Below are 144,179 nucleotides of genomic sequence, written 5' to 3'. Positions count from 1 at the left end.
AACAACGGACGTAATAGTTGATTTTATGAATGTCATACCGATTATATAATCATAAGTAGCATTTGCGATGCAGTTCAAGAATGCGTCTTCTGTGTTTCTTTGAAATCTGTACCAGTAGAATACAGCAATTATAAGGATTAAAAATGTCCATAAGTAAGTCATCTGAAATTATTCAAAATATTTGTTTACAAACAGAATTACCCCATGACATATACATGTTTTTTTGCAGTTGAGGAAACCTCAATTATAATTACCAAACTATCAAATATATAATTTAAAAGTTTCAACTGAAGTATTGCTTTATATTCATTCCAAAAATGTGTAAAATACTGTGTTATACTCTCTACTGCATATCGCTTGAGATGTCTTCATAGAGTACATTACTGCTGTTCCCCTAATGCATAGATATCAAACACAAGTCATGTATCAAAAGAACGAACATGATATATCAGAAATATGACGTATGTTTCCCTTCTGATTTTGTTAGTAAATCGACAAGATCTTTGAATATCATGATAATAAAAAAAACCCCTGACCTTGGCTTTGAGGATTGATTTATTACCAGTTTTAATACCTAGAATAATATCCGGGTTCTTTAAAAGTAAAATGAGCCAATCATGTGGTCTCAGTCTTGTATTTTGTGCCCCATAGACTTCTATAGTATACCTTAAATTTTCATGATTTAAAAAAAGTAGACAAGTTTCAATGTAACTTTTGACCATATTTTTCAATTAAGGAAATATCAAAAATATTTTTTTGGTCCATTTTAAAAAAAGGCACGAACATTGGTAACCAGGACAGGTCAATCTAAAAATACTTTGTCTACTTTCACTTTTATCTTGAGTTCATAAAATAGACCCCTTTTCTGAAGCATTATTTTTCATGAAAATACTGTTTTTCCTCAAAAACAAGTTTTTTGTGTCATAGCTTGTTATTTATCCTGTACTTTTGATGAAAAAATTATTGTCATTTGCCAAGAAACAAAAACAGGGAAAGGCAAAAAGGAATCACGCTATATTTTTAGTCTCCATGTTTTGACGTACACCCGCTCTGGAATATATAATACAAGACTGATACCATGTTAATCTCATTAATATCAAAATGCGGCTGATCATTGTGACTTTTTTATTTGTTGTCAATTCGACAAATCTTTGATATAGGTTATCAAAGCAAAGTATAGAAATTATAACGACTTATAACATGCTATCGTCAAATAAGCGTGGTCGGAAAATAGGTGTTATTACAGGCTGTTCCATTCTATACAATTACAAACATTCGAAAACAGACTCTATTTTGAATTTAAAGTATCTTAAGCGCTGATAATAATACTTCATCTAACGTTCAATCAACTTACCTTTTGAGAACAACTGCACAGGTGCAAAACTTATTGTAAGGTTCATTTGAACCAGATTGTAGACACATAATTACTGTAATTACATTTAGTACATGTGTTTGAGCTATATATATATATATACATATGTTACTTGAATTGCCATATGTTTTGATATAATTTATAAATACTACGTTTGATATGTTTGTTTAGATTATTTACTTCCATCAGTAAATTCCACCTTTGCAAGGTCATATAATATTATTTTTAGTCTCATGGCTTACACTTACAGATAAAGTCGTAATGAATAAGGTTAAGGAAATTTACATTTTTTTTTTTTAGAAATTTCAAAATACAATGTAAACGTGAAAGAAACGTTTATCACATTAAAAATTTGTTACACAACTATAATATTTAAATCTGATTGTAACCTACAATGTCGAGTTCGTTTTCCTATGTTTAAAAAGCCGGTCTAATTATTCTAAATTGACGATACGAAGACAATTAATGAACTTGTTAAGCACAGAAATCTTGATAATGCCATTGCCACAAAAACAAACAGGTGTTTTTATTATTCTTTTACCATATATTTGTGATGAGTTACGATTGTTAACAAAGCAGATCAAGAACACTCGATGAATCAAATGTTTATCGAATATTAAATATAGAGGTAGAAAGAACAATAATAAAAAGGAAGAATAAAGGGCAAACGATGAAGGAAAAGCCTCTTTTAAAACTGCAATTAAAATATATAGAAAATCAGAAAAAAATAACACCTGCGACCTTGCCGGAATTATTGTACAAGGTTAATACAACGTCAATGAAAAATGTGTACATAATGTTGTGTAGGGTTGCAGAGAAACAAGAAAACAGAGGTTGGAAAAGAGTTGAAATTGAAAAAGGCATAAAGATTTGTCCATTTTTTTTCTGTGCCTCTTAGTTGCCTTCTTGATTCTCTCGCACAACGCATTATTTATCTTTTAATCACAGCTTCAGTCATTTGTTATTGGACACAAGACTTTCAAATGCCATTCTATATAAGCGAATAGATATGTAGAAGTCGTTATAAAAAACACAAAAAAGGCGATTGATGCGTGTTGAAAACCCGAGAAATTCACTTTTATCAATTAGAAACAGTTATAGACCATACAAACAGTTATAGTTTTTTATTGGGTTGTTGCACTTTAAACTTAAATAGATTGGTTTTGAAATTAACACTTTGCAGGAGTAATTGTTCTTGATTTGGTTTGATTTGGTTGATTTTAGTGGGATATTAATGTAAAGTATTCTAAAAAAAACAAATCTGAATACCGAAAAGACTATCTTGACGTAAAAATATAGCATATGTTAACAGAAAAAAACATCATTTTTATTTGCTTGATGGAATTTTTCTACACCAAGACGGCAATGTATTTTATATAAACTAGTACTTAGGTGGGTAAACAATTCAGAACATCCGTTCAAGTAATACATAAAATCCTAGATAAAATTTCCCTTTTCTGATCCCAGACATTACCTTTCTAAATGTTGTTTTAGCAATTAGTCCTCTAACTTAAATTTTTTTCTAACCAATCTTTCCTCAATATTTCCACAGTTTTAAACAATTAATGCAATCGGTCTATTCTTCAAAATCATCAAATGGACCGTGGTAATATACTGTCGCTAGATCCCTGTTATCGAAGCGTCAACAGTGGATATACATGAAATCTTAACGTGAGTGAACATAGGAAATAAATACGATCTAAATATTAATGTAGCGAACCGAAAAAAATAACAAAACAGATTTCACATTAATACTTAAGATAAAAAAAAACTTCACGTCACACACAAAACTTGTAATAAAAAAACTGGAGTGAAATTTATGTGTTCCGGAAAGGTAAATATGTCGTACTCCGCCACAAATGATTTTTTTTTGTTTTTTGACACCTAACAAATATCGTAAAAAAGTTTATGACATTGTTGTTCATGTCTTTAAACAGATGAACACACACACACACACACACACACACACACATATATATATCTGCGAATGGAGTAATTATATCCCCATATATGGGACTATGATTTCGCATGTCACAACAAATTTTTCAGCCTTAAGTGAGCATACATTTCAAAGAAGTTTTAAAGCAATAAGAAATCGTTATGTGTACAACATATTTTGATTTCAGTTTTGATAAAGAGAGGGTATTAAGTAAAATAGCTGGAAATCCAAAGTTTAAAATATCAATACGAGAATAACTGTCATCCGTATACTGGCAAATTATTTGATTTTGAATTCACGGTAATAAAAATAACTCTCGTAATAATAGATAAATGCTCAAAAGAAGGATATTCTATATACTAAATGACAATATCAAGGCAAAACCTCGAACACTTCGAAACAACCTTCAATTAATTTTTTTTATTTACTGAAGTCAGTATTGGTGTGCTATTATAAAATATCACGATATATTTACGATTATTTTCGAAGCTGAAAAATATGTGAAAAAAAAACGAGATAAGAAAATTACTTGTATGTGTTATAACGTACTATACGACTTCTAATTCTCAAATGAACACACATTTACGATGTATTAAAACAAATGATATCTTCTGCAGTGGAAAATAAAATGAAACAATTAAACCTGAACTAACAAGACTTCATTCCCTGTATTGTACTCCATGTTGGATTTAGCTTTCCATTTCGATATTTTTGGGTTCTTTTTGGCTTTTAGTACTTCAGTACTTCACTTACCACTATTTAGTACTTCAGTAAATATTTATTTTTATTGAGATCTTATATTTGTTCTAATGATGCTGATTTTTTGCTCTTTGTAATGTTTTGCTTTTAAAAATGTCTCCTCTGACAATTCTTGACCAATTGAAATAAAAGTTGGTATGAATGTTCCTAAGGGTATTTTATATATGGTGATTTTTGATCGATGAAAAAATTTGGCCGCAGTTACTTAAAATAGAACAAAGGAGTCAGTCAGAATTCTAAAAACCGTCAGGTTTAGCTACATTTTGACATGACGACATTATTTAGCATGATGAAATCTATCTGTGGACCTGTTGTCATATTTTCGTTTGAATATGTAAAGCCATAATGGAGACATTGCAACTTTTTTACGTTTAAGACCTATTTTCAATGTTATTTCTTTCAAAACTTTTATTCTATGAAATTACCAGACAAATTAGAACCAAATCAAATATGAATATTCCTTTTGGTATTCTGCTGTGGGTATTTTTAATCCGTCAAAAAATATGACTGCTGTTTAAATTAGAGCAATGGGGTAGGCCAGACGTTTTCCTCTTATATCTTCAAAACTGTTAGATTAATCCAAATTCTTTCAATTGCCGAAAATGATCCTTGTGATAAGGTCAACAAAATTCTACACGGATCAAAGTTGTCGGACGGCTCCTTGTTAGAGTTATTGCCCTTGAAGGAAAAAAATGATGCTTTTAGAAGTTTTCTTGAAAACTATAGTAGATAGAAAGAAATTTTCAACTGATTAAATGAACCTGAGATAAGTCATATTAAAATCAAAACTTTGGGTTCCATTGTTTAACGTCAGCAGGATAAATTTCATTTCTCGGGACTTACTGAAAGCATTATTTAAACTTACATGATACATGACATAGAAATAAAACAAGACATTTTCTTAAAAAATATATTTTAAAAATGTGTAGGCTTTCGATGGTATTAACTACTGAAACTGTCATTAAAGGGTATTTTATACATTACATTATAAGAGTAATCAAGAGAGCCAATATTCTAGCGGAAATTAAAAGAACGAAATCCAGGAATAATACTACACGTGGAAAACAGACACAAATAACAACGAACATTAAATAACCAAAAATAACAAGCACAAAGAAACAAAAGTAGATGAGCAACTCGGACTCCATTAGAAATTTAGAGAATGGACCAGATGTACCGGTAAGGTAAGCGTCCTCTGCGTTTCTAGAAACACCAAATGAGTTGCTCATAAAAGGTTCAGATCCAGGGAAGTCGGAAGAGAAATGTAGAAATAAACTGACGCGGTGAACAAATCTAAAGCTGCAGATGGGTGTATTCCGTAACGATTCACGTGTTCATGATTTCTGAAATGACGACTTCAATCTTGTAGCAACATAACCCTGTTCCAGAAGTTTAATTGTTTAGAGCGGTACAAAAAGTCTGCGAAATAACAGGTAGGGTCTAAAAAGTGTAACCCGTACCCTCACCAACTTCACCCCCGTACCCAATTACTATTTTCCCAATTTCTCCATTATCATTTGATATTTCCAGCTGAAAGTGGGCATGCATGTATTTAATGATGTGATGGTCCCCAGGCCAAAACTTATTATTTTTCAATATTGCATAAGACTCTGTTTATGATACTTTCTTATCCAACCTGGGTGAGATCGTCTTCACTCTCAGCTGGTACCGGGGTACTGACGCTAGGTACGGTACGGAATTCTAACCAATCACTTTTTTTTAAATGGACATCAATTAATCAAAAATTTATCCAAAGTCTTTTAGTGAAGTTTTAAGCTGACAGTGTTTTCAAAAAACGTAAAATTCAGACAGGAAAGTGAGAAATAGCCAATTATTAGTTTGGTATAGTTACACACATTAGACCTTTTGAAAGAGTAATCAACGGAACCAAGGTTTTAGCGGTAATCAAAAGAATGTAATTCAGGGACAAATCAGAAAACCGATCAAACAAGAAATGTTAGGAAAATATACATCATTTTCATTTGCACGACTCATTAAATATTCAGTTCTTAACATCGTAATAATGAATATTTTATCAAAACATCATACGGGGAAAAGTTGGTACGGGTACGGGTAAGGGTTACACATTTAGACTCTACAGTAATGACTGCAAACTCTTGCATAACGTATGAGTTGTGATATGAAAACTCCATACGTAGGCGCCGAAGGAATGTTGCCACAGATGAAAACAAAGGAGAAGGGGCGACAAAGGATATTATTTATCTAAAATTCAACTGAAAATTAATCATAAAATGTTGAAAAATTAAATTGTAAATTTGGAGACTTGAATCCATCACAAATGATAAAACAGAAAGAATCCTGATAATTCCTGCATTGGAAGGACAGAACAATGGCCTGAAATTTACCAATATTCAGATATGTTGTCTAACCTTTTATTCACATTTTGGTCATACTTTTGGCAGGAAAATGGTGTCTTCAACAAAGAAAAAACTTCATATTTTCTTAATGCATTAGTTATTACATAGTTTATCAAATAATAAAAAAATATGAAGTTGTTTTTTGGGTGTTGACCTAGTTTTCTGGAAAATAACAATAAAATTAACAATTCTCAGCAGTTTTTGCTAACTTACGTAAATTTATAGCAACATTATGACGTCATTACAATTAACTAATGCCACATTATTATTGTTTTCCGTATATTTATTTTTACTATCTTATAAACCACATTTATGTTCTTACGACAAAGTTAATACTTTTAAGCAATATTCATAGCTTAATGTCCCTACACCTTTGATATTCCCAATAGAAATGTCATCACGTTTGTCGTAAACTTTGGTCAATAGTTTTCCTTTTCCATCGACCTCTGAGTGTGGGTCAAAATATGAGGCCACAGTGTTTATAGAGTCCTTTATCTCAAGTTCTCTAAATTAGATGCGCTGTATAAATCCCCGAAACTAGAAAACCATATCGCATAAAAAGAAAAATGTCAGTAGCTTTCTCCTTTTTTTCTATCACAAAATAAATCTCGATTCGCTCACCCAATCCACTTTGTCATACAATTTAATAAATAGATGTATTACTATATTCTCTTCACAGTTCTAAAGATGCTATCTTCTTTCTGAAATCAACCACGGTGTCATTATTTCTGATCAGATCTGCAGCCTTTTCTCCGATCATTATACAAGGCGCATTAGTATTCACTAATAGTTCTCCGCTCAATACTGAACAGTCGGCAACTCTTAAACCTTTTATGCCTTTTACTATGTCAAACAAGAAACCAAAATAGTTTTCTTATATAAATATAGAAATGTGTAGCATATTGTATGACGAGTTTTATTACGCAAATAGAATGATTAATACCTATAAAATGAAGTAATAATTAAAATGAATGACAGCCATTTTATTCCTATTCAAATGTTAGTGTCATTACTTAGGTATTCTTCTGAGCAATCATAGTTATGAACTAACAAAATGAGCCGCCATGGTCAGCTGTCAAATATCATTATAATAACATAAATTCGGTCTCAGGAAGAGGTAACATAATTATATATTAGATTCAGGGAAAAAATAAGGCTGTGAAAACCGATTCCCAGAAATCAATCGTAGAAAATGCGGTGAAAAATTGTATGAACCACTTACTAAATTTAGCCACACATGGCGATTAGCAAGTCACGTGCATAACAATTCACTAATAAAGATAAAAGAAATGAGTTTGCACTGAATATCTATTGTTCATATCGCATTTTTCTATTTGTCCGTTAAAATATTTTCAACCGTTGCATATCATATTTATATATTTATAGTCCGAGTTGCTCATTTGCTTTTGTTATTTTGTATGCATGCTTTTAGTTACTTTATGTTCTTTGTTGCGTATATCTGCTTTCCATGTCCCTGGATCACATTCTTTTGATTACCGCTATAACTTTTGTTCCCTTGATTATTCTTTATGATATGGTCAAAATTTATAAGATATAACAATACCGGAGTTCAGGATCCACTACGGCAATTTTGTCACTAAATGCATCTATTTTACATGTGGCTACTGGGTGGAATATGGTTTTGGCAAAGTACTGTAAAATACACTCCCAATAAGGATCATTGTCGAATACATCACATATTCCTTTAAAATCGACCCTGTTTAATGTTGTTCCTATCTTTTGTAATGTTGGTGTTGAAGCTATATGTCGGGCATTTCGTAGCACAGAAATACCAGTAAGTAATAAATACATGAAAAATTTCCACAGGGAGAAAACAGAAAGAAAGAAATATTTAAGCTTAAGCCAAAAAAAAAGAAGCTTATAAAGCAATGACAACATTGGGTTAATTTTCATGTTTAGAAAAAAAGGTTATTTTTTATTGCACGAAAGTGAAAAAACAAAGATTTAAAACATTGAAATAATAACATGATATTATTTCCTAATATTTGGCATTACGCATTATACTGTTGCTCAAATTCAGAGGTCTATGATACAAATATTGTCCTTTTAGAAAACTTGCGTCGTAATCATAGTCTTTGAGAACTATGATGTCATCAGAATTTTGAAAGAAGTAACCTCTCATCAGCATCATAAGAACCAAGTACTTAAAAAGCCAAATAAAAACAATAATCAATTAAATACAAAAACAAAAAAATATCGAAAGAGAAAGCCAAATCCAACTCCGATGAGATCTACCTTACAATTTTAAAAGAGCTACAACATTGTGGCCCCGTGCTAAATACCAGGGATAAAGCCTTGGGGATTTAAATGTCTCCACTGTTTATATAATATTTTGCTTTGTGTGCTTTTGTTATATTTCTTAATAGGTTTCATTTCACTAGAAGACCATTTTCACGCCATTTACTGTAAATTTTATGAACAAGAACCCTATAATATTCTCTGATTTATCTTAGATTAACGCGTACACCCAGAAGGGGGTTTACCCAAAAGAACTTGAGATAAATGATACTTCAGACACTGTGAAGTCAACCTCATATCTTGACCTACACTTAGAAATCGATGGTAAAGGAAAACTATTGACCAAACTTTACGACAAACGTGATGACTTTTCATTCAGAATTGTTAACTTTCCTTTCATCTGTGGCAACATCCCTTCGGCCCCTGCGTACGGAGTGTTCATATCACAACTCATACGTTATGCCAGAGCTTGCCGACACTATGCAGACTTTTTGTATCGTGCTAGAACTCTAACAAATAGGCTTCTGGAACAAGGTTATGTTGCTACAAGATTGAAGTCATCACTACAGAAGTTTTATGGTCGTCATCATGAACTCGTGGATCGTTATGGTGTATCCATCAGCACCATGAAAACTGATGTATTCAACGGGTCATAGTTTTCCTTTCCTCGTTTGTCTACCCCGGACTTGACTTTTTATGAGCAACTCGACCGGTGTTTCTAGAAAAGCAGAGGACGCTTACCCTACTGGTGCACCTGGTCCATGCTCCAAGTTCTTAGTGGAGTCCGAGTTGCTCATTTACTTTTGTTACTTTGTATGTATGATTTTAGTTACTTTATGTTCTTTGTTGTGAATGTCTATTTTCCATGTCTGGTCTTTGTCCCTGGATTACATTCTTTTGATTACCACTATAACATTGGTTCCCTTGATTACTCCTTCAATCTCAAGAATAAATACGGATTTGCTAGTAATAAAACGTCAATACAAAAATGTTACAGAATAGAAAGTTATTTCTGATCACCACTGTTCGGAAAAAAAATATATATATATATATTGAATTTAGGTTACAGTATATACCTTGGTGCAATTGTTCTTATTGTGACATGTCTGTTCTTGTTCCCATCTTTTACGGTTTGAAAGGTACACATATGCGATAAATAAACATTATTTGATTAAATGTTAAATTCAGAACCACTAACTTTTGAAACAAAGCTGTTGACATTGATATGTAGATTGGACCGATGTACAACAGGTCTGAGATAGGCCCTAGTACTACTGTAGTTCCCAAAGAAACAATCATACTTTCTTTTTACTTGCTTACGACGACAAACGACGGCGGACATTCGATTGTGCATTTCACGGGAAACGTGCCATTTTTGGGTCTGGTGTTATTGGTTTTTGCAATAATCATTCAATCTGGCTGTTTTAGCTATGTGTATGTTTTGCAATAGAGCTGTAGGTGCTCCAAGGCCTTAAAAGTGCATGGCATATTTCCTGCACCAACCAGACAGTGATGGCAATAGCTGGCACGGCGTATGGCCGGGTGAGTTAATAAAATGGAGATTGTTTTGTCCTATCTGAGTATTTATACCTCATAACCTTCCTTTTTGAAATCTTGATAGGTACTTCCCGCACTTTTTCCCTATATAAGCCATAAAAAAAGTCTACATCAAAGATGTTTATGGAAAAATTAAATAGCTTCTCGGTTTTTTTAGATTATTGAATAAAAATGAGGCAAACAGACCTAATTGTATTGTGAGAATGATGTGTCAACAATTGCCTGATTCTTACACAGAATGTTAATTAAATAATACGTTTCAAAATTCAATTTTGGTTTTTACATCCACAAATGTACGACAATTAACAGTTTTGCATCTTCGCATATTGTTATTGAATATAAAACATATCAACCCTTTTCGAAATTTCTGTTCACAGTCAACTGTTTATTAATGCCATGAATATGTGTGGATGATAATCGTACATGATTTGATAATGCATATGCAGTGTTATGGATGATACATCTAATATGGCAAGAATCAGATTGGAAACCTTTAAGGTAAATTGGTACCTCTAAACTATAATGCATGATACATAAGTAATTATTTCATTAAAAGTTGTGTCTAGAGGCTTACCAATAATATAATCATAAGTTGAATTAAGAGAAACATTCAGTGGGTCATTTGAATTGTGTTTTCTCGTAAACCACAATGAAACAGCAAAAATAACAAGTACCGCTGTTGACCATCGTGGCATCTAAAATACCAAAGTTATTGAAAAAAAAATATCATATATTTACGTAGCTATCTTTTCTGAATATTTCTTTGCTTCGTTGTCTTGCGGTATATATATTACGTGAACTGAGTGTTAAACAGCATGGGCGAAAACTCAGCCGGAAAATAAACAAAGACAACAGTACAGCTAATCCCCACAAATGAATTAAACAATCAGAAGAGTTGAACGGTAAAAATATAATAGAATATGTCATTTTTTTTAATAATGACATTGTCTCTATTTTAGTTGGAATTAAATGGAATTAAAAGGTGTCATATATTATACTAGAATTCCAATCATATACCATATTGCAAATTTCGATATGTTGCACGAGCAACTTTAGAATACACAAATAAAATCCTAATATTATACAGTCTACATACAATTGATGGATTATTTCGTTGTATAATATATACAAACATGCACTTTGTTTCTAGATTACTTCAACCCCTTTAATCACATTTATCGACCTTTCAGCACTTAAACAAGTTTAACAAGTTAATATTTGCATCTTAACAAAACTTGATATAACCAGTTAAGTACAGTATCTAAAATCAACTGTGATTATATATCAAAACATTTTATTTAATTTATCGTCTAATCAGTTTTGTGAATAAATAACAATGATAAATCAAAGATGAGAGGAAGAGAAACAAAATTGCATCATCGACGGCAATGAAAGGAAGCAATAATAAACCAAAGAAACGTAACTCCATTTTTTATTTCATGATATGAGTATTATCTTTTTTTTTTTTGTCTACTAACTACTTTTTTCTAGAGAAGCATCAAAACAATAATCTGAATTCCATACAATTTAACATTGACCAAACATGACATACAGAAAACGGTAGATATTTCTATAGAAGCAACCAACGCTAGCCATTTTATACATTTCAAGTGAAAAGCAGAGGATGTTCGAAAGGAGCGAAAGGCAATATCCGTGAAATGAAGATATGAGCCATATCTCAGGTTGGTTTAAGCTACCATTTTACAGCCTGTCAACAGTCGTTATTTTACAATTTAGTTTTATTTTGAAGAAGTATCATTGTTCTGTTACCTTAGATGTGCTTACTTTTGTTGACGGGGCCTTTCATAGTGTCTACATTTATTGAAGACCTTTAGATTAATATCTGATAGTATGTGATATTTTGAAGTTAAGTTATATGCTTGCGCTTTTGTTAAGTTTCACAATATCCGTTCTTTTTTCTCATGAATGCATGTATCTGAATGTAGTGACCAATTTCATTTCCCAGTGTATGCTTGATTTTGCTCGTTCATGTACTACTGGTATCAGTATCTCCCTTTCCGAATTATTTCCGATTATGAACTCGGTAATGTGGTAATGCTATTACATAACAACAAAAATAAGGAGAACGTTTGCTTACAAAAATGTGACAGAAATGAAGTATTTCTAAAATGTAAAGTCAACGTTTTAATCAAACACATTTGTCTAAATCTATGCACACTCATGAGAGCGTCTTTGAACTTTGAAACCTCTATCATTATCTATAGTCATAAAGTATTCATATTTAACATCTTTCCTCCAGTGACTTTTAGAAAATGCTCAAAATAAATAATATTTATGTCGATTATAAGTTTCATTATGAACAGGAGAGTGTAGTAATTGACATTGAAGCAACGGCTATTCGACATTTCACGCAATCGGAGTCTGACTTCGGACCGTTGACTGTGAACTCCGTCGAAAGTATGACATTGGGATGGCTCATCTAAAAACTACTCTTAATTTGAGTCGAACACATCTTCGCTTTTTTGATCCGGATATTGTCTTCCTTTTATTTATTGTTTCTAGACATAATAATGACTTAACATATACACTGTTTACATATCATGGGAATACCCCTCCGCCCATAATTTTACCTTTTAATTTTTTTTGTCGTAGTCGACAGTCGGAGTCCGATTGCTTGAAATGTATAACCATACTATATCAAGAAAAGTAATTGTTTGTAGTATAGTTTTTCTACTGACATTCATCTATAAAGTTACGTTATGCATTCAATTTTGTCTAAAAAGATTTGAATCACATGATCTTTATATAATGACATGCAATCAATAATCCTTTCAAGTGTCACATATAAAAATGTCTTTGTTTGCAACAAGTTCAATTTCAAACTTTAGCCAGTCATCTCGGCTGTCTGGTAATGTTCAATTCATGACATGCTAGCATTAAATTACAGTTATTTTAGGGGGGTTCCGTATGGACTTAGTTGCTTGTTACAGCTTTTGACCCCACACTTATGTATAGGTATAGATATAAGTATGATAAGATGGTGCAACACAACCTTAAATTCAGAGTAGTACATAATTTAAACAACATCTATATACTGCTATGATTTTGGTTTCGAATAAAAAACTAAAAGCAAAGTTCATATGTACAATTAACAAACTAAGAATCTAAAAGGAGCGGACTAATAAAAATACTTTTTATCTACAATTGAATTAAATTCATTGGTGAGGTTTGATAAACAATAACTATTAACACAGAATATACTGGAAAAATATGTTTCAAACATTTTACATGAAATAAATGTTCGTACATCAAACGTTTATCATTGTTCTGAAAGCACTATTTATGACAGCAAGGATGTCATCAAACTTCAAATTTCGTAATTTAAATAGTGATTTGTTGATGTGCTTCCTACCGCCATAAAAATGATCCTTATGTACTAACATTGGCTACCTTGAAATCATAATCCTAAAGATGATATCTTCTTTCTAAAATCAGCCACAGTGTCTTTGTTTCTGATTAGATCTGCAGCCTTTTCACCAACCATTATACAAGGAGCATTAGTATTTCCTGATGTTTCTCCCCTCAATACTGAACAGTCGGCAACTCTTAAACCTTTTATGCCTTTTACTCTGTAAGACGAGAAATCAATATATTAATCAATATAAGATTGTGCAGCAAATTTGCAGAAAATGTTCGATTTTGTAATATGAAACAACATAGAAAATTATAATGATGAAAAGTAACGCGCAAAATAATGGAGAGACATGTATTCTTTATTTTGTTATTATTTAAATATTGATTTATTTTCCACAGTAATACATAAAGTTAATAACCTGTAAAAACCATGTTTTTTTTCCTCTGTAATAGTATGGGGATTTGTGCATTTACTTCGATATACAATGCTTTTGCTCAGTGTTAGGGACTTGCAGTTCAACAAACAAGAGCCACTATGATAGACACTATTTTTGTCACCTCTTCAGTAAAATGGGATAGACATCATGCAAAAGGTTACTTTAGCAAAATGAACGTGATATAAGGGAATCACTTTATTTTGCTTATGATAAATATGTGCTGTTATGTGATTTACCACAAACATCTTGAAATAAAGAACACTAAAATGCGGAAGTCTGATTGTTACCTGAACCCCACTTCAAATCGGACACTTGAAAAAATTATTTTATTTTCCTATTATCAACCATTTCTTTCAATTAATTAATATTTCAAGTACTCCGGTGTATACCAGCGTTTCATATATTATAACTCGTTTACCCAGAAATCGCGAATAGAGATCATTGGCACATACATGATTTACAGCGCTATGTTACCAATTGGTTAACATTGTAAATAACTGGATTGAACCTTACAAAATGCCAGTTTCATCCTTAGAAGGTCCTTTAATTTCCTTCTGACTTTTCTTTTTACTACTGCCTAGGTTTTATCAGATCAGGACAAATGATTTAGTTCTTGTGTTGTGCATTTCTTCAGTTTTACTTGTTTATGTCATATGCTGTGGTTTGTCAACAGATTTTCCATTAGTTTGGCATCACAGTATTCCAACATTTCCTTTCTTATTTCCTTAACAAAAGTATGTTCTATCGTTGTAGATCATAGTAGTATATCATGTTTTTATATATAAAACACGCATTTGATCAAAAGTAACCATACCTAAGTTCAGGATCAACAACAGCTGTTTTGTCACTATGTGCTCCCATCCTACACGTTGATACTGGGTGGTATATAGTCATGGCATAGTGTCGTAAAATACACTCCCAATAAGGATCACTGTCAAACGTCTCAGCATCACATATTCCTTTAAAGTCCATTCTATTTAATGTCGCTCCTATTTTTTGCATTGATGGTGTAGATGCAATTTCTTGAGCCTTTCTTATTGCTGAAAAATTAGATGACTCACAAGAAGAACCATGAAAATGACATAATAGTTTACTTTGACTTTAGAGAAATAAATAAAAAGGCACAGAAACACCGAAAGGAAAAAAGACCCTGAATCTATACAGAACATTCATTAAAACATGTTTATCTAGAAAAAAGCATTGCTCACTAAATTGATACCCATAATGACTAAGTACATGCTTGGCTATTGGAAACTTCATTGATCAAAGTCAATGTATAACTGCCCCAACCCCCTGCAAGAAAGAAGGTGAGTTCGACGATGTAATGTCTAGTGTTTTGTTGATATTATATTGTTAATGTTATTTTTCTGGTTTTTTTATACTTCATTCATTTTCTTATTTATATTATATGTAATGTTTACTGCATTATATCTTTAATACTTTTTTATGTTGTACATTTTTGAAAATAATAAAAAAATTTATATTAACATAAAATTGCAATACACATGTTTTTAAAACCTTTGAGTAGACTTGCAAACCAATTATACCATCTATAGAAACTCTGATATCATCGGGATTTTCAAAGTAGTTTGGATCTATCAGTGGATGGTCATATGGATCCGAACTCTTTAATCGGATTGTTCCTTTACTTTTAGGATGTAGTAAAACTGTGGTCATGGTAAATTCCTTTCTTGAACTTCTTAGTTTGAGTTTATTTTTCACCTGGAAAACACGGGAAAATAATTAAAAGTATATTCAAAACAATCTCAGAAAAGGAAAGAATAGCAAAGTGTCAATATTTTAAGTTGTGAATTGAGGCGAAATCCTTTTATTTATGATTTTTGAAAAAAATATAGACCTCGCATCTATTGTTGCTACTTATATCGGAGACCAAACATTCACGTGAAAACATTTTGTTGTTGAAGCAAATGTATGTACCGAGAAGGTCTATCATCTACAAACTAAAATAATAAAAAATATTTATTGCCAAGTTTCAGAGTTCAATATTAGGGTGAATAAATGTGAATAAAGAATTACTTCTATCTACAAAAGCAATAACATAAATGCAAATTGTGATAACAATACCTCCTTTTTCAGATTAATGAATGATTCTAATTGGTCTACGAAACTTTCATCCTGTGCTACAGAATACAGTATTATTTGGTAATCGGGCCATTCGGGATCTTTCTTGCATCGTACAGGACTCTTCCAGAATACATTTCCTTCGTTACCACAAAAAGAATGAGATCCTAGAGAAAATTAGTGAAGAACAATATATCCAATTGAACGTAATTTGTTTTTATTACCACTACATAGTACGGCGTTTCGTTCGTGTAATCATTTTCTACTTTAAGGATATTTTCCTCTTAAATCTATATCCGTTTAGTCAAATATCGGTAAAAAATGACGATTTTGTCAAAACAACTTGGTCTAAATAAAATTTGCATTCGTTGGAAGCTATTTTTTTCTTATCCTCATGCTTAAAATTACATGTTTACGGTGGTTTTTGCACAAGAAGTCCTTCTTTGTATTGATTTAAATTCCAATCATAAGAAAAATTATTCCATTCTGTGCCATGCTTAAGTAATCCATAAAAACTTCACCTTTTCCTGTTGACTCATACCAAAGTCTTTCTGACAGTGAATAGAGCAGATCTACAGAGACAGGGTACGATTGGTTAATTTTATACTTCATCCAGAACATGACATGATCTTCTAAATTTTCTCCTACAGGTAAATCAGCAATGACGGGAATCTGTAGGTAAAGGATGGGTGAAATATCATTGCACCTGTAGCGCGATACGTATAATTTTTATCATACTTTAATGCAACACGATTCCAGATTTTGTTTTGGATACTTCTGTATTTCGGTTTGATTTGATTTTATGTATTTTGTTTTGTTTTTGTATTTATCTTGCAACAAGACTATTTTAATCTACGTGTTTGTTCTGTCAAATAATAGTAAAAAGATGACGTTTTGTATAAAAATAATACATATACAGCTTGGTCTTGATATAAGCAATAATACCTTGTGATCCTGTAGATGTTGTTTTGGTCCTATTCCTGACAACATCAATAATTGTGGACTATTGACCGCTCCTGCGGACACAATGACTTCGCGTTTAGCTAATACTTTGATCTTTCTGTTGTCTTTCACCATTTCAATACCCACAGCTCTCTTGTCTTCAATAACAATCTGCAAATGTTTGTTTTATAGTACAAATATTGGCAAAAAATACCGAAACTTATATAATGGGACATTTCAGATATTAACAACTTACTTTGAAGATAGAAGTGACTTATCGAATGTTCCCTGTGTATTCAATTTAGATTATTCACATGTGAAATATATTTCGATACTTCATTCCATGGAATTCACAAGTAAAACTTCTCGATGCTGGATTGGGTTTCCTATTCCGATGTTTTTGGCCTTCGTTACTTCTTGCACTTTATTTTTGGATTTAGATCTTTCTTTTATTTGATTTGATTCTAATGCTGCTAACAAGACCTTACTAATTGACAAGGTGCACAGCATACTGAAATTGCTACGAAAATTATTTTTGTATTTATTTAATTATTGATATAAAAATTTCGTTTTGCCTTTATGTTATATATATCAAATTATTTGACAATTTATCTTTTATTCTAGGTATATTCTAACAAAAATAAATCAAAATTAAACAAATATATTCAAAGGGAAATTAATTCTATTAATTGAACTTGTTCATTTCAATGCTAAGAATGAAAACACAAAGTTGGGTCAGTTTTGTTCAGTTACTGAAGATCAAATTTTATAAGTAGTAAAGACTGAAAATTCTTGATCCATTAAAGGTTGAATCATTTACCTTTGTAACGAAGCTGTTAACACTGATATGTAGATTGGGACGATGTAATATAGGTCTGAGGTAGGCCCTGGAAGTACTGTATCGCTCTCCGTCCTTTATGTTAGACTGGAGGTGAGAATAACCTAACACAAGTGAGTGTATCATTGACGATAGTTGAATATGTTCATAAAATATACATTTTCCCACGAAACTGAATGTGTGATAAGTTTTTTTTCGAAATAGTGGAGAAATATTCATGTTTACCCCATGATACAGGGTAAAACAGGTCTTTATCATAAAGATTGGCATTTCGGATTTAATTTTGTTTCAACAAGTGTTCGTGTAAGCAGAATCTCATTGTTTCTCCTCCATTGTTGTACTACAATTTCATATGAAAATAACTTAAAGGACTCTTTTTAATTTTAGTAAATGCATGTGCTCTTTTTATTTACCTAGCATGTCCTCCCCATTAACGTCAACAGTGTCAAGACCTATTTCTGTGGCAGCTTTTTGAAAAATATCTGATAATGGTGTTACGTGGATCTTTGATATAGGAAGGTATCCTCCTTGTGAATGATAGACTGTCAATGTAAAAATAATAAATGATGAATGAAGAGAAACAACCACTCATAATTTTTCTGATTGCATTTAATGAAAAAAAAAACACATAAATAAACACTGACAATCAATCTGTCGCATTAAAGTCAGCAAATTTTTATCTATGTCAAATTCAATAAGATGAGACTACAAGAACACCCAGAGATTTTGATTATCTAGTGACATTCTTTGTAAGAATCATGCAAGTTCTGTAATCTATGATATACAGAGTTATCTCCCTTAGTTTTTGAATTTTACAGTACATTCTAAATAATTTTTATCTCATAAGAGCACGGGTAATATGAAAAATTTCATGTTCATTTTTGTTAACTATAACATTTTAAAAAAAATATCAAAAATAAAAATATGTAGGCTTTCCAATCATGAATCACAATTTACATGATTCTTACCTGGAGTACTAATGAATTTCTCAAATAAAACTTACCAGAATTATACAGTTCTGGGATCTGTAAGTCTTCAATTTTCAGGAAATAAGGTAGAACATCTTTATAGCTCCATCCCGTACATCCCGCAGCTTCCCATTGGTTGAAGTCATGCCTACTGCCACGTACATAGATCAATAAGTTAATGGAACTACTCCCACCTAAAACCCTACCTCTCGGCCAATACGATTTCTATATAAATATATAAGAAGCAGTATAGTTGATGATGCAACAAATAAACACACACACAGGAACATATTTCTCATATGAAATTTATTTAAAATGAACTTCATGTCAAAAAGTAATGAAGGGAACCAAGGTTATAGCGGTAATCAAAAGAATGCAATCTAGGAACAATGACCAGACATGGAAAACAGGCATGGACAACGAAGAACACAAAATAACTAAAATCATACACACAAAGCAACAACAGCAAATGAACAACTCGGAATCCACTAAAAACTGGGTGCATGGACCTGGTGCACCGATAGGGTAAGCGTCCACTGCTTTTCTAGAAACACCCGCCAAGTTGCTCATAAAAAGTCAAGCCCGAGGTAGACGAAAGAGGAAAAGAAAACTATCACACGTTGAACAAATCAGTTTTTATGGTGCAGATGGATACACCATAACGATCCAAGAGTTCATTATGACGACCATAAAACCTCTGTAGTGATGACTTCAATCTTGAAGCAACATAATCCTGTTCCAGAAGCCTATATTTTAGAATTCTAGTGCGATACAAAAAGTCTGCGTAGTTTCGACAAGCTCTGGCATAACGTATGAGTTGTGATATCAACATTCCATACGCAGGTTCTGAAGGGATGTTCCCACAGATGAAAGGAAAGTTGACAATTCTGAATGAAAAGTCGTCACATTTGTCGTAAAGTTTGGTCAATAGTTTTCCTTGACCATCAATTTCGTGAAGGTCAAGATATGAGGCCGACTTCACAGTGTCTGAAGTATCAATTATCTCAAATTCTTTTGGGTAGATGCGATGTATCAAATCCCCGAAATTAGGATTGTTTAAAGATAATAAGTCATTTATATAGCGGAAACTAAGATTAAAGGATCTAGCTAAATGATATTTTTTTCTTTCGGATCAGATCAACTATAAAGTTAGCCTCATAAGAGTGAAAGAATAGGTCAGCAAGTAGAGTAGCACAATTCGTTCCCATTGGAATGACGACCGTTTGTTAAAAAACGCGTCCACCACACTGGACAAATATGTTGTCGATTAAAAATTCCAGCATTTGGAAACATCTTCTACATATTTGGAAGATGCTTTGGCGATTATTTCTTACAAAGTATGAGGAATCTCTACCAAGAACTATTTATTTGTATCTAGGTGTACCATTTTTTGGAAAAAAAAACAACGATGTATAATATGTTTAAGTCGAGATTTTTACTGAGTATGGGGAATAGAATTATACAGTGTTGAAAAATCATAGGTTTTAATGCTATTATATTCTTATGATAGTCTTGAACTGATTGTCTCCAAAAGATCTTTCGAATTTTTCAGGATCCGCATTGAATTAATACCTTTAAGAGAGTAACAGGTGTTGTGGTAGGACTGTAGACACTCTTTGACACCTGTGAGTATAAAAGTTAAACGTTTTGGTTTTAGTTTGGAAGTACATTTTGCAGGTCCAGCTATGTAAAGTTGTTTGTATGGATTCTTGTGGAATCCTGTACTTAGACGGTAAATCACAATCATCGTCCTGGGTAGAGAGACCAAAAGAAGATAGTAAAGATTTATTGTTTTCCACAATCTCTTCTTTAGAGAGTGTGGTAGCAGTAAAGGTCTTATCACTGCTATTATTTTCCACGTCTACCTCTGATAGTAAACATTGGATGTAAAACGTTTTGCAGACAAAAACAATGTTGTTGTGGGCCTTGTCTGCTGGTACGACAACACATTTGTCATGTATAGTAGACAATGTTTTTGCTACATCGGAGTCGATGTAGCACTAGCACTCATTGACCTACGTAAAACTTTCATTCGTTTCGAAATTAAAGACCTCACTTTAACCACTTTGACAGAGAATTAATGTCTTCTTGTTCTCGTTTTATCCATTTTCTTGCGTTGTCCTCCACAGCATCCATAAGAACATTAAGAAGTTATAATTCCAATTTATGGAGTTTGATTCACGGTACTTGGGACCTTTAGAAAAGATATTAGGCAGAGATTCATTTTCGGTGATGGATCTCGTGACGACGTGACCGGAAGGACCATATTTGAATGAAGAGTTTTTGCAAGAAAAGTCAGGTTGTTTAGCCTTGAAGTCCTCAATCACGAGGTTCTGCAATAGCCTTTTATAACTGAAAATTTTGGATGCAATGGGTGAAGTATAGGAATATGAAATAATTGGTATCGATTTGTGTTCGAAAATGGAGCGATTTTGTTGGTCACGTTTTTGTGATGGAGGATGTCAGCCAAATTAATTGCATCTATACCTTTGTTGTCACGAAAATTTCACGTAAATTTATTTTTGTACCGCGCTAGAATTCTTACAAATAGGCATCTGGAGCAGAGTTATGTTGCTACAAGGTTGAAGACTACTACAAACGTTTTACGGTTGTTATCATTTACTCATGGATCGTTATGATGTAACTTCATCATGTTAACTGTTCCATGTGTAATAGTTTTCCTTACCCCTTTCATCGACCCCGGATTTGACTTTTTGTGAGCAACTCAGTGGGTTATTGGTGTTTCTAGAAAAGCGATGGACACTTACCCTACCGATACACTTGGTCCATGCTACCAGTTTTAGTTGAGTCCGAGTTGCTTCTTTACTTTTCATGCTACGTATTATTTTGGTTATTTAATGTTCTTTGTTGTGTGTGTCTGTTTGGTGTTTGTCCCTGGTTGGGTTTTTTTTATTTCCGGTAGAATCTTCTTTCACAAATTTTATATGCTCAAATCGTGGAAAGATCATGTGCGCAACTTTATTAAATCTGATATAATAATGTAGGCCGCTTATTTTGCTTCAATGGTACTAGATATACATGTATACGGACTATGTAGTACGTAAATAAACGTAAACTTGGCATGATAGTTCAATGCAATTTCCTAGATTACAATAATCAAATCAATATTTACACAGGTTAACAGTCGCATATTGTTTACCTGATCTTTCATGGCTTTACTGCTATGTCTCTGAGGAACTGTGTGGTATAACCAGTCTTCTTTTGATCTAAACACACCACCAACCATGTAAGGAGTTCGTAAAAAGTCATTTCCAGTATCTGAACCACCAGCTTCTAGCAACAGCACAGTAGCATTTGAGTCTTCAGACAGTCTGTTAGCGATTACAGCACCAGCCGAGCCTGCCCCTACTATATACATATTGACTTCTTAGTTTACAAAGAATATAAGAACATATTATGTTACCTGCCTATATCTCCGTACCTACTCTTTAGCAATTCTCATTATTTTACTATAGCGTTATTGCTTCAGAAGCATTATAAAAATAAAATAGAAAAGATGCTGCGGGGTTGACATTGTTTCATTGGGCCTAACCTTCATTAACTCTAACAAAATTCGCAAGAATACACGGTAAAATTCAAAACAGGTGTGAGTCTAATGAACACAGAATAAAACTCAATTAAAACAGATCTGCGTCCAATGTGAAACAAGGGACGTAATAGTTGATTTTATGAATGTCATACCGATTATATAATCATAAGTAGCATTTGCGATGCAGTTCATAAATGCGTCTTCTGTGTTTCTGTGAGATCTGTACCAGTAGAATACAGCAATTATAAGGATTACAAGTGTCCATAAGTAGGTCATCTGAAATTATTTGTTGTCAAACAGAAGTATCCCATGACATGTACATATAAATGTTTTGCGCAGTAGAGGAAACCTCATTTATAACCACCAAACAATAAAATATTTAATTTAAAATTTTCGACTAATTAATGCTTTATTTTCATTCCAAAGCAATCACCTAATATTACTTGATGCGGGATATAGTGATGACAGAGGACCAAATGTGTAAAATACTGTGCTATACCCTCTACTGCATATTGCTTGAGATGTTTTCATGCCTTTATATGGGACCTTGGCTGCTGTGCCCCTAACGCATAAATGTCAAACATAAGTCATGTATCTGATGTATATTTTCAACGAATATGACATATTAGAAACATGTGAGTTTCATGACGTAAGTTTCCTATCTGATTTTATTATTAAATCGACAAGAACTTTGGATATCAAGATGATAATATACCTGACCATGACTTTGAGGAATTGATTTATCATCAGTTTTAATACCTAGACTCATATCCGGGTCCGTTAAAAGTAAAATGCGCAAATCATATTAATCTCATTAAAATGCGGCTGATCATTGTGGCTTTTTATTTGTTGTCAATTCGATCTAGGTTCCCAGAGCGTAATAAAGAAATTATAACGACTAATAACGTGCTACCATCAAATAAGCGTGGTCAGAAAATGGATATTTGTATATGCTGTTCCATTTTATACAATTACAAGCATTCGAAAACAGATTCCATTTTGAATTTAAAGTATCTTAAGTTCATTCATAAAACGCTAATAATAAAAGGTCAGAGTTCGAGCAGTATTTAATCAACTAATACGAAGATGCATTATCTCGGGCTACATGAATATTGCACATTTGTATCAAGTTTAACATCAACTTACCTTAAGATGTTGCCCCTTGTGCTTGTGCAAAACTCATTCTAATGTTCAAGGCCTTTAAAAATCATTTATACATGCATACCTGATTGTCGACACATAATTACTTATAGTACATGTGTGTGAGCTAAATATATATATATATGCATTTATGTTACTTGAATTGCCATATGCTTTAATATAATTTATAAAAACTACGTTTAAAAAAATGATATATTTGTTTAGGTTATTTACTTCCGTCAGTCAATTTCACCTTTGTTAGGTCATATAATGCTATTTTTAGTCTCATGGCTTACACGACTTCCACTTCCACAAAATAAGTCGTAATAAGTAAGGTTAAGGAAATTTACATTTTGTAGAAAATTAAAAATACAATGTAAAACTGAAAGGAATGTTAATCACATGAAAAAATTGTTACACAATTATAATATCTGCATCCGATTGTGACCTCTAATATAGAGTTCGTTATCGTATGAATGAAGAGTCGGTCTTATCATTCTGTATTGACGGTATGAAGAAAATTAATAAACTTGTTCAGCATTGATTATGCCATTGGTACAAAAACATACAGCACTCGATGAATCAAATATTTATGTAATTTGAAATATAGAGGTAGAAAGAACAATAATAAATAGAAAGAATAAATGGAAAAGATGAAGGAAAACCCTCTTTTAAAGGTGCAATTAAAATATATAGAAAATCAGAAAAAAATAACCACCCACGATTTTGTATCTGGAAATAATGTACAAGGTTAATAAAACGTCAATGAAAAATGTCTACATAGTGTTGTGTATGGTAAGGTAAAACAGCGAAACAGGGAAACAGAGGTTAGAATTGAGTTGAAATTGAAATTAAGAATTAAGAATTTAAGAATAAAGATTTGTCCCTTTGTGTTTGAAATTGGCACCTTGCAGGAGTAATTGTTCTTTGTGGTTTGGTTTGATTTGGTTGATTTTAGTTGAATATGAATGTAAAGTTTCCTAAAGACTGTAAAACTAATCTGAATATCGAAAGAACTATCGTGACGTAAAAATATAGCATATGTTCACTGAAAAAAGCATCATTTGTTCGATGGGATTTTTCTACACCATGACGACAGTGTTTGCATTTAATATAAACTGCTACTAAGATGGATAAACAATTCAGAACATTCGTTCATGTAATAAATGAAGATCCTAGTTACAATTTCCCTTCTGCAAGTTTGATCTCAGACATCAGCTTTCTAAATGTTATTTTAACAATTAGTCCTCTAACTAAAGTGTTTTTTTTTCCAATCTTTCCTCAACGTTTCCACAGTTTTAAGCTAATAATTCACTCGGTTATGAAAATCGGCAAATATATCGAAGCATCAACAGTGTATATACGTTAAATCCAAAATTATGGTCTTAACGTGAACACAGGAAATAAAGACGATCTAAATATTAATTTCGAAAAGAGAATTAAATAATAAAACAGATAACACATAAAAACATCAAATGAAAATAAAAACTTGAGCACTAGCAATAAAAAAAAACGGGAGTAAAATTCAGGTGTTCGTGAAGGATATGCATGTCCTGCTCCGTCTCAAATGATTTTTTGTTTGTTGACACCTAACAAATACCGTCCTTTCAAAACGTTTACTTCATTGTTGATCTTGCCTTTGAACAGATGCTGATACAGAATAATATAAATGTTAGCTCTACTTCCTTCCTCGGTCAAACTTCTTAATATCGGCGGATGGAGTAATTATATCCCCACATATGGGATTTCGCTTTTGACAAAAAAATTGTACACAAATCATTTTTTAAGCATAAAGAGAGAATAAATTTCAAAGAGGTTATAAAAGCAAATAGAAATTTATGTATACAGCATATACCGTTTACAATTTTGATAAAAAAAATAATAACTGTCATCCGCATACTGGCAAATTATTTTGTTTCGAATTAACGAAACAGTAACTAAGGTTGATCTTTGGAGCTAAACAAAGTGAAAATGGCAAAAATAAATCATTAGTAATTCAGTAGGTCAGAGACTGACACTGAATAATGGATTACAATCTTACGATGCATTAAAGCATCTCTTCTACAGTGAAAAATAAAATGAAACAATTAAACCTGAACTAACAAGACTTCATTTTTTGTATTGCACCCCTCTGTTTGATTTTGCTATCCATTTCGATTCGTTTTGTTTTGTTTCGATTTGTTTGTTTGTTTTGTTTTTGTTTTTTGTTTTTGTTTTTAGTACTTTAGTAAAGATTTGTTTTTATTGAGATCGTTATTTTAGTTCTAATGCTGATGATGCACGGGTCAAATTTGTTTGAGGAAAACGCAACATGAAAATACAATTATAAACGATTGCAGAAACATTTTTATTAGCACACCTGGCCAAAATCTATGTGAGTTTTTGTCATCACTTGGCGTCTGTCGTCGTCGTCGTTCGTCATCGTGAATGATAATTTTTTCAAAACTCTTCTCCTCTGACACTATTGAACAATTCAAACTAAACTTAGTATGACTGGTCCTTGGAATATTCTGCATAAAACTAATTTGGCGATTTTTTATCTGTTGAACAACATGGCCGCCGTTACTAAAAATAAAACATAGGGGTCAGACATATTTTTTTTAATATAGCTCTAAAACCATTGGGTTTTACCAAATTCTGATATGGGATAAAAGTGGTCAGCATGATTAGATCCATCTGTGGACAAATTTTTGTTTTAATCTGTTAAGCTATGTTGGGTTTTTTTGGCCTTTTTAATGTTTTTTCTTTCAAAAATTTTTTATTAAGCCAAGTTGGAGTTTTTTGCTCTTTTTAATGTTTTTTTTCTTTCAAAAATTTTCTCCTCTGACAATACTTGATCAACAGGAACAAACAGTGGTATGAATGTTCCTTACGGTATATTGCATAGAACTGATGTAGGAGTTTTTGATCGATGGAAAAACATTGCTGCCGTTACTAAAAATAGAACATAGGAATCAGACACAAGTATTTCGCATTTATCTAAAAAATGTTAGGTTTAGCCATTTTATGACATAGGGTAAAGCATTCAGCATTATTAGATCCTTCTAGGATCAAATTTTGTTGTAATATGTTGAGCTATGTTGTAGTAATTGCCGTTTATCGATGTTTTTTGATCGGTAAAAAATATTACCGCAGTTACTAAAAATAGAAAAAAAAGAGTTAGTAAGAAATCGAAAAACCGTTAGGTTTAGCTAAATTCTAACAATATGACATTGTTTGGCATAATGAGATCTACCCCTGGTCACATTTTTGTTTGAATCTGTAAAGCTATAATGGAGTTATTGCCCTTTTTGACGTTTAAGCCCTTTTTCAATGTTATATCTTTTTTTTTAAATCCTCCTCTGGAACAACCACACCAATTAGAACCAAATTAAATATGAATATTCCTTTTTGTATTCTGCATAGATCTGATGTGGAGATTTTTTTATCCGGAAAAAATATGGCTGCTGTTAGAAATAGAGCAAAGGGGTCAGTCAGAAGTTTTCCTCATATTTCTTCAAAACTGTTAGACTTAGCCATTTTTTTTCAATTGCCAAAATGATCCTTGTTATAAGGCCAACTAAATTCTACACGGATCACAGTTGTCATCGGAGTTATTTCCTTTGAAGGGAGAAAATGATGTTTTTAGAAGAAACTTTCAATTAATGAAATGATCCTCAATTTTTCACAAAACACAACGATATACACGTATTGCTCAATGAGGGATACCTACAATTGTCTTCTAAATATACATTTTGCCATATTGTACCTATATCTTAAAATAAACAAAACACACCACTGTTTATACTAATTTGGCACTAAGATAATTTCTCTACCATTACAACATCTTAGAAATTGTGAATTTTACATGTATAAAAAACATTTGAGTTCCGTTTTTTTAACGACAGCAGGATAAATCTCATTTCTCGAAAGTGAGTGGTATCCACAACAAAGAAACTTCATATTTAGTGAATACATTCATTATTACATAGCTAATCAAATGTGAAAATATAGTTGTTTCTTGGGTGTGGAACTTATTTTCTTCATATCCGAAATAACTTTTTTTTAATTCTACGCAGTATTTGCATTATAGCAACATTTTGACATCATTACAATAAACTAATGCCTCAAATTATTATTGTCCGTATATTTATTTCTTTTACTATTTTATAAACCACTTTTATGTTATTCCAACAAAGTTAACATTTTTATAGCTTAATGCCCCTACACCTTTATCTCAAGTTTTTTTTAATTAGATGCGCTGAATAAAATTCCCGAAATTAGGAAACTATATTGCATTAAAATAAAGATGTCAGTGGCTTTCATCCTTTTCTATTTCAAAATAAATCTTTATTCGCTCACGTGATCTATTTTGTCATAAAAAATTAATAAATAGATGTACTACTGTTGTCTCTTCACAATTCTAAAGATGCTATCTTCTTTCTAAAACCAACCACAGTGTCTTTATTTCTAATTAGATCTACAGTCTTTTCACCGACCATTATACAAGGAGCATTAGTATTCCCTGATGTTTCTCCCCTAAATACAGAACAGTCGGCAACTCTTAAACCTTTTATGTCTTTTACTCTGTCAAACAAGAAACCAAAACAGTTTTCTTATATAAATATAGAAATGTGCAGCATATTGTATGATGAGTTTTATTACGCAAATAGAATACTTCATGACACAAAGTAACAATTAAAACGTCATATAAAATGCATGGAATATAATTAATCGTCTAAATAATAGTCAACCATCACTCTTACGGGGTGATGGATCTTTAAAAACGATGCGAAACATAACAATAAATTAAATAAACGTCTAAATATGTTTAACATCACCAGATGATGGTAAAATTTAAATTGAATATTTCGGATAACTGATATCCTTCCTCAGCATAAAACTCATAAAACTATATGATCATAAAACTCACAAAACTTCACGAGCATAAAACTCACAAAGTTCAAGATCAAAACAGATTCAGTAGCTGAATGAGTAATCAAGGGAACCGAGGTTGATAAGGAGTCTGAATGAAAGGAACAAAGAGGGTCTTTTTTATCAAAGTTACAATTAACTGTGGAAAACAAATTAAAAAAAATATAAAAAGTCCAAATATAGTAGTACGGCAAGTAGTGCTGTACCAGCCTTAGACAAAGACCTAAAAGTGAATTATTTTTTCTCGTTAATTCCATCTCGAGAAGTTGTTTGAAATTTCTCTTACTGAAACTCTTTTTTTTACCAGTTTTTATTATGTTCTATGACCGTAACAAAAATGTTGTGGAGATACTCCTGGGTGTGTCCGGCGGATCTAAGATGGCGACTTAGAGGGAGGTCTGGTTTGCATTTGTAGTCACTGCGATGACCATTCATACGCCTGTTGAAAGGTTGTTCCGTTTCGGCAACGTACTGCATACCACATCGGCACTGGAGAAGGTATATGGTATTTTCGATTTTGTAAGTCACGTCGCAAAAAATGGCAAATTCCTTTCCCGTGCAGTAGCTTTTACATCTCTTATCTCCACATGGTCGACACTAGCCCGTTGTATTTTGTTTGGGTTGAGATGGAATCTCTGCTCTTACTAGGGCATCTCTTATGTTCCTAGGTCTACGAAATGCCAAGACCGGGGCTCCAGGAAAGAGCTTGGAGAGCTTGGAATGTTTTTACTTTCATCAGAAAATAACGTAATTTGATAGTTCGGCCAATCAGGATCATCCATTGTTCCCCGTGATCTCTTCCCAAATATATTACCTTCGTTTCCAGAAAAAGAGTACAATCCTGGAGGAAAATAAATCATGTTAGCATTCCATTGAGGTTTATTGTATGAAGGTAATAAATTTATAATATTCTCTAATTTCTCTTGAAGATTAACGCCCAGAAGGGGCCTTACCATTTACCGATAAGTTCAATCTCAAGAATTCCAAGATTTGCCAGTAATAAAACGTTACAACAAAAATGTCACGAAATAGAATTTCGTGGAATTTATTTCAGAGCATTACTGTTCGTACCCTACATAGGAAAGTCTGTGATTTAAATACATTTCTGAAGTATATATATATGATTCGAAATTCAAAAGTATTTGCCCTTTCCAATGACAATATAAACTCTTTACCTTTTTGAATTTAGGTTATACCCTGGTGCAATTGTTTTTATTTTGACATGTCCGTTCTTGTTCCCATCTTTTACGGTTTGAAAGGTACACATATGCGATACATAAACATTATTTGGTTAAATGTAAAATTCAGAACCACTAACTTTTGAAACAAAGCTGTTAACACTGATATATAGATTGGGACGATGTACAACAGGGCTGAGATAGGATCTAGCAGTACTGTATCGCTCTCCGTCCTTTATGTTAGACTGGATGTAAGAATAACCTAATACAAGAAAATCAAGTTTTACCGCTAGTTATAAATGTTATGAATATACATTCTTCATGTTTTATCAAGTTTGATGTATCAAAATGGATGTCCAGGAACAAACATTAACATTAACAAAACAAGGTCAGTCGAAAGGAGAAGTATATTTTATAAACTTTCGGAACGAATATTTGTTACACTAGAAACAATGTTTTCAATAATACGATTATTTTTACACAAACAAAATCAATCGATGACGTTTTTTTACTATGATCATTTGTTTTATGTCTATGCAAAAATTACAATTGTACATGTCATATAAAAATTCAATAGCCACATTAAGGTGCATTTTTCAATCAAGTATGCGTATTGTCATCCTTTACTTCGTACTGATAATTTTGATTTTCAACACAATGAGACAACAGTTCTGTTCACTTGTATTTCAAAATTATAAATTTTTATGCGAAGAATGATCTGATGGAACCATTCAGTGTGCCAAATTTCTCGAAAACGTCTATCGTAGTTAAAAAATATCAAATCTTGTTTGTTTAAAATTTAAAAAAACATCAAGAGCCCCACTCCAGGCAAATATTTACCTAACATGTCCTCCCCATTAACGTCAACAGTATCAAGACCTAATTCTGTGGCAGCTGTTTGATAAATATCTGGTAATGGTGTTACGTGGGTCTTTGATATAGGAAGGTATCCTCCTTGTGAATGGTAGACTGTCAATATCAATTGTAATGAATTATTTAAAAAGTAAAGAATATCCAAAGAAGTGTGGAAAGACAAAGACAAAAATATCCTTTGCAAAATTAAATGATTAGAATTTACAAACAATATCCTGACTGTCGACATATCTTGTTTTGATACCAAATTACGTATTCCGACGCAGTTGGTATAGTTTCTCTTTTTACCCTTTGAATTGAAGGACGCTATTCTCTGGAAACTCAAGTCACCTTATCGCAGTTCTGTTTCCCTATTGGCCAAATACTGATACTTACTGGCGTTCAAAAAACGGTATAGAAAATTTGAAATTGCGTTAGAAAAAAAAGTATCGAAAATTTAAAATTGCGTTCCATGTGTTATTTTTTTTAAAGAAATGTAGAAATTTATAAGGAAATCGATACCAATTATTTCATATTCCTATACTTCACCCATTGCAGCCAAAATTTTCAATTATAAAAGGCTATTGCAGAACCTCGAGATTGAAAACTTCAAGGCTAAACCACCTGACTGTTCTTGCAAAACTCTCCATTCAAATATGGTCCTTCTGGTCACGTCGGTACGGGAGATTTAACCATCGTCGAAAACGAATCTCTGCGTAATATCCTTTCTAAAGGCCCTAGGTACCGTTAACCACGCTCCATGAATTGGAAATATAACTTTAAAGTTCTTATGGATGCCGTCGAGGACTATGCAAGAAAATGGATAGAACGAGAACAAGATGACATTGATTCTCTGTCAGAATGGTTAAAGGCCGTGAGGTCTTTAATTTTAAAACGAATGAAAGTTTTAAGTAGGTCAATGAGTGCCAAGGCTACATCAGTTTTCAAAGACCCCGATGTAGCAAAAACATTGTCTACTATACATGAAAAATATGTTGTCGTTCTAGCAGACAATGCCCAAAACAACATTGTTTTGCAAGGAAAACTATTGACAAAACTTTACGACAAACGTGATGACTTTTCATTCAGGATTGTCAACTTTCCTTTCATCTGTGGCAACATCCCTTCAGCACCTTCATATCACAACTCATACATTAGGCCAGAGCTTGCTGAAACTACGCAGACTATTCTATCGCGCTAGAACTCTAACACATAGGCTTCCGGAACAGAGTTTTGTTGCTACAAGATTGAAGTCATCACTACAGAAGTTTTATAGTCGTCATCATGAACTCGTGGATAGTTATGGTGTATCCATCTGCGCCATGAAAACTGATTTATTCAACGAGTGAGTTTTCCTTTCCTCGTTTGTCTACCACGGACTAGACTTTTTATGACCAACTCGGCGGATGTTTATAAAAAAGCAGAGGACGCTTACCCTATCGGTGCACCTGGTCCATGATCCCAGTTTTTAGCGGAGTCCGAGTTGCTCATTTACTTTTGTTACTTTGTATGTATGATTTTAGTTACTTTATGTTCTTTGTTGTGTATGTCTTTTTTCTATGGCTGGTCTTTGTCCCTGGATTACATTCTTTTGATTACCTCTATAACCTTGGTTCCCTTGATTACTCCTTAAAGATAGTACTTGTTTATTTATGAAATCTGTTATTTTTTTTAGTTCGAAAGTATAAAGTTGAAAATATGTTCGTGGCTGATGTAACTCTTAGGAACTAACCGTAATTATACAGTTCAGGAATCTGAATATCTTCCATCTTTTAAACCATGTTTGATTTACGTTCTCAGAAGATTACAACTAGAAAAATTGTCATTTGTTCTTCTGCAGCTTTATATGTCTGGAAGACTATATGGTTTAACCCGTCATGTTTACTACTGAACAAACCACGACTCATCCCAGGAGCTACTGTGGTTTAACGAATTCGTTCCATTTATTGCTCGGCATTAACATTCTGTGTGTGTATGTGTGTGTGTGAACCACACCATCAAGATGAACTGTCCTGTAATAACATACATTATCTACTACGGTACAACCCTGTGAAAGCTATATTTCTAAACATACGAGTTCGAGTCCCACCGAGAGAACAAATAATATTTGCTTTGCAAATTTCACAGGTTTGGCATCATTTGGATGTTTTTAACCATCCGTCCGTTTCCTTCCATGAATGGTTTGATGGAACAGTGTATAAAGCGCTTATTGAAGACAGACCACATTCTGAGATAAATATGATATCTGAAATTTATCGTTTATTTGATATTCTATCCTCAATGCAACACCTTAGATTACCTGTCCTGTACTGTCAAGTATCATGTACTTAAATACAGACCAAGATTAACTTTACTAAGAGGAAAAACATGCCAGCCACAACTACATTTATATATAACATAGTTGATCCAACCAGTTAGTCTCTAATTCATTTGCTTTATCTGGCTGTCACATGTATTCATATTCGTCAGTTTTTTGTTTTTTTTTGTTTTTTTCTTTTTATAAAGATGAGAAACGACATTTATTTCAGGTATCTTGAATTGTCAATATTTGTTCTGTCTCTGAAATATATTTTTTAAGGTTAGTTTTTGCAACTAGTCATTTCGATAAACACTTGAAATGATCAATATATTTGACTTTGAATTTCAAGAATTTATATTAAAAAATTTAGTGTCAGCGATTCCAAATTTTCTTCGTAAATGTTTCTACAATATTTTTCCCTCGGATGAGATCGGAAGCCTTTTCTCCTATCATTATACAGGGAGCATTCGTATTTCCAGATGGTATGTTTCTCATTATAGATGCATCAGCAACTCGCAAACCCATTATTCCCTTTACCCTGAAAGCAAATTGAAAAAATCCAATATTGATCACAGAATGAATACTTTTTGTTTACTGAATGGTGGTTACTAACATACTAACAGATGAGCTGCATGAACATTCCATATATATAATGAGAATAAGTATGTCGGATATGTCAGAGAGACAACAACCCCACCGGGATAAAAATGTCAGCCCAACCCCAACCATTGGTCTTCAATGAACGTTGAAGAATTTATTTGGGTTTTAAATCCTGCTAGTTGCATCAGCCATTGAATTATTTAAGTTATATTATATTTTTGTGTTTAGTATAACTTTAATTTTGAATGTAGTTGTAAATTATTCAACTACAATTATAGGAATTTGAAAGTGTTTGATGAATTCACTGGAAGGATGAAAAATTTGAGATCTAAGTCATATAATTATAAACAAAATATCTTACCTAAGATAAGGATCGACTACCGCTGTTTTATCTGACGCCGCCCCCATTCTACATGTTGATACCGGATTATGAATTGTTGATGCATAATACTTCAGGATACATTCCCAATACTTATCACTATTGAAAAATTCATCATCACATACATCATCAAAGTCAGCTCTGTTTAAAGTAGCTCCTATCTCTTGCAGAGGTTTGGTTTCCGCTATCTTCTGTGCTCGTCTGATTGCTTTATTAGGATAAACATATTTTTTTTGTAAATACATACTGACTTTAGTGTTGGAGAAATACATTAGTGTCATGTGCAAACATGACGAGAACAGGGAATGTCGTGTTTCTCAATATAAATGATCTAGAATGATGCAATGCAAAATGCAAAAACATTACGATAGTCAAAGCACATACAAAAGTACGAAAGTTTGAAAATATTCGAATGTCAAATATCAAGAAATAAAAAGTATAATAGACAATACACAAGACATACAATATCGTAAATTCCAGACTGAAGTATAAAATTGGTCGATTTACCTTACTGCTCAAAACTTTTGATGCAAAGCATCCTGAAATCTTTCTTAAGTACAACTGTTAACCTCGAACAATTTAATCAAGGCGTCCAAAAATATTTGAATGGTGTTATGTACCTGCAATAAATGTTTTGATATCATCTTTATCACTGAAGTAGTTGGGATCAATTAAAGGAGGGTCAAATGGATCTGAACTCTGAAGACGGATAGTTCCTCTACTCTTAACATGGGACGGTATGACAAGAAAACTAAATTCCTTTTCACTGGCCCTCGCGTTTAGCTTTGCCTTAATCTAGAAATGTAAATCATGAAAAATGAATTAAAAATATGATACTTGTATTACATCCCTTCATACCGCAAAATATAATCTTAACACCATTTTCAAATCTTTACAATTGACAATTAATTCTGCAAGAAGTTTGTATCTGAAATAAAAAAAAAACAATGTTTCTGTTAATCAACGATTTTTGAATGTCGTAACATAGTTTTACCACTTTTATAAATATGGAGTAAAAACTTGTTAACAGTGGCATACTGCAGTTTAAAAAGAATAAAATATGTAACTTAGACAAAAGCAATTTCATTTCCATTCATGAGTGTTGTTTTTAAAGAAATGAGCTTAAATGGCAATCAGTTATCCTAAAAATTCGAAAAACAGCGTTTTCTCATTCTGTTTCAACAATCAGTATATATATAGTAAGGAGATCCCAAGCGTGGTACTTAGGAAATTGTAATTTTGAAACCTAACGTGCCTCATTTTCCAAATTCGATTTCCGTCTATCGATAAAGGCTTCATCTTGTGCACCAGCAAACATCAGAAGCTGGAAATCTGGATAGTTTGGTAGAGTTTTATCTCTATTTTCTATCTGACCGAAGAAATGACCTTCTATGCCAACAGATGAAAATTTCCCTAGAAAATAGATCTAAGTAATTATATCATACCTTCATTTGAACATATTTTTAACAATGAGTATTATGTTTACAATGTTATTTGTTTACTTCTTTAAGTACTTCTCTATCTTAGAATTAGGCAAAATGTGTATAAGGTGTGGCACATAAAGAAAAAAAGACGCATTATCCATCCAAGTAATTATGTCTAATAACCTCTAGAAATAACAATCAAAGTGTTTTAAAGTTTAAAGGTCAAATTTAGTTGAAATGCACTAGGGAAAAATGACAGGAAAATTTTCCTGCACTAGTATTAAAAAATATCAAAGTCACATATGCTTAATGATAACTTTCCGGAGGTACACTTAGGGTAAAGCCATAAATCTTGAAATAAGTGATATGTTTGTATCATATTCAATTTCACCAAAGTCTGTCAAGATTTCGTTTGAAACAGACTAAAATCAATCCAAGTTACTTTAATGCTTATATGAGATTGATGTAAAATGCTGAATACGAACGTTCCAATTATATGTAAGAGTTGTGTCCCTTACCTTAGGTCTACCTCCTTTAGTAGATTGAAGCTTATTATCTAGATGCATTGAATATATTTTTATCACAAAAGACTAAATTGGTAAAATTGTTGTGACACCCATCGCCTAATACTTACACAGATTATTAAAAACCTTATTAATTTAAGAACAAATGTTTCCCCGTTTTATTTTGAGCATTTGAATAAAATGTTAAATCTATCTTTTACAGTAGTGAAAATAACAATATGATATTCAGGTAAATATTGTCGGAAGACCTACTGCAATGCAAAAACAAGAGTTTTGGTGATACATGCGATAGTGATCCAACCGAAAAGAAATTCTTTCAAAGCTGTAAACGGAAAAACGAACGAGACCGTTCTTTGTATTACCTTTACCGGTTGTTTCATAGCGCAACCTTTGAGTAATTGATTTGATATCTTTTGACGAAATGGAGTACGATTGGTTGATTTTGTACTTCATAAAATATGCCATATGATCCTGTAAATTTATTCCTACTGGTAAATCGGCAACTACTGGTATCTACAATTGAAAACACCATAAAGAGTTCATTAATTTTTGCATTTCAAGCATTGTCACTGAATTATAGAAATTTTCTTTGATTTATCTTTTTCTTGAATTGAAGCTGATTATTTATAAAGTTAGCATTACTATTGAAATTTTAAAAACTATAGAGATACTATTTTTGTAGAATATTTTTAACGACATTTTTTTTTAATTCCAGTTTTTCTTTAATTGCGGTTCTTATTGATTTTACGATAACAATCAAAAGACAAAGATCGGTGTCAAGACATTAGTTTCAACAATAAGCATATATATATAAAAAAAAACTAAATTAGAACTAAATTATATACGTTTAATTAGCAAGTCAGTAATAGACAATGACAGTAAAGCAGAAGCTAGTACATTTGTAGTCGGTATTTTTTCGATCATTCGCTATTATTGTGGCGTATTTTTCTGTGTCTCATTATAGTGTATACATTAAAACCGATTTGTTTTTACATTTTATAATAACCTTATGCTTTTGCAGTTCTTCTTTGGGACCAATTCCAGATAACATGAGTAACTGTGGGCTGTTAAAGGCACCAGCTGATATTATAATTTCTTTCCTGGATTTGATTGTTAACCCTTTGTTGTCCTTCACTATTTGTAGACCCGTAACAGTTGTGCCTTGAATTTCTATCTGCGTACGAATATATGAATTTTGCACAAGAGCTGTTTTGTTGCACTCATTTGATTCCTCCATGATAATATTGTACGTTAATTTTATTTACAAGTTGCAAGAGTGACATTTGCTCTTTCATGTGTACTTGATGAAATAAATCGCCACAAATAAATCATATCTGGTAAGTTGCTTTAGCGATTTAATTGTTATTTAAAAAGAAAAGTACATTATCTGACCTCTTACTTTTACAATTTACTACCATATGGTTTGCATGGGCAACTCTTTGTACTATTTCTGTCGACTAATACAACCCAAGATTTTATTTCAAATATCAACAATGTTTAGGAGGCCTGTCTAATGACAGTTGATGACAATTCAGTAGTAAACCAAAAGCAAATAAAGTTTCAACACACGAAAATGTAAATATTCTCTAAAGTTGTATATTTTCCAGTGACAGTTAGTCGATAACAGAAATAATGTTAACGTATCAATTTTCGCGGAAATTTTTTTTTTTTTTTGCTATTTTAGCGGTCGACAGGAAACCGCAAAAGAGTATCCACTAAATTGAATTTTTCAACAATGTTAAACACTTATCAAATTTTGGAAATTGAAACTCACGAGTATGAGAGAAATTCGTTTAGCCAGATCCTTTGATCTCAATTTAAGCTATATAGATGACTTATTATCCTTTAACAATGCTTGTTTTGGGATTGTATAAATATCATCTACCCAAAGGATACTACTGACACTATAAAGTCAGCCTCATATCTTGACATACACTAGAAATCGATGGAAAAGCAAAACTATTGCCCAAACTATACGACAAACGCGATGAATTTGAATTCAGTATCGTCAACTTTCCTTTCATCTGTGGCAACAACCCTTCATCGCCTTTGTATGAAGTTTTCAAATCATAACTCATATGTTATGTTAAGATTGCCGTTACTACTTTGTATTACGTTATTTTTCATTTCCGCTGAAATGTTGATTCCCTTGATTGTTCTTTCACATAACAGAATCCGCCAAAATTAGCAACCGCGAAAATCCATTCATTTACAGTAACGGGACTTAACAAAATCTACATACATACCTTTGTAGCAATAGTATTGACACTAATGTGAAGGTTGGGTCGACGTAAAAACGGTCTGAGGTATGATCTTGCTGTACTAAACCTTTCTCCGTGATATATGTTGGCTTGATTGTATGTGTAACCTTAAAGAAATTATGATGCATAATGGATTTTCTATATGTTAAAATATATCTATCCATTTTTTTTACTGTGTAACGCGAACATAAAAAAACAATAGTATCAAAAGTAACTTAGTACTTCAGCGTTTAGATTTTATTCGTAAAAATTTGTGTAAGAATCAAAAAGAATGAAGTATTGATTTGAAAGAAAAACGATTAGATAACGGAACAAATGTATGATTTAAGAAATTATTGGTGTTGTAGTTTTCTAAACAACAACAAAACAACAAATATTTCTTCAAGGAAAAAAAGAATAAGTTTCTATTTACTGTCGTTATGAGCAATACCTGATATCTAAACGAACGATATGGCAGGAACGAAGAGTAAAAGTCAAAAAATGCATGTGCAGTAAATAAAACAACACATTCTTACTCTCACATCACTTTTCCATACCTGTGGTCAACTTCAGTTTGTTTGTTTGTTTGTTTGTTTGTTTTTGTTTTTTTTTTCTAATTCAATAGACAATTTAAATAGCATTTAAGCATTTAACTTTTCACCTAAAAACCAGATAAATGGTAGTTGAATTTATTTAAAATATTTATAAATTAAAATTATCACATTTTCTTCCTCCCTCAAATATCCCAGACTCTATCACATTTCATGGGTAATACATATGAGCACCTACCTTGTATTAAAGAAAATATTGGAAAAAAACTGAGGGTAGTTATTTTATAGCATACCAATATATTTTTTAATATAGAAAATAAAGCTTCAAAATCATTACGTCATCGATTTCAAAAACTCATTTTGAGAGTTCAATAATTTTGTAGCATATGGTAAGTAAAGGATTATTGCAAGAATAATGGAAGATATAATACCTCGTTGAATTATATATACATATATTCGATACCATCAGAGGTTGTCCTATTACATCATGTGCTAATCATAAAAAGCTATATTGTATGTAGGCGCTCTAGATTTGCTTACGAGGAAGTATCACTCGGTTAACAAAAGCTGTATTTTATATAGTTAAGTTCGCGGAGTGGTCTACACCGTTGGACTTAGTGCAAGCGGTGTTGCTATGGATGCCAGAGAAGAGAAGGGGTTCGAAGCCCGTTGAGGGAGCGACCAAATTTGCATTGCAAATTTGCAACCTCGCATGGATTCTAGAGTTGGGGTGTAGTTTAGACTTGATTATATTTGACAGTTCTAACATCGTTGGGAACTTGTCAGACCCTTCTATAAGTTTACATTATCTTCCCTGTATCAAATTGATACGATGGAGCAGGGTAGCGAATAGAATCGTCACATTCTGAGATGTTTGTATAATATTGATTTGTTATGACATGCATCATTAATTCCATCCTACATAATAGCACCTAGATGAACTTTCCCGTACTACCATACATCGTGTACTAAGTTACAGTCCTAGATTATTCCTACGTGGAGGAATGACCCGGCCTAGCTGGCCGAGTGGTTTAGGGCGCAGGACTTTGTGCAGGCGGTGTTGCCATAGATGTCATAGCGGTACGAGTTCGAATCCCGCGGACGGAACGACCAAAATTTGCATCGCAAATTTGACAGTTCTAACATCTTTTGGAATTTTTTAGACCCTTCTATAAGTTTACATTATTTTCCCAGTATCAATTTGATCCGATGGAGCAGTGTAGCGAATAGAGTCGTCACATTCTGAGACGTTTATTTATATACATATATATTGCACTTGCAAACTCGTACAATATAAAATTCTACTTAGAACAATATTTCTAAATATTTATAATGTTGAAAAAATAAGGGATAAATATCACATAGTAAAGGAAAGATGAATGGACACTTGCCTAGCATAGACTCTCCATTCACATCAACGGTCTCCAAACCTATTTCATTTGATGCTCTGTTAAATATATCTGCTAGTGGCGTAACTTTACTCTCGGAAACAGGAATAAACCCACCACGCCGATGGTAAGCTGGTATACAAGAACTAAGAAAAGTTATTCAAGTCTTCTACATGTTTTGCCATTAACCTTTCATTAATATCGATTGTGTTAGCTTCGTGTATTGCGTTATTTCCATACCGGTGCACTTGGTCTAAGCTCCCAGTTGTCTATGTAGTCCGCGTTGCTCGTTTACTTTTGTTGCTTTGTAGATATAATTTTGGATATTTCGTGTTCTTTGTTTCGTGTGTCTTTTTTCCGTGTCTGGTTTTTTTCCTGGATTACATTCTTTTGATTTCCGCTAAATCTCGGTTTCCCTTGTTTCCTCTTTCTACACATATTGAAATCTTATCTTTTCACGTTAATTGCTAACCCAAGGTTAATAAAATGACTGATTTCCAATTTTTAGTTTGATAAAAAGGTCAACAGAATAAATAGCCAACAAATGTGGCTTGGTTCAGTTTTAAAGGTCAAGATAGAAAAAAAATTATATTATTCTTGTATTTTTTCTACAAATGCTACTTTAAAAATATTAAACAATAAGTACTTACGAGAATTAAAAAACCTTGAAATTTGTATATCTTCCAGTTTGAGAAAGTAAGGAAGAACATCTTTGTAACCCCATCCTGTACATCCCTCAGCTTCCCATTGATTATAGTCATGTCTACTACCACGTATAAAAGTTAAGTAATTTAAACAACTGGTTCCACCTAAAACACGTCCACGAGGATGATAAGCTCTCTGTAATAACGCAAACGGTGAACAAATACGATAGCACATTGTCGAAACGAACAATCAAAATGAAGTAGAGAAGTAATTCGGATACGTGTATGCAAAGTCTACACCATACACCATACTCTTTTACCAGAAAACATAACACTCTTGAAAAAATACTTCGTTTGGAAAATCGTAACCATTTGATGTATCAAAATTTATAAATAAAAACACTTTAAACATTAAAAGTGTATTCCTTCTAAATGCTTAACATCGTTTAAGAATGTTGTATGTCATGAATCGCACATTTACACCATATTTTCGTTTCATAAATGAAACTTGTAAAATTTATTTTCTTGCTTTTTAGGGACCCTTAACAGTAGTTTGAATAAAGGGACTACTCTCTTCCGACAAAGGTACGATAAATCAATTTAAATAATAAACTACAATTAAGTTGAAATATCGTATTTTTGTTCCTTTTTTAGTTGTATGTATTGGTTTATTAGATTTGGCTACACAGACATTGTTTGGCTATTTATATTTAGATGAATATTTTCTGCAAGATATTTCCTTTCATTTCCCGACACTTCATAGCTTTAGAAGCGGGATATTATTTTATTTCATAATATAAAAAAATCAAATTCAAAACTTGAGGAAAAAATCTATAAGAAAATTTTCAAGCTATTGTAACTGAAAAGACATATCATTTTTTTTCAATACAATAAAACTTTTAAAGAAAATTTCAGTTTCAATGCATTCAGCAAATTCCTCTGCAGACCAATTACCGCTTCCTGGTTTAATATGTTTCCCTCTGCTATCTAATAGGCTCAGATAGATAGGATGTAAAAAAAAATCCGCAGGGCAAGAGCACTTTCCATTACAAATTCGCAAAGCCATGTCCGGTGTATTGTACTAATTTGCCTGAAAGGGCATGGTATAGTACTGAGTGTGGCAGAGATATAAAGCTTTGAACTTGCGTAGGAGGTTGCAAAGTAAGGTACCTGATCATTCATTGCCTTGTGACTGTATTTTTGAGGGATACTGTAGTAACCCCAATCTTCATTTGAACCCTGTAGAGCTCCAACCATTAAGGGTACACGTATGTTGTCATTATTCAATTCAGAACCACCAGCTTCAACCAATAATACAGACACGGTAGGATCCTCTGACAACCTGCTAGCTATAACCGCTCCAGTTGACCCAGACCCGACTAAAAGTATATGAAGCGTAATCAGTGATATTTGTGAACCCATTCTGCTACCTCGTTTGTTTTCATTTACATATGGCATGGTTCGATAGCATAGTGTCCGAAGTTTCCATATTTAAATATGACACAATTTTTTGCTTTGATGTTCTGAGTTTATTTATTCATTAGATGATGAACTATCAAAACATAAAATCATGGATATTGATGATGGTAAAGATAGTATCTGCGTGCTAATTGGACATCTATCACAGCTGTTTAAGGGATGCACAACAACTAAGCGAAATTACTATGTAAAAATTGGCAAAATTTCATATTGTGACATTCTGATATCAAACTTGATATTGATATTGACCACAAGTAATGAGAGAAGGTATCCCACTCTTCATAACATAACACGCATATAATTTATAACCCATCTTACCACTATAAGCATTGTTTAAGCGTTCGTTTCAAAAGCCAAAATTTCTACATACTTACCAATTATATAGTCATAAGTTGGGTAAAGAGTAACATTGATGATGTCATCCGGAGTTGATTTTCTCTTAAACCATATTATAGTGGCAAGCAGACCAACAAGACCTGCTTTTGAAGATCCAAGCATCTAAAACAAAACACATACAGAAGTACACAGAAACAAAAAAAAACCAACGAAGGCTTTTGTCATTTAATATACTATAAAATCAAGTAGTAGAACTAACATACTAATATGACGTGCTTGAAAGCTCTTTAAACAACAGCGTTGGTAAAAAAAGTGATAAACAAATGATCAACATTTCGTGCAACTCATATGCTTTGTCTATTAAAAAATGAAGAACCTAGTCTTATTAGAATCGAAACAAATCCAGAAACGCCATTTTATCATTATTCTATCACGGGCTGGCCATTTATGTTGATATTTAATCACTCACTGTAGCTCGGGTGAAACAATGCGACATAAATGGCCAGCCCGTGGTACAACAATGATAAAATGGAGTTTTCGTGATTTATTTCTTTATTATACTCACAGTGTCTGTCTGAGTATCCTCTGGAATAACTTTTCAATGCATGGATCATCACACAAACACAATTATAAAGGAGTATGTAAGTATAAAATGTGACCTTACAGCAAACTTAAGTACCTATGAGACTTTACACGGTGTAAATTATTATACAAATGCAATGTTATATCGTGCATAAAAGAAATTTTTTTACAACTAAAAATATGAACATTATGATGATGTCATCAAAATCACCTGTAGTCGTGATTTCTATCGCCTTGTTTCTGTTGCATGTCAAAAGGTATGATGAATTAAAATCAAACGTCACTGAAATATATTATGAAATTAAAACAGCCATACATTTCAAAATAGAAATATATAATTTCAATCCCATATAAGTAATGTGTTCTTCTTCTCCTTAACATGTACATCACAATGGTTGATTTAAGAAAACTGTTGTATTCATGCCATGGCGACACAAAACTTGAAAGTTATAATATGTGTTGTCATGAGAACCCTAGATTTTGATTGAAAGAAATTGAGAATATTCTCCAACTTCAGCATGCCTTGCATACATTGAAGGGCCATGGTTAAGTTAAAATATGTTTTGGCATTTTATATATGTTATGTCTGCTATATTTATACATAGATATCAGCTGCTGCCGCTTTTGTTGGTGTTAGTTTGTTTGTTGTTCGTAAGCTAGCTTGTTTAATATTTGTTTTGTTGTTGTTGTTGTTTGTTTGTTTTTGTTGGCGTTGTTGTTTTTGCTTTGTTTTCTCCCATGACATTTGAGGTTTGTACTTTAAGAAGTTCAATAAGAAAAGACAGATATAAGTTCTTTAGTGATTAATGACTGAATTCTGCTCGTTAGTAATTAAGCACGTTACTGAGGTTACTTGGCACAATATAAATCATGTATTTTTTGTAATTTATTTATCTTTTTGTATGTTTTTCTTGTCCAATTTATTTTGGTTTATATGCATCCTGTGACTGTTTCAATGGATTTTTTTTCTTTTATTGTAACATAATTTATTAGTATGACTTTATCACTAACAGCACACAAGATCGTGTCCCTACATCCACCTGAAAATGCTAAGAATTTAGAGCTCAAGAACTTGTAACGTAGATAATTTAATTTTTTTAAAATTAACAATACACTATAATCTATGTATTGCATCATACACCCAAAAGTATGGGCTCAGTTTCACAAGTTTCCATCTGAATATAGACAAACATGTTTTATTAGGAAAATATTATGGCATGGCATGCCATAAATATGAGAAACTTTATGTAAAATAACAAAAAAACTGACCTAACTCTCTATCAATTTGGCAGAAAGTGCCAAATGAATAAATTTAGGTAATATTTTGAGATTGTAACTGTGAAAGTACTATTGTCCATGTGGTACCAATTTTCGTGTTTTTTATGGGTGAGGTAAAGAATGAAATGTAGTTCCCAACGAAAAGGAGATTCCCATTGATGTATATACTGAAAACCTCAAAACTACGAAATCAAGAATTATCCCTTATCCACGAAAATTGGTATCTATCCACGAAGTAAGGTATTTCTACAATAACCGCTTTTGTATTGATTGCATTGTAATTACGTGCACATGACTGATGTAACTTACTGATCATTACCTTAATACTTTATCTTTATTCAAAAAATTCATTTGTCGAAGTCTCACTACACTCCACGGTCAGATAACTGTACAGTCTCGTATTTGCGGTCTGTGGAATTTTCGTCAACGTCCATTCCGACGATGTTTCTGCACAGGGCTTTGCTGCCAGTGTGTAATATGTAGACAAAGTAGTATATAAACACGAATTTATATACTCGTCAGGTTGCATATTTGATAGTGGGAGCAAGTCCCTGTAATATACGTTAATTCACGATATTAAGTTAAACTTCTACTATAACGAAGTCAATTGTATGCGTATTATTTAACTGAAACGAATTGCATCCTGAACAGAACAAAAAACTAAATCGGTTTATAAATCGATGGTCTCAATTCAAAGAGTAATCAAGGGAACCAAGGTTATAGCGGTAATCAAAAGAATGTAATCCAGGGACAAAGACCCGACATGGCAAACAGACATACACAACAAAGAACATAAATTAACTAAAATCATACAAACAAAGTAACAAAAGCAAATGAGAAACTCGGACTCCACTAAAAACTGAGAGCATGGGCCAAGTGCACCGGTAGGGTAAGCGTCCTCTGTTTTTCTAGAAACAGCCGCCAAAGTTTGTTATCATCCACTCATACATTATTGGAATTGTTCATACAGATATCACCGTTACTTAAGGAAGCCTTGCTCAATATATTTCAATGATGCATGTGTTGCACAAAAGTTGAAAAATTTGGAAGAGGAAAAGAAAGAAAAAATAAGCAAATTGTTATGTAATAGCTTAATTCATAAGGCAATTTTTGCGCATTTGCCGAACGCATTGATATTTATAATTGAATATCTTTCTATATCATTACAACTCCTGACAAAATATGGTGTTGTTCAAATCTTACGCTCAATATTTAGGAATCAAGAAACTACTTCTAATCATTTTTTTTTGTACAATTTTTTTGTAAACTGTGCAGCAGTAATATTCTTTACCTCATTATGACTCAATTATGATTTAACAGCTTGTATTATCAGTATAAAAGCTATTATCAAACCTTTTAAATATGCAAATAGGAAATTTCAGAAAATAAATTATTTTTTCGATATAGCAATAAGTCTGTGGGTGAATCTACCCCTTTTGATTGCCATACGAGTGGGGTATACCTAGAACGACAATGCCTTCAACCTGATTTTCTATATGTTGCAGAATGGTGAAAAAGGGACATCAAGTCAATTTACATTATTGTTATAAGATATCACCTCCGAAGAACATCCTTTTCGTATCTTTATGTTGTTATGAATCGATGTTGTGAATTACAGCAATGTTAAATACTGCTTTTTAACAATGCTGTTATTAGATATGTGTGTTACATAGCAACATTGTAGAACTAAACAAGTACTAGCTAACGTTGTTATTCCAAACTTTAGTTACTTTATGAGAAACATAATTTTTTTATCTAAACACTGCACTATCTATCATTATAAATTATATATAAGTATGGTAAACATTTGTCTTTTTGATTGCTTTTAAGTTATATATTGTTCATTTAGACATTTTATGAATTATGTTTTTGATACAACAAACTGTTAATGCAATGTTGTGCGTATCCTCTCTCTTGATATTTCTGCAGTTCAATATATTGTGAAAAAAATGTATTTCTGAAGTTATCAGTTTATATCTGGTTTGATTAGCCGTGAAAGGACCTAGAGTAAATTATGACCAGTTTTGAAGCTATATAAATCTTTTGAACTAGAACTTTACTCAAACTTAGAACTGCAGGAACGTTGACTTTACAACTGTTTACATAACAGTTAACTAAAGACCTTGTGGCTTGAAAACTAGTTTCATGAAACAGTGAACGGAAACAGAAATTATGAAGAACTAAACAGGAAAATACGGACGAAGACATGGAGAGTTATGGTCAACAGGGAGTGATCAATATCTGCAAAGTTAAACAAATACCTCCAGTAAATATTTACAAACTAAGTTCTGGAACTGATCATACGGGCTTTAAGACTGCATATATGGTTTGGGCCACCTCGGTATTATTCGAAAATTCTCGTATGGTTCGACTGTAAGCGCATTGTCTGGATGTACAACCAATCATTGACATCGATATATGATTATCATTGTCTTTGAATTTTACTGTATATCAACCGTTTAGGCATATAGTCAAGTACATACGCGTACGGTAAGACTATTCGTATAGTCTGAATAATAAATGCATAGTGTGTTTGACATATTAAAGACATTTGTCTAAGAAGAAGTTTTTGATCGAGTTTCTTGTTAATTATCATGAATTGCACGAGATTAAAAACATGGCATTCCATTCCAACGAAACTGCTCTTCATACATATTTTCTGCACGCACAGTATTCTAATTAGAACGCAAAATGACTTCAATTTTCCACATTCGTCATACGATTTTAGTAGCAAACTGTGTGTAAATGGAACCATTATAATCAAACATAAGTGTGAACTAAGTGGAGTCTGATAATAGCAAATGAAGTAATGTTGATATCTATCATTTTCCAAACCTTTATCGACTCACGCATTACATTATATGGAATTAGTCAACTGAAATTAAACTCTCGAAGACAAAATGATTGCAACGATATCAAAAACATAACCGCTGAGAAGAAATCAAAGATTGCAACAGTGTGGCAATAAACTTTCATCTTCTCTCGGTGAGCGGATTCTATTGCTGAGATTTAGTAATTTCTTGAGAAATCAAGTAATAGATTGTGGAATGTTTAAGTAAGTTCAAATAACACAAATGTGCACTCAATGGAGTCCTGTTAATTTTTATCAATCTCCCACTTTTATCGACTCATGCATTACATGGTTGCAAATCTGCATATTTTTTTTGTCTAAAACATCGCAGAAGGGCAAAGTTTGCTAGGCTAAAAAGCAGGTTTGCGATATGCTTGATTTCCTCATTGATAACATATTTTCGCATTTGGATGAGTTTTTTTTTCAACATGTTGACATTCCATTGGGAAACAAATGTGCTCCTTTCCTACTGATTTGGTTTTTTTTATTTTCATACCAGACTGAATTTCTTCAGGATTTCGTAAAGAATAAAAATATAAAAGAGGCTTAATCCTATATTTTTTTCATACATATATATTAAAGATATATTAACAATCAACAACCCTTCTTTTGGTATTTGGTTTCTTCAATATATCCATCAGAGCTCGAGATTAAGGAGAACTACAGAAACAACTTGATCTGCATCATTTTTGGACCTACACCTCGAATTTTAAAACAGTGGACATCTCAGCACTTGGGTTTATGATAAAAGAGACGACTTAAATTTTCCTTACCTGTGTATCAAAATACCTTCGTCTCCTTCATATGATTCTTATATTTAACAGTTGATTCGCTACGCTAGAGCAAGTGCTAACTACTCTGACTCTAACTACAACGATATCTACAATATAACCCCGTGAAGAAATCAAGAATTGCAACAATGTGACAATAAACTTTTATCTTTTCTCAATAAGCATACTCTATTGTTGATATTTAGTAACATCTAGACAAATCAAGTAATAAAACATAGAATACGTGAGTAAGTGGAAATAACGTCTTACTATTTAAAAAATATATATTTCAAAGATGTTTTCAATTACAGCATGAATGAATCAAAACAGTACCTTTTGGTCTTTTCATACTGAATAGTAAAGGAACTTGGAAAATCATCCTAGGTAAATACAGCTGTTGTCTTTTGTCGTATTTTTTAAAGTGCTTGTATTCTGTAACGATCTCAAGAGTTTTTTTTCTTTAGATTAAGTCGATTTTCATCTTTTATGAATAGTTTCACTTTTGCTTTTTAATTGAAGAAAAAACAACATATGAAGTAAATTATTGTGGTTCAAAAACTTGGATGATCTTTAACTTACAGGGGCATTTAATTTTGGCCATTTTTACAACTAGCTTTATGGTATGAATTTTGCACGTCATTGAAAAATTCAATTGTTCGTTGGTCGACTTTGGGTGGATGACTGTCTCATTGGCAATCATACCACATATCTACGGGTTCAAACAATTAACGAATGACATAAAACACTGAATTGTAATTGTTTATATTGTTTTGTATTATTAAACCAATGATTAAGCTTAATAAGCATCTAACAAGTGTATTGGAAGTTACAAATCGTCACTTATACGCGACGTATAGAGGATTTGTCACATTAACTTTTTTGTCTCAAAGTTCTTTACTTCGTGGTTCTTTATAGAATATAACGAGAATAGGTATGGTGTTTGTGTCAAATACACAACGACCCCACCGGGATAAAAATGACAGCCAAATTGCCAACAAATACCACAGGTCAGGCTGCAGCTGATCCTAAAACATCAGTATACACAGGTACAGCGAAGTGGTTGTCACTATATACTCAAGTAACATAAAAAAAAACAAATAAAGGTGAAAACGAAAAAAGGCATACAGAGGCCTGAAACTCCTGACTTAGGACAAGCACAAAAATGCAGCGGGGTTAAAGTACTTTGGCGTGACCACAACCCAACCCCTTTAAAATCTGGCCACTGTGGAGAAAGTATTACACAATTGAAGATGTTGTCATGAAAAAATAACGTAGCATAATCAAGGCCTCATACACATTAATCTCTTGTTTCAATATTATAACCAGATGACTTGAATCTTGAGTAAAATGATGAATTAGCTATAAATGCTAATGACATCGATTTTTAGAGACGATTACCGTAAACTTAGAATTGGTATGTTCTAAATGGTTTCAGCAGTTTCAGTCGAGTATTTTACAGGGGATATTTGATTCCTATAAATGACTATTTTTCAGTCGTCTTTTCCTTTACCTAGTGGTAGTTGAGATCTGTACTTTATGAAGTAGAGGAGAAATTAAAGTGACCTTCCAAGTGACAACGAAATCATGGACACACAAGGCTATTACAGGTTAAATTTCATATAGAACGCATCCCATATCGATGTTTTAATCACCATTCTTCAATACAGGATATTGCTAAATACAGGTGGTATTTGACAGGTTTTACTGTATATAAAATCTTGAAATTGATGATTTTAGTCTAAAACGTAACTGTTCAAAGAACGTTTTCGTTCAAAGGAAGACACACATTTTCAAAAGTTTTAAAGTGTCCTTATTAATCATGTTTTCATGTAATTTGTTTGACTTTTTATATTTAACAACATGAACTAGCATGACAAAATAAGATCAATTGCGATGTTGTAAGTCATATATTGAAGGAAGTACTTTTCGTATTAAATGTAACAAATGTTACAAGAGTAACCAAGGTTCTAGAGGTAATCAAGAGAATGTAATCCAGAGACAAAGACCAGACATGATAAACAGACATACACAACAAAGAACATAAAGTAACTAAAATAATACATACAAAGAAACAAAAGCAAATGAACTACTCGGACTCCATTAAAAACTGGGAACATGGACCGGGTGCACCGGTAGGGTAAGCGTCCTCTGGTTTTCTAGAAACATCCGTCTAGTTGCTCATAAAAAAATACAAATAGAAGCATATCTTTAGGTAATTGATCCTCATCTTGTAGCGTTGGCAAAAAAATCTCCGGTAGTTGATCCTCATCTCGGAAAGGTGGCAGACAAATCTTCGGTAGTTGATCCTCATCTCGGAAAGGTGGCAGACAAATCTTCGGTAATTGATCCTCATCTTTTAGCGGTGGCAAACAAATCTTCGGTAGTTCATACTCATCTTGAAGCGTTGGCAGACAAATCTTAGGTAGTTGATCCTCATCTCATCCCGGACAGGTGGCAAATAAATCTTTGATAGGGGATCCTCATCTCAGAGAGGTGTAAGACAAAATTTTTGTATTTATTACACCCAAACGATAAAATTTCATGAAAAATGCAGCCATGACTGATTGATTGAAATATCATTAACCATTGATGAAATGTGCATGTTTTGTAGAGAAATAAAAGCATAATGATAATGACACATTCCTCGACCAGTAAAAAAAATGAAAAAAAGAATACAACAATGACATGTTTGGATTTTGACCGGAAGCTCTTCAATTTTTATTTCTTTGTATATTCGTAAATACACTGAATTATCACTGACATATTAAATATCTAGTTAACCATCGAAAAGCTATTTAAATTTATTCTGAAGCATCTGTGACGTAAATATTTTTACTGGTTATATAGGTAAAAAGTACGGGAAAATTTGCCAGCCATTTTTCCATAGCGCATTTCAATTGAATTTGACCTTCCAATATTTTTATTAAAACACATTGATGGTTATTTCTGGATGTTATAAAGTATTAATACTTGGATTGTGCAATAAAAGTCCTGCGTTTTGTTTTTTTTTCTTCACATCTTAAATATACATTTTGCCTAATCTTAGACAGAGAAGTACTTAAACAGAGGTTATGTTTTTACATCAAATATCAACTTTTTTACAATCTTTTTTACTTTATCTTATGCTTTACCTTTTAGACAGATTTATTTTTTTTCAGAATTTACACTGTTGATCAAATACATTTATTGTTAAAAGTATATTAAGTCGCAAAATATATACTTTGGCAAAGCAACTTAGAGGGATTCATCAAGTAAGCGTACTGTCGGGGGGAAACGATTCGATTCCCATATATCCCAAATTGTCGTTTGTAATATTGACATCATCAGCATTAAACTATTTAGTGCCAGTCTCTGTAAGAATCAGACAGTGAGTGAAATAAGGTATGTAAAGAACAACAAACAAACAAACAAATACCATTTTGAAAGTTTAATGTGACTATTTGAACTATCAGAAACAAGAAAACAAGGACAAAACTTTCCATATCTTTTTGGTAAGCTGAGTTATAATTTCATGAAAGAATAAGATTAATATGTAAGTTTGCGGGTTTTTTTTATTTGAGTAAGCATAGAGCTTACTTTAGTTTTCAAAGTAAACAAATTCATTCCTTCAAAAAATGTCTAGTTTTGATAAAAGATACATTCCAAAGACGCATTCCTACGATCTTGAAGAGTCACGTGACTGAAAGTTAAAATGTGCTATGTATGATTGCCACACAACATTTATCGCAGTGACCTACCATGACCTCCAATTGCGACGGCCGTCGCTTGTGCTCTTCTATTATTTTCTGTGCCACCAAAAGGGAACGATTTTTTTTTTATAAAATTTAATTTTTTTTAGGATCACGATATGATAATGAAGGCGAAAAAATATAGATCATATGTGAATTCTAATTTGATATGATTTAAAATAGTGCTTTTAACCTCTCACAAAAAATAGAATGAATATCCTTATTATATTTATATCCATGCATGTCTAAATTCTATTTGCGTATTTCAGAATTTTTCGCATACTTTATATTGAATCACATTGTTTTGGCATATCTGAACTTCAATTCTTATACTAAGGGATTTCATATTATATTTACAAATTCTGGCTTCTACGTAGGTCTTAATTAACCTTTAAATATTTGCACGAATTTTTATTGTCTGAAAGATTGTCGTAGTACTTTTTCCAATTGATTCATGTGATAAAGAGTTTTGAAAAACCTGAAATGTTACACTAAACCCGTGTATCAGATATATGTTTTCATTACACAAACGTGTCAGCTACTTACTGTATATTGCCACCGTTGTGTTACAGGTGGACCAGCACGCCAGTTACATACTGTATATTTCGATTGAATACCCAACGGATAGATATGACGCGATTAAATAATTGAATTGATGACAAATCCAATACACAAATAGGCTTGTACAAGTAATATAGGTTTTATCAAGAACAAACTTGGTTTTGAATATCTATCGTCATGAAATCATGATGCCCCATGCCACTGAAATGATTTTTTACCCACCAAAACAAAATCATATGTAAGTAATAATATCACGAAGAACGATCCTGTAATTCGTAAAGGCAAAGATTTTTACTGTTGTCTACTATAAAAAAAACAGTAAAGGCAAGTAAAATTATCAAAATATTAGAATAGTTTTCGTAACTTACGTTTGTCTCTGTGCTGTGAATACACTTCTCTGAAAACTGCTTTGTCAACGATTTTTTATACTGAGCACGCCGCGGCAATATGCACGTTTTTAAGTCTTTAAAATAATACAAATGCAAGAACTTGTTATTACAAGTCTATGGTCTTTTCAATATGAAATGGTATTCTAACTAAATAAATTGAGAGGTAATATCACACTCTTGTATAACATAAATTAAAGTAGGTTTTTTTAAATTTACGAGGTTTTCTATGCACCGTCCGTATTGGTCCTACAATGTAAAACTTATATATCGGTCTTTAGATGTCAGTAATTCTGGTTTTTTTTAACGAAACCACAATTATTTTTCCACTATCTTCTTTATAGCCTTTCTGTAATTTGAAAAAATTCAAAGAGCGCAATTCAATTCAGATTTTCAATGTCAAATTTCTCATTTTAACACATCTATTAAAATAATTTCATTATTCCTCTTTTCATTTGAGCACAAAAAGTATGAGAAATTCTGAAAGGGAGAGTTTCTAAAAAAAATTTGAAAAATCCCCTATTATTATAGAAACTATATTCTTATACAACGAAAAGCTGAGGGCAGATAATTGTGGTCTCGTACCTGCTTGTGATGGGGACTCTTGAGACTGAAATATGAAATTTCTCCACTATGGTTCGTTGTATAGTAAAATAAATTTGCACAATTTCTTTTGGTGTAAAAATGAATCGATATAACACGACTTGTAAAAATTCCAAACTTATACTTTAAATGTAAAAAAGCAAGAACAGTAAATAAAGATATAAAAATAAAGCAATTTACATTCTCTAATCAATTTTAAATAACCACGCGCTATATTGACCACATACACCATTCTCCAGTATTCCCTACAATTGAATATGTTATCTCCAGGTGTTAATGTCCTTGTAGGAGTTTTGGTCTAGGGTCTCTGAAAAAAAAACATTTAAATAAGCCCACATACTGTATGTGGTTAGGGAACAGGTTTTTTTCTGACGGAGGGATGAACGGGCGGAAAATGGGAATTTATTTATTTAAATCATAAATCAGCACATACCAACACAAGTTATTGTACCATCTTATGGAAACAAGAATAGTTCAATATTTACATCAATAAATCAATCAATAAAGAATATATAAATATCGGTAATCGCATTTATCGAACATATTGAAGGGGATGTCTCATTTTGGCTTTCGTGTGTGTGTGTGTGTGTGTGTGTGTGTGTGTGTGTGTGTGTGTGTGTGTGTGTGTGTGTGTGTGTGTGTGTGTGTGTTGAAGTATTCCATGGAGTGAAGAGGATGTCTTATGACTGAATTTTATGGTGTGTTTATTTGTTGTTTCGGTTCACTTAGACTTACAATAAAGAGAGGTGGGTAAGGCCTTATAAAACTAGTTTAACACCACCCAACTCTCTCCGCAGACGTGCTCCTGTCTACAGTCAGGAGATGTTGGTCATGAATTTTCTTTTTGTGACTTTTTTAATTTTTAGTTATTAAAAATAATTGTTATAAGTCATCTCTGAAAGTATTTACTTCTTTGTTTTCAGGTTATACGCTATAGTGAATGTGTTGTGTATCGCCACATCTGTTTTTATTTTTATTAAATCGATAATGGGATGCGTGAATATATGGCGTTGAATTATGACTTAATCTATTTTAAACGCATTACCACACTTCACGACAGAAAAAAGATATCCATGTTATTTTACTTTTATCGACCACGTGAACATATTACATAACCTTAGTCATGGTAAACATAACAAACGTAAGTACACTATTATTAATACAAATGTAAAATTATATCATATCTTCCAATACGCCGAAATCAACAGGAAATACTATGCATATCAGACCATTGTATCTCGGATAGATCTGCGTAGTACTTGTGTTGGTCTCAAACCATGTGACACATAGCAATGTTTAAATATATAGGTCATTTGTTGAGAAGCATTTTCGAATTACACGATTAGGTCTTATTGATATATATATTTACAGTTGTACCCCTTTTAACCAAGCCTTTTTTAGAATAGACTACAATTAAGTGTTGGAATCATGCACAATCAAAAAAAAAACAATGAATTATGCTTAAGAAAAAGCTAAAAGTTACAATCGACTAATAGGAGAAAACTAAGTTATCTCCCTTAGATTATAAAATCGCATTTCATATAATTTTTACCTCGAGCTACTGACGCTGAGAAACGAAGTGAATTCACTTCTGCATTTCTGATAACGTTTTTGAATAAGATTTCATGAAAAAAATGTATGTCTTTTCCACAGTTATTCACACACTTCCATATTCTTACATAGAGTAGCACTTAAATATTGATTTGTTATTGTTTAGATATCTGGACTTTTAAGATCAGTTATAGTTGTTCTCTTTGCTGTTATATTATGGTTCGCTGGAATAAACAAGAAAAATGATGCCTTCAATTTCAACCTATATCGTTGGTAAGACTTGTAATGTGTGTGTAAATGCTTTTAGTCCAATTTTAGTGACGTATAACGTTTGTTGTAAAATGTACATACTGTAATAAATACAGCTCATTTTTTTTTTATTTTCATTCAAGCTGAATGCCTATAAAAGACAATATTCTGTCAATGAAGTTAAAGTTAATACATGCTCTATTGAAATTATGTGATATTATAATAATTGATATCACTGTTTCGCATGCTACCACTTGCATATAAAACCAAATAATATACACAACTGCTGTGTCTCTTCCAACCCAGTATGATTGTTTATTAAGAATGATAACATCTAAATTAAAACGCACTTAAAAAAATAGATTTATTCAAAACTGTAAATTCCAAAAATCAAATTGTCATTTATGTACAAACACACGTTAGATTACTCAGCACTGTTTGCAAAAAATAATATTGGCCATGTAATGAATTCTTTGTAGTTTTATCGTGCAAAATTGTTCTTGATGCACAAAATTCTGTAAAAAAAATATGGAAGTAGCTTCTCTTGTATATTCTTGACATTTCAATGTATTAAATGATATACTATAATTAAAAACATATGCAATTATTTTTCTACCAAAATACAAAATAGTCGGATCTGGGTCAGCAGGAGCCGTTATAGCCAGTAGACTATCAGAGGACCCGAGTTTTTCTGTATTGTTAGTTGAAGCTGGGGGATCGGAACTTAATAATGACAACATAATGGTTCCTCTAATGGTGGGGACTCTACAGAAATCAAACGAAGATTGGGGTTATTACAGTCTCCCTCAAAAGTACAGTAACAAAGCCATGAATGGTCAGGTGAGTAAAATTTAAAGACAACCTTCATGAACTAATTTTAAATATAAGCATTGAGAAGTGAATTGATTTTATGATAATCAAAGCTTAGTTATTGAAAACATCGAGTGAATCTATTGCTATATGGATATTTTATTTTACAAAATTCTTCATTTTAAATTTATTTATCAAATTAATTTAACAACATTCAGTCAGAATGTTTTCATCACAGAGATCATACTGGCCACGCGGACGTGTATTAGGAGGATCCAGTTGTTTGAACTATCTTGCATTTTTACGTGGTCGCAAGCATGACTATGATGAATGGGAAGCTGAGGGATGCAAAGGATGGAGCTATAAAGATGTTCTTCCTTACTTTCTGAAGATGGAGGATATACAAATTCCAGATCTTTATAATTCTCGTACGGTATCATTAAACATACGAAGCTAATGCTAGTACCTTACGATCTTTACCCAGTTTAACCATTATTTCTTTTCAAATAAACAGACAAAATGTTATCTAGAGCATTAATGCTATTTTCGTATCTTACATTCGCGTTAATTTTTATGCAGTGCACTTGTTGAAGAAAACATTTTATTTCTTTTTGTGCTACAGCCTATCATTCTCGTGGCGGACTTCTTCCTATCTCCGGAGAAAAAATAACTCCACTTGCAGATGTTTTTAACAGAGCTGCACATGAGCTTGGTCTTAAGACAATTGACGCAAATGGGGAGACAATGCATGGTAAGTATCACGTTTCACGTATATTTGCAAGTAAAGCAGAGACACACCCACATTTCCCGAAACTAACAAACAAACCAAATACCACATATAAAAACGGCACTGATACAATTACCAACCGTTCCTATCATATACTTTGATAAAATTCATGTTATTTATTTAAAAAAAAAGATTTTGGGAAGTTTAAAGGTATTGCCATTGTCAATATATTTTGATGTGCGACATATATGAAAGAACAAGTTTTGTTAAAACACGTGCTACCCTTGGAGTAACAAGTTTTTTTTTAAAACACGTGCTACCCTTGGAGTAACAAGTTTTTTTTAAAACACGTGCTACCCTTGGAGTAACAAGTTTCAATATCTATTAGACACGGACTGTTTAACACTTTTTAAATTGTTCTGGTAGGTGTACTTGTGATTTAAATGTTGCAAAAACAGAAGATGTCGGAATTTTCTCCTCAATCAAGTGAAGCGCATTGATATGTGGTTTTTAATCTATTTACTTGTAACTTTGTCTCCCAAAGATTTGGAATCTTATATGCAAACTACGCTCAGACTAAATCAACTGCAGGTTTTACCTTCAGCCAACTGAACATCAAGAATGGAGAAAGATTCAGTACAGCAAGAGCCTATCTTAGACCGTTTTTACACCGACCAAACCTCCATATAAGTACACATACTCTTGCTACGAAGGTAAAGTTGAGTCAATATACTATTTATTTTGGCGTCTTAACAATGTTATCTTGTAAAAATTAAGACTGATTGATCGAATAAAAACACAATTATAAAAGTGCTTTGACCTCTTTTCTTTTCAAAGGATAAACGACTTTATGGTTACATTGTGATATAAAAAACCATTAAAATCGTTCTGGATCTACAAAAGTGTATCTACAGAGATTTGCATTCCATTGTATCAGATGAGTCGTAAGAATGACGAAAAAAAATCTTTTTTATGTACTACTTTCATTTATTTCAGTAAAATATCTCCTCTTTGTATACAATCAGTAAATTGATACTCGGATGTAATAAATTAATAATTTAATGAGTTAATGCCTTCAGTAAATGTGTCTAGATTAGATATAAATACATTACCACAAAATATTTTGGGACAAATCGGAATATACGATGTTTGTTTATTTGTGAATAGTTAGAAATAACTAACAGAACAGTGAAGGGATCACATATTGTGAAAGATAACAGGAAGTCGTTAGTAAAGTCCAAAAGAGAAGTGATAGTCTCAGCTGGTGTCATCAACAGTCCACAGTTACTCATGTTATCAGGAATTGGTCCTAAAGATCAGCTGCAAAAACATAAGGTATGTAGCTTTCTAATGTTAGGTTCTAGAGTCGTCGATCAGGAAACTGTAATTGTACATTATTTTGATAAAACAAGGCTGAAATCGTCCAATCAAGTAACAGTGAAATGACAAGACAAGACAGGAAGCAAATTAGCTGAAGTGCACTGAATTGCTTCATTGCACAAATTGAACGGTCTAGAACCAACCTTATATCATCGGTCATTAACATATTGTAGCTCGGGTTTTATCGAAAAATACTGCATTCAACTAAAATATTTGCGTTAGAGTCCTTGTGATATTGGCTAAGGGATTAGAATGGTTACGAAAAAAATGTAGATAGCAGTTTTTATGGGGACATCGTTTTTGTAAACAAAATTAATGAATATCAACATTGTAGATACCAATAATAGCTGATTTACCAGTGGGAGAAAATTTACAGGATCATATGTTCCTGTTTATGAAGTACAGAATAAATCAATCGTATTCTGTTTCATCAAAAGATGCCAATTCACTTCCTAAAAGATTGTTTTATGAAATAACTGGAAAAGGTGAGAAATGTCTAATTCATTTTGTATAAAATTATAATCATAACATCCCGTAACTGACACTCAGTTGACTATCACACTATGCGCAAAACTTTTGTATAGTTGCACCAGTGAGATTTAACATGTTGGATTATTCCAAGCGTAAAAATTAGTGGTTTAGATCTTAGTCTCTTTTTATTTTGTTTTATGTAGACGTTGTATAGCAACACTAAATAATGAAACGAACATTTAATAATCACAAGTGAATGCATTACTGTAATATGCAAATATTAAATTGACTTCTTAGTAGTGGTTAAATGTAAACAGAAAAAATAAATAATAAATGTGTAAATCATAAGTAGCAGCGGTTTTTGCGAAAGTTCCCCGTGTGATAAATTTGATATTTCACATGAGAAATACTTTATGTAAGTTCACTGTCGAACTTTCTGTCGTCAATTTATTATCCTATCATTTTTTTCTACGCTGTCATTCTTACTGTGGTACAGATGGCCATTTCTTTGGTCAGAAAGCAAACAGAGAAAAAGAAGCACCAAACTACCCAGATTTTCAGCTTCAAATGTTAACACATGGACAAGATGAGGACTTTATAGTCAATGGACTAAAGATGAATATCAAAAATGAGGTAACTATGAACAAATCAATGCTAAGTCAAATGGATTCCTACACGATGATAATTGTTTACTTAAACCGTTATGAAATGTGTGTCATAAAGGGTAAATTTCATACATGAAAGGCAAACTATAGAAGAAGTTAGAAAGTATAAATAAAAGAAGGTAAGTCAATGTATAACAAGTACATATTAAGGCGAACCTGGAATGTTGGAAACATCCAAAGTATTCCTGACTGGATACAGGCCTACCGATGGAAATTATGGGTTAATCCATGGTGTTATAGCGCACTTATGACCGCTCCTATTATGATTAATTGTTTCCCGTATTTTGCAATTCAAAGGGTGGTGCGAAATAGACACGGAGCAAAGTTATTTATACCGTTTCATGAAAGTGAAACTGAAACCGAAGTTGGAAAATAAGTCGTCAAAACAGCACAGAAAATGTATTAATAATTGCCATGGCATGAAACTTTGCTTTAAGAAGAATGCTTGGGTTTCATTAAACATACACACAGAATACCTGAACATAAGTAAAGCATCACCTAAATTTTCATGTTAGTTTCTTTTCTCATTGTTTCGTCCTTAAAATACGAAAAATTAACAAAACATTCTACGCATTATGATCTTCGCTGGAGTTTAAAAGTCCAATTAAGTTGGAATTAAAAGTACAGGAAAAACTCCGTCTACCCATCGGTGACAAATCCGAATAGTGGACATAAGGTTTCAGAAAGTTTTCATGAAACTATACATGATTTTAACATTCAAAAGCATTAATCAGAAAAAGGTTTTGTTATTCCATTTAATCTTAACAAATCCGGTCTGACAAGATGCGTATTTAAAAACTTTTTTTTCAGTCAACTGGGGTTAAAATTTAAAGCACTTGATTTTTTAATGCTTGGCTTTTGGTAGATGTATATTTCTCCTGTTAATCTTTTGAGTATTTGAGGATTCACGGACATATATTGTGTTTACATTTTTAGTGATGGTGTCTCTGGGCAAAAGCTACAAAAATCAAAATCAAAAGCTCATAAGTAGTGTCTTTTTTTTTAAATGAGACATTTTAAGTAGCTGTCTTTGTAAGAATCATGCAAAATCTGAAAAATGTGATACACCCCAAAAAAGCTACATATTTTTATTTTTGTAATTAAGTTGTTTATGGGTCTATAATATGAAGTGTGTAATTATTCATTCAAATCTGCCAGCTCTTGGGAGATAATCGACATTGAAAATACAGTAGATCTATTGTATTTGAGTGCCATTTACAGAGTTATCTCCCTTAATTTTGAAATCTACAGTGCATTCTATATAATTTTTATCTCCTAAGAGCACGGGTTATATGAAAAACCACATGTTTATTTCTGTTTACTATGACATTTCAAACAAAATATCAAAAATTAAAATATGTAAGCTTTTTACCCATGAATCACATTTTGCATGTTCCTTAGCTGGAGTGCTAATTAATACTTGAACATGGAATTTATACTTTCGATTAAAAAAAGCTTAAGACGAGAGCCAGTGAAGATGAATTTAGTTTTATCGTTATACTATCCCATGGTAAGAGTCGAGGAACCGTCCGTCTACAGAGTCCAGATCCATTTGATTATCCGTTAATTGATCCTAACTACCTCCAGCATCCAGACGATATCAAAACATTTATTTCAGGTAGATAGTAAAGACTTGACTTTAATATGTAAGCCTTGTCCAAGGTATAAGAAGCCATTAGGCTTAATAATGAATATTGTTGCATTCGTAATTTCTGAACTCTTCGGCAACATTTTCAATTGCTTCTTCGAGCAGATTTTAAATTTCAAACCATTTGATACTCATGACACCGTGATAGTTATGCCAAAATAAAAATTTCCTGTTTTGACAACAAAACTATGGGACCACATTTTCTCGTTCACACATTTTCAAAATTTGAGAATTGAAGATGTCACCACTAGTTTTAAGACCAGCAATATTCAAGTTTTTTTGCGCCTTGGTATGAAACAACCAGTATAAATACATTTTGCTTATAGATTGTTGTAGAGCGTAATTTTCATTTTGATCTCGGTTTATTTTTATATTACCATCTTATCTAATACTTCACGAATAAGGGCGACTGACAGCAAATGGCACTTTTAATTGGTTAGTATATAATTTCATCCTTGTTTTGTTAAAACTGCTAATAATGATAATATGGTAAATAAAAGTTTTACTAAATACGATATTCTCATTACGGTTGAAAGTGATTTAAACAAACATATTTTCTTGTTTCCGTTTTTACAAAGCTATTAGAATGGCTCAAAAGATTGCGAATTCAAAACCCCTTCGAGAAATAGGAGCTACTTTGAACAGAATGGATTTTGATGGTATTTGTGATGTTGAATCCTTCGATAGTGACGCGTATTGGGAATGTATCCTGAGGTATTATGCATCAACGCTTCATCATCCTGTCTCAACATGTAGAATGGGCGCGGTAGTTGACAAAACAGCTGTAGTCGATACTCAACTCAGGTATAGTAACACTCTACATGGTGGGGAAGTAATGCTCTAGTTTGTAAGAAAAGGTTTGTTGAATCAGCAGGGGTAGTCGACCTTATAGCAAACTGTTCTTCTAAAGTAGGACTGGGTAGACATATTTACGTTTTCAGAAAGAACAGATTCTCATATCAGATTTAGAAATTATGTTGTAGCACTGCAGTACATTGCTTTCGACAGCATTCTGATTTTCGATGATGAAACAGATTCATTTCATGTACTGAATTTTTTTTTTCACGAGATAACAGATCATCATTGTAGTGACGGAATAACGAGCCAACTAATAAACATAGACAGTTGGTCCTGAATTATTCTCTGTTATTTCTTAAATACAGGGACGTTCGAAATTATGTGTTTGCAACTCCTACAGTGCCAATCGAAATTAAGATGCTACGTCTCTGAGACATACAGGATTGCAGTGCCCGCACTTTTTAACATTAAAGAAGCCTTGAATAAATCTCTCAAGTTCTCTTCAGGGAATTTCACATTTAAAAACATGCAACGAATGATGTGGTGAATGAATATGGTTAAACATGCTAAATAGTATCGTTTTTGAATATGCATTTTTGTTTGAATTCTCAGGGTAAAAGGAATACAAGGTTTAAGAGTAGCTGATGCATCCATCATGAGAAATTTACCAACTAGTAATATAAATGCTTCCTGTATAATGATAGGAGAAAAGGCTTCTGATCTGATCAAAGGAATGGATACAGTAGATACATTTAAAAAGAAAATATCCGTACTAAACCTCTAAAAATATTTTTCTGCAAAATGTTTTCTAGAAGGGAAGTCCTGTAAATGTAGCTAGTATTTTAAGAATTATAATCCATATTTTTCCGACTTAAGTTTGTTTTATTATTATTATTATTATTATTATTATTATTATTATTATTATCATTATTTCCATTTGTTATTGTCCAACTTTTAACTTGATTTATGTGCATATTTTGCAAGCAAGTAATACCTGTACACAGTTAATCACTAGTTCTAAGAACAGGACTTTTTGTGTAATTAAGATTAATTATACCCACGTAATAACCAAAATGAATGATAGTTTATGTGGATACAAAGGTGTACATTGCAATGGATTGATATATATATCATATACTGTGGTTGTTTTGTATGGCTTTGAATTCTTGTATTGTAACGGAATATATTATGAAATATTTGATTTCTTCACACGAGAACGTTTCCTTGAAAAGGGATTTATTCAACGGGTCATAGTTTTCCTTTCCTCGTTTGTCTACCCCGGACTTGACTTTTTATGAGCAACTCGGCGGGTGTTTCCAGAAAAGCAGAGGACGCTTACCCTACCGGTGCACCTGATCCATGCTCACAGTTTTATGTGGAGTTTAGTTGCTCCTTTGCTTTTGTTACTTTGTATGTATGATTTTATTTACTTTGTGTTCTATGTTGTGTATGTCTGTTTTCCACGTCTCGTCTTTGTCCCCGAATTACATTCGTTTGATTACCTCTATAACATTGGTTCCCTTGATTACTCTTACATTCATCTGAACATGCATTTCATTTCGAGCTAAAAAAGTGGATAACCGAATTTAATATAGATTTTACAAAATATATATCCAATTTGATAATGATTTCTCAGAAGAGCATGATTCTTAATTCGTAATGCTTCTATAAATTCAAATCATGTTCTATTCATTCAATGATGACAGCAGTTATTCATTTGTTTAAAATCGTCATGGGCAGGTAGGGTCAGTTCTGTGAAACAAAATACTTACAATGTGTTATTAAAAACTGTTGTTATTCAAGACATAAAAGAGAATTCTAGATACACTCGCTTGCAGTAAAAATTCAGGCGACGTTGCTTTTTTTACATTCCCTTATTGTATTTTAACGTCCATTATTGTTATAACATTAAAAGATTAAGATAACTTTAATAAGTGAAAATGCTTATTTGTAAAGTTTCACATTTCAGGATTATTTTGTTAGGGGGTGATCATTTTGTCAGCATCAACAAATCTCCTCCTTCATTCATACAAACATTTACATGTATTTCAGACATTTTATTTGTATTTTTATGATGCCACTGTTTTATTTTCAATTATAACACTCAAAAGAAAATCAGTCAAAATGCATAAATCATAACCTCCGAATATATAAGTTTAGGCATATGATTCAGTAAATATGTGTACGGTCTAAAATATCTGTAAATTCTATATCGTGAACACACATTGTGAAATGTTAATGAAAAATGTAAAGAATAAGTTTTTTATTTAGACATTAAAAATGTGGTTAAAATTAACTTGTTAATTTTTAATAACTGGGCGAGATATAGAAACCTAGCATTCAATTGCGGCAAAGCTTTATTTTCACGCATGTTGAAAATGTATATTTTCTGAACGCACAATATTTTCGATGGTTGAGGTTTAATAGGTATATATTGTTGACTAAATTTGATGTATAATCTTCACTAATTAAGTGTAAGTGTTTGTAAGAATCAGGCAAAATCGGAAGAATCAGAAACATAGTTATAGTAAGTAATATGTCCACGTTCTCTACTTGTTTTGACTCGTTTGCTTCTGTAACCATTTTAGCACAATTGTATTTGGGATCATTTAGTTCTCTTTCTGTACATAATAACTGGCAATTTTTTGTAAACCTTGTCTTTCTGACAGAAAACGAGCAAAATGATATTAAAAGCATACCTAAGGCTTGATGGCTTGGTTTTGTTACCATGAGGGCGGTCGGATATGGAGAAGTGACAGAAAAAATTGCAACCGGAAAGGCAGTCAGTGAAGTATGCACAATCAGTGGTGTATGCGCATTCAGTGGAGCAATGTTGATATCTATCATTTCTTTGTCGATTCATTGATAACATCACATGGAATTGCATACTGGAAATCAAACCCTCTAAGACCTAAAAAAATTACAACAACATCAACAACGTAACGCCGAAAGAAATAAAGGATTGCAACAGTGTGGCAAGCAACTCCAATCTTCTTTCACTGGGCAGACTTTTTTCCTGAGATTTGGCATTTTCTTGAGAAATAAAAAAAAAAAGTTAAATATGACAATTAATTGAGATATTGGCTTACTATTTCAAACAAGAAAATGTTTTAAATTAAAGTATGTTTGAATCAAAGCAATCTACCTTTGTCTTTTCATAATGAGTAGCATATAAACTTAGTAAGTGCACACCTTTAACGATTACTATGAAAAACAGAATTGTATTTGTTCTGTGTTATAAAAGCGATGGTTGAGGTTTAATAGGTATATATTGTTGACTAAATTTGATGTATAATCTTCACTAATTAAGTGTAAGTGTTTGTAAGAATCAGGCAAAATCGGAAAAATCAGAAACATGCATGTCAAAACCCCACCGATCTGACAATAAAGTATCACTTCAGGACACGTTCTCTATTTGAAAAGACCATTATTTAATCTCTGCATGACTGGCTTTACTCAGAAATTTTTCAATAAAATGTTAGAAAAATGAGGTTTTTGACAGAGTTATCTGCCATTGAAATGTTAATTTTTTCAGCGCATTTCAATGAAATTTTAACTCAATGGGCCAGCATGATATTGAAAATCTTGTCTGTTTTCATTGATTCTGATGGTGAAAGTAGGCAAATTACACTATCAAAATGGTTAGTTTTTCATACTATGTTTCACCCACTGCCTAATTCTTATAGGGACTGACACTAAATATGCGACAAAATACATAGGATTTGTCGCAATTAACTCTCTTTGTCTCCATAGTTAATTAATTCGAGGCTCTATCTTGAAGTAGGATGAACCATAAAAAATTATACTAGTTAAATGTACGCCAAAAAACTTTGACTTGGGGTGTCAAAATTAAAACCATATGGACTTAGATCTTGAGTAAAATGCTAAAACAGCTATGATTAAATGCTAAAACAGCTATGATTAAATGCTAAAACAGCTATGATAAAATGCTAAAACAGCTATGATTAAATGCTAAAACAGCTATGATTAAATGCTAATTTTAAGAGAAGCAGAGAGACACTTACCATAACCTTAATGTTTGAATGTTCTACAGGATATCGGTCATAAATGACTATCATTCACACGTCTTTCCCTTTACTAAGTGGTAGTTGAGATTTGTACACTATAAAGTAAAGGAAACGTTGAAAAATACAGTCAATCCTATCTAAAGTGACCTTCCAAGTGACAACGAAATCATGGACACAAAAGGCGTGTAGTCTTTATGTACAAGTTAAATTTCATATAGAATGCACTACATATCGATGTTTTAATCACAGTCTTTCTATGCAGGTTATTGCTGAATACAGATGGTGCATGGCAGGTTTTACTCTATATAAAATCTTTTAATTGATGATTTTAGACTGAAATGTTACTGTTTAAAAAACCTTATCGTTAGAAGTAAGTGATGAGACATATTTTGAAAAGTTACTGAATTAATCAAATTTTCATGTATTTTGTTTGACTCTTTATATTCAATAGCATGAACTGTCGTGACAAAATTTGATCAATTAGTATTACCTTAAAGAAAGTGTAAGTAACATATCGAAATAAGTAATTTTTGTATTAAAACAAACATATGTAACGAGTATTGCAAAATAGAAGCATTTACTTCCATGACTTAAGGAGGTAGACTTAGGGTAAGGAACACAACTCTTAAAAATCATTGGAACGTTTGTATTCAGCATTTTAGATCAATCTTATGTAAGCATCTAATTAACTTGGATTCATTTTATTCTGCCTCAAACGAAAGCTTGAGAGGTTTTGGTGCAATTGAATATGATACAAACGTATCACTGATTTCATGAGTTATGTCCCTTATCCTAGGTCGACCTCCTTATCTACGTACTAATTTTTTTTCTTAACATTAAAATAAATACAAAAAACTGCTCATATAAGTATTGCAAATTCCGATTTAGTTTACATGTTTTTCATGAAGTAATCTCTCATCACCAGCATTATAACTGCAAACTTTAGGACGATCTACATCAAAAGGTCGATTGTATACAAGTAAAAACTATCAAAAAAGAAGCCAAATGTAGCGTCGATAAGTTATAGCTAGTGTAATTCAAAGGATGAAACCTAAATGGTTTAGTGTTTCTTGAATTTTACAATAGTGCAAAAAAACGAATGTTTAAATGAATAAGTACTAGTGTTTTTGTTCGATTGTAAGATTTCTCTTGTGCTGCTTTGATTTTAAGATGGGATAATACTTCAATGCTTTGTTCATATAACAAAGACCCTTTTTTTAAATATACAATTTAACGATGAAAAATACGGGTGTTAAGTTATGGATGATTACGGTCTAAGTACAAAATATGTACAATAGTTAAAACTTTAGTAGCCAAACGTTTGTCATAACTGTAGACTATTTTTTTACTTGAACTTAGTTTCTAAATGAGTCAAACTATCAGTAAATGAGCGAAAACCGCTGCACGTGAGCAATTACTATGAACGACTTGGCCTTGAAAACGGAGTTACAATCTGGCTTGACAGTCATCTCCGATTTGTTTACAATTTGAATTGAAACTACGATAACATTATGTTATTGAAACTGGAAAGGCACCTCTTTCAACTTGAAAAACAAATTCATCAATATGTAGGTACATTTTAAAGTATGCCCGTTTACATATTTCGGACAGATGTATTCTATTTTGTCATAATGTTTTTGTCTTTTTTTCGGAAATCAAACGAACATTTTCCAGGGTGAAGACCAGACAGGAAAAACAAACACGCACACAACAAAGAACATGAAATGACCAAAGTAGCACGTACAAAGAAACAACAGCAAATACGCAATCCGAAGTCTACAAAAAAAAAACATCTTGGCCACATCCCTTCAGCACCTGTGTATGAAGCTTTCATATCACAATTCATACGTTGTGCCAGAGCTTGCTTTTTTGTACCACGCTAGACTTATTACAATTAGTCTTCTGGAACAGGGTATTGTTGTAACAAGATTGAAGTTATCACCAGTTTTATGTTTTATGTAGAATTGGGGGGGGAAGGTAGCAGATGCATGTTATACATTTCATTCGCATCTCAAAACATGCAAAAGGTTTTTTTAATATCTGTAACTGTATGTGTTCTCAAGAGGTTACTATTTCTATAAAATTACCTAAAATGTCATCTATTACACCCTAATGATTAAGTTTCATAAAAATAAATGCAGTCATGACTAATAGATGGAAATGCAATAAACCATTAGGAATATGTACATACTATATAAAAAAAACATTGTAATCGACATTCCCTTACCAATAACAACAGGCACGCTGAGATACATTAAGTTGTATTTTGACTATATATTTTAACTGTATTTACATACTTCTCGACAGAAAAACGTGATTATGATTATTCACTACTTAATTTTACCTTTATCAATTACCTGTACATATGTCATAACCTCAGACATGATAAACACAACAAACGTAAGTGCATTATTATTTCTACAAAATTCTACAAAATTTAATGTAAAATTAGACCATAATTTTCAATACGCCGAAGTCAACATGTAAAATGTATTGTCATCTACTAGGTGTATCAGATTGATGTTGAACCTTGCATATGTCTGTGTAGTTCTCTGTTGGTCTCCAACCGTGTGATACATATCGAAGCTGTGGTAATATGGGTCATTTCTTAAGGAGCGTAACCAAAATTAATCACTACTTTGAGAAAGGCAGGTTTTGAATAAATGTACTTACAATAGAACCGTTTATCCCAGCCTTTCTTAAAATGAACTATAAAAATGTCATGAATATTTAACATTTACTTGTTATTGTTTAGGTTACTGGATTATTAAAATCTGTTTTAGTTGTTCTCTTCGCTGTTGCATTATGGTTTGCGGGAAGAAACAAGCAAGATGATGCTTTCAATGTCAGCCTAAATTCAACATATGACTATATCGTTGGTAAGACTTCTAATGTGTGTGTTTATGTGTCAAAATTGATATCGTTCGCTATAAAATTTACACACTGTAATAAATGAAACTTCCTTTCTTCCCCTTTTTGTTCAAGTTGAAACGTTTTTGTTATGTGCTTATAAAAGTCTATATTCAATTCAAGTTAAAATTGAGATGTGCACTATTGAAACTACATAGGATTATATCACAGCGTAAGATGCAACAAAGTATTAAGCTCTGACCTGATATGCACCCAAGTTATATGCATTAGAAAGCGTTGTGTATCTTGATAGAAAACATCCAATTCAAATATGATAATATATTTGGGGAAAAAAACATGATACACCCATGAATAAAAAAAACAGATTTATTTAAAGATAAAACTATCATGCGTTAACACAAAAAAAAAGACTGCCAAGCATACACATAATACAGCATTGCATGCGAGAAATAGTAATGTATTTTAGTTCTCATGCTAAATTATCATTTGAAAATACAAAAAGTTCTGTAAAATACGATGGGAGCATTTTTAGTAGATTCTTAATATTTCAATGTTGAACTTCTGTATTATTTAACGAAGCCGCTATAAAGAATCAATGTATCTACTTTTTCTACAAATATAGTCGGATCTGGGTCGACAGGGGCGGTTATAGCCAGTAGACTTTCCGAGAACCCGTATGTATCTGTATTATTGGTTGAAGCTGGGGGATCGGAACTTGATAATGACAACATACGGGTTCCTCTAATGGTGGGGACTCTACAAAAATCAAAAGAAGATTGGGGTTATTACAGTGTCCCTCAAAAGTACAGTCAGAAAGCAATGAATGGTCATGTGAGTAAACTATGAAGACATACTTTATTTACTATACCAAAAAATAAGTAAAAAAATAAAATTAGTTAATGACAATCCAAGCCTTCATATTGTAACGGGTAACTGATTCAATCACTTAATAGATTTGTTTTTTCAAAACATCAAATCATCTATAGTATACTTCATATAAAATTAATTCTTAAAATGAATTAATCAATATTAAGTCAGTTTGTTTTGTTCGCAGAGATCATACTGGCCACGCGGACGTGTATTAGGAGGATCGAGTTGTTTGAACTATCTTGCATTTATACGTGGTAGCATGACTATGATGAATGGGAAGCTGAGGGATGCAAAGGATGGAGTTATAAAGATGTTCTTCCTTACTTTCTGAAGATGGAGGATATACAAATTCCAGATCTTTATGATTCTCGTACGGTAGCATTAAATACAGATACATGTATTAAGATAATTATATTACAAAGTGGAACATTTTTTTTAGATTAGCAGACAAATGTAGCCTAGCGTATTAATAGTTTTATATCCTACATTCGCATTGATTTTTGATCACTGCACTTCTTGAAAAAAAATACTTTATTTTTTTTATACCACAGCCTATCATTCTCGTGGTGGACTTCGTCCTATCTCCGGAGAAAAGATTACACCACTTGCAGATATATTTAGCAGAGCTGCAAATGAGCTTGGTCTGAAGACAAATGACGCCAATGGGCGGACAATGCATGGTAATTTTCACGTTTCAAGTACGTTTTCAAATGAAGATGGGACGCCGAATCCCCCCCTAAAAAATAAAACAAATAAATCACAACATATAAAGATGGCAAGTACAGTCTTGTATTGTGGCGTGTTTTTATTACATAGCATTTCAATCATAAACTTTGGTGAAATTTACCTTTTATATCTTTGTCAAAAAGATTTTGGAATTTTTAAGGCGTTGCCTTGTTAATTTATTTGAAAATGTTTCCCATGGGATTTATATAAAAAGAACAAGACTTTTTAAACACTTGTTGCTGTAGACTCAATATGAATGTCACAAAATATTTCAAAATGTTCATCAAACGAACTGTTTAATTCATTTTATAACGTTAACAAAATGGCTTCAATGCTAATAAAAAACAGAAGATGTCGGAACATAATATTAAAAGAAATTTATTTTATCTTCGCGTGGGGATATGGTTTTAAACCTAGTTGCTAGTAATTTTCAAACAAAGATCTGCCTTCTACACTTACAATAAATCGCCTGCAGGTTTTACCTTCAGTCAATTGAACACCAAGAATGGAAAAAGATTCAGTACTGCAAGAGCCTATCTAAGACCGTTTTTACATCGACCAAACCTCCATATAAGTATAAATACTCTTGCTACGAAGGTAAAGTTTAGACAATATACTATACAACCTTAAATGTTACCTTGTAAAAGTTGAGACAGATCGGCTGATAAAATGAAAACACAACTACGTAAGTGTAAAGACCTCATCTCTTTCGAAATGATACGGTTACATCATGAGACAAAACAAAAGTGTATTTTCAGAGATATGTATTCGGTTACACCAGGTAAGCTTTGATTTGATAAAGGTTTAAGAAAACTTAGTTCTTTTTATGTACTACTTTTATGTACTTTAAAAAAAACGTTCACGTTGCTTTTAACTGTTACATCGATTTAAAAATAATCTTCAGTACTTGTAAATCTTTAAGTAGCAGTCTTTATAAAAATCAGACAGGAGATGATTCATGCATGCCTAAAACTCCGAATTCACTATCAGTTCTTATTCAGAATCAGTTACAGACCACATTATCAGTCATAGTTTTTCATTTGCACTTTGCAAGAGTTATCGCTCTCGATTTTGTTCGATTTGTTTGATTTCAGTGGTAGATAAATGTATGATTTTCTCAAAAGTACAGATCTGAATATGGAAAGGACAACTGTTGCGTAAAAATATAGCATATGTAGATTGAAAAAGCATTGTTAGTTCGAAGGGTTTTTCTTCACCATAAATCACTTTATTATGGACAGTGTCTGAATTTTATTTGGACTGGCACTTAAAACAAACGCATTTTTTTTTTTTTTTTGGGGGGGGGGACAGACTGGATCATACCATGTATATTTGTTTGTAAATAGTTAGAGATAAGTGAGAGGACAGTAAGGGGTTTACATATTGTAAAAGATAACAGGAAATCGGTGGTAAAATCCAGGAAAGAAGTGATAGTCTCAGCTGGTGCCATCAATAGTCCACAGTTACTCATGCTATCTGGAATCGGTCCTAAAGACCAGCTGCTTAAACATAAGGTGTGTTGCTTTATAATAGGGGATTTTAAAATTGCCAGACATGTAACTGTTGTTGCACAACATTTGAATATAACAGTACTAAATTCGCAACTATGGGAAAAAATGAAATAAAATCATTCATCTTTATGTACAACACAGGGAAGAAAGTATAAGTGCGTGTGTGTAATGAATCGCTGCTTTGCACAAAACTCTATGGTATAAAATCAATCGGCCATTATCAAAGTGTAGCCCGGACTTATTCTGAATATACTATATTCAATTAAAAATATATACATTAGTCAAGAGTTCGGGTGATAATGTGTAAGGGCTTAGAAAGATGCGATTAATAATTTGAATCTTGCAGTCTTTTAAGGGGAAATCATTTTTGTAAACAAAATTAATGAATATCAACATTGTAGATACCAATAATAGCTGATTTACCAGTGGGAGAAAATTTACAGGATCATATATTCCTTTTTATGAAGTACAGAATAAATCAGTCAATTTCTGTTTCATCAAAAGATGCCAGTTCCACTCTTCAAAGATTGTTTTTTGAAATAACCGGAAAAGGTGAGTTCTTTCATTTGAACTTATGTTTTGAAGTCATCCTGTATATAATTATAGTCATAACATACTTCAACTTACTCTGGGTTGTCGTTATATAGTAGCACTGGTGATATTTGAAATGTTGGATGCCAAGTTTTCTAGAATACCAATTATACAAAAGTAGAAATTGGAAGTTTATATAGGGCATGGTCTTTCGGGTTTCAAATAGAAGACTTAGTAAGACTAAGTTATAGTTATAAAACGAAAATTTGATAAACCAACCTGACTGCATAATTGCAAAATGTAAATATCAATTGAAAAGTGGTTTAGTATAAAAAGAAAAGACAATTATAAATATGTTCATCAAAAATAGCAATGATTTGTCGAATGTTTTCTGTGAAATTAATTTTGATAATAATTCTCATGTGAAATAAAATCTGTAATTTCACTCTCGGGTTTTCTTTCGTCAAAACTTCACAACAAATATTAATATCCGCCGATCACGAAACCTAAAGTAATTATAAAAATAATGATAAATAATAGAGAAATAGGATAATCAATTGCTTGTCGTGAATTAAGAAAATGTAATTACTCGTGGTAGGAGCACTTACAGATTTTACAGGTTCCTCGCAATCGTTATAGTTGAGTGTTCTTTGCTATTGTGTTCATACTTTAGTTGTTCAATCTTTCCAGTTGATTATCATATTGTTATTGTTGTTGTTTTTTTTTATCAGGATGTCACTCTTACTGTGGTACTGATGGCCATTTCTTTGGTCAGAAAGCAAACAGAGAAAAAGATGCACCGAACTACCCAGATTTTCAGCTTCAAATGTTTACAAATGGACAAAATGAAGACTTTGTAGACAATGGACTAAAGATGAATATCAAAGATGAGGTAAACTTATGAAAAAATCAATGCAAAGGTAAATGGAATTTATATACTCGGCGTCACATAAATAAGACACTGTTAAAATTTGAAGAAAAATATTTCCTACGACTTTATTGACACCTACCGTCGTTTAAATTGTCTTAAATGACTTGCTCATTCGTTTAGCCAAACGGCTTCTCCCTAAACTCTGAATCGTTAAACTCCGGTGAGATTTTAATTCTCGGTCCCAATATTTACATGTCAAAAGTCGGCCATGTTTGCCAGCACTCCACAGTTTAGTTTACTTTCGCACTTTTGGCTTGGGATGAAAAATGACATGAATGGAAACCGGTGGTTGCATTAAAAATGAAGAATCTATTGTTGATAAAACATTTTATGAAAAAAGGGGACTTTAAAAAGTATTTTGCAATGTTTTATATCAATGTTGAAGGGGCTTTTTTTCAATGACAATTTGACTTCATTGTGAAAGTGAAAGTAAGTCAATTTTTTACCATGCTAAAATTAATAAGTGGATTACAAAGTCAAATAGATTAAAATCTAACCGCTGATGTCCATATGAGGAAGGGATTTTCGAAGGAAAAGTTTGAACAGTTTCAGGGGATGAAATAAAAATTTCAGATATTTTGCGGGAAATTTGATATTTTTAAACCTGATTCTATGAACTTTTTGCAAATTTTCGCATATTTGTGCATGGCTTTTATGGTAACCCTATATGCTGTGGGTAATTTTTTTCCAGAAAATTTTTACTGCATCCTGAAGGCCTTTGCCTGAGCTATTTCTAGATATATAGATTTACAGATGCTTGACAATTTTTTAAAGTGATAAATGTTACAAAGCATCAGATTACAAGACCAAAATTAGGCAGTTCTACAATACTGTGGAGTGCTGGCTTTACAGTGATCGGGTTGCTAGGAGATGTTGTTTACGTTTAAATGGTTTGTCCAAAAACCGAAGAACCCAGAATGCATTTCGGTGTAAGTTCGGATATCTCGGATTTATTTTACGCGAACAACGTAAAATACCGAGAATTGATCAAGCAGACGATTGTCACCGGAGTTCGACGGGAACTTACGAACTTTGTTTGTAAAAAAATCGTCCCTAGAAACCAACATGGCGGATATTAGTATGGGACTTTCCCGTAAGGATTTGTTACGCACGATTTAAGCCAATAAGCGACTCGTTGGTACTAACACTCATGCATATATGCGAACTATTTTCAGATTAAATAAAAGAGAGAAGCTCTAGCAGTAAGTCCCGACGGTTTAAAAAGTGGAGCTTCAATTCGAAAATGTGCTGTATGTGACGTCGAGTATACATGTATGTCAAGATGATTATTACTTATTTAAACCTTGATGAATTTTGTGCCGTAAGGGTAATAATCAAGTTACAGAAATGATATGCAAACTATAGACAAAAATTAGAAAGTATAAAAAATAAAAGAAAAGTCATTATAACAAATGGCAATAGATAAAGCCCGAATTGTTGGAAACAAGTGCAATCGTTCATTACTTGATACAACCTTTTCCTATTGAAATGGGGGTTTAAACCAGATAGTTTAACCTTACGCTTGTATTACAGTTAATTGTTTCTGGTATGTGTCAATACGAAAGAGTGCATTATTGACACTGGGCAAAAGTAGTCATAAAAAGTGCAGAAACATATATAACTGCCATGCATATGCCCTGCCATGAGCCCTTGCCGTAAAGAAGAATGTGGTTGGGTTTCAATATACATACATGCAGCATACTTTGACATTAGTAAAGCATTTGTTTCTGTTTTCATTGCTTCCTGAAAGCACGAAAACTTTACATAGTATTAAACGCACTATGAAATCTCTGGTTATATCATATTTAATTTAAAAAGACGAAAAAACGGAGACTTAATATACTATTTCAAGGAAGTGAGTCTATTAGTGATCAGAATAGTTTTTCAGTAACAATGGTTCACAGCCAATATGCACAAAGTTGTAGCAAAGTTTATAAATCAATACGATGACAAATACATTCAAAAACTTAAAACAGAAAAGCCCCGGAATTCAGTTTTCTCATATTTTCTAACAAATCCTGGTACATATTTTTTCTCAATCAACCGCGGTTTAAAATTCTACTGGTGTTGCATTGATTGGTTTGGCAGGTGTATTTTTCTCTTGTAAACCTTTTGAGTATTCGATGATTCACAAATATTTTGGCTTACATTTAAGTGCTGATTTAAAGATAAAAAAAACAAATGCTCATAAATATTGATTTGTTTGTTTGTTTGTTTGTTTGTTTTTGTTTGTTTGTTTTTGTTTTTGTTTTTTGATGAGTGACATTTGACTTAAACATTTGAAAATGTTATTATTACTCTAGATTAAAACAAAGTTGAAAACGAGAGCTATCGAAAATGAGTTCAGTTTCATCGTCATACTATCCCATGGTAAGAGTAGAGGGACCATCCGACTTCAGAGTTCAGATCCATTTGATCATCCGTTAATTGATCCTAACTATCTCCAGCAACCAGACGATATCAAAACATTTATTTCAGGTATGTAAGATAGTAAACAGTTATTTTATTTGTTCAGTTTTGATTCTAATGAATTTTGCCGATTCTATGAAATAAATTTGTAGTAATGCAGTTGAAGCAAAAACTGTCGATAATACCTACAGAATATTGTGAAAACAAGTTTTTTTAATCAAAGAAGATCGATAGCTCTAATCTAATTATTTTTCCCCATTACTTCCGAAGATTGCCTACAGGACATTCATCTGGGTTAAAATACTTTCACCTTGGTTAAAAATAGCAATAACTGATACACAGGTAAACACATATCTTGTTTTCATTTCATTTCATGTATTTCTTGATAAGTTTTCAAATAAATAATGACAATTGCTGTATTATATCACTTTACGTAAATTACAAAAGGATCCTTGCGTTATATTCATTTTTTTTCTTTTACGGCTTCAGGCCGCCAAAGAAACGGGCCTTCCTTTTCGCTGATTGACAGCTTTCGCTGGACAATATCGACCCTTACAACATATGCGCATGTTAAGGTCACCAGAATTAATCACATATGAATTTTATCTAGGTCGATTTTCTTTTGTCTTCAAGACAATATATATCGACACCTATCTCATGTATTAATCCATTTTGTTTGAGGATATGAAATGAAATTATACAGGAAAAGTACAATTTAGTAGAAATAATTAAAAGTTAATTAATGCATATTTCAATAGAAACAAAAATTTACGAAAAAGACAGCTGAAGCAGCTTTACGGTATATGATGTCATGATAAGGTTTGATCATGCATATAGTTGCATACAGATACATATACATATGTTCGTTCGTAATTTCAATTTGCTTCATCCAGAAAAATTATTCTTATTCTGTTTAACCATTTGATACTTACAGCATTATACCGATATAAAAGTTTCAGAAAGTTTCTGTTTTACGACGAAACCACTAGATCACGCTTGGGTGCCATAACACTTGCAAAAATACTCCGTCTGTGAATCTCCGATTGGAGAAACTAAAGATATTAATATGTCACAAATACTTTTCAGACCATGGTCTGAAGCAACTAATATTACATTCTGCTTAGATATTGCTGTAGTGCGTCTGTCACTGCTTTGTATTATAAATCTCTTACGAATAACAAATTATATCCTCAATATGGCTTGAAAAATTTTTTTCGATTTTTTCTTACATAGCCATTAGAACTGCTCAGAAGATAGCGAATTCAAAATCTCTTCAAGAAATAGGAGCCACTTTAAACAGAATGGATTTTGATGGTATTTGTGATGGTGAATCGTTCGATAGTGATGCGTATTGGGAATGTTTACTGAGATATTTTGCTGCAACTCTTTATCATCCTGTCTCAACGTGTAGAATGGGATCAATAGATGACAAAACAGCTGTTGTCGATTCCCAGCTCAGGTATATTGATGCTTTACATGTAAGATGGTGTGGAAGTACAGATCTAGTATTTTGTTGAATGAACATGTTTAGTGGGTGGACGTATTTAATTGATAGAAAGAACAAGGGCTGTAGATTCTCGAGAGTAAATTTAACAGTGAACGGCTTAAATGTTAAACATTCTGATTTTTTGTGATATGACTCCATTTTAAGTATTAAATTGCTTCTACGCAGTGAAGATAACCGATCTTCATTTTAGTGGTGAGGGTAAAAGATGCCTGATTAATAAAACATAGGTAGTCGATCCTCATTAGTTCTTTATTATAACTAAGACATGTAGGATTGGAAGTTTGCGTTGAGTGCTTTACATTGAAGACTGGAATATCTCTGATTAACTCTTTAGAGAAATTCATATTTAACAACTTGCAAACGAATGACAAGGTGAATAAACATGTCTAAACCCTTTAAATAGTATGACTATGGAAAATGCAAGTTCCTTTTTTATATTATTAGGGTAAAAGGAATACAAGGTTTGCGAGTAGCTGATGCATCCATCATGCGAAATTTACCAACAGGGAATACGAATGCCCCATGCATAATGATAGGTGAAAAGGCATCTGATCTGATTCAAGACATTGATACAGTAAAGACATTCAAAAAGAAAGTATCAGAACTAAATATCTAATAATGTTTTTCTTGAAAGAGAAGTACAATTAATGTAGTTATTATTTAAGAATACCAATTTGCATAGTACATATATTTGCAGTAAATGTCTCATTTCTGTCCAGTTAGTCACCATACTGGTATTTGATACATTTGGGATTTGAAATTTAACAGTTTTAGTCCTACATAAAGGAACCACGATGTGTTATTACATTACATTATATTGCTGTGAGCTCACCGTGACTTCTGACCATCTTCAACTGGAAAAGCCCAAGATATACACCAGTTCTGCTAGGTGAGTTCATCAATGGAATTCGTAACAATGGAGCTTAAACTCTGTGCTTAAACTCATGCATTTAAAAAGTTGTAGGAGAAAAATCTCCTTCATTTGGAAAATGTAATCATATTAGTCATGTGACCATCCTATTACATATTTTCCAATATTTTTACTGTTATATGATAAAAGAAGTGCTTTGTGTTTTTTTTCTTTTTCACATTAACTTATGCAGATTTCCAAAATCTTGTTGTCTTTGTTTAGTTTTAGTATGAACATGCCCACTTGTTACAAAAAATATACAAAAAATGATGCAGCTTTAGGCATTCACCATTGTCAATGTTATTCAACTTTCATCCGGTCAAAGTTATAAGGAGCTCAAGCTTTTCGTTCACTATGTCTTCTTCCTGTAGGAAAAAATCTCCTATTCTGTAGGTAAAAAACATCTTGTAGGAAAAAACCTTGAAGGTGTCTATTCAAATGACCACAGAGATAGTTTCATTGCTTCTATTCAATAGTTGATTTGCAACTGGCATTTACTTTGTGCTATTCCAGTTCAACATGGCCAGTTCATCCAGGAAGACGAATATGGTGCTAACTGATGATAGAGTTACCCATATCTTCTATCAAGCAAGCTTATTGCAATCATTATTTCTTATTATTTTATAGAAAGAGTAATCAAGGGAACCAAGGTTATAGCAGCAATAAAAAGAATGTAATCCAGGGACAAAGACCAGACATGGAAAACAGATATACACAACAAAGAACATAAAGTAACTAAAATCATACATACAAAGTAACAAAAGTAAATGAGCAACTCGGTATCCACTAAAAACTGGGAGCATGGACAGGTGCACCGGTAGGTTAGCGCCCTCTGTTTTTCTAGAAACACTCGCCAAAAGAATGTAATCCAAGGACAAAGACCAGACGGGGAAAACAGACATACACAACAAAGAGCATAAAATAACCAAAATAATTCGTACAAAGAAACAAAAATGGGCAACTCCGGGATAGACGAACTATGAAACGTTGAACAAATCAGTTCTCATGGTGCAGATGGATACACTGTAACGATCCACGAGTTAATAATGTCGACCATAAAACTTCTGTAGTTGTAGAAAAATAACGTCGTTCCAGAAGCCTAATTGTAAGAAGTCTATTCTGACATTTATCATTAGTAAATCTTAGAAGGGAATTATGAAAAAAAGATTTATCGGTGAGAACACTTTATTATTGTATGATCTAATACATTACTTAGAGGAGAATAATAAACATAGATTATTACTTTTAGTTCATTTTGAACATTAAGTGGAAATTTCTCACACAGGCATTAAAAAGTTTACATTTTGGTGATTCTTCTTTGCAAATGGTTTTAGAGCGAAGAGTTGTGTCATAAATAATGGGCACATGTCATTATTGTTCTCATTAAGTAGAGGTTGTCACCTTATCTGTTTATTATTGTAGTGAAGTTGTTGTAAGAGAACAAGTAGTGGCAATATGATGATGACACTTTCCTCATTTTAGATGGTACTGAATCTTCACTTAATGCAACTATGTGTTTTGACTCTACGTGTTGCTTCGGGGGAAAGATAAATCAATTCTGTGGGTAGGTAGAAAAGGGTATTCTGATCAAGTTTTATGTCATATTCAAACATTAATTCAGAGGTTTTGCCTGGATTTTTCCTTGGACTTGAAATTAATGGTTGATTCTATTTTTTTTTTCTTAAAAGGTAAGAGAGGTATAAAAAAATTCTGAAGAAAACTTCACCGTGTACACCCCCACTCATCAACTTCATGGTAATTTTTTTGTACGATTATAACTCCCATAACCGAATCAATTTGTCGCCAAGAATATACTCGAATTCTTTTTTTCAGTGTCAGCCTATATTTGTACCCCACTGGGTCAAAAATTCCGAAAATTCCCCTTTTTATGAACAACTCATTATTGTTTGTCCATTGAAACTGCAAGATACGCACATGAAATCGGCAGATATGTTTAAAACAATAGTACCCAACATGTCTATTCCACATCATTTATCTGCTGAAAATTAACCTTTTGGTTCATGTTGAGGTATTTTTTATTGGTAGGTGTGGCAATTTTTCACCTAAAATGACTAAGAAAAGTTCGAATATTTACTATCTGGGCTCATTTGAAAGCTAAGACACTATATAAAAGAGCTGTATCTCACAGAAGCCTTTTTAGCTATGGTATTCTGAAAATATGTCAATAACGGGTGATATAGAAGAAATTTGGAAATTCTGAAATTTTCCCTTTATACGATTTAATAGTATTTGTAAATCTCCCAAAAAATCTAAGCGCCTGCATTGATCAGATATGTGGGGACATTGTTATCTTAATTATGAATGCCTAAAATTTGAGTTTTACAGTTTCGTTATGCTGTGAATAAATATTCTGTTTGATACTGAGACCAGTTTTTTAGGGGTACGGGTAATACATACATTTTTTAAAATTCTTTCCTGAAAAATAGTTTTTCGTGGATGTAGAAAATTGAATTATCTATCGAATGATAACAATGATAACGAATGATTTAATTTTATTAGAGCAATGGCTTGTAGAGTCAAATTTATGAGACTTTTTGGGGAAAATCGCAAATCCAATTTTTGATCAATTCCGACTACGAAAATCACCACAAGTCATCAAAAGAAGTATTAATTGAGATGACAATAAACAGAAAATACCAAATAAATCATTTGTACAAAAGCATTAATACTCCAGGAGTACTGACTTTAAAAGATGTCAATTTAAGCGACTTATATGTGGGGTAGGGGTACATTCTTTTTTTCTTCTTACTCCAAAATCGAACGTGTTACCAACTTTTTTCTGTGTACCATTGTAAAGCTGAGACATTGAACTACATGTTGATACCTATATATGTCAATTTATTTCATTTTGTAGAAAGTTGAAGTTCGAAGTTAAAAAAATAACAAAAAAATGGATTTTAACCTCAACGATGTATAAAATGTAGCCAAAAAATATAAAAAAAAATGCTTCGGTTTTTTTTTCATCAATAAGAGATATAGGGTAAGTAGAAAATCATATTTTGGTTGATGAGTGGGGTACAAGGGGATATCTCAGCCCACGTACTATAACTTTATTGGGTAAAATTACCTTTGTAAAAACTTAAGTGCCATTCTGTGTAAGAATCAGGCAATGGGTGGCACTTCATATTTCTCAAGTTGGTCTTTTTTCCTGAAATATGTTAAATACATCTAGAAAACAACTAAAAAGTTATTTAAATTTATCCTGAAGCATCTGTGACGTAGACTTCTGACTGCTTATATATGGAAAAAGTGCGGAAAAATTTTCCCGCCATTTTGCCAGTGCATTTCAACTAAATTTGACCCATCAATATCTTTATAATGCAAATTTTACAAACACTTTGATAGTAATTGGTGGAGGTTATCGGTTATAAACACTTGGTCAATGCATTTGGTCTCTGCGTTTTTTTCCTTCATGTGCCACACTTTATACACATTTTGCCTGATTCTTAGACGGAGAAGTACTTAATTCCAAAGCTTATTCAATTGTTTACATAATGCCAAACATGCAAGGCAATAAGCTGAAGGAATTTTCTGCGATTTCTCTGGAATAGTTCATCTGGCAGGATAAAGAGGAATACTTTGTGGCGGACTTAGATATGGATCGTCTCAACATGCCTCATGTACCATATTTCAAGTCGTATTTAAAAAGTGGTGGAGCAAGTATTCTTACTGTATCTGCAAGTCCGTGGCAGGGTATACTACTGCTTAGTTTGTGTTATGGTGGTGATAGAATATTTACACTACAGGAATAAAAAATAAAAGAAATAGCATGTTAACTGTCAAGCATATTGCTTTAGTTATCATTAACAAAGTCTGTGCCAAACATGTCTTTGCGGGTGATATTGTCAAATTGTATCATGCGAGGAATTTTCAGAATTCAGTAAATTGAGCGCTAAAGGAGTATAATTTCTCACATGTAATCAACTCAAAACCACAGTATCTATTAACAATCGCATGTACTATCACAGTTATCAACAAGTACTATCTAGAAAAAAGATAGCCGACGCAGTAAGATTCTGCTCTTTTAACTAATATTTTTTAAACATTTCATTCAATGAAATAACACTTGCCAAGCAATTTCAATTTTCTATAGTTATTTCGAACGCCACTGAGTTATCAGTATTTGGCCAATCGGGACACAGATTTCTGATCGGGTGACGGTTTCCATCGAGTAGCGTCTTTAAGGTCTAAGGGTAAAAAGCGGAACTATACCGACTGCGTCCGAAAAATACCTACAAGACATTTATCAGAAATAATGTGAAAAACTTATTTTTGAGGGTTTTGTAAAATAAACCTAAATGTGAATGAAGACAATTAAGAAATAAGGTTTTCTTAATGCTGCCATTGGTAAGTTAGAGAAATGGGAACAGATTTTAGACTACAAGTATGAAATAGTTGAATGGTTTTAACTCTCGTCTTCAGATTTGTCGTTATACTTATCTTGGTGTTTTTCAAACTCGACCCACCAACAATTTTATATGACTCATCTATAAGACACTTAGCTTTGTTTTTTGTAGAACTGAAGAGGTAACAATTGAACATATTTTTTACTGTAGAGTTGTGTATTGCTTTAAGGGCGAACTATGGAAATTTTGTACTCAATAGAAATGACATTTTACTGGGGTATTTATCTGAATTCCAATTCTTGGTTTTTGTTCAATGTTTTAAAAAATTATATTTGCCATTGTAAACTAAAAGAATTGCTCCCATGTGTTGTTTTTTTTTTATTATTTACAATGGAAAAATGTACTTCTAAACGAGTCTTTAAATTTAGGACCCCTTTAAATTTTACATTTCATAGCCTATAACTTGCATTTAGAAAAAAAGCGTTATGTGCATAGTAGTGCAGTACATCTATCAGACACGACATTATAAATGTGGGTGCGCGTGTGGGATTGCATGTGCAATTTGAATATCAGGTCAATGTACAGTTCAGTGATTAAACCAAATACATTTTGGTCACGATATAGGGGTCTCATGTTAAAATCCTGACAGGCCAAAACCCTAACTAAATTTAAATAGAATGTTTTGTTCTTACTTTTAAAATTCAGTATGTATTTAAAGCAATTTTAAAGACCAGTACTTAATGTGTATGTACATCATGATGCTTATAACCAAATGAGTTAGTCTTGTTGGTGTTTCACTCAATTTAATTTTGTTTGTCATCTGTAGTTCAACTTGTTCAACTACTGTTGAAAATATGGATTGTTAAAATTCAGGAACATAATTTTTGTCCACAACACGAAAACAGATTTCATTTGAACAACTACATAATTAATGGGTGTACCATTATGATTGGAAAATATTGCACAGATGCATAGTGCAGTGTAACAAAAAATAAGTAAATAAATACAAGATAGCTCCTTTTATTCAATGTTTTAAGAGCTACACATAAATGAAATGGAAGCAAAAGGAAAAACACTGAACGTGACAAAGACGTAAAACTACAAAGGAGAAATAATGCCATGTATTGATCATGTATAAAAATGAAAATCTTATTGTTCAATAGTATCATTTGTCCCAGGAAAGTTTATCACTGCAAATCATCAGATGTAAAGCTATTACTTCCAACAAAACCAATATAAAATGGTAAAAAATAAGTCAATCAATGTTTAATGAAACACTATACTCAAATATCAACTTTGAACCTTAGTCAGAAAACTTTTAAAGACAATGAAGCTAACAAAAGAAATTTCATGATCAAACTAAATGGATCATTATTATCAGTAACTTCTAACTTTAAAATGAGGTTCACATTTCCTGAAAAATCACTTTGCCAATGTTCTTTACCCCATTTTATTACATTCAACTTAACAAAACTCACACAAAGCTTATTCATTTCTTTAAAAAATCATACGAGGTTAATTAATCAACTTTCATAAAAAAATATATGCAGTCATGACTGATAGATGGAAATACCATGAACCATTAGTAAAATGTAAATGCTTTATTAAGAATAAAAGCATTGTAATATTGACATTCCTTGACCAGTAAAATCTTCAGAGAATATTATGTGTTCTTAAATATAAAAAAAAAAAATGAATATAACAAGAGACATATTTCCCAAATCACGGTCTTCATATAAACTCTTAAAACAAATGAGCTATCAATCATTCTAAAACATCATTCAAGACAACCACACAAACAATTTGGTTTATAAACCAGTGATATGCCTTCATCTCCCTCCTTTTAACCCTCTATGTCTCTACTTTCAAAATAAAAAACCAACGACAAAAATACATCACAAGTGAAAAAAAACGACTACCTTTTAGGTATGATTTCTCTTCTTTTTTTTTCACATTCACCAACTGTGACCCAAGACCCTGTCATAATAGGGGGCAGCTAATTCAGACAGGGGTAGAGTCACTCCATCTCCTGGAAATCAGTACAGCATATCTGTGGGGGCAACACAGCATAATGCTGACATCTATTCCAAAACTGTCACCACTGGGGCATTAGTGGTGATATTAATGGGGACAATTAAAATTCAGCTCCTTTTTATAATGTTCGCCATTTTAGTTTCCCAATTTATTAGCTATTTTCTTTGCTCAGAGTGAACTCATTTAAATGCAAGCATTGCAGATTTTTTTTCTCTTGAGCACAAGACTATTTCTCTCTTTTTGAACTTAAGGATATCTACCTACTTCAAAATTCCTTTTGATAAAGGTTGTATTTTACATCATGTTTCATGAACCTCTCCTGTCTGTTTGAAAGCTTAACAGGTTTTCAATATGTTTATCCTTGCATATCATTCTTTCCCAATGTATCTTCCTTTTCATAACTTACTTCCCTTTCTAACAAGTAAACTTTTGTTTATATGCCTAATCTACCATGAATCAAAACTCACTAAGTCTTATTACAACACTGAGTAATTTAACAATCTATCATATCTGCTTTCTGAATGTGGACTGGTTTTCAATTACCATGTCAAAGGAAACACAATCATGTTTTAACAATGTTCCAGTGAGAATGACTATGTACTGTCATTATGTCCGAGGAAATAACACATCATAGTCCAACAACATTACATACAATAACACCATTTCTTAGTCCATAATGATCATAATCCCACAACATCCCATAATCCTGGAGTATCAACCATGACTGAAAATAAAATCCTTCACTTTAGGATAAAATTTCAACACCAACAACAGTTATGATAAATCTCCATACTACTAACAATGTAAATAAATAAATAATAAAATTACAAAATATATAACAATATAAAATGTACAAACATGAAAACAAGAATTATGCCTTTCTTTTAAGAAATAACCCATGTATTTCTTTATGTTTACCAATACACACAGCTTAACAACAGTAAAATCTCAATCTTAATGCTAAAGCATTTTATGCTCAGCATTTTCATCCCATATTTGCCTGAAAAAAAAAAACTCATTTAAAACAGTATCACAAATTTCTTACTTAACAGCATGTACTGCATTACATTCATTTTAGACACATGTCACGTAGAGCACATAGAATGTGTTGTCTTACTTCTCATTCTATAAAGTTTCCTGCATATCAGTGCGAGAATTCACAGACAAGAAGTTAAGAAAGTACAAATATATAAAAAGAACTCTTGTAATTCGTCACAAGAAACCAGCAGCAACTGAGGCATATACTATTGCAAATTTTAACATCCACCTTTAGCATTTTGTATTTCAAAAGAAAGGCTAATTCTGACTAACACCTAATTTATATACAATGTTTATATACATGTCCCACACTATCACCTTGGTGTATATAAAAATTCACCTTTAAACAGTTTCAGAAAATACACAAGTGTCAAACATTACAAATAAGTGTCAAATTACTACACAAAGACATCAAAGTATATAGGCAACTGATTTCCTGGAGCATTACTTTTTCTCTGAAGCCTTGCCATCATCAGACTTGGTACTACTAGATCCACTAGTACTACCTCCTGCTCCTGACGGTTTTGTTGTGGTGTTGGTCTTCTTGTCCCCAGCTGATACCTCAGCTTTACTAGTATGCTTAATACTGGGCTTATTCTGTGGGTTTAGAAAACTCTGGGCATGAGCTAACAACTCTTGCCGTTGTTTTTCCTGCTGAGCCTTCAGAGATGATGCCAAACCAGTAGAAACTACAGAGGGTGGTACAGTACTTGGCCTTGGTGGGGGACCAGGTGGGTTGGTTGGGGGTCTTGGAGGCCGTTGGTTAGTTGGTATTTGTAGTCCTGGTCTCTGAATGGGATTAGGGAAGGTTGTTGGAGGAGTGTTGTGTCTGAAGTTGTTCAGCATCATCTGTGGTCTAATTACTGCACCTAAAAAAAGAACATCATGAAATAGCTTGGCCAGAATATGTAACATTTTTTCCTAATAATATATTTTCATCAGACATATCTTTGTAACAAAAATAGTAAGACAATATTTTCATCAGACATATCTTTGTAACAAAAATAGTAAGACAACATTTAAAAGTAAAGTACTCTTTCAACCACTAAAAAAAACTGTGTCATATTTCCTTCAAATCAATTTCAACCTTCAAGTTGTTGCCATGCAGGATGAGGGCAATACTCAACTATCATCTTAACCATTACAAATGTATTCACAGTTTTTATGGTTAGCTTGCAATGTATCTTTTGACAATAAACATTCTCTTTTTCATATGAATTGTGTATTCTGTCAAGCGGCACTCTGTTCCATTACATTAAATGTGACAATCAACCCACATGAATGTCAAACTTATTCTGAATAATGTATTAGTTTATAAACTTACCAGCAGTTTGCATGGATTGTTGTACAAATGGATTATTTAACTTCTGCGGCATGGAGTTATTGAAGTTAGTATATCCTACATTGGTAAACCTAGGGTTGGATCCTCCCCTGTTCTGTCCTAATCCAAACAACTTAGAATTCTGTTGTCCCATAGTTGAAGAAACACCAAAACTATTGGTTGGTGTCAAGCTTTGGGGTGGAGATTTAAGCTGCCAGAAAATACATAAAACATTCAACTAAGTTACAATGAAAAAAAAATACTAAAAAGTATCAAATAATTATTCATTATATGAAGACCGGTTTCATTTTATTCTAAGTATATCATAAACTCTACTTCAGGAAGAAATTACCATGCAAGAAGACCCAAAAAGAATATCAAGTCACGATTTCCACAAAATTTGAGACAGCCATCAGATATAAATACGGGCTTGGATTATAATCATTCTACATCATTTGGCAGAATTTTATCATCATCTGACTTCTCTTTAGAGGCAAATCTACAATGTCACTTCAGGTATCCATAAAATGGCAGAATTTTTTTCTTAATTTCAATCATGACTCAAATGTACACGATGTTACATGCTCAATTTCCATGAGAAATACCTACCCTAAGACCTGACAGATTAAGCTAAGATAAGTTTACAAGTCACTTTTGAGGTAATATATGTATAAAAAAAAAAAAAAAAAGACTGATGATCATGCAAGTCCATTAACTTTTACCAGTTTTCTGATGACCTTCAATAAATAAAACTACAATATTACGCAAATATGATCACATGTATTATCACTATAAGGGGTTCATCAAATAATTGAATCACTGGACCCATCCATTTTTGTTGTCCTTAATATCTATTATTAGGGTTATCTTGAAAGAAATGAACATTGATTTTGATGTGATATTTTTTTCACCCCCATTTAATTTGATATTCTTTACTCATCAGATATAATTATGGGCTTGGGTTACAATCATTCTACATCATTTGGCAGAATTCTATTACCATTTAACTTTTCTTAATATCTAAGTTGTGTTTATTTAATATCAATGTAATGTACAACAATTAACAATAGCCTCCATGATGTCAGAGGGGATAGGTACATAAGAATACACTTGTTAAAAAAAAGGTATTGGCAAGGTAATAAGTAGTGGGTAGGAATAAATTTTGAAGATAGGGCCTTTCTTTTTTTTTTTTTTTTTTAATGGGACATTTCTACCTGGAATGTGATAAATGATGCATTGCCTCTTCTAATCCCAGTACTGCAACTAGGATTTTACTCGCTAAAAAAATCTGCATACAGAAAGAAAATAATCCCTGGTTAAGTTAGTGGTGTAGGTATGCAATGTGGGGACTTACTGTTCAGCTATACCTCGCCAAACCTATAGCTTTTTATAACCTACTTCAAACAGACATAGTTGTAAAATATTCTAAGAAATTCACAAAATTTAATTGGTTTTATCAGAGCATTGTTCAAAAGCATTTCATATTACAGAGATAATTTTATGAGGTCAACAAACAAAGCAGAAATTGGCAAAATCAGAAGTATACAGTAAAAAAAGAATTGTAACAGTAAAATTCGAATTTGAAATAGCGGATATCTGCTAAAAAAACAGAAGAAAATCCCTGATTACAGAGGAAAATCAGTCATCAGATATAATTACGGGCTTGGGTTATAATCATTCTACATCATTTGGCAGAATTTTATCATCATTTGACTTTTCTTGATACCTTAGTCTTGCTCATTTAATATAATGTAATATACAAACAGCCTCCATGATGTCAGGAGGGATAGGTATGCTATGTAAGATCATACAAGTTTAAAAATAGGTAATGGAAAGGTAATGGAATTAGTGGGTAGGATTAGGCTTTTTTTTTTTTTTTTAGATCGCCCCACATTGTAGTATTGTAACAAAAATTTTACGACCTGAAAAATCCACCTACATATGGTTGATATTCATCTCTGGTTAAGAAAGTTGTGTAGTATGCAATGTAGGTACTTGCTGTTTAATTATACCTGCTACTTCTAACAGACAGTTTTAATTTTTCTTATAAATTTCACAAAATTTATTTGGACTTACGAGACCATTGTTCAAAGCATTTCATATTAAAGAGAAAAGACAGTCACCAGATATAAGTATGGACTTGGATTCTAATCCTTCTACATCATTTGGCAGAATTTTATTATCATCTGACTTCTCTTTACACTCAAATCTATCACAATACTCCAGATATCCATAAAATAGCATAAATGTTTTCAAGAGAGCCTGAATCGCTCACCTGGTTAGCCATTTGCTTATTTGAAAAACTTGAGGAATGAGACAGGCCAAGTTAAAATCAACTGAATTGTCAAATGCAGGAAATGCTTTTATTAGATATTCATGACCTGAACCAGAATTTTCATTATATCAACATTTTTTTAATTATTTAAAAAAAAAAACTGTCTTCCTACCCCTATGTCCCATTTTTAGTATAGGCAGCCATATCTATTCATGGATTAAAAATTACAAGTCATTTTGACCACAAGATTTTCAAAGTTGTACATGTGAGAAAAAAAAACACAAAAACAGTTTCAGGGGCCATAACTCCTACATCAGTCATAACATCATTCTGAAAATTTCAACATAGGTCCATCTCATGATGCTGAACTATATTATTCCCTGCAAGAATTTTCCCACAGGAAACAGTTTTTAAGTTATTTGCCAAAAACTGCCTTTTGACCCCTATGTTTTTATTTCAGTAAAGGCAAACATGTTTTTCCACTAATAAAAATTCCAAAAGTCATTTTGTGCGAGATACCCAAAGGAACAAACATGCCAATTTTCATTGAATTCTGTACAATGGTTTTAGAGAAGACTTTGAAAGTTGCATATGCAAATGCCACCAAAAAAAAAAAAAAAAACCTGTTTCAGGGGCAGCAACTCCTACATCAGTTGACAAATCGTTTTGAAAATTTTGGCATACGTCCGTCTCATGATGCTGAACAATATTACCCCACAAGGATTCAGTTGTTGAGTCATTTGCAAAAAATTGCCTTCTGACCCCTATGTTCTATTTCTAGTAACGGCGGCAATGTTTTTTCACGGATCAAAAATCCCAACGGTCATTTTATACAGAACACCCTAATGGACAATCATGCCAAGTTTACAACCTGTCAGTTTAGTAGTTTCAGAGGAGAAGATTTTTAAAATTTTGTCCACAAGGACAACACAGATGCCAAGTGATGGCATAAGCTCATATGGCCAGGTGAGGCAAAAAAAGAAAAAATGAACATGCTCATCAAACAATTTTTACCAGTTTTTTAAGACCTTCAATAGATACGACTACAATATCTGGTAAATAAGGTTACATGCATGAAATGGGGTCATCAAATTATTTTATCAAGAATCTTCACGTTTAAAAAGAAAATTAATTTTAATATGACATTTTTTTCATGACTGGTTTCACAGCCTATGATAACCCTACTTCATTTCATATTCTATTCTCAGTAAATCTCAATTCATGCTACTATTTTATTTCAGTCTCAAAGAGAACATTAATCTTATTTATATGTCGGAAGAAAAATGGTCATCAGATATTATTACGGGCTTGGGTTATAATCATACAAGATCATTTGGCAGAATTGTATCATCATTTGACCAAGATAGTATGTAAAACTATTACAGATACTTGTATATACATCTAATATAGATACTTTGTTGATTTTCCAGTAACTACAGGACAGCCCTTTGTTTTACTTTCTATATATCTTCTCTTTTGCAGTTATGTTAACAAAACAAAAACAAAGACTTTAAAAGAAAAAAACTTACTGGGGTACTTTGAGGTGAGCCTTGTGTACTGAACTGTGATGTTTTACTGGACTGTCCTGGGGGCATGGCTGATTGACCTGGCTGGATAGTCATCTGTGAAGGCTGTTGGAAGGACAGATTCATATTGGCAGGAGTCTGATTACCAAACTGTAAGGGGAACTGTGTTGATGCCCCCGCTCCAGCAGCAGCAGCTTGTAACAGACAGGCCTGTAACATCAACTGTTCATTCTGTTTTCTGTTGTTGTTATTGATTTGCTGAAATGAAATATGATTTTGTTCCACAACATTTCTAAGTCTGTAAATGTGGGATCCTCTCCTTATTTATTTCTATTACTACCCAGACACAATGTTATGACTTTGGAAAACTATTCAGTAAGGATTGAACATTAATCCAATATAAATATGTCAAAATGTATTTCTTATACAAGTCCTGTCTGCTTCCATAATGTAGTATTCATATTAGATGAACAGGGACATATTCAGAATTAAGTGTAGCATAGAAGGGTATCTAATCACACTGCCTTCTAAATCAAACTAGATAATTCAAATGCTGCAATACTAAAAGCAAGTAGGATACAAGTTACTAGACATACTTGAAAAGATGATGTACTAGGTTGCGAGAAGAAGCTTGTCTGTTGCATGGCTTGTTGAGGAGGCTGCTGGTAGAATGAGTTATTTCCCTGAACAGGTTGAACATTCTGTACAGCTGGCCTGAAATGAATGTTGGTGAAACATTAGTTTCTACGAGTTGGAAACAAAAAAAATGCAGGAGATTTAAGCATACAACAAAAGATGACCACTACAGCAGGATAAGACCCTAACACTTTACTTTCCATTATGGTGGGCTCCTCACCTGATGTCTAGCGTTTCCAGAGTAAAATTTGAATTTTTCTAACAAGATAAATGTATTGCATCTGAATTTTAATGTGTTGGTGGTACCCCAATACATCATGGGCATTCTGCTCCCAGGACACACTTTTTTATGGAATAGCCCTTATTGAAGCATACTACTAAAATTAATCTGGTTAAAATGTAATTGAGACCCAAGACAAATATACGTTGAAACCAGACTTTCAGAAAAAACGTAGTTGACACTATGGCTGATATGCATGCATACCAAAATGTTATCTATGACACTAACAGACATTTAGATGTAAATGGTCATCAGATATTAATACGGGCTTGGGTAATAATCAAATTACATCATTTGGCAGAATTTTATCATCATTTGACCATAACAGCTCATGAACATCTTACAGTTCATTTTGACCATGTAGACTCTCACCTTGGTTGTACAAGCTGTGAGCCTAACAACTGAGAAGATGCATTATTCTGTGGTGTCTGTGTGGCTCCCAACAATGGATTGGCACCAAACAGTTGATTTGGATCATATGATATAAATGATATCTGAGGAGATGGCTGTAAACTGCTGTTGTTCATATTTTGTCCAAACTGTAAGGAATTTGGTGTGATGTTCTTCTGTATAGCAGTGCCTAAAATTGAATTTTTTATTTATACTCTGTTATGTGTCTATTGTAAGCCATTGAATAAAAATTTTATTATTCTACACTTATTACTTAGTTATGATCATTTGCAATAATGAAAGAACATTCACCAATAAAGAAAACAAAGTTTTCATGAGATAATCTTTGTTGATTGTTTTATTGTGCTATAAATAGAATCCTGCACAGCAAACAGCTGCTTATCATTATTCTACTAATTTGGAAGTTTAAAATTTATCAATTTCTCGGCATAGCTGAGCAAGTTTCTATCAAGGTAAACTTAAATCTCACAAATTATTTTCAACACATTTTTTTTTTTTTAAATAAATATCTTTTTACCAATTAATGCTACAATAAATTAATTTAATTATGTTAAATACAGCGCCATCAGACCGGTGAGTGATGTGTATTGTCCTCCCAGTGAGTAATCACTAAGACACAACAGTATCATCATTTGGCTCAATAGAAATAAATTATTAATCAAAAAAAGAAAACTTATCGACTAAAATATTCCAGTAAACTGACTGGAAAATTTTTCCAGATTTCAAATATATCAACCAATATTCAAATGACCTAAGTATTTTTATTTTCTTATTTTAAGTAGACAGGCAATTCATTTGAAATCCAAGCAAAAAAAAAAGCTCAAAGGTAAGACTCACCATAGCTACTTTGGTTAGGTGGTTTGATGGTAGTTGACATCAGCGATGATGTAGCAGATGACACCATGATAGTATTTGGTTGTGGCTGTCCAAACGGCTGTACATGGGGCTGGGCTGGCATCTGGTTTCTCTGGAAGGACAGTGGCAGCTGTTGAAAATTGTCTGGCTGTGTAGGAGTTGTTGGCAAGAACAAACTGTTCTGGGAGAAAGGAGACTGCCCAAGAGCTGTCTGAGAGAGACCATATGCAGACTGTCCAAGAGCTGTCTGTGAAAGTCCAAAATTCTGCTGTTGACTTGGTTGCTGAAGTAAATAAAAAAAAACTTTTAGAGTCAACATAGTGTAACTTTTATGATGTTTAGAATACATAGTAGGAACCAATGAAATTGATTCTTTGTGAAAATCAAGACTTGCTAATAATTTTGGCCATATGTGAAATCAATAAAATGCCTTTGTTCTAGTCAAGTTGACACATACCCTCGGTTCAGGAGCCACAAACTGTGATGCACCCATTTGGAATGGCTGATACTGTGGCTGAGACACTTGTGTCATCATGCTTGGAATTTGTGGACTGGTTGGACAAGAAGGTATATCTACCTCATCAACAACATCAAATTCTACTTCCTTCTGGGCTGATTGCATCTGCTGCTGAAGCTGGGGTTTTACCTAAAACAATTAAATCATCTGATTGTAAGTCACTTAAGTAACTTTGAATTCTGCATATTTACTTGATCAGTATGTAGCATTGCATTTGAGTTTAGTCACACATTTTGGTTTTGCTTTATATAAAAAGAAAAAACAAGAATCAATCAAATACAATACTACCACAACCCCAGCTTCCTGGATTCTGAATCAAAATGTATTTCAATTTATATATACTTGTATGTTAAAATCAATATTTTGAAGAAAAACAAAAAACAAAAAACAAAAAAATGCAAGAAGGTTGACTAAGTATTATCCTGTATAACATGGTATCTTTAGAGAAAAAAACTTTTCCCTATTTCAAACAATTACCTCCCATTTTTAAATTTTTTATGCATACAATTTTAGTGAGGTTTTCATCATTGTACATGTCATGGAGTAAGCACAAATGAGTGTGCCATCAGACCGGTGAGTGATGTGTATTGTCATCCTAGTGAAAATAAAATAACTATGTCACAACCACCTCATCATTTGGCTCATGAGATATATCCTTCAACACATTTTCAACTATTGGGGATTAATCTTGTACTATAGTATGTCATCTTCACTGAATTACTTCAAGTGATTTTTTTAACTGAATAATTACCTTGCAAACATTACTCTGTTCTGAACTTTTAATGTCCAATGACAGGCTAGTGTTGACATCTGATGTACTGAACTTTGCCAGATTGTCATCTAGGACTGCTGGACTGCTGAACTTCATGGACTCAGGTACAGAGGAATGAGGTTTAAAGTTCAAGTCATCATTAGAACTAAACGTTAACGAGTCCTGTAAATCCTGGGTACTAAAGGTATCAGGAACACTAACATGGCTACTGAAATTCAGACTTTCTGTGGCATGACTGGTGTAGTTATCAGCAGCATGGCTGAAGTTTAGACTGTCCTGAACAGAGGCATTAAAGTTCCTATTATCTTGGGATGAGTTATTAGAACTGTAACTCCTACCATCCTGACTTCTTGGTGACATGGTTGACATTGGACCATTACCAACTAGTGAGTTATTATCATCTTGTCTTTGGTCCAGGTCTAAAGTCTTCTGGTCAACAAGATCTGTGTCAAGGTCACCTGAACTAAATGTAGGATATGATGATGTTACCATTACATTATCTGATTCAGATGACACTGCTGTTCCCAATCCACCACTGCCACTCATTCTGAAAACCAATTCACAAAATTGTATACTTATCTATTATGTTACAGCTGATTTGAACTTCATTTCAATGGCAAACACTTTTTCAAATTCTTCTGTACTATCTTCGTATTGTAACCAATTTTTTTCTTAAGTAATCAATTATATATAAACATTGCATTAATTCACTTAGAACAAGCATTGATCAATCGATACGTGTCACACTGCATTGTAAATTCATAGTTGCCGATGAAAATGCGATGAAAAATATTAATACGGACGAATAAACCGAACTACAGAACACAATTCCCATAAAAAATAGAGAATCAAAATCTCCTGATAATATGCACAAATACATATGGTGTTCTAGCTACAGACCAAGTTTTATGAAATTCTGAAGGGTAGTATTAGTGGAGTAGCCATGCAAGACTGATAAATGATGAACTTCAATAAATATCTAAGTTCAAAAGGGCACAACTCCCATAAAAATTAGACAATCAATATTTCCTCATAATATGCACAACTACATATGGTGTTCTTGCTAAATACCAATTTTCATGAAATTCTGTAGAAGAGTTTCAGAGGAGTTGTGATAACAAGCTGAAGTGTTATGGATAGGCAGGCGTATGGCAGGACGGAGTGACCAAACTCCTAGACCTGCTTCCGCCTTTGGGGACGCAGGTAAAAAAGAACTTAAAAGCATACCCTTGGTCAAATCCCATTGGCAGCGATGAAGGTTGCATCGGACTTCCATCAATATCCCAGAAGGTTCGTACTGAGGCTATTTTAATATCTAGATCCTGTGTTGTTGGTGAGGGTGGCAGTGTTACCATAGGCTGTGATGTCCCTCCAGTGTTACTTATACTCAGGGACGAAACTGATGTTACTGGACAATCCTCCTGCTCCAGCTTATTCTGAGTGAATTTGGCCAGCTCATGATCATAGATAAAATCAAGTTTTATTTCTCCCTATAACAAGACAGGTAAAACAATCCAATAACATTTTACTAATTACACGCAAGGTTAGTTTCTAATATGCTACATACAATATCTCCTCTTACATAACAATATATGCCCTAGAACAACAAGATAAACATTAATTTGCAGAGGTAGTGGTGATAGGTTTACCCCAATTTGTAGGACAATTAAACGAAACATAAAGTTGATATTTGATAGAAACCAGAATAACTTACAACCTGTGCACCATCTATATAAAACCACATACCAAATTTATAACCAATCTGTCCAATGAGAGACAAGATGATTGTGATGATATTCGGGAAGAGAGTATGCAGACAGACAAGGTGATTCCAATATACCACCCATTAAATGAACAGAGGTGTAAATATATTGATATTGAAAGCTGCAAGTATATTCTATGCACATAGAAAAAAATGGTGTATTCTTGCACATTTATTATGAAACATTGTGAAAACAGTACCACATGATTTACCCTACCTTGAATATACTGGGAGGTAATTGTATCGGTTCAGGTTTGTCCATAGCAGCAGCATTCCTGGATTTCTCTTTCAGACTATCAGGTTTTTTTACAGCCTTATTATCTCTTTCCATTGTATCCTTAACACTAACTTTTTCACTCCTCACAACCTGAAATATCCATACTTCAATACTTAAAAAAATCGGCCTATCACAAGATGCAAACAACACTAGTATGGGTGTGTCAAGTTTTTTTTATGGATAAATTATGTAGTAGTAATAATACTAATGAAAGAAAACTTATTGAGCAAGTAGTTATGATGACATCCCTAAAATTAGTTAAGACTTATCTGGTTTTCTTAATCGGGTATGGATCTCAATTTATTCCTGTAACCCTTCAAAATGATCATATGTAAGGATCTTAAGTTGTAACTCCAACTGTGCTAAGCATCTAAGAAAAAGTAGCATTCCCTAATTAAATAAATAAATATATGTACAAAACTATTATAAACAAGAAATTGCATGCATTGTCATGCTAGGCATACCCCAAATTGTACGGGAAGTTGATATCAAAGACCAACCAAAGTCACATCTATATGACGCTATCATATGAAATCAATCCATCCATTGGAAGCACAGTTTTTGGTGACAAAATTTTTCTCCGCCATTCCATATAATGAAGTGTGGCATAGTCCCACCAAACAGGAAGTGGATATCGGACAGCACCCAAAATACCTAACAACCTTTGCCCCTTCTACATGAAGCTGTACAACAAATTTGAAATCCATCTATTGGGTGCTGAGATTTTTGTGACAAATATTTTCTAGATCATTCCATGTAATGAATAGCGGCCAAGTCCCACTAAACAGGAAGTTGATATTAAACATCACCCAAAATGGCTTATAATGATGCCACATCAACATGAAAATACACACCAAATTTGAAATATAATCCATCCATTGGGAGCCAATTTATTCAGAGATTTAATTAAAGGGGAAGTATTTGCTAAATGCAAGCTAAAATTAAATTTTGCATCTGGAATTCTATATGTATCTTTGGTTCAGTTCAGAAATAACTGAAGTAACTTAGATTTAGTGAGTTTAAACTTATCATTACTTGCTAAATTTAGCTAGTTGAAAAAATTCTTGAATTCAATCCCTGATACTAGATATGAAAACTGGTTGGACAGACAAGGTGATTCCAATTACCCACCCAGTCATTAAGTGTGGGTATAATTAACACAGACTTATCTTACCTTTTGTCTCTGTGGTTTTGGGGAATCAAATGTATTTCTGTGTTGATCAACCTTAATTTGGTCATTTTTCTGAAAACAAATATTACTACTAAGTTGAGATATGGAGCAAAATACTCTCATAAATTCACAGAGGTGCCCTTATCATTATAAGCCTTTCTACATTATAATACATTTCGGCTTGGTTTATCTTGGATAATGGTAATCAATACATGCTCAAAATATATTTTTGTCTACAGAAATGTTCAGAATTGAGCTAAACAATATCAGCTGACAAGTGTTTGTCAATAATTAATTGGCATTAGAAAGATTTGTACGGCCATAGTTTTAATAAATTACTTTACACTTCACAGAAGTTGCAATAAAATATGACACAAACTGAAGGACTAAGTACATCATGTCTTCCTGTCTTCATTTCAGTTAAAATAAAGTTTCTATTACCCTGATTTAATTGTGAAAGCAGTTTGTTTTCAGATTCATTTCAAATCATGCAAGTTTAAGTTCATATTCTATCTTTAAAAGCCTAGAAAAATCAGTTTGTTCATTATTCAACATAAATACATGCATTCTGAAGAAGCTACTTAAGGGCTTGTCCAGTAAAATTTACAGAATACCAATTAATATTGCTTTCTACCTAGTGGCTGGAATTTTCTTAAAAATTATGTAAAATGAATATTTTAAGTAACAGTGGGTAAAATAAGAAACTGGCATTCAAATACAAATCAGTAATTTTTACTGTAAGAGCCCTATTAATATCAATTTTTTTTTAGAATATATTTAAACAGAACATATTTGTGAAATATTACCACAACCAGCATTTACCTCCTCTTATTGACTGTAACAATTCCTCAACATGGTAATATAATAAATACCATGAAAATAGTTCAATATTGCTATTGAAGAACAGCATGCATTGGAATAGTAATAATATACACCAAAGTAGGAGAAAAGCATGCAAAGAAATTTGTCCAATGCCCATGTTCATTTCTTAACTGCTGTGTTGCCAATATCATTATCTAAGGGACTGTTCAATCATAGACTTCTGGCAGTAAATGCTACTAGTATTGCTGATTGAATGACTGAAAATTTGCAGGCGTGTTAAAACTGTAAATGGGAAAATTGCATTTTGAAAAAATTGCTTATATTATGGTTATTTGCAGAAGTACAAATATGCCAGACATGATCAAATTACTGTCAATACAGGACAACTACATGCTCCTAATAATTCTTGTGTACATGCGAGTTTTTGACAACACAGCAGTTGATGGAGATTATCTAACCAGTTTACATATTAAAGCCAGGAAGCAGCATAAAAGCTAAGAATGTAGAAACAAAATAATAAATTTTAACACAAATTTGTAAGTGCAGAAAAGTAATTGATTCCTAGTCCCCCCAGGAAGATTTTTTTTAAAAACTTCTACTAGTATTCTTTGGAAGTTACACTTCTTAAATGGACAAGTATCTTCAATCCAAATGACTAAAATACAAATCTGATAATTATTCATACCAAGTTAATTAAAATGGTTCGGCATAAGAAATAGCTTCAAAATCTGACAATGACAAGAAGAATAAGCCATATCTAATTCTAAATTTACCTGTTTACTTTCTGTGCATCACAGTTAATGTCTTCATCAATAATGAATCTTATAAAAGATTTTTGTTTCTCTTTTTATCACAGAAAAGAAATGCAATTTTTTTAAAACAAAGATGAGAACCTCCAAAGAATCCTTTCTCTACAAAAATATGGACTAAAATTTCTTCATTCAGAGTAAAACTTATTTGACACTGACATTCAATTAATTTAAAGTAAATTAACAAAAAATGACGGAACCAAGTATTTTGGACATTCCATTACTTTGGGTGTTGTCACCTTCTCACTCCTCAATTTATTTTCTGCACTTGGGGAGCTTCGAGTGGAAGAGCCTGCAGAATTAGGTTGGTCACTAACATCAATTCCACTATCGTGTTGATCTCCTTTGTCAAATTTGTTGTCCACCATCTGCTGTAGGCCACCTCCAGTAACAGTAGCAGCTGCATAACTTATTGGCTTGGTTGTCCAGGCATTCACTGAGGGAAGCGGGGCTGGGATGGTATTCATTGTCATTGGATTGGCAACATGAGCATTTTGGTCAGCTATAAACAATGCACAATGTAATTGTAAAGACTTGAAATTCTGACTAGACTTTTCGTAACAAACAAAACTAGCTAAGTTGACAATGCTTGAAATAGATTTACAGTGAAAAAACAACTTAATATGTGTATGAATTTAAAAAAAATTCTACAATACATTTCAACTTCAACTAGTCCACTTTTTTTCATTTATACCATCATACCATAATACTATAACAAAACTGGAATAAATTAGTGATTTTATATGTATACATAGTCCACACAAGGAAATTAAATTACCCATTGAGTTATCCATATCAATATTCATTGCAGGAGAAGGTATGTTGTTGGCTAAATCGTTGTCCCAGTTTCCAACTTTCATCATATCAAATCCTTGATCACTTTCTTTATCCCTCTGCTCCTTCTGCTTGACAAATCTGGGAGGTAATTTACTTTTACCAAATCCTTTCTTTCCAGCATTGTTGTGAACACCTTTAGGCTTTGCTACAACCTAGAAAGTATGGTACATGACTCTGAGAATAAATTCAATTTTCAGATAAAGAAAGCATGTTCTGTATGTTACAAACTTCTGTAATAATGCATTTATTTACAGGTGAGACTTACAGTTTGAAACATAATTCAGTCTTAACAAAGAACTTATAAAATTCATAGGCTAGACAATATTTTTTTTAAGAATACTACTTGCTTGCAAGAAGGATCTTTACAGACACACCAGCATTTTCAAAACCCCCAAGGCATAATACTGGTTTATTGTGGTGACTGATATTTTTTTCTTAATGGATTGCATAGACAAGAAACTTATATTTAGTTTTTTTGTCTCCTGTAAAGCCATCTTTAACCAACAAATATATATGAACTTTTCTTCTAAAATGAAATTCTTGAAAACCACTTAAAAAGGTCTGGAAAAAAAAGGTCTAAGTGACCGATCAAAGGTACCTTATTATGAGCATCTTTCTTTTGTTTTTCAGTAATCTGCTTTTTCAGCTCAGCCTCCTGTTGAGCTTTCTGTTTTAGTTTCAGAGCCTTCTTAGATGTAACTTCTTGGAAACCTTCATTCTCAGGAGAAAATTCATGATCATCTACAGCCTCTCCATAGATGTCATCAATTACCACTACGCCTAAAAAAAAAGAAATCACTCTTCTGTATAAGCCCAGCAAACTTCTATAATCATACAACTAACGTCATTAAAGAATATTTGACCTTTCAGTATGGCGAATGATAATATATCATCACTGATATAAGACATTTCAATCATCATAAAGGTAATTCTTGATTAATACTTTGATGCATACCAAAATGGACTCTATGCACATTAAAAATCAAGTAACACTTCATAACATTTATTACATCCAACTTGAAGTTCAGCACAGGTAGTTTTGTTTCCTCGAGTAAACATTTATAACACCAGTAAGTTTTACATAAGAATCTCATAGAAGCCAACACATTCCTCACAAGCACTTGGACCTGGTATTATACCTTTAGGACATTAAATTTGGGATAACCTCTGACCTCATATGATGGAACTGTTTGTAGTAGGTTAAATTAAAAATGATTTTGATAAGGCAAGATTTTTTCTGTGAATTCTCAGTCAACCAATTTTCACCACACCATATAGCATTTATAACTTTCCACAGATCAGCAAGCTCAGATTCATTCTAATAATCATTCTGTTTCATTGGATTGACAGATAAATTTGAATCATCACAGCAATCTAGATATATCTCTGGTAATTCAATGCAATGAGTGAACCAAATGATTTGTTGGTCACCTCTAGGAAATCTTTTTCACTATACTATACAGATCTGTAGCAGCTAGTATACTGACAATAAACATAACACACAACACAAGTCATGAAGGTACATAACAAAAGTCAAGAAGGTAAAAAGGTTTTCATTTTAACATAAGTTGACATACATACATCCATCTCTCTCTCTCTCTCTCTCTCTCTCTCTCTCTCTTTGTCTATTTGTTGAGATCCCCGTAGTCATGACAAATAGTTTTGATATGACCTTTCAATCATCATAGAGGTACTATAATGTTTTTTCTTAACCAGGATTTTTAATTTGCTTCTAAAAACATAAAGTGGGTGTTCCAATTCAATAGGCCTATCCAGTTATAAAGCATCATCTAAGGTCCCTGTCTTGATAATCCTATTTTTCAAGTCGTCTGGCCATGAAAAAATTAGGCATGGTATAGGCTACCCTATATATCCCTTTTTTTTTTTTTCTGCCTACCCTAGCATATTTCATTGGTATTTCTTTTAATGAAATGTTGCTGAATTACCACTTTGTAGTTGAGCACTATGAAAGTCAAGAAATCCTCCTACCTACCCACACTATTTTTTCATCCAGTGTAATCTTAAAACATATTTTTTCGTGTGCCTTATCTTGTTTGACAAGGAAAACTAGACCATTCTAATAATTTAAACCATTTCAAATCAATGGTAGTTTTCAAAATAACCTTTCAGTATCGCAAACGATAATATATCCTCACTGACATAAGACATTTCAATCCTCATCAAGGCACTATGAAAACAAGAGGCTCCCAGTTGCTGACAGATAAATTTGAATCATCACAGCAATCTAGATAACATTCTGGTAATCCAATGCAATTAAGTCATGCTTAAATGCCACAATTTAAGTCAAAAAGATTTTCAGAAAAGGGGACTAATAATGTATGAACCACACCTCCAGGATTTTTATTTTTCATTCAACTATACAGATCTGTTGCAGCTGGTACATACTGCCAACAATGTTCCCTTAACACAAATCATACTAGGTAAAAAAGGATTTAATTTTAACGCAAGTTGACATATATATCTTTGTCTATTTGTTGAGATCCCCAAGGTCATGATGTGTTACTGATGTAATTTTTCAGTATGATGACATAAGACATAAGATCCCTGGTCTTTTTAATCCCATTTTTCAAGTCCTCAGACCAAACAAAAAAAAATGTCTGGTCAAGGTGACCCTACCTACCCTAGCCTACCCACCCTACTTTTTATTGAAATGTAATCTAAAACGTACCTACTTTTTTTCTTTTCTTGCCTTATCTAATTAGCAGAGATGATTTTACGAGGTCTACTAATAAAGCAGAAATTGGCAAAATTGGAAATAAATATACAGTAAAATACGGATTTGAAAAAGCAGAAAAAATCAGGTCTGAATTAGACAAGGAACTCTCTAATAATTTGAACCCCTTCAAATTAATGGTAGTTTTCAAAATAACCTTTCAGTATGGCGAATGATAATATATCTTCACTGACATAAGACATTTCAATCATCATAAAGGCACCGTAAGAAAACAATTGTTACTTATATTTTTCTCATATCATCTAAGTTTCAAAAAGCTACACATATTTTGGAATACTTATGATAAAAAAATTAAGACACTGGTTATTTGTCAGAAGCTTTGTATAGGTGTATGATAGCCCTAGTTTTTTTTTTAGTTTTTTTTTTTTAATGCTTTAGTTAAAACGTGTTTTTTTTTTTCTTGAACTAAATTTCTGCCATTAAACCTGCTCAATCGTTACTTTTGACAACAAAATGCCAATACTATATTGCTTTTAAAAACATGCACTGCTACTTATCACCTTGTCCCCACTGAAACCATGAAGGTGGGGGAGTGGGTTAACTTACTTTTAAGATTTAATACCATTTACGACAGGCTAGCATAGTGACAGACACATGGAGGACACAACACATTGGACAAGTTTGCTCAGATTTACTTCAATAATCAGGATGTTTCATTGGATTGACAGATATATATATAAATCATCACGGCAAACAAAAGTTAAATTGTTAAACATCTTACATCATAGGAGGAGGATAATTGAACAAGTTGTATTCAGAGAATAAAAAGCAGAAAGAAAATAACTTCACAGCTATGACAATCCTGTGTTTTGAATTTTTCTGGTATCTATACCTGATAATTTTGATAACTAAGAGAACAAGTTTTTAAAATAATGACACCAAGAAGATATACATTCCCTATGATTTGGTTATTTCATCTACTTCTTGGATGATTAGTATTCAGCAATATCACACCAAGGACAATGTGATACCAACTAATGAAATCAAAATTTGCAGTTGGAATTGTGTATAATTATGTTGCACTGTCAATAAAATCTGATTGGTAGAATGTCATGTTGCGACTTTTATAATGTTGATATTCCTTAAGAACTGGTGCCATCATTACAAACAATCATTTAGTATTTCCACCATGACATATGATCAATTAGAGAAAAAGGTTTTGTAACTCATGAAATATCAACTTACTCTGTTTAATTTCAACATCATAACAAACTTGCCGAATCTAATTTGTAATGATACTGAAATTAAGTTACTTAAGTTGACATTTTGCAATATTCAACTTCTGTCATTATGAAATCTATTAATGTATATGGCTTGTGAAAAAAATAATATTGCAAGAAATAATGAGATCTACTTTTGCCATAAATGACCATTTTTATACCAATTTGATCCATCACACGCTTAAAGTAAGTATTTCCTGTATTTCTCGAGGCACAAGACATGGCCATTGCTATACAACTCCCACTCTTTTAAGCAGGGATATAAAATATCTAGAAACACCCTTTAGAAATTCCTGAACTTCTTAGAACATGACCTTTCAGTATGGCGAATGATAGTGTATCTTCATCATGTCAGACAAAACATTCATCACTAAGGTCATTGACAGGATTCACAAAATATCTCTAGTGTTAATTTATGCTTTTGCAAAAATGTGTTTTATTTATACTTAATTTTCAAGAAGGATCAACTTACTGGCATAATTATTGATATCTATGTTCTCCAGGGCATTTTTCTCCTTTCTTTCTTCAGCTTTCAATGGTTTTGATACATCTGACAAGTCAGAGGGTTTTGTTGACCTACTTCTGCAAAATGAGATTTGATAGAATTGACTTGCTAAGATCAAAGTGTACAAAAATCACACAGCAATTCTAATTTCAAGTTTCATAATTAAAAGAAAAAGTAGATAAAGACATAACAGATTTCCTTGCATTTCATGATGAAGTTTTAGACTAGGTTTTTATACATTAAGGATTTCTTGAATTAATCATAAAAGAAATCTAGCCCCACACACAAATACCTATTAAAATTCTAACTTTCAAATGTTTTCTGTTATGCTTGCTCAGATTATGCATAAAATCATCTACATGTACATGTATTTCATGGGATTGACAGATATAAATATCATCACAGCAAACATGTAAAGTACCCATAAAAATAATAGATTAATAACCTCTACCTCTCTCAGTACTGCCTTGAATGTTATCCATATCATATTATTTAAATCAAGTACTTACTTGTTTAAGCTATTCATTGCATTATTGATAGCATTTTGATCATTGACGACCATGCCATGAACAGGATAAACATTTGACACATTCTCTTTCTTGTTAGAGTAATTGGATTTTCGCGGGGCACCATTGCTACCCCTAGCTATCCCGTTTTTTGTCAGGTGATTTGGGGACTTTTCTTTATTTGGATTTCTATAATCGACACCATTTTGCTTTCTCCAGTCATTTGGTCCTTTTCTATTCTGACGATCACTCATTGGACGTTGGCTTGAAAAACTCCTTTTGCTACCAGGAGTTGTGTCTCTCTTCTCTTGACTTTTGTCATGTTTAGAGTCATTTCTCCCTAAAAAATCACTACTTTCAGAGGCAGTTTCCCATTCCTCTCCTTCTACGGCATGTTCCGAGGAGTTTTGCTGAGCCAGCTGTGGCGGCTTTGTTCCTGTGCTAGGAGGGGCACTTCCTCCTCGACCTTTGCCACGGGCTTTGCCACGATCAGTGCCCCTCCCCCTCTCGTTTAAACCCCTCCTGGCTGCAAATCTTGGAGGAGGGGGAGCTCTTTCTGGTTTTTTGTCTCTATTTCTGAAAAAAAAAAATTACTGAAACATCAACATAAAAACAGGTGAATTTTAGTGTCAAAACAAAGCTACTAATCTTTCCCATCTAGTAACATATAGTTATTCTTTTGGAGTTTCCAGAATTATTGGTGGTTAAATGAGTCACTTGTTACATAAATGTACTTCAGTGCTACAATAATTCAAAAAGCTTAAAGCATTCTTGAATCACATTTCAGCATGCTTCAGAAATTATTGGGAGTCAAATGCTTCTTTTTATAGCAGTTGCCTCCAGTTAGTGAAAAAATAGTAAATGAAATGTATATGAATTCTTTTATTTAGTAACAGGAAAAATGTACTCACCGAGGTCTTTCACCTTTATCGTCGTAAGATGAAGGTGGTACACTTGGTTTCCCAAAACCACCTCGTGCTGGTGGAGCAGAGTTGTATCTTCCTCCTCTCATACCTCTACCCGTGTTTGCACTTCCTGAAATAGTTATCTACCTTTCACAATCTACTAAATATCTGCAATAGCATTAAACACTAATAAGTAATGAAGAAAATTACTCCCTCCCCCACCACCAAAAAAAAAAGTCAGTCTGACCCTAACTTAACTTATCCACAATACCAAAACTTTCACTTTAATTCAGTATTTCAAAATTCAAGAAATACTATGTTATATAAGGCACTAATTAAGTTTTCTCAATATACTAGACTGAGCATTTCAAAACTCCAAACAAAAAATGTCCAAATCAACTTTCTTACCTCGACCACGTCGAGAGGGTTCCCCACGCGGAGCAAACCCACTAGAGCTTCTTTCTGGTCTATCATCACGACGCCTGTTATCATAATCATTATTGCCACCTTCAGATCTTTTTTCATCAAAGTGATTATATCTCTTATCATTGTCATATCTATTATCTCTAGGTCTCCTATCTGCAAAACCACCTCGTCCTCTACCTCTACTACCACCTCGATCATTTCTGAATGTCCTTCTATCTTTTTCACCATCCTTATCACTAGCGTCACTGAAATCCTCATAGGAACCCTCACTATCTTCAGGTTTATTCTTTCTAGGAAGTTCATCCCAGTCCTCCGATTCTTGGTGATCACCCCAACGACCTGTACTGAAGGGTCTTCCTCTATCTGACCTCATGCCACCCCGTGTTGGTCTGCTATCAAAACTACGATGATAATCCCCTCGACCCCGTCCACGGCCCATGGGTCCTCGAGAACCCCGTCCTCGTCCCCGAACAAATTCCCTACTAGATCTCGGATTATTCCTATACGTATCTTGCGGATCCTCCTTTTTCTTTTTTAGTGGAGGCTGTTTATCTTTCCTATCATCTTTACTGAATTTGTCAAACTTATCAAACTTGAGATGATCATCTCTTCCTTTATCATCCTTATTTCTATCATCCCTTTTGAAAGGCTTCTTTTCCTCCTTTTTGTCTACACTTTCATCATCATCTTTTCTCCTGTAGGTAAATAAATCAGTACTTATAAACTTGTCATCAATAAAACACTAGATATTCCAAGAAACTTTTTAAACTAAACTTTTGGTACAGCTTGAGTATACTACTAATTGCATCATTTGGCATGTAGTCTGAGCAAAATTGGCACTTGAAAATATATTGATGAGACTAAAATCTGGAGAAATTCAAACATTTAGGAAAGGTAAAAAAAATAAACAACATCTACTAAAAGTAAGTTATTTGAGAAGTCAAATCTGAACCCATAATGCCAACTGAAATAAAGAGACAACCATTCTCGCGAAAACATATTATAATCACAGGAAAAGACCACCTTCTTTTGTAGTTGACTCTTATGCGGCTGACTTTATAGCTGATCTGATCAGAAAGAAAGAATATTGTTTGGCTAGATCCTTCAATCTCAGTTTCTGCTATATAGATGATGTGTTATCTTTAAACAATCCTAATTTCAGGGATTTGATACATCGCATCTACCCAAAAGGACTTGAGATAAAAGATACTACAGACACTGTGAAGTCAGCCTCATATCTTGACCTACACTTAAAAATCGATGGTAAAGGAAAACTAGTGACCAAACTTTACGACAAACGTGATGACTTTTCATTCAGAATTGTCAACTTTCCTTTCACCTGTGGCAACATCCCTTCGGCTCCTGCGTATGGAGTGTTCATATCACAACTCATACGTTATGCCAGAGCTTGCCGAAACTACGCAGACTTTTTGTATCGCGCTAGAACTCTAACAAATAGGCTTCTGGAACAGGGTTATGTTGCTACAAGATTGAAGTCATCACTACATAAGTTTTATGGTCGTCATCATGAACTCGTGGATCATTATGGTGTATCCATCAGCACCATGAAAACTGATTTATTCAACAGGTCATAGTTTTCCTTTCCTCATTTGTCTACCCCGGACTTGACTGGGTGTTTCTAGAAAAGCAGAGGACGCTTACCCTACCGGTGCACCTGGTCCATGCTCCTAGTTTTTAGTGGAGTCAGAGTTGCTCATTTACTTTTGTTACTTTGTATGTATGATTTTAGTTACTTTATGTTCTTTGTTGTGTATGTCTGTTTTCCATGTCTGGTCTTTGTCCCTGGATTACATTCGTTTGATTACCGCTATAACCTTGGTTCCCTTGACTACCCTAAGAAAATGACAGAAATACATAAACCCCCTTTTTCTAATTTCAAACCACTACTTTAAATACCTTCAATACTTACTTTTCACTGCTTTCAGGCTTCTCCATTTTATCAACCTTGTCCTTAGGAGCCGATTTACCTTCCTTTGAGTCCTGCTGCAAAAAAAATTGAATTATCATAAAATCTGGGTGTATCACAGTCCTACTTTATCTCGCACTTGTAGGACCTGTTCCTGCTATGCAAGGTCACATACCTATTTGTTAACCTCTGGATGATTCATTCAAGTGTTCAGGATTTTATTAAATATATTCCATTACCATAACCTAAATACATTTAACAGGAAGTAGATGTGCAATGAACCTGAAAATAGGAGACAAGGTACAAGTCCCTATGCAAAAGCAATACCCCAAAATTCTAAGCATTCCCTCCAAAAGAAATTGAAAAATCTGTTGCAGAAATGGGTAACGGACAGGCAGACCGACGGACAGAGGTGATCACAATATACTGTGGTTCTTTTTTTTTTTGTGGGGTATTTATTTTCGTGATTGTATTGAATCAAGATTTCAACCAATGATTACCTCCATGGATGGAAGTAAATTCGGGTAGAAAGACTTTAAATGTTTTAAATCTCGGTATTTTGTACATGTGTTGTGCAGGAAAAAAGTCATATCAAGCAGTCGACTTCCTGTCCCCTACTTAATGCTGAATTTAATTAATTGCTGATCAATATTTATCAGCACTTTTTTTACCTTGGGTAGGGGCTTCCTGAATTATAAAATGTCAGTGTTAATTGTAAATATTATCGTTTGAGTGGCGTTTGGTACTCTCGGATGTTTCCGCCTCTCCACTGGTAATAGATGTCATCAAAGTAGCATTCGGTGAACTGGCATTATTGTATCCAATCCCAGCACCCTAACCTACTGATCACAAGGTGTTTTGAACATTTATTTGGATCAACTGATTATCTATTGACTTATCTCAAAGATCCTGGCCATGTTCTCTATCAGGAACCCAAGCCATATTGACAATTTGCTTGAATTGTTTATGTCGTAATCAAATTTGTACTACTATAGCCATGACTGTTTTAATTTTACAGTAGACAGTATAAAATATTCTTTATTTCACAATCTAGGCCCATCACCTAATGATCCAATTTACACTATTTTCTATATGCATATTTATGTACCGACAATAATTGTAACTGAACAATGATGTACCAGTACAGCTATCAAATTTTAACTCTTTATAGTAAATATTTACCTTATTAATAGGTTTATGCTTGCTTGACTCTGGCTTCTCTGTCAAGTCTTTCAATGGTTCAACCTTTGACTCGCTTGGTGTAGACGCTCCACTAGACATATTAGAGGCACTGCGTTTAAGAGAGGTGTAGTGGCTTCCACGTGTTGGAACCTGCTGTGTTTGTTGTGGAGTTATTGGTGGTGGACAAGCAGGATGTTCCCTCTCTGCAATTGAAAAATAATTGAGTTATGACATGGAAAGTCTATACAAGGTTGTAACAATAAAGAGTGACTAGAGTTACATTGTATGCTATTGAAAATGCCTTCCTTTATTCATTCTTTCAACAAACTCTCATTTTTTTTCTCCAAGGTTTCAAAATGACTATGTACTCTTAAAATAACAACTGATTTGTTGAAACCATTTAAAATCTTAATATTGAAAAACTGAAAAATTAATGCCTAACATTTCTATTTACAACTTACTGTTGTGTTTGTTATATGAAGAGTTCCAGTAGTTCTCAGGAGGCTCATTATATCTATCCCTAGGTCGATCATGTCTTTCTTCATATCTACCTTTCCTCTTGTCATCCCTGTCCTTACGATCATCCCTTTTGTCATTCGACTTAAAGTCTCTATCTTTTTGATGTGATTCAGACCTGCCTTTGTCAACATCAGACCTGGAGCTTTCTTTTCTTTTATCCTCAGATTTAACCTTTACTTCTTCCTTCTTTTTCTTTTCTTCTCTTTAAATAAAATGAAACAATTATGCAACATCAACAATGCTATTGCAATTCATAACATTCCACTGTATTTTCGGCACTAACAGTTCATAATAATGCAGACATGATCCCAACCTAATAATCTGACAAAATTTACTAACAAGAATCCACAAATGTTTCTATACTATTGTGGGGTGGTAATAGCTAGAGAGTAATATCATGAACAGTGTCATTGAAGTAAAATTATAGTAAGGTTACACATAAAAAATCTTGAAAATGAAAATTAAGGTGCCATTACTATATCTATGTTTAAATATAAGTGGACAACTGGAGTTCACCAAATGTCACTTTTACACCACTGGCATTACATATCTCAGTAAATAATGCAGATAGAACTTTGTATGATTTGAGTTTTTTTCTTTGTCATGTGAAGCTCATTTCAGTTTGGTAAAAAATTTAAGTTTGTTTACTTGTTTGTTGGGGTTTATATTTTTCAGCTATATTCAGGCGATGAACATGAAATTGATGATAAAATGAACATGAATGATGAAATGAAACAAGGGATAGGATACAAGGACAATACGATCGACAAATTTTGATTGCCACTAGAAAAAGGGGGGATGGGTAGGGTCTGGCAATTTAGCCTCCTGTGACGGAGCCCTATGGTTCCTACTCCAGGAGAATACCACAGTAGGGTTTTTTAACGTGCGAGTAACCTGGCATCTTTTCCAACACGGTGCACCACTATAGTTTGCGGTCAGGTTTTCTGTATTATAGCCTGACAACCCCAGCACTAACACGCCAGGGGTACCCCATTCCACCACCTGGGGCAGAGCACCTTAGATCCTGGCTAGGATTCTGAGCACTATTTAGTCACCTTTTACAACAAGCTTAGCGCTGCTGCAGGCCTATTCTTTTAACACCAGACCTGCATGGGGCGGTAAAAAATTTAAAAACAGTCACCAGTTGAAATGTCTATTAAGGCCAAAAAAAAATATGTGTGTTTCCGGTCACCTGTCCGACCTTGAAATAATGGCCCTGACCTGCAACATTCCCCCTCCCCCCCACCCCCCCCCCCCAAAAAAAAAAAAAAATGCTTTATAGAAGCAGAATTGATATCATTTTGTAAAGTGGAAGAGTGATTCAGATTAGCTCCGATCGATTTTTACCTCATTGCGCTGGTAAAGTCAAGAGAATCACAAATATAAAAACTATGATGGTTAGCTTAACAGCGGCAAGCTTGGTCATCACTATTAAAATAGCGAAATGCCATCACATGGACGCAAACATATTATCGTGCTTTCAAAATAAAATATATTTGACTCTACCGATATGAAAGGCTAGAGTACCTGATGAGGATGTACGGCCTTGGTCATTTTGACCTAAGTAATATCCGAAACACAAGGTGAACAGATAAAAATATAAGTTCCTACTGACTAAATAAAAATAGAAAGGTAACGGCTACCTCTTATCAGTAAATTGAACATTACAAAGGGAATAACATTATTAACAAAATCGTGTGTAGAGAAAATTAATAAATAAAAACAATCAACTCCCACAACTTATTGGAAATATGCAGCATACAGCCAACTAGAAATTCTGTTGAACCCAACAAGTGAAAATATATATTATGAAACAATATAAGAATCAAAATAAACGTAAATATGTTGCAGTTCAATACTTAATCATATGAGGGATAAGACAGATGTTTATCTATTTAAACAAATGCAAATCATTTTGAAAGGTATTGGTATTGAATTCTGCTAGGATAGGAATATGGACAGGTTTTATCATTACAGTTTATACAATTAAATAAATGCAATGCATTTCAAAAGGCATGGGTATTGAGTTTTGCTGGCATAGGAATATGGACACGTTTATTCTAAAAAAATATAACATTTTATTGAAGATGATAAATAATATAATAACTGAAAATTTACAATATGAATGAGAAAATTCAGTAAATTTAAAACAGGAAACTTGATTTTTTATTGATATCATATAAAACACACAATTCAGACACAAAACTTCTAGTTTCAGCTACAGATCAAACTTAAGCTACATCTCAGAAAGTATCTCAAGACATCTTGAGATGATTCTATGTCTTAAGAATTGTCTATGACAAGGTGTTTGTATTTTATTGAAGACTTTACTTAAACATATAAAATTGTATCAAGATGTCTTTGGACACTGCAGATAATTTGCTATCCAAACAAGAGGATCACAGAACTTAAACCATTAAAAAAAACATAATAAAAGAAAAAAAATTGATTTGGTCTGGCTAAACTAAAAGGTAATGTTTCAAGGTATAAGAAAAAAAAAGGAAACACTGCATGTATATTAAAATTGTTTTCAGTCAACAAAGAGATTGTAAAATGATAGCATCTTAAACTTAAACTGCAGTATCAATCAAAAGAAATTGACCAAAAGTTTGCTTTTCAAGTGAGTCAGTCCAAATATCCGACATGGATATTTTTCAACAACAAGTCACAGTGACTCTGTACTAACATATACACATTTATACCTTGGTGTAGGTGCCCTCTCATCTTTTCCATCCTTATCAGGAGTATCATCAAATGGATCCTTCTGAACAATAGGTTGCTTGTGCTCGGACTCTTTGGATTTTCTGCTAAGGTCCTCATCTTCTTCATAATCACCAGAAAATGACCTTTCCCTTTTGTGGTCTCTACTAGAGTCCTCTTTGTCGTGTTCCCTGTTAATAAATATTTTTGTGAGGCAAATAATCCTATAAAGTATTCTAAATCTGAACTCTGTTCCAACTCAACGCCATTAGGCCATCATAAAAATAATTCTGGATTCTCATCCAACTTCCCTTGTTAACTTAAATCAATTTGAGTGAAAATTGCTGTCAATTTGAAAGAAATCTGCCTGAAATAGTTTAAACGAAAAAATCAAAATAAAATTTTTTGGGGAAGGGTGAAAAATTTAACTGAAAGGGAATGAGAATCTAGGATTTTTTTTATTTTGGCCTGATCAGGACTAAACAATATTATTTATTTACCATATTTTGGTGTGTAGTATGCACACATTTTTACCTAGAAATTATTTCCAGAACATGGGGTGCATCTTATACATCAATACATAAGAATTGGCCACAAAATTAAAGATTTTGGTACGTGAAAAGACACTGCATTATGTAAACAAACAAACTGGAAGTGAAATGTTACTGAAAGAAATTTTATCTAATCATCAAATACATCTTTAAGTATTAAATTTTTAGTGATATTTTCTTCAAATCATGTTCAAATGACTCAATAACATGTTTCAAACAAGGTTTGTACAATATTTCCTTCTTATATTTAGCATGGTTAGAAATTAATATGAAACAACTAAAAACCAAAAAGTATCCAATTCCTTTTCTGTCAAACCCTCCTTATCAAATGCTTTACAGCTGAAAATGATTATTCTGATACTTAATTTGTTTGTTTCTTACAATTTTCTTTCTTACAAATATGTTTTTACATGAAAAATTGTGAAATTTGAGTTATAACCAAAACCGGATATGTCTGATTTTCCTGACTTTAGATTTTGTTTTATAAGCCATTTCATACATCCTGTGTCAATTTTATCATGCTTCGAAACTGAAATTAAACAATTTATGTAGCTACTGTTGTTTACATGATGTTTAAGACTGCATAGAAGTTTCTTTCCTTCACATTTTCATATGAATACCGCATCAAGGTAAATAAATTGACCAATCAAGTAAAATATAGATTTTCTTTGTCATACAAAATTTTACTGCGACCTAAATCTAAAAAACCTTTTTTCACACGTTTTGACCTTCAAAATAGCACTGCACACAATACATAAATGTGCACTATACACACCAAAATACGGTACTTTGATTAAACAAAGTAGATACCACTCAGTGTGACAGACGGATAGATGGATGGTCAAGCAACTACTAGACCTCCTTTCACCGTTGGCAAAGCATTGGCAAATATCAAAAGGGAACTCGCATCAAAAGAAGAAAACAATTCACAGAAGTTTCACGAAAATTAATGGCAGCATTCAGGGGGTTTCAGGGTATTCTGATCCCCAAAATGACCTCTAAATTCCCCATTGTGTTTGTAAAAATAATTTGCAAATCATAAAGTCATACTGCCTTAACCAAACAAAACACAAAATTATGACACAGATTAAAATTCAGATATCCAAAAAGCAAACACTGGAAGGAATCCATTAAACTCTAATTAACCCTTGTCGTGCTACACCCAGACCTATTCGGGATTGGACCTGGTTTCACTTTATCGTTTCTGGCAGTGTAAATCTAAGTTTAGGAAAGTTGCAATTTGTGTCCATCAGCAAGCAGCGTGACTGTGCTTTAAAATGAGGCTATCTGATATACAGTTTGTTAATAAATAATGACCTGAAAGCTAAAAGAGGAGGTCAAGTTTCTGCTGTCAAAAAAAAAAAAAAAGAGATTTTTTGGGGGATATTCATTTCTCGCACCCTAGCCAGAGCAGAATTAATCTGTAGTACTCTATTTCACCTGTAAACTAAAGAATTATTTCTGCCACCACCATTTCAATGTCAAGTCCTTGTATTGACTACTTACGGTTTAAGTGCAAACAGAGGCCAAAAATTGGAAAAAAATTCGACATTTTTTCACAGGAGTGACCCTTCAGGGAGCTCCTGACCCCCCACTTGTGACTGTAACACACTTTATTGGGCTTCAGTAGCCTTCAAAGTGTACAGACTGCAGGATGAATGTGCTCTGGTTCCCGTTAAACCTCACATGTAGCAAATAATGACCCGAGATGGACAAAAATGACCATTTTAAAGTGACAGATCCATTTTTGGCGTTGACCCACCGTCCCTCCCACCCCATGCACCCAACCCCATGATCACCCATCTTTAATTTACATATAACAATCAGCATTAGTACCAATGTGCAACTAATTTGCAAAAGTTTGCAAAATATCGAAATCTAGACTTTCGTTCAGAAATGCTCAGCATGACAAGGGTTAAAGGGAATTTGAAGTCTTCAAGAATTAAAGTGAAAGTTAAATGTGATTGTCCCGACGTTGTCCTCACAAAACAGTAAATATTTTCTGATAAAAAACTGAAAAGGAGGATTCAAATGGAAAAAAATGAAACAACCAATTTCATAATAAAGGAAAAGACAAGCTGAAAGGCATGAAAATGAAATGAAAATCTTGATAGTCCTATTGAATGTTTTAAGAACAAAAAAGCAATTTACCCTAAATAAACTCCTGGTACTTTTAAAATATTTGTGGGAAATGGACAGACACTGGAATAGCATTAAAAGACCTGTCTAAAAAGAGAGGCATATAAAAAAGAAACCTCCTACAATGAGTTTTTGAAAAAATAATTTTCTCACCTTCTGTCATATTCCAGGAATCCTCTATCATAATCAGGATACATCCTGCCATCAAAATACGGAGGCCTGCCATCAAACTGACCTGATGAAAAAAAATGTATATGAAAGAAACTGTTATGACTGAAGTAAATGTTAGCATAAATGTTCATTTCAAAATTACAAGAACAAATGTAATTATACAATTTGTTGTGGTGTACCAATTTTTGCCCTTTTTGTGAATAAAATGTGAGTCTTCTTACCTAAAACATTTTGTTTTCAGAAACTAACGACTGAAACTGGAATATGATTGGCAAATATTAATAAACCTAACAATAATTGTCTTGACAGGAGTGTATTAAGCAACTGAAGGTTCTATTCAGTGAAAGATTTCAATGAAACTTGAATTGGTTGTCCCAACTTCATGCAATGAACTATATTAATTAAAATGCTTCATGGGGTGCAGCTAGATATGAGTGCTGTGATCGAACCCTGAACAGTTGGGGCAAGTATGGACACACCACTGAAACTTGACACAGCTTTGATTTTTTATTGTTATTAAGACATTTGATAAAGGATAAGAATTTGACCTTTACTTTTATACCCTAAATTCCTACATGGTTCTAGTCATGACCTAAAAAAACAATCCTAACTTTCCTTTGGGGGTATGGTACTTGGTGGTAGAATTTCAATAATAACCATACATAGAAATCAGAAACTATTGTGGCCTTTTTTAGCTTTAATTAGCTATCACAACCAAATAAATCAATCCCATTCTCCTTTTGAAGTACAGCACCTTTTAATACAATTTAGAAGACATTCATTCCATTTAAAGAAATTATTGTCTGGACATCAGGAAAACTCTTGTTCCTAAACCCATCCTTCAATGCAGTGTAAGATGCTAAAGCTTGACCTATTGCTGGGAGCAAGTAAAACGGACTTTCAGACAAGTGGAATTCAGATCACAGTTGTACAAAGTGGGAAGAGGGACTGAAATTTCTGAAAAATGTCATTACAGACACTACTTGGGACAAGCTAATATCATTTTTGGACAAATTAATGTTGTGAACTTCTTGCCCAATAGGACAAGTTCAACAGAAATTTTATGTCATTCCCCGAATTAGTTAAAGCTATATGCCCAAAAAATTAATCAAGGCCTTTCTTTGGTGGTATGGCACCTTATGGTAAAAGACCCAATTACTTATAAGCCCAACTCTGTTCTGCACATCAGGAAAATGCTTGTTTCAGGCCCCTCATTCTTAAAGCCAAAATCAATCCCTGCCTAACTTTTGTGGTATATAATATTGAGGAGCAACATCATAGACATCTGAATTCTTTTACTGAAGTTATATAGTAAAGTTCTATGAATGCTTATTTCTGGCCCTTTTAGGACCCTAATTCCAAAACAGTTGGGGCCAAAACCCCTGAAATCAATACCAACTTTGCTTTTGTGGTTTGGAACCTTGTTTTAAAAGTTTATACAGATCAACTACATTGAAAGTACTTATTCCATAAGTAACAATTTTTCTTAATTCCGAAGTTGACTTGACCCATGAAATATCCATTTCCAACAAAATACATATTTTCTGTTTATCATCGTACTGTTCGAAATATCAAACAACGAATTTAAAATCTATGAACCAATGATTCATCTGCAATCAATAACAAGGGATATCCACGAATAAAAGAACTTTCACAGCAACTTATATTGATGCATTTCAACTGAAGTGTCTAAAAAAGAAGACACCAGCACCATACCACTGTACAACTGTCATAATATAAAAAACTACAAAATCATACCTGGATGAGGAACTGGGTAATTTTGCCAAGATCTAGGATCTCTGTCAAATTCATGTTTACCATCATTGTCCTGACTATCTGTACCAGAGCCATGACTGTCATTTCGTCTCCTCATTTGAGGATACATAGGCATGTCTAAAAACATTTATCACATACATTTACTTTTGTAGAGATTTTATTAAGGTAACACAAAGGTTTCACAATAGCAGAAGTATGTCTAGCATCTATCTAAAATTAACTTTTGAAGATACATATTTCTGAAATCACTATAAAAATCAAAAATTGCAATTTTTTTGCTATAAACATTACATACTAGGCATATCCATGGGTGGTCTTGGACCATATCCCATAAACTGCATTGGAGCCCAGAATCCCCAAGGTGGTGGATGCTGTCCAGGGCGCATCTGAGCAGGGTGTGGCTGTGGAGATCCAGGCTGTGGCTGTGATCTAGGTGGTGGTGCCTGCTGATCAGACTGTTGTCGTTGGAAGCGTGGTGGAACATTTCTAGAAGATGACTTGCTTCCCTGCAAAAAATTTGTGGATAATGTAACAGAGGAAATTTTTTTTTACTTGCATGCTTTCCTGGGTTCTCCCCAGGATTTTCAGACAGCATTGTATGCAGCACACGAGACACTACATTTACAGGTCTCGTGTCGAAATGTGCCACTTTGTATTTAATGTATTATATAAAGATTGATCAGTGTATTAAAAGTGTACATTTGTACATTGCTGTTTATGTTTACATGAATTATTTGTAGGTAAATATTTTACCTTTTTTCTTCTTTTGCAGTTATTATAACTTTAATACCATTGTTATGTTTCCTTTTTAATTTAACACAAAAATTAAAGATAATCTATCAAATTATACATAATTCTTCATAAATATTTCCTCTAATTCATACACACCCAAGTGTTCTTCAAATTTTTGCTGACAGCAGACACATTGGAAATTACAATATTTCATTTGTTTTGGGGCCTCTATGGCTCATTTGAATGTGATCCTCATTTAATTAAGAGCAATCTCTATTAAACTCTTAGTAACTTTCAATATATCTAAATATTTAGAATATTATCGAATCAAATTACTCTGGTCTTAATATTCATGTTTCCAAAAATTTTTGGTAAGTAGTGCGGAGTTGACCTAGTTATACCAGGAAAAAACTAAAATCTTAATCTTAATTTAAAGTTGGCACACTAGTTGTTTTGTTTTGTTTTTATATTTTATGTTTATATGTAGTTTATTCATGACAAGAACCCCATATCATGATTTACAAAGAAATTCCCCCCCCCACAACTGTTGTACTATTTTTAGACTTGGGGGATTTTACTATCTACTTCTTAATTTTCCCACCAAAAAACCTGTGCTCTTGATGCACAACAACATGGCAATGTAAACAAAAGACGGCCATTTGTCCTTTTTCTTTTCAAAGTGTTTTTGGAAGTATCTGATAGAATGAATATTGTTTGGGAATTTAATATGTTCTTTTATAAGTTAAATCAGCTTCTCAATGTTGAAAACATCATGTGATTGTGCAACTCTTCAACAGCATTTATAAGTAGCCAAATGCTTTTGGCAAGGGTGGTTAATTTTTACCATTGTCAGTTTTGATTAGTTCACTATAAGATATTAGTAACTGGTTGACACCGTCATTAAAATTAATATGTGGCCAGGTGGGGTGACTGATCAAGAATTTCGTCTATGTCATAACTTTTATTAGGTTTAAACACCTGTGTGGTCACGCAGTGATCAACTGACCATAGCATGTTTATTCAAGAGCTAATTACCTTGTAGGATGCTGTGAATGACCTCAGGGCACACACTTTTCCTGTCATAATTGATTTTTAATCCTCAAATTTTAACTTAACTGCACTGTGCTTTTAGCAAGATAGCACAGTACCGATCTCAATAGCACTGAAGCACAGCGCTTAAAATGCCTGGGTAGTACACTGCTTTCCCTATTTAGATTTCTTGACTAAGGTACCAGTAGACTATTTGTGGTCTTTCAGTATGGCGAATGATAAATATTTCCTCATAATTAGTAAGTAACTCCATTCATCATTAAGACCATTAACTCATCATATAGCAGTTTTTTTTTTTTTATACAAGAAAACACTTTAGTAAATCAACTGACATAAAAGAAGTTAATGTTAAATTCAAATTGGATTACATTCCTTTGCAGGCATAATGATAATTAGTATTAATCGACAACTACACTCCTCCTTCATGCATATCTCAAAAGATGCTTCAACTTCATAAAAATTGGTCATAACTTTTGAGTGGTTTAGGAAGAGATGCATTAGCCAAGTTTTCATGTGTAAAACCATATCTTTATAACTGCCATTTGCAGGAGGTTAATAAAAATTCAACATATTTCTTACGCTGTCACCAGGAGAATATTTGTGCTGTTCCCTACTGTAACTCCTTTCTCTCGAGTCTTTCTCACTACTTTCACTAGGTGTCCTGCTAGATCTACCATCTGATTTTGAGTCAGACTCCCCTTCCTTATCCTAGAAAGTCAAAACATAAAATATCTACAGTAACTACACAGATTCTTCCCCTATATTAAGAAATGCCTTTAAACTCTTAATTAACAATGTACATCTAGGTTAATTGGATGTTATTTTGACAAACAAACAGACCAATGAAATTTGACAAGTCATCATAGTAGCATATTTTAATACTTGATTGCTTAAATTTAACTCTACGAGACTTACTGTGGAATCCTTTGTTGAATCCTCCCTCTTTCTACCTGTTCTTTCATCAAGCTGCCTCAACTTTTCAGCAGCAGCAGCTTTTCTTTCCTGTTCCATTCTTCTTTCTTCCTCATCCCTCCTTTGTCTAGCTCTCTCAATAGCATCTGATTTTTCTTCCTTTCTTTGCTGACGTTTCTGTCTCCACATCTCATCATCATCTTCAACAGGTTTTTTAGTTGGAGTAACAGGACTCATAGTTGGAGGTGGCTGAGAGAATGGTGGACGCTGACAAAAAAGGTATATGTTACTTATTACATTGTATTCTCCCCAAAGTACAAGAAACACATATCATTAAATTTTATTAACTAATATTTTTTTCAAAAATTAACCAATGCAATACCAACCTATAGTTATCAAAAGAACACCAATAATAAAATAATTAATTAAAATAATTGCTCACATACCTCACTCGTCCCCATGTTGGATACTCAAGTAAATTTGTAAGAGAAATACATGTAGAAGGACCCCGATAAAAAAGGAATAAGAGTGTTTTTTAGGCATTAGACCTTTATCTTCTAACTAAATTCTGTTACTCAGAATGGTAGTTTCAAACTACAGACTGATTTCTTAAGAGTTTTAATTAATCCAAAGTAAATATCATCGTAGCAGAACAAAACGTACACTTGACCTGTGACTTATCATGGTGAACTTATCTACTAAAAATCATGTCAATATCTGTCAGGAAACTGTTATTTTTGTGAATTTTGCCCATAATTTTGGTAAAAATCATTGGAGCAAAACAAAAGATACACTTGACCTGTAACATATGATGGAGAACTTATATACCAAAAATCATGTCAATATCTGCAAGCGTTTAGAAAAAAAACAGTCTTGAAAACTGTTATTTCTGTGAATTTTGCTAAATTTAAGGCCCATAATTTCGGTAAAAATCATTGGTGCAAAACAAAAGTTAAACTTGACCTGTAACTTATCATGGTTAACTTGTACACCAAAAAACATGTCAGTATCTGCAAGCATTTAGAGAAAAAGTCAGAAAAACTGATGATGGACAGACGGATGAGCTGATGGACGGGTCAAAAACATTATACCCTTCGCAACTTCATTGCGTGGGGTATAATAAAGATTACAGAAAGTTCACCAATAATACACGAACATAAATATAAGCATCATTTCATTCAATTACCTGATTAGGTGGTCCAGGAGGCATCCTATAAGGTGGTGGATAGGGTGGATGTCCTCTTGGTGGTGGTCCCATAAAATCATACGGATTCATCGGCCAGCGCTTAAAAAAAATATTAAAGAGTAAAACCATTTTGCTTCCTGAACAAAGAGCTTTTTTCATGCTTAAATACTGGTTATCAGTGTATCAGTAAAGTGGCTAGTGTCTACAAGGAATACAACAGTTAATTAGGACACAAAAATACCACCACTGAGTGATATATACAGGTAATACAAAATGGATTCATGACCACAATGTTATTTGAAGAATGTCTATTCAAAAATACTGCCAACGACAAGGTAGTGTGACATTCACTAACCACTGTAATTTTTTGACCATGTAATCTTACCTCTTGCACCTCCAATATTATTTTTATTAAATATTCAACGGATTAAGTAAACCTATTAGAGGGTGCAATTCAAGTATTCATAAGGATGCAACAAAATAAACATGTGTCCATTGAACCTTAACCATAAGTGTTCCAGATTATACACCAGAGTATGTTCTAAAGTTAAGGGAAAAATTTTAGGAAGCTTATTGTACTGTGTTCTGAAAAATGTTTAAAAAAATTACAAAATAATATTTTCATGCAAGGGGACAACCACATTACCACATGTATATTAAAGAGTTGATTTTTCGAGGTCAACAAAGCGGAAATTGGCAAAATCTGAAGTAAATACACAATAAAATAAGAATCGAAACGGTAAAATTTGAATTTGAAATAGAGGAAATCCACTAAAAAATTGAAGAAAATCATCCCTGATTTTAATTACTTACCCCATCCATAGGAGGTGGAGGCTGACCCCTGAACTGTGGAGGCATTGGTCCTTGACCCCATGCTTCTCTTGGCTGTGGTGGGCCATGCTCATTCTATTTAAAGAACAAAATGATTTCATGACCTTGAAAATGTAATACCACTTAAAAAAAAATCAATGCAAACAACTACATTCCATTAAAAAAAAAAAGAACATGTTTAGTGACTGGTATATAGGTGGCCAAGTCCTGCTGAAAATGTCCTATTAAAGAACGAATTTTTTTACAAAGAATATTAAAAAATAGTAATCCCAATCACAGCACATAAGTGAAATTCAGACAACTCTTTTCTTTTTTTAATCCTTATCTTGGTCATTAACTGAACTCCTACCCTTTTACTGAATTCAAACAGATAAGAATATGATTCATTAAATCTCAAGGACTTGGCAAATAAAGATTGAAGATGCTCAAAGAAAATTCATAAGTTTCATGCAAAATAAAACCATTCCCTGGATACATGGTATATCAATTCACTGTTAAGTATGAGAAAAAAAAAACATGCAACATAATGTGTTTAACAAATACATGCAAATTATGAACAAATATATTGACATTTTACAGTAACAATATCTTTTGGAAGTATACTCAAAAGGAACTTTAATAGGTATGATGGTTTCAGAAAGGGGTTTCAGTTATAAAAGATACAGATAAAAAGTACAATCAGTCCATGCTCAGTTTATGAATACAAAAATAGGTAAATTTTTCATATTCAGAGTAATTATCTATCACAAACATGTACATGCAAAAATGTTCATCGATAAAACCAGAAGTTGTGCATGGTCCGTGTACAATTCTAATGACTTTCAATAAGCCTAAATTTACCCATTACTTCTCATTAAATAGTTCCTTATGCTATGAATAAAGCTTATCTTGTTCTTCAGACATCTTCAGGAAAAAGCAAGTTAAATTGAACTTTTTCTTCAATACATAAACTGCGTAATATTAAATTTTGGTGCAGTGCAGTAGTATCTATTTTGGTACATATTGGGCTATTTACTAGTAAATTAATAACAGGGCAGCAGAAATGTTGAGAAAGACTGAACAGACAATATTTTTATTTTTTTTACCTGACTTAGCAGGTGTAGGTGGGTCTGAAGAACAAGTAAATAATTCAGTTTCCCCATCCTTTATTTCTTTTTTCTAAGTTAAGTAGTCCATTACAGATTGTGGTATTCCTGCAGGATAGCTATAGAAAACGTACATACTGATGGTTGTTTCATAAGCATTTCTGAATTTTTTTTTCAATCCAATAATGAAATTTTTAGAGAGCAAGAAAGCATCATTGAATCAATATAATGAACTTAAAGCACAGGTTCTGGAAATACCTTCACATCATCAGACTTCTCCTCTTCACTTGCCTTTCCACTACTGGACTTTTCTCTAGACTTTTTCCTTGAAAACAAAGGGTTAACTTTTCAACCATTTTTCTTAACATCAATATTGCAAAACATACAGTGTATCTAGTACAATATACACTTGGACAACATTATGACAATCAAAATCATAAGCCTTCATACAAATTGTATTTCTATATTGCATGTTTTCAGAAATATTTTTTTCTTTCTATCTGCTTCACTCAATTTGTAATCAGCCATCAGATCGGTGAGTGATGGATATTGTCATCCTTGAAATACTAAGCAACACCAGACTTCATCCTTTGGCTTTTCAAACATGTAGAAAAAAATATTCCCCTACCAAGTAATTAATATTTTTTTTTTGTCTCAGCAATGTTAGTATTGTGAAGAGAATGAAACAAAATTTGCATCAAAATTTTCTTGTTTAAGAGTGGACAAAAGGACAAAAACTAAATATAACACAATATTTAACATACTTACTCTTTATCCCCACCCTCTTCATCATCACTAAATACCAACTTCTCACTGAAAGTTTTAAAAATATATATCAATACAAAATTTTTCTTGAAAGAAATAAGAAAATGTCTATGCACAAAAATGAAGCTCTATCAAACCTAACATAGTGCAAATTATAAAACAAGATTTACTGTAGAAATCTAATACATGTACAATGATGTAAAAGAATTCATGATGAAAATCTTCATGGAAAATGTAACTGCAAACCTTAACCTTAACCATAGTGCATGACCTCCAGAGACCTAAATAAAACATAATGAACAAATCAATTGCATGATAATAAAGCAATAACAATTATTTTACAATACAGATTCAGTACTTGTTAAATAATATCAACTTTTGCTATTCTCAACAAGGCCTTAGACTAGACTGGTATTTTAAGATTGATTACGCACGAGTAGTCTATATCTTCATGTGGACCAGCCCAGCCATCCTCATTATCTATTCTCAGCTTCTCGAACTCCTTCAGATCCTTTTCAGATATAATGGCAGCCCTCTTAGGAGCTTCTTCACCACCCTCAGTTGCAGGTCTCTGCTGTGGTGGCATAGGATGTTGTGGTCTAAATCTGTAAGTAGTAATGAAAGCTCTTTCAAAAATGACATAACAGTTATCATTTAAACAAAATCAATAGCTCTTCAAAGTTTACAACTCATTCAGCATAAAGATGTCCAGTGTCAGAACAAAAGGTGCTTGTTTGTTGGGGTCCGAGCAGCAATATTCAGCTATATTCAGACGATGAACATGAAATTAATGATAAAATGAACATGAAATGATGATGAAATGAAAAAGGGATGGGACATGAGGACAATGGGGTCGACAAATTTTGATTGCCACTGGAAATAGGGAGAGGTGGGTAGGGTCGGGCAATTTAGCCTTCTGCGGCGGAGCCTTATGGTTCCTACTCCGGGAGAATACCACAGTAGGGATCTTTAACGTACAAGGAACGTGGCATCTTTCCCAACACGGTGCACCACTATGGTGTGCGGTCAGTTTTTCCGTATTATAGCCTGACAACCCCAGCATGTAACACGCCAGGGGTACCCCATTCCACCACCTGGGGCACATATCCCAGTTGCTCTGTGGGCAAAGTGCCCTAGCCCCCGGCTAGGGTTCTGAGCACTATTTAGTCGCCTTTTACGACAAGCTTAGCGCTGTTGCAGGCCTATTCATTTAACACCCGGACCTGCACGGGGCCAGAACAAAAGGTGCAATACTTGCTTATTGATTTCTATTTGATATCATGCTTATAAGCCTAAGAAGACATGTAACTTACAATGAAAAAAGACCTCCACTGATACTAAATTATTTCAAAGACTATCAAAAAGACTTAAGTAAATGACAAATTTTAACCATTAATCATTAAAGAATGACGTAGGTCTTGGAAATCATAAGATTTTTTTTTCATTAACATGCTGTAACCATACCTAGCATCATATGGAAATCTTGGTGGCATTCCCTGATAGTTAGGAGGATATCCAGGTGGAAAACGACCATACATCTACAAAGGTAAGTATGTGTAGTTTCAGTACTAAGTTGTTTAAAATATTCAGATTAACATCTTCAAATTTGCTGCAAAATAATGAAAAATAAAGATGTCACTTTTGGGAATGAGGCCAAAATTAAAATTAAATTTGTTTCCCCCCACCCTACATACCAATAAAACTTGACCCTATCCAAATGATTTTATTGCCATTCTCAGACAAGATTTTTAAAAAAAATTCCATGCAACATATTTCACTTCTTTAATCAAGGTTTTTAAAGAATCAGACAAACTTTTTTGTGAAAAAGTATGTTCCGTACTGACCTACCCAAGGCCAGGAAGTAGGGTTGGGTAAGAGGAAACAAACATTATTGAAGTGCGAGCAGCAAATAATCAAAGGTGTTAAACAATCGTAGTGCTGATAGCAATGGCGGCTTTTGACTCGTGATAATTGTAGCATGAACAAAATGATGTTTAACAAAATTGTGATCATAAATTACATTTTAAATAATATTAAGAACTATTTTTTATATCTATAAACTGAAAGTCAACCAATACTACTGATCCAACTTCACACAGATTTACATATTTTGTTTCATTTCACCTCTTTCCCCAATTTTAAATCTATCAAAAAGTTAATGTGCATTTATGTTCAAAAGCTATATCAATGGAGTATTTATTCTACATAACAATATACTTTAATAAAACCAATATCAGCTTAAGGAAATAATTTCCTTAACACAAGATTTTCAAAAACTAGACACTTTTATCAATTTGAATTTTCCCACCAAATTTACTTGGTTAAAATCACTGCTCTTCACTTCCATGTCTATAAATGGTACAATATTAATGATAGGACTGCTAATTTGGCTTATAAATGTGTTAAAATGAAAATATTTATCACATTTTATCTTTACTGACGTTACTACAAGAAATAAATACCCTAAATGTAAATTTATTACTAAATATCTTTCAAGGCCAAAAAGGAGTCCCTCAGATTTTGAGTTGATATGAAGACTAGATCTTACCTTTATTTACATAAAAAATAGAAAATTATTGAGCTGATAAATTGCAAGAAACATATTTACTTGTTATAAAAGAGGTATTGAATGATTTGAAATGAATTACATTTGGACTATATTTTTGTGTAGTGTTCAGAAATAGTAGGGAAGTTCCAGTGATGGACCGTTGACGTAAGATATTTTGATCCTGAAGGATCAAAAAAAACCCAAAAACATGTACTTACAAATGGAGGCATCATCCTATATTGTGGTGGCATTCCCATTGGTGCCATAGGCATCCCTGGTCCTTGACCAGACCCAGGTCTAGGTGGCATCGGCTGGGTTTCTGAGGCACTGCTTGTAATCTGGGGGCCATTCTGCTGTGTTTCTGTCTGGCTTGGCGAGGGTGAAGGTTGAGATGATGGTGTATCTACTTTTTGTTGCTGCTGTTGCATGACGCCACGTCCACCTCCTTCCTTCCAGCTCCCGACATCTAAATGGAAATGAAAAGAATTGGTTTGTTTCAAAGGTAATTCCCAGTGCTCACGCTACTGAGTGATTCAGACGAAATAGACGCCCTGAAGACGCTCACTTCGTATTTTAATCAGCGTTTTTGTTTCAAACATTTAAGACAGAATATGGAATGAACATTCTTCAATTCAGCTTATGATAATTCATTTTAACATTTCGTTACGAAACGTGCTAATTTGTCGTGCGGATTCTTTGGACTTAGGTTAAATTTATCTCAATTGATCATTCAGTAGAAGCCCGAAGCGTTTCTTTTGATCTTCATAACATAACAGAACAGTAAAATCTCTATTTCAACGGAACATTTCTTAATCTTCAGACGCATTTGTACCGACAGCTACAATGTGTGTCAATAAAGTTTCAGTCTTGATTTGTCAGTAATAAATATTTAACATGATTATTGATCCTCAACAGAATGTCACTGCCTGAAATTTTCTATTCCAGTGCTGCTAAAAAAGACAAAATCAACCGCACAATGCAATGCAAGAAGCTTTTCTCTGCTCAATCAAATATTAATTTGGTTGAATAAATTTGGTAAGGAGTAGAGGTATACATTAGAAATTCAATTTCATGGAATATATGATAGTCAACAATTCAGTCAACAGGCTGATTTTATTTTGTTCAAAACAAAGTTCTTGGGGACCGGAGTTCCAGTGTCACATTTAAATTAATTGAAGTCCATTTGATGACCAGACACACATTGGAGACATTGTATACAATGTGTGCATTTAAATTTCTAAAAATATAGTTATGTGCGAGATTTGTGAAGGTTTTTTTTTTTATACGCCAGTAAATATTGGTCGGCATCCATTAAAGATCGAAATCGTTTAACACAACTAATCATTAAAATAAGGATATATATAGGTAACATTTGATCAGAAATGTCTTGGATATACTCGAAGCTTTTTAATCAGCGGTCTAAAACGACCAGCTGTAGACGACTTAACAACATTGCTGCCTCATCCTTGTTTGGACAACGCAGAGGAAGAATTTAGTTCTGGTACAGCCAGTACACCAAATAAATAAAGATATTCTTCTCCCCAGTGTCTCTCTAAAAGAGAAGACACTGCTCCTTCTTTTTCTTAAGTAGCTTGAGCCCTGCTTCCTGTTTTAATATTACTTCAAAAAAATCATTATCTAATAGCATGCCGATTCCATCACAGAAGTATAATTACTATTCATGTATCATATCTTTCAAGTCAGGAGACATTTACGAGACTTACTAGAAAAACTTAGCATCTTTCTTTTAAACTAAGTACTTACTTTGTGGTCGCAAACTTGGCCCTGGTCCATATTGTGTATCCTTTTCTTCGTCCTTTTTGGTTTCTTTGGGTTTCTCTTCTCCTGCAGACTTTAATGTTGGAAATTCCTCTTGAAATAATGGCGACTGTTGACCGACAATATTGCCCCTTGCTGTGTCCCCAACAGTTACACTGCTCCATGATGGTTTGCCCCCAGAACTGGTTATCGTTGATGTTGGTGTACTTGATGCTGTGCCCCCAGCAACACTGACCTTAAAGTAGTTCAAAGACTGAAGTCTACAAATCAAAGTCACTAATCGTCAAATATTCTATACCACCGATTTTGGCTTGCTTTCAACATTCGAATTTATTTCGTCTGAATCATTCAGTAGCGTGAGCACTGGGAATTACCTTTGAAACAAACCAATTCTTTTCATTTCCATTTAGATGTCGGGAGCTGGAAGGAAGGAGGTGGACGTGGCGTCATGAATGTGATTTGCTCTAGGTGACTTCCGCTAGAATCTTGGGGCCTTGATAATGTTTATGATCTATATGGTCAATTATAAGAGAGCCCCTGTGTCTGAATCAGAGACTGAGTAATATTACATTAAGTTAAATGCAAACCTATCACCCTTTAAACATCCCGTCCTCATACAAGCAAAAACACACGCAGAACACTTGTAGATATTTACGAGGTTCATTTTGATCTTGTATGAAGCTAGAATTGACAGTTTTATGGTATAGATCAACACCATAATGACGTGTAATAATATATAATTATGCAAATCATATGAATGTAAAGTACTGAAATTACGAGTGCAAGTCACTAACAATATTAGAAATTTAATAAAATGCTCCTAAAAGCTTTTAACAAAATTTTGAGATACAGCAGGTAATTTTTGGTTTTACCTTAAGCTTTGAGAATGCACTTTTGATATAAAAACTGAGTATAAAAAAAAAGATATACACGGAATTTTCCAAACCACTATATTTCTTATCAGAAGCTTTTATATCAGATCAGAGCTCACAATACTGGGCAATTCGAGTGAAAATGTCATCCTGTGGTCGCTCACTTCACCCTATGATGACACAAAAAGCAGAGTTAAGACACCCTCTCATTTTCAGACATCGCCCATGATCAGTTTGTTTGTTGGGGTTTAACGTCTGAGCAGCAATATTTCAGCTATATTCAGACCATGAACATGAAATTGATGATAAAATGAACATGAAATGATGAAATGAAAAAGGGATGGGACACAAGGACAATAGGGTTGACAAATTTTGATTGCCACTGGAAATAGGGAGAGGTTGGTAGGGTCGGGTAATTTAGCATCCTGTGGCGGAACCCTATGGTTCCTACTCCGGGAGAATACCACAGTAGGGTTCTTTAACGTGCGAGGAATGTGGCATCTTTCCCAACACAATGCACCACTATGGTTTGCGGTCAGGTTTTCCGAATTATAGCCTGACAACTCCAGCATTTAACACAACAGGGGTACCCCATTCCACCACCTGAGGCACACATCCCAGTTGCTCCGTGGGCACAGCCCCCGGCTAAGGTTCTCAGCACTATTTAGTCGCCTTTTACTACAAGCTTAGCGCTGCTGCAGGCCTATTCTTTTAACACTCGGACCTGCACGGGGTCGCCCATGATCAGGACTGCACTCCATCGTTTAGTGGTGTTTTGACCAGAGTTCTCTCTCTTCGGATGGGTTAAAAGCAAGTATTTTAATCAGCTTTTCAATTCAAATGTTCAAGACAGGATTTGGAATGAACATTCTTCACTCCCGCTTACGATGATTTATGTTTTACTGTTTATATATCATTACTATACATGCAAATTTGTCATGCAGTTTGTTGGGACTAGAACTTAATTTATCTAAATAGATAATTCTGCAGAAAATCCAAAACATTTCTTTTGATCTTCCAGTTTCACAACTGAACAGTAAAATCTCTTTTTCAACAGAACATTTCTCAAGCGTGAGACAAATTTGTACTGACCGCTACAAATTATGTGTTTAAGTTTTAGTCTCGATTTGTCAGTAATAAATTTTGAACTAGAAATAATTATGGATTAAGCAGGAGCTGGGGAAAACAGAACAAAATGTAAATTCCAACAGAATGCCCCTGCCTGAAATTCTCTATTTAAGTGCTGCTAAACGACAAAATCAATAGGGCAATGCAACACAAGAAGCTTTGCTTTACTCAATCATATGTTAATTTTACTGTAATAAATTTGGTAAGGGATAAAAGTACAGAAATACAATTTCAAGAATATACAGTCAATCTTTCAGAGAGCAGGCTGATTTAATTTGTCCAAAACATTTAAATACTTACATAAGGAGCTTGAAGAAAAAGTAACGTTATTCTCAATAAAAGAAAAAAAAACAAAAATGCCTACCAATACTGTGTGCATGAAAGTAACATACTACACATATAATTAAAAAAAAAACATTAGTGAACGATACAAGTACATGTTCACTTTTCCCTAGAGTCACTCTATCTGATAGAGAAGTCAATTCTACCTGTTTTTTTCAAGCAGATTTAGCCCTATATCAGATATACATGAACACTCTTAAATGTATCTTAACATGTTAATTACCTTCACGGATTGCCCCGATGGCGTTGATGTAGCCGGCTGCGGCGGCGGCTGTTGCGGCTGACTGGTGTTTGGTGCTGTTGTCTTCTCCTCTTTTTCCTTCGTGCCCCATCCTGTTAGATACATTAAGTTGGGAAACTGAGAAGATCTCGTTATTAATGCACATCAATAACACTGTAAATGCTACACAATTGCAGATAAGTTTAATTCCATAAGTTTCAGCGGACAATATGTCTATCTGGATGACCAAATTTGGTGGCCCAAATCAGCAGCAATATACTGATAGCAAGCTTACAAAATGAAAAAAAAATTTAAACTAGCTTTCAAGAATCTTTGAACAATTAAGTAGGATTTATCTCCGCATGCAGTGTTCTGACATTATCTTCATTCTAGCACTTCTATATATCATGTCAACTTGAGCCCATTAGAAATGTTAGCCCACAAGTTTGATTATTCCACTTTGTAAGCATCAAACCACCATTATCTTCCTTCATGTGCCATTACAGATAATGTGCGACATTTCTATGAAATTACATGTATGCCAAAATCTATATTGCAGTTTTGAGAAGTTGTGTGTAGATAAGCAGACTAATGAATACATACAAGACAAACAAGGTACAAAAATTTCCTTTGAACTTGAGTAACAAGGAATAAGATAAAATTCCTTTTGTGCAACAGTAAGAAACATTTACCTGCTATATTTAGTATAAAAAAAATGCTAACAGGTACGTTAAGTCAGTGTTACAATACAATGTGTAAGTTGATAGTGTCTGGGTTTAAAAATTTATTTATAAAACAAACTGTTGCTTGCAGAATTGCACTAATACAGTATAAAATGCTCCTCACTAGTTTGCAGGGCAAGTGGTAAAAAATGGGATAATCAAGCCCTGTAGGATAAAAATTTGACCAGAATCGAAGTGGTCACTTTTTGGCCCCTAGTTCCTATACAGTTGCAGTCAAAACTTTGGAACTCAATCAAAACATTTCTTTAGTGTATGGTAGCTGGTGGTACAACTTCAAGCAATCCATTCCCTTTTACTGATTATTATCTAGAAATCAAGAAAAAAAATGTTTCTGGTCCCTTTATGACCCTTATTATTACTTGCCTCAAGTTACAACCCCTTAAATTAATCCCAGTCTTCCATTTGTGACATTGCACCTTGTGAACTTAATACAATTTCAAACAGATCCATTCACTTTAATTCAAGTTATTGCTGGGAGGTAAAGAAAATGCTTAATTCAGGCCTGTTTTTGGCCCCTAATTTCAAAAGGGTTCAAGTATTAACCCCCAAAATCAAAACCAGTGTAACCATTGCAGTAAAGAATATGTGGAACAATAACACAGACATTCCTATGCTTTTACTGGACTTATTCTAAAAAGTAAAGTTCTATAAAATGCTTCCTTTAGCCCCTACTTGGGCCTTATTGGTAAATCAATACCAACCTTCTTTTAGTGGTTTGGAACCTTGTTCTAAAATATAATAACGATCAACTAACTAATACATGTAGTCAAGTTATTGCAAAAAAAAAAAACAAGTTTATGGATGACAACAACAAAAATTTGAACTCTCCCCAGATATGTGAACAGGGAAGATACTTAAGGCCAAAAAAAAAATGTCTGTTTTGGGTTTCCCGACCGACCCTAATACATTTTCCTCCAAAACTGACAAAATTGGTAATTTCCGCCAATTTCCAGTATAATACGGATTATTTCCGGTAAAACCAAAAGAATGTTAAAAACCAGGTCACAATAGCGTTTGTACAGGAGACTTATTTATATCACGTAAATCCAAGGGTCAATACAGTGTACTTATATTTTGATCAAAATTCCTGCTAAAATAAGTGTATCGTAATAAAAGACATGATTAATAGGTGTGTATGTTAAAAATTAACTTTCTACTTAAAACCATACACTTTCATGATTTAAACGTGATGCTATTTTACAAATATAGACTCAACTTTAGTCAAGAAAAAATAAAATGAAAATGCCGACCAACCTACCCTATTTAATGTAACCCTAAATAGACATATTTTTTGGCCTAATATATTTTGAGGGCAGTGAATTATTTAAGGGGCACTCCACCCAAACACAATGGCAATTTATTTTCTTAAATCTGCAATAAACAGCCTTCACCAAATAATGTGATCTTGTTAGCGTCATGAATAGGTTCCAATACCACAGGAGTATGTTTAATTGCAAATCGGGTTGAAAAAAGATAAAATAAATCTGAACCAGAAAGCTGGATTTGGCCAATCAGGGGCTCATCATATAATTCATGATCAGGGCAGCATGGTGCTGGGTCTGACTATATTGGTCTAAGGAAAACAACTATGGATAACCAGTCTCAATTACAGATGCACTTGCTGCTGTGTGTTTTCACCAAGAGACAAATCATAAGTCACACATATTACAGAACATCTTTAAGTTAATCAAATTATACTTTTTAGTCATGCAAACACTTTAAACATCAAAATCTATTAGAATCTGAAATGGGAAATTGATCAGCATTTTATTGCATAAATTTTCTGGGCTTGTAAATTTTAATCAGGACATGTAACTTTCTGATGTAGCCAGCCCTATGGTCTGGCAGATATTTTCAGTGAGTTTCCTACCCTGATTTATAACAGCCTCATACCATTATTCGATCTCAAATTTTTAGTGGTCATATAAAAATGAAATAAAATTACTATTGCTTTTTTTTGAAAGCATGTAAATCCATACAACACAACAAACTTACCTGATCCTCCAGTTGGTACTAAGTTGACGTTTGGATCGTTTCCACTATTTTCACTTTTCAAACTTGGTAAATTGGCCGGAGGCGGCATACGCCGCACGTTGCCCACTTTTCCCAAGCTTTGTAACCCATGTTGGCGTGGTACTGCATAGAAAATCTAATTATTAATACACTGTAAATATTGAGTTACAATTACAGCATAAAAAATTCTTGATTATAATGCTTTTATAAAAATATTCCTAATTTCTATCTTTTTTTAACATGTCATACAGATGGACCTACATTTGCTCTTACCACAGGACTCAAAATTACAAGTACATGAACATTGTATTCAACAGAAGTTTTAATAATATGAATTTAAGGCAGGTCAAAGCTTAGTATAAGAAGATTTTATAATTAACTTAACCTTCAGTAACCATCCAAGCAACTTTGCAGTTATATACTCCTCAATTCTTTTTTTAAAAACAAGGTTTTAATGCAGTTTCTGTCTTGGGTTTCAACCTTGTCTTTCTTCTGAAGGAATACAGAATGTTTGTTTTCATGGAATGAATCAAATATGAGGAGTCTCAGAACACAGAACTCTTTCTAATTTGAAACTAGTTGTATTTACCATGATCTAAACAGTTTCAAGAAATTTACTTAATTATACCCCACTCGTGATACTACACTGAATGATATACATCAAGTACACATACCTGAACTTTTAGCTGGTGCAACGTTTTTCCCCTGAAAATACTGATTTATGTTAATTGATGTGAACTTTCCCTTGCTCTTGTCATTCTTTCCTCCTATCCCCGAGAACGATGACATTTTGCCTGACAATTCATTGAAGTTTTTCTCTCAGCGTACCCTATGAACGAACCGTGTGATCTGAAATGAAAAAAAAAAAAGAACTCTAGAATACACCTCCAAAAACAACATAATCAAACTGGGACTATATATTTGTCATGTAAGTTAACAAATTCCTAGCACATCATATGGGTTTAACAGTAACAACAAATTATTTCATTCATTTATTATTAAAATTACGAAGGAAGTACCTGTCATGTGCGCCAAATTGTTCATTTCTGCAAAAAAACAAAAAATTCCGAAGGAAAATATTGAATAAGGAATCACGTTTATACAAAGAACACTGTGTTGACAGCACATGCTTTGTTGTAAGCCTAACTGCAACTGCTGAACAAGGCATCAGACGACCCCTCGCGATGACAATGTAAGGAATTTTAATTTTGTAGACAAGTTGTTACAAGAGTCTTCGCTGTTGTTGAGGTACAACTCGTTATGTGCATCATACATTTCTTTGAATTCGACTTCATGTGTAGCAACTACTTGATCGACTTAGTACTAAGGCACTGCTTGTTGAATTCAAGACTGACACTACTAAAGAAAGTGAATCATTATCATGGAGGCAACAAAGATGCACTGAATGCATCCGAAGAAAAATGTCTTTCATGAGATATTTTAGATACTTACACGGGTCCGTTCGAGTGGGTGATGTTTTAAGAATATAAACAATCCGTTAAAATTATCCTAATTTGGCGGATGGTTGTTGATTGAGCGTGGATTTATCACTTGGTAGCGTCTAAATTGATCTACCAAAATGGCGAATTTTATGAATATGCAAATGAGGTGTGATGTCACTTTACCCATAATTCCTGAAAGTACGGTGCTCGAGTCCGACAGTGCACGATGCGGGTGCATTTTAAAAAGAATTCAATGCATGAACAAGTTGGTCACGATCAACGTTACTGTTGAGCATTATATCGGTTGATTTACTTTCGCATACGATAGTTGATCTTGAGCCTTTACCATGACTGTTGCCGCTGATTCGTGTTTTTTTGTTTGTTTTGTTTTGTTTCTAACATGAATTACTTCATATATTTACATGTAGCTGTCTTCTTTCCGTTTCAACTTCTTTGTAAGTTGGTTCGCTATTTCTTACAGACTTTCTTCGGTTCGATCGAGGGAATAGAGGACAAGGTAAATCAAGCCAATTAGGCGGCCCGGGAGAACGGAGAGAGGTACTACAGCAGTGTTAGAGGTTGTCTAGCAAGTTCTTTTCTGACTTGGTCCCATGGAGAAACGGAATTCCAACATATTACGTTGTAGGAGAAGGAGAGAGGGGTATAAGGAAAAAGGATCGGTGGCCGGAAGAAAGGAGACGGGAGACTAAAATATACAAATGAAAAATAAAATCGAGTCGGATAAGAATTGTTTTCTGAAACTATAATTAAAAAGTTTTAAGAAAGTGTTAATAAATTTCATAGTAATGAATGATCTAGGCTTTCAAGTACCACTAAAGTCACTTGTAATCCCTATACCTTATGATACCCTAGCGTGTTTGTCTGAGACAAGGATTTATAAAATGTGATAAGTTTGTTTGTTGGGCTTTAACGTCCGAGCAGCAATATTTCAGCTATATTCAGACGATGAACATGAAATTGATGATAAGATGAACATGAAATGATGATGAAATGAAAAAGGGATGAGGCACATTGGTGGACAAATTTTGATTGCCATTGGAAATAGGGAGAGGTGGGTAGGGTCGGGCAATTTAGTCTCCTGTGGCGGAGCCCTATGGTTCCTACTCCGGGAGAATACCACAGTAGGGTTCTTTAACGTGCGAGGAACGTGGCATCTTTCCCAACACGGTGCACCACTATGGTTTGCGATCAGGTTTTCCGTATTATAGCCTGACAACCCCAGCATGTAACACGCCAGGGGTACCCCATTCCACCACCTGGGGCACACATCCCAGATGCTCTGTGGGCAAAGCGAGCACTATTTAGTCGCCTTTTACGACAATCTTAGCGCTGCTGCAGGCCTATTCTTTTAACGCCCGGACCTGCACGGGGCAAATGTGATAAGAGATGTCGTAATTCCGTTTTGAAAAAAATTCTTGTACTGATGAAACACCTGCATAGTTCACACAATAAGTACCTGTGTACACAAAGTTTTAAGGCATAAAAGAAGGCATGCGTGTACAGCCATTTTGTATATTTAAAGTTGTCATTTGACAAAGAATTCACTGCTTTTTAAAAAAAAAAACTTAAAATAAACAATGGATTCCACGTAAAAATGTAGAAATTTTGGGAATTCTCGATTTGATACTTTAAAAATTAACAATCTCGAAAAAAGCAGAGAAAACTGTTTGTCATAAACAAAAATGTGCCAAGGAATGTTTGAAAGGTTTTGATGAAATTTAATATGATACAAACATATCACTGATTTCAATACTAATGTCCCTTACCCTGGTCTACCTGCTTGAATTGTCCTTGCTAAATCAGTTGGTATTATATAAAAACCTTTCAAACTTTCCTTTGAAACTCAATGAAATCAGTCCAAGTTACTTTGATGCTTAAATGAGATTGATGTAAAATGGTGTTCCAATGATTTGCAAGAGTTGTGTCCCTTAATTTGCATCAAATTTGGTTAATTAATTAATAACAGAGAGTCGGTTATTATAAAAATTATATGAGTTTAGTATACCTTTCCAAATGAAATAAATGAGTACAAAAAACGTACCTAATATAAGAAATGCAACTCAGAGCCAGGGAGTTGGACAGCCACAGACCGTGTGCAAACAGGAGCAGACATTACCATGCATGATTACTCCGGAAAGAAAAACTCCTCCATTGTGAAATTTAACAAGTATGCGATTAACGCTGAAATAAGTTGCCGAGAAATTAATCGTGTTTGTAATGAATTGAAAGTTACAGCCCATTATTTTATGTGTTTCAAGTCTGTTCGTATATAATTTTATTTTTATGCGTGTTGACTGTGAAATAAGAATGATGTATAAATGTGAGCGTTTATCTGTAACTCCTTTTTAAAGATAGAATTCAAATTATTTATTAAAAGTACCCACTCCTCTAGTCCAGGACTTTATAATACTAACATTAGAAATAGAAAGTCCGTGGCTAGTTTAATAAAACCGTTTAAAGGATGAGAAGTGATACTAATTTTTTCTTCAAAATGTTCAAAAGTTTACCATACTTCATCATGTAAGTGGCGCAATTATTGGTACAAATATGTTCACGTTTTTGTTAAAGTGGGTGGAACAGATGATACAGTTGTGGCGCAAAAAGATGCAAAACCAACGTATTTTATTAAACAGATCTTTCTGTACAAAAGTCATTAGTTTTTCATTTTAGAATAGTAAGAAAGTGTGGGAGACCAGAGAGTGGGGTTGTGGAAGAAAGGAAAGAGGTAACCTCCTGTCCACCCCCTCATCGAGACGTGAAAATCCCGGACTTCAGATATTTTTCAATACAAATAAATATGACAAATACAAATGTGAATATTGCAAACAACCTCTTGACAAATTTACGTAATAATTTTAAATACTCATTTTCATAATCTAAATAAAATGTCTTGCTAAATGATATTTTATATTGAAACTTCACCTTTAGTGTAAAATATGTTTTAACTACGTTGTTGGAAAATCAGCAAATTGCTGGTATAATTAAGAAATATATACTAGCAATTGGCTGATTTTCCAACAACGCAGTTTAAACAGTGAGTAGTCTATTCCTTCAATTTCAGTTTCCGTTGTATAGACGATTTATTAACTCTGAATAATCTAATTTCAAGGACTATACTTTCATCTGACCTTCCTAAATAGACTTGAAATTAAATTTTAAGAGACAACTGATATACCCCTTATGCTTTATACCCAGACATAAACAACTGAATACTAGGGCACATCCAGACACCATGAAAAGGAGGGATGCGAGCCGGGGTCCCTAAAAAAAGGGGGATGCTAGAACATTATTGCCATTTTTTAGATCAATTTAACACATGAAAATGGCAAATTTTTCTTTAAAAAGGGGGATGCCAACCCCCTGCACCCCTTTGGATCCGCCACTGGTACATAGATGAAGCAGGACGATTGCAATCGAAACTTTATGACAAATGTAATGATTTTTACTTTCTAATTGTAAACTTCCCCTTTTTTCAGTGACAACATAGCGACAAGTCAATATAGAATACATTTCATAAGACAGGGGTTAAGTTCAGCCTTTGTCGATATAATGACTACAAAAGTTTTGTGGTCGTCATTACCATTTGATTGACCAATTATGAAGTCTTCTTACAGGATTGATAGACAACCCCTCGAACTTGACACTTAGGCGCCGACCATTTTTATCCTGGTGGATTTTATGTGGCATACTAAATTTTTTTGTTCATATATTCAAATGGATAAGTTAACGTTTTTTCTTCCAATATTGGATCTCAGCCCAACCTAATAAAATGGTCGGTGCTTTACCAGATTTCACTCCGTACGCTTTGACTGGTGCCGCAGAAAAAAAATCATACACTTCTGAGGCATCTGATATCACTCACTGTTGATCACGGGAGTTAATGCTGCAAGTGCTTTTACTTTTTTTTTGTGTGCTTTTTTGTTTTCCTTACCGTCTGATTCCTGTTTTCAAACCGTTTTGGTCACTTGTGTACTTAATTTCTACTTTATGCCATCCTTACTCCACCAATGCTATAAATTTCTGGCAAGCCATTTTCGGACTTGGTGCCATCCTAACGGATGATACACCGAAGTATTAACTTGTACAGGTTTTGCTCTTTTGTAAGCAGAAATCAACAGCTTATAACTTGAAATACGACAACTATGTTACCAAATTTGTCTTTGTACATTATCTTAGTTTGTGATTATATTACTTGATTGGTTGATAAAATGCAAGTCCGGTTGAATAGCCTGATCAGAATAGAAAGGCCATCGAATAGCTGATGTCTATGAACAAATGCAACTCAGGGAAAATAATGTTCATTTGGAATGTTCAAAAAATTGTTGTCTTGAATCTTATGTTCCCAATCAGAAATTCACCTAAAGGGCCGAGTTTCATGAACAGAAAATATTATACCTGCCGTCTGTCAAAGTACATTGATGGATCGAGGGGGTTTTTAAGAAAAAATGTTAATTTTGTGCAAAATTTGGTACAAAAATGAGCAAATAATAGTATGGAATCCACTTTCTCAAAATCTCTGGATCTACTCCCTGAAGTATCTTATGATGGCGCCAACTATTGTAATAGAATTATGAGTGCATATATTGCAGTTTTATACTACAGCAATTAGGATTTCTCTTCAGCTAAGTCGGTCTGAAAAGTGAAAGCTTACGGACAATTTTGTTTCGTTCCACATATAAGGTGACACTTAAAGCTTAAAATCTAGATACACTACAGTATGTTTTTCAACTGTAAAAAATTCTCTCATTCTACGCCAGGGATAAATAAAAAATGCTTCGCAGGGTGCAGCTTAGTATGACCGCAGAAGTTGAACCCTGAATTATAGTTGGGGCAAGTACGGACACACCATTCAAACTTGATACAGCTTTGAATTTTGACCGGAATCGAAGTGGTCACATTTTGGCCGTGATTCCCCAATGACAATCAAACCAATTCCAACATTCATTTTGAGGTATGACACCTTGTAGTTTCTGGCCCCTTATTCTTAGTTCGCTATACTCACAACCCAAAATGTTAATTCCAGTCTTCCTTTAGTGTTATGGCACCTTGTAGAAAAAAAATTATGAGATCCATTCACTAACCTCAAGTCATTGTCGGGACATGAGGAAAATGCTTGTTTTAGGCCAATCCATGGTCCTTATTCCAAAAATGGTCAAGTCTTAGCCCTAAAAATCGGTCGCAGTATTCATTTGGTGATATGGCACCTTGTTATACAATTTCAAAGAAATCATATCACTAATAGTCAAGTAACTGTGAGGACATCAGGAAAATGCATGTTTCTGACCCCTCTTTTTGGCCCATAATTTCTATGTTCAAGTTCTAACCCCAGAATAAATCCCAGTCTGACTATTGTGAAGCAATATCTTAGAAAATAACCTTTTTTTTAGACCAACCCGAGTAGACAAGTGGCTGTATATATACCGCCACTTAATTTTTAAATGGTTACGTCATGAATATGGTGCCACGTGACGATATTGATTGACAGACCTAAAATAAACATTTGAATACATTGTAAACTTTATTATGACAAATACACTTTTACATTCGAAATAGATTTTCTGAAAATCAGTCACAGTAAAAAATTAAGAAGTACGCGTTAAAATGAAAATAGAATAGTCACACATTTTCTTAAACTTTTCACTTTTTATTTCATTTTATAAAACCAGGGGAGGATCCAGGATTTTAGATTAGGGGAGGCGCACAGTTAAAATTTCGCCGAGCGGAGCGATGCGAAAAATTTTTTGGGGTTAGATTTTTTTAAAATATTCTTCTAGAGTGGGTGCAGTGTTGATATCTTTTGTGGTAAAATTAGCGAGAAATTAAAGTTTCAACATAAAACCGCCTAATTCTACCTCTGACAACCCATGCTTTGCAAATTTTAGGGGTGGGGGATGCACGCCCCCGTCTGAATCCGCCCCTGAAAACGAAGAAAATAAAAATGATCAAAACTTTGCCATATTTCTAAATCCATCTTTTTCTGGCCTTTCACGAATACAATTCTGTTTACAGTTTCTGGAATTTCGAAACTCAAAACTTCAGTAGAAACATGTTTCGGTGGTTTCCTTTGGAGTCGGATTAATTTACGCTTTGACGGTTTCCGTTTTAGGTCCCAAAATGTTGCTTATGTCATTTAAAATCTTCACTTGTTCTCTTTGATATGTCTACACGGCATTACTTCAGTGGTTACAAATTGTTGCGTTGGGATGTCCAGCAACTGTGACAACATAACATTTTCTTTCTCGTCATTCAAATCATTAAGCAAGTCGTCTAGGAGATCAAAATTAGCAGCCGTTACGGGCACCTGACGTTCGTGCAGTGAAGTCGTGACGTCACCATTGGTCTTTCTAAATTCCGGCCAATCAAAAATAAGGTTACATTCTAAGCCAGTAATATTGAAAGTGAGATTGTAATAGTTAAGAAGGAAGCTCGTTCACTCCGCCTGTTCTTAACCATTAAAATTTCACTTAATATACCGTCTCTAACTATTACATAATATATAATTATAGAATAATGTGCCATCAATTGCCTGATTCTTACACAAATTTGAGTTCCAATGCTTTCACAGTAGTTATATATTTTAAGGACTGATGTCCAAGAATCAGGCAAAATGTATATAAGGTGTGGCACATGAAGAAAAAACGCAGAGATTTTATTGCATTATCCAAGTATTTATACCTTATAACCTCCAGAAATAACCATCAAAAGTGTTAATGTTGGTTTTTTAAAATATCAATATGTCATAATTTATTGAGATGCACTATGGAAAAATGGTTGGAAAATTTTCCTGCAAAGATGCTTACAAATAAATTTTCATTTGTCAACAGGATGTATTTAATATATATTTTAGACAAAAAAGACCAAATTGAGAAAAATAATGTGCCACCAATTGTCTGATGCTTACACAGAATGGTACTTAAATTCTTTCGACACCTTTTGACCCATAATTCCAAAACGGTTGGGGCCATGCCATTATACAACCACACATTTTTTGCAGTCGTAAAGGCAAGTGACTTTTTTTATCAATGGGCAGTGATTCAATTTCTTCCAGAGATTTCCTGCCATTTAACATTTTCCAAAGTTTCAAACAACTCCATGGGAGTAAAAAATTTCTCCCTCAGCCTATTTTTGACATAAAAATTTCTAATTATTTAGATTTTAACATGCAGGTTATTAAAAGCTTGTATGTTGAAAATCTAAATATTACCATCCTAAGTGGAGAAATTAATTTAAAGCATTCATTACTACAGGAAAATCTGTATATATTCAATAAAGCAACAACCAGATAATGCCATTTTTATTCAACACTATGTAGCACATCAAGTAAACAAGAAAGATTTAAAAGAGAACTTACCAACCCCTTGAGAAAGAAAGAAAAAATACAAATGCAGAAATACAGTATTAGCAAAGGCTCTCTTTACCAAGTATACAATTGGATCAAATATCATACAAAAAAGCAAGAAATAGTGAAAGCTAAAGGTAAGCTAACCTTTTATACCCCATATATCATGCCTTTTTAATTGAACTATAATTAAAACCAAACCCTAAATAACCCCAAAACCTGGCTAAACCTGACACTTTATATCAATATGAGAGTGTTTTGAATCTTGGTAAACTGAACATCTATTGTGAAAGTACTACTGTTTGTGGGTTACTAATTTTCGTGGTTTTCATGAGTAGGCCAAACAATGAAATTTGGTTTCCAAGGAAAAGGAGAATTCCATTGATGTTTATACTGAAAACCTCAAACCATGAATTCAAGATTCCAAGAACTTGTGTTTTTCCCTAATCCATGAAAATGGGTATCCAAGAATTTCAGTACTTTCACAGTTTATAAAGTTGTAAACCAAAACAGATTTCGACTGATTTAACTATATATCCCATTGTTTTAAAAAGTAGTAACTTTTCCAGGTGTGAACACATACACTACAATGAGCCTCACATTATAATAATGTGAACAAAAGTACTATTCATCATCGTCAAATAATTGTAGACAAAGAAATACAAAAATATTTAAAAAAAAAAAAAACATTAATCACATTTTCCTTCCTTTGCCAAGAAAGGCACTATCAACTAAATATAATAATTAATTCAAAGTGGACATTCATATTTTGTGACAAATAATAAATTTAAATTCTTACCTTCTGATTTTTAAACCATTGTAAAAATTCAGTATAATCTGCCTACAGAAAGTGAAGTTGTGATAACACATTGTTCTTATCATTTGATACATTAATGTGTATTATGTACCCAATCTACATTCAACTTTTGGGCCAAGTTTCACATGGGAACTATTTTCTTGCTTTTTTTGTTGTTGAAATATTTGCTCACCTTAACAGGTCATGGCACCACAAAAGTTACAAAATACTCAAGTCTGAGAATATTCTTAAATTCAAAAGTACATGTAACTCCAATCAAAGTCTTTGAAATTGATGATGTCACAAACAGTTAAGAATTTTCTCAGAATTAAGTAATTTTTCGAGTTTGTGGTGCTGGAAACAGAACAACAAATAAATTTAACAAAAATTATTCATTTCAAATTGCATTGCTTTCATTAATGGAATAGTAAACTATGAAATTTCTATACATAGCACTTACAACAACAAAGCAATGTAATTTTGACTGATTTCAACAAAAGGCACTAATCATGCTCATAAAAAAATAGGTAGAAATCTTCAATTAGAATTCTCTAGTCCTTCAATACATTGGAGTTAGTACATTTCAGAAAAAAACCATGTATTGGTTAACCTGTTCAGATAACCTTATAATACAGCAAATAATACAGTTAACTTCAGGAAATAGAGATAGTCTTCCCTTGATTACTGTGAAAGTGCTAGTCTTCATGGGGTATCAATTTTCGTGTTTTTTTGTTTGGGTAGGCCAAACTACGAAATTTGGTTCCCAACCAAAAAAAAAAAAAAAATTTCATTGATGTGTATACTGAAAACCTCAGAACCACTTATTCATGAATCAACAAACTTTTGTTCTTTCCTTATACACAAAAATTGGTATCCACGGATTAAAGTACTATCACAATAAATGACCAATGTCTGATGAAAGGATTTTGGAATTCAAGTGAACAATTAACCAGGAGATTTAAGACATGCTATAATATAATTTCAAATATGTATTGCTTTTACAATAAATCATGTCTAAAAATATGTGGACATAGGTCACCTAATAAGATTTTCCCTCTGCATCCAACTGCAGATCTTTTTGCTTTAAGTTTTGAATTTTGATTTATGAATATGTGATAACTGTTGTAAACAGAAAACTGGTTTTCACTGGTTTTCATCACGGGAAGTAAATCTATTGATTTTTTTGATTTTTTATCACCAAATTTTGTGGAGTAAAAAGTCATAATAAAATGATTATCTCCAGTATCAGGCTGAATAGCTTGCAAAAGGAAAGATTTCTATACATCTTGATTTGAATAAAAACACAAATATTCAACATTAATTTGTGTACATAGTACGCAGGTCATTACAAGGCAACTTAAAATTTTCAAATAACTAACAGACAACAAAAATATCCCTAAAATACATAAACAAAGGCTTCCCGTCCTTCTGTCAAAAATATAAACAAACATTATTTAAGGAGGTACACCTAGGGTAAGGGACATAACTCTTGAAATCAGTGATATGTTTGTATCATGTTCAATTTCACCAAAGCCTATTAAGCTTTCATACGAAACAGAATAAAATCAATCTGAGTTTCTTTGATGCTTACATGAGATTGATGTAAAATGCTAAATATAAACTTTCA

General features: G+C 33.2%; 5 protein-coding genes, 2 long non-coding RNA genes, 1 other non-coding gene and 1 pseudogene across 17 annotated transcripts in view; 2 read left to right on the top strand and 7 right to left on the bottom strand.

Moving 5' to 3' along the window:
- The window catches only part of LOC148611923 (glucose dehydrogenase [FAD, quinone]-like), an 8,774-nt gene extending 7,375 nt beyond the window's left edge, over nt 1–1,399 (bottom strand). Inside the window, exons 1-2 of one of the 2 annotated variants that reach the window (XM_088592929.1) lie at nt 1,355–1,399; nt 39–162 (exon numbers count right to left, since the gene is read on the bottom strand). In XM_088592929.1, coding sequence (XP_088449055.1) covers nt 39–162 — 124 coding nt within the window. In that variant the 5' untranslated portion in view covers nt 1,355–1,399. Of the gene's footprint in view, nt 1–38; nt 163–536; nt 557–1,354 lie in introns of those variants that run through there. The other variant, XM_088592928.1, reaches the window with a different exon arrangement.
- Nucleotides 1,400–11,678: 10,279 nt separating this feature from the next.
- LOC148611922 (glucose dehydrogenase [FAD, quinone]-like) lies at nt 11,679–23,743 on the bottom strand. Of its 4 annotated transcripts, none has more exons than XM_088592930.1 (12): nt 23,603–23,743; nt 22,609–22,732; nt 22,067–22,275; nt 18,942–19,131; nt 18,352–18,480; nt 17,921–18,042; nt 17,104–17,271; nt 16,680–16,830; nt 16,162–16,325; nt 15,624–15,798; nt 14,891–15,116; nt 11,679–13,854 (listed from the first exon to the last, which is right to left on the bottom strand). In XM_088592930.1, the coding sequence occupies exons 2-12, from the start codon at nt 22,730–22,732 to the stop codon at nt 13,683–13,685; spliced, it is 1,830 nt and encodes a 609-aa protein (XP_088449056.1). In that variant the 5' UTR covers nt 23,603–23,743; the 3' UTR covers nt 11,679–13,682. The 4 variants fall into 4 exon arrangements, with proteins under 4 accessions (XP_088449056.1, XP_088449057.1, XP_088449059.1 ...); XM_088592931.1 differs by having other exon boundaries at nt 22,609–22,676; nt 23,603–23,680; XM_088592933.1 differs by lacking the exon at nt 22,609–22,732 and having other exon boundaries at nt 23,603–23,690.
- Nucleotides 23,744–32,690: 8,947 nt separating this feature from the next.
- LOC148611921 (glucose dehydrogenase [FAD, quinone]-like) lies at nt 32,691–42,566 on the bottom strand. Its single transcript, XM_088595336.1, has 11 exons — nt 42,443–42,566; nt 41,760–41,968; nt 40,596–40,785; nt 39,949–40,077; nt 38,013–38,134; nt 36,773–36,940; nt 36,129–36,279; nt 35,074–35,231; nt 34,439–34,613; nt 33,801–34,026; nt 32,691–33,377 (listed from the first exon to the last, which is right to left on the bottom strand). Exons 1-11 carry the CDS (start codon nt 42,564–42,566, stop codon nt 33,212–33,214), a joined length of 1,818 nt encoding a protein of 605 aa, XP_088451462.1. The 3' UTR covers nt 32,691–33,211.
- Nucleotides 42,567–53,339: 10,773 nt separating this feature from the next.
- On the bottom strand, nt 53,340–65,587 carry LOC148611919 (uncharacterized). Of its 2 annotated transcripts, none has more exons than XR_015924287.1 (3): nt 65,488–65,587; nt 64,162–64,373; nt 53,340–53,470 (listed from the first exon to the last, which is right to left on the bottom strand). It is a non-coding gene; the product is annotated as an uncharacterized LOC148611919 (long non-coding RNA). The 2 variants fall into 2 exon arrangements; XR_015924288.1 differs by lacking the exon at nt 53,340–53,470 and adding an exon at nt 53,779–54,938.
- LOC148611920 (glucose dehydrogenase [FAD, quinone]-like) lies at nt 55,509–62,602 on the top strand. Its single transcript, XM_088592927.1, has 10 exons — nt 55,509–55,803; nt 56,012–56,201; nt 56,396–56,524; nt 57,092–57,213; nt 57,668–57,835; nt 58,215–58,365; nt 58,848–58,984; nt 60,472–60,634; nt 61,243–61,468; nt 62,075–62,602. The coding sequence occupies exons 1-10, from the start codon at nt 55,705–55,707 to the stop codon at nt 62,244–62,246; spliced, it is 1,557 nt and encodes a 518-aa protein (XP_088449053.1). The 5' UTR covers nt 55,509–55,704; the 3' UTR covers nt 62,247–62,602.
- LOC148611918 (glucose dehydrogenase [FAD, quinone]-like) lies at nt 64,370–87,069 on the top strand (annotated as a pseudogene). The gene is made up of 13 exons (XR_015924286.1): nt 64,370–67,890; nt 68,246–68,369; nt 68,984–69,192; nt 69,416–69,601; nt 69,783–69,911; nt 70,433–70,554; nt 71,304–71,471; nt 71,870–72,020; nt 72,731–72,891; nt 75,234–75,408; nt 76,573–76,798; nt 77,291–79,320; nt 86,858–87,069. The product of XR_015924286.1 is annotated as a glucose dehydrogenase [FAD, quinone]-like (transcript).
- On the bottom strand, nt 83,128–134,578 carry LOC148611915 (uncharacterized). Of its 4 annotated transcripts, none has more exons than XM_088592925.1 (39): nt 134,407–134,578; nt 133,629–133,803; nt 132,937–133,077; nt 130,202–130,311; nt 127,622–127,871; nt 126,076–126,323; nt 124,774–124,847; nt 123,744–123,914; nt 123,313–123,357; nt 122,836–122,869; nt 121,442–121,534; nt 120,629–120,727; nt 119,446–119,709; nt 119,110–119,238; nt 117,044–117,254; nt 116,731–116,865; nt 114,955–115,036; nt 112,114–112,302; nt 109,354–109,613; nt 108,893–109,095; nt 107,714–107,787; nt 105,766–106,478; nt 105,364–105,487; nt 104,456–105,028; nt 103,914–104,023; nt 100,065–100,246; nt 99,408–99,618; nt 98,854–99,131; nt 97,002–97,070; nt 95,768–95,917; nt 95,016–95,278; nt 93,768–94,335; nt 92,957–93,145; nt 92,482–92,782; nt 91,606–91,813; nt 90,914–91,031; nt 90,321–90,575; nt 86,520–86,727; nt 83,128–86,064 (listed from the first exon to the last, which is right to left on the bottom strand). In XM_088592925.1, exons 2-39 carry the CDS (start codon nt 133,741–133,743, stop codon nt 85,640–85,642), a joined length of 7,872 nt encoding a protein of 2,623 aa, XP_088449051.1. In that variant the 5' UTR covers nt 133,744–133,803; nt 134,407–134,578; the 3' UTR covers nt 83,128–85,639. The 4 variants fall into 4 exon arrangements, with proteins under 4 accessions (XP_088449051.1, XP_088449048.1, XP_088449050.1 ...); XM_088592922.1 differs by having other exon boundaries at nt 122,803–122,869; nt 134,407–134,568; XM_088592924.1 differs by having other exon boundaries at nt 98,869–99,131; nt 122,803–122,869; nt 134,407–134,568.
- On the bottom strand, nt 87,693–90,314 carry LOC148611916 (uncharacterized). Its single transcript, XR_015924289.1, has 2 exons — nt 88,439–90,314; nt 87,693–88,379 (listed from the first exon to the last, which is right to left on the bottom strand). It is a non-coding gene; the product is annotated as an uncharacterized LOC148611916 (long non-coding RNA).
- LOC148611917 (small nucleolar RNA SNORD47) lies at nt 88,158–88,230 on the bottom strand. The gene has a single exon (XR_015924628.1). It is a non-coding gene; the product is annotated as a small nucleolar RNA SNORD47 (small nucleolar RNA).
- Nucleotides 134,579–144,179: the final 9,601 nt, after the last annotated feature.

This window comes from Perna viridis, chromosome 7 (genome assembly GCF_037379345.1).
Source record: "Perna viridis isolate PV_CMFRI_1.1 ecotype Kerala chromosome 7, ASM3737934v1, whole genome shotgun sequence".
Classification (NCBI taxonomy): Eukaryota; Metazoa; Mollusca; class Bivalvia; order Mytilida; family Mytilidae; genus Perna; species Perna viridis.
This window is presented reverse-complemented; position numbering and strand designations above follow the sequence as displayed.

Coding starts and splice junctions, on each gene's coding strand:
- LOC148611922 (XM_088592930.1), bottom strand. CDS start 22,732: ATGACCTACTTATGGACACTTGTAATCCTTATAATTGCTGTATTCTAC. Junction 18,043..18,351: donor TAATGGGGAGGACATGCTAG/GTAAATAAAAAG, acceptor CACTTGTGTTAG/GTTATTCTCACCTCCAGTCT. Junction 15,799..16,161: donor TCATTAATCTGAAAAAGGAG/GTATTGTTATCA, acceptor CGTGTTTTCCAG/GTGAAAAATAAACTCAAACT.
- LOC148611921 (XM_088595336.1), bottom strand. CDS start 42,566: ATGCTTGGATCTTCAAAAGCAGGTCTTGTTGGTCTGCTTGCCACTATA. Junction 34,614..35,073: donor AATCGAATTTGGAAAATGAG/GCACGTTAGGTT, acceptor TTACATTTCTAG/ATTAAGGCAAAGCTAAACGC. Junction 34,027..34,438: donor TATCAAAACATTTATTGCAG/GTACATAACACC, acceptor ATCCTAATAAAG/CAATCAGACGAGCACAGAAG.
- LOC148611920 (XM_088592927.1), top strand. CDS start 55,705: ATGGTTCCTCTAATGGTGGGGACTCTACAGAAATCAAACGAAGATTGG. Junction 58,366..58,847: donor TTATGAAATAACTGGAAAAG/GTGAGAAATGTC, acceptor ACTGTGGTACAG/ATGGCCATTTCTTTGGTCAG. Junction 60,635..61,242: donor TATCAAAACATTTATTTCAG/GTAGATAGTAAA, acceptor GTTTTTACAAAG/CTATTAGAATGGCTCAAAAG.
- LOC148611915 (XM_088592922.1), bottom strand. CDS start 133,743: ATGTCATCGTTCTCGGGGATAGGAGGAAAGAATGACAAGAGCAAGGGA. Junction 116,866..117,043: donor ACCACCCATGGATATGCCTA/GTATGTAATGTT, acceptor AAATGTTTTTAG/ACATGCCTATGTATCCTCAA. Junction 104,024..104,455: donor GCAATGAATAGCTTAAACAA/GTAAGTACTTGA, acceptor CTCATTTTGCAG/AAGTAGGTCAACAAAACCCT.